Source organism: Phoenix dactylifera, chromosome 11 (genome assembly GCF_009389715.1).
Source record: "Phoenix dactylifera cultivar Barhee BC4 chromosome 11, palm_55x_up_171113_PBpolish2nd_filt_p, whole genome shotgun sequence".
In the NCBI taxonomy this organism is placed as follows: domain Eukaryota; kingdom Viridiplantae; phylum Streptophyta; class Magnoliopsida; order Arecales; family Arecaceae; genus Phoenix; species Phoenix dactylifera.
Window position 1 is genome coordinate 18,004,038 of NC_052402.1, and position 135,847 is coordinate 18,139,884.

At 43.5% G+C, this 135,847-nt stretch overlaps 7 protein-coding genes across 7 annotated transcripts; 3 read left to right on the forward strand and 4 right to left on the reverse strand.

The window, feature by feature from the left end:
• The first annotated feature begins 22,322 nt into the window (after positions 1-22,322).
• Positions 22,323-48,940, forward strand: LOC103707975 (nodulation protein H-like). Its single transcript, XM_039131807.1, has 6 exons — positions 22,323-22,819; positions 23,496-23,734; positions 23,812-24,070; positions 48,012-48,191; positions 48,319-48,474; positions 48,552-48,940. The coding sequence occupies exons 1-6, from the start codon at positions 22,790-22,792 to the stop codon at positions 48,723-48,725; spliced, it is 1,038 nt and encodes a 345-aa protein (XP_038987735.1). The 5' UTR covers positions 22,323-22,789; the 3' UTR covers positions 48,726-48,940.
• A 61-nt stretch (positions 48,941-49,001) lies between these two features.
• LOC120112420 (receptor-like serine/threonine-protein kinase SD1-7) lies at positions 49,002-49,834 on the reverse strand. Its single transcript, XM_039131809.1, has 2 exons — positions 49,644-49,834; positions 49,002-49,554 (listed from the first exon to the last, which is right to left on the reverse strand). The coding sequence occupies exons 1-2, from the start codon at positions 49,785-49,787 to the stop codon at positions 49,246-49,248; spliced, it is 453 nt and encodes a 150-aa protein (XP_038987737.1). The 5' UTR covers positions 49,788-49,834; the 3' UTR covers positions 49,002-49,245.
• A 105-nt stretch (positions 49,835-49,939) lies between these two features.
• On the reverse strand, positions 49,940-53,351 carry LOC103695872 (receptor-like serine/threonine-protein kinase SD1-8). Its single transcript, XM_017847047.3, has 5 exons — positions 52,410-53,351; positions 51,401-51,529; positions 51,151-51,320; positions 50,664-50,874; positions 49,940-50,178 (listed from the first exon to the last, which is right to left on the reverse strand). The coding sequence occupies exons 1-5, from the start codon at positions 53,203-53,205 to the stop codon at positions 49,940-49,942; spliced, it is 1,545 nt and encodes a 514-aa protein (XP_017702536.3). The 5' UTR covers positions 53,206-53,351.
• Positions 53,352-72,721: 19,370 nt separating this feature from the next.
• Positions 72,722-74,944, reverse strand: LOC103697122 (receptor-like serine/threonine-protein kinase SD1-8). The gene is given in 6 exon segments (XM_039131808.1): positions 72,722-73,120; positions 73,210-73,360; positions 73,503-73,637; positions 73,639-73,738; positions 74,222-74,432; positions 74,780-74,944. Coding segments are annotated over 6 exon segments (987 nt in total). The 5' UTR covers positions 74,861-74,944; the 3' UTR covers positions 72,722-72,811.
• Positions 74,945-89,364: 14,420 nt separating this feature from the next.
• LOC103697120 (probable NAD(P)H dehydrogenase (quinone) FQR1-like 1) lies at positions 89,365-94,110 on the forward strand. The gene is made up of 4 exons (XM_008778915.3): positions 89,365-89,454; positions 91,546-91,639; positions 92,583-92,845; positions 93,644-94,110. Exons 1-4 carry the CDS (start codon positions 89,432-89,434, stop codon positions 93,873-93,875), a joined length of 612 nt encoding a protein of 203 aa, XP_008777137.2. The 5' UTR covers positions 89,365-89,431; the 3' UTR covers positions 93,876-94,110.
• An 11,104-nt stretch (positions 94,111-105,214) lies between these two features.
• Positions 105,215-108,127, reverse strand: LOC120112419 (transcription factor bHLH123-like). Its single transcript, XM_039131806.1, has 7 exons — positions 107,497-108,127; positions 106,801-107,395; positions 106,572-106,688; positions 106,401-106,466; positions 106,221-106,286; positions 106,053-106,103; positions 105,215-105,954 (listed from the first exon to the last, which is right to left on the reverse strand). The coding sequence occupies exons 1-7, from the start codon at positions 107,820-107,822 to the stop codon at positions 105,805-105,807; spliced, it is 1,371 nt and encodes a 456-aa protein (XP_038987734.1). The 5' UTR covers positions 107,823-108,127; the 3' UTR covers positions 105,215-105,804.
• Positions 108,128-127,139: 19,012 nt separating this feature from the next.
• LOC120112421 (kinesin-like protein KIN-7A) lies at positions 127,140-135,201 on the forward strand. Its single transcript, XM_039131810.1, has 15 exons — positions 127,140-127,401; positions 128,428-128,690; positions 128,813-128,902; positions 128,996-129,096; positions 129,267-129,380; positions 129,456-129,537; positions 129,657-129,724; positions 129,816-129,875; positions 129,964-130,088; positions 132,550-132,748; positions 132,873-133,004; positions 133,140-133,232; positions 133,333-134,265; positions 134,357-134,685; positions 134,812-135,201. The coding sequence occupies exons 2-15, from the start codon at positions 128,450-128,452 to the stop codon at positions 135,137-135,139; spliced, it is 2,895 nt and encodes a 964-aa protein (XP_038987738.1). The 5' UTR covers positions 127,140-127,401; positions 128,428-128,449; the 3' UTR covers positions 135,140-135,201.
• The last annotated feature ends 646 nt before the right edge of the window (positions 135,202-135,847 follow it).

Consider the following 135,847-nt stretch of genomic DNA (forward strand, 5'->3'; position numbering starts at 1 on the left):
AGCAGACCAGAATTGCGTCGTAGCTTGGAACTTGAGGAAAAGCGAGTTACCTTTTCTCTCGCACCCTACTTTCATATTTTCTTCTTGTCTGCTTTAGTGGTCTTATGGCGGAATAGAAATGTGAGTGTGAGCTGAATCTAGAATAGAGGTTGTTGGCTCGGGTGGGAAAGCAAAAGAAGCAAGAGAGCTAAAGTACTACTTATTAAGATCCATCAAAAATTTTGCTTCCGCTTCTTGAGAAAAAGAATATATTTTTGCTGGCCATTATTTCTCACTGTATGAGCTTAGTCAGGCAAAGCCACTAATTTACTTTAAAATGCTCCACTTATTTGTCTTTATCCATGAATTTTATATGTATCCTAATTCGATCAGGGAGAAAGAAGAATTCTCTCAACCTACTCAATTCAAATCTCTCAAAAAAAATTTAAAACAAGATGAAAAAATTAGTGAAAGTAGGATTTAGATCCTCTTTTCTTTCATTGATGGTCACAATATTAAGGTACATAGACTCTATTACAATAATGAGATCCATCCTTAAACAATTTGGGTTGAATTCCTCTTCTAATTCGAATATGACTCACTTTTCTAAAATAGACATGATTAGTATTAATAAACTTGAAAAATCTAAAATTGTATGGAATATAGATCCTGATTTCTACATCAGCTTTATCGTATATGTCTCTGCTAGATTTTTCTCGATTTAGGAGAAATGTTCAATTAAAGTCTTCTCCGTAAAGAAAACTTCTGATTAAATTAGCCTATTTCAAGATTTAAATGATGGAATTTAGATCTGATCGCTCGAGGTGTAACCCTCTATAAGGAGGGTGTCACATTGTAGATCTTAAAAAGTTATTCAATTTCAAAAAATATCATCTTAATCAGGCATCATATGACTAAGTTATAGCCTCTAAAAGTTTGGCTCATGACTCAACTTTCCATAGTGGTAGATCTCACTCATGGACCTTATCCCGCCTTACTTGTAGTAGCCAAAGTGGTCGGTCCACATCTAGTTTGTTGATCCTCCTTAAACACATCCACATGGCTAGCTTGTTTGGATGGTATGGGTGCTTATGACCGGTGCCACAATCCATCCTCCATCATCTCCAAAAAGCCAAGTGATCATTCATTAATAAGAAAATTAGGCCTTCTATCATGCATACATTAGATACATCTGCATCACCTTTGGTGTATGCTTAATTTTCTCAAGCTCCCACCGCTTCCCTAACCTAAAATTCCTGCAGCCCAGCCCTTCACTTAGTAAAGGATTCATGAGTATTTCTCGAGAAACAAGAAGGATGGTGCATGGGCATGGAAACTTAGGGTTGCACCCTTGAGTGGCTTTATTTTTATAGAAGCTGTGTGGGATTGCAATATGTGTCGTATAATGTTGGTTGGAAGGGGATTGGATATTTTTTCTAATTGTGATTGTTGCGCAGATATAGAGGAATCGGCGGCGTATGCTCTCTTTCAATGCCCAAAGGAATTGCAAGTATAGCGGTTACCTAACATACCTTGCATAGTTTCTTTAGCACTATCCCCAACTGAGGCTTTTCTAGTTTCTTTGAAAACATATATGTCACACCCCGACCCCATCATCTGCGTCGACCACATGATATGGCCGCATGAACCCTAGAACGGTGTAATACCCGGAAACAAAAAAAAAAAAAAAAAAAAAAGGAAAGAGGCGGATGGGCCGCCCCGAAAAGACCGGGCCCATCCCCCTTATCACGATCGTGCCTAGGGCACGATCGTGGAAGAAGAGGGTAAAGGGAGGGGGGACGGCGGCAGCGGCTTGGAGAGGCGACTCGCCGGAGAGAAGACGAGCGCCGGAGAGGGGATCCGGCCGGCCGCGCTTCGGTGAAGACTCCTCACAAAGAGCTCTCGGATCCGTGTTTTTCAACCGAGCTCGCCACGGATTTCTTCCTCCGATTCCTCGCCGGAAAGGCCGCCGGAGCACTCATCGGACTGAGGTAATCATGGATCTTTCCCTTGCGTATCATTTGCTTGGTTTTTGGGTCGTGTGGATGGGATTTTGGCCGGCGGATCGCCGGAAAAAGGGTCCGAAACAGGGTACCCCTGTTTCGGCCCCTTCTTTCCGGTTTTTGGCCGCCGCCGGCCGCCGGGTTGGCCGGGATCCATGGCGGCGGGGTTGGTCGGGTGTGTGAGGGTCAGAGAGGGTTTTCTAGGCTGTGTATGTGATGAGGGAGGGTGGATCCGAGGTCTTCTTCCTCGGGATCCCATCCTCTCCTCCTCTTCCCCTCGTCGGTTGGCCACCGGCGGCGACGACGGCAGCTGGGTGCCGTCGGGTGGGGGCCGAGCCACCATCACGGTGGCTGCGAGGATCCGTGCGGGTCTTCCGTGGATGATGGGGGAGGGGGAAGGGAGGAAGGAGGGTTGCCGGTTCTTGGAGAAGAAAGAGGAAAAGCCTCTTCTCTTCTTCCCTTGGCCGGTCACCATCGCCGGCGGCTGCAACAATGGCGGCCGGCGATGGTTCGGCCAGTGGTGTTGTCGGGTTGGGGAAGGAGAGGGCACAGCCACCATGGTTGTTGCCCTTGGATCAAAAAGGATTTGAGGGAGGGAGATGTATTCCCAACCATGAAGAGAGAGGAATCATCCCTTTATGTTGGTCTCTTCATCGGGACCGGCCATCGTCGCCGGCGTGGCAGCGGCCACGGCTGGCGACGACGTGGGCCGGTGGTACAAGGGTGGGAGTCGGGCCACCCCGATTGCCCTAGACTTGGAGAGATTGAGATGTTTGGGGACCTGATGATGGACCCCATAACAGATGAGAATTATAGTTCAGAATATTTTAATATTAAATAATTTAGTTTGTGATTTATAATTGATGTTGTAGGGGAAGAGTTAGCGGTGCCAGGAGGTTTTGATCAGGGGACTCAGCACCCCAGCTCGTAGGTTGTAATCCAGATCTGTGTTTGAGTCTGTCTACAATTTCGGTAAGAATCCTTGTACGCCAATCCTACATGATATACATATTTTTGCACTATATATGTTTGATATGCTATGATCCAGACAAAGCAAAATAGTTTTATATTTAATTATATTTTGATCGTGTTGGCTTGTGGTTGGTAGTGTGATGGATGCTTGTATGTGTATAACTTATACCTGCATAATTGAATTTATGGATGTGGTGGTATGGACTAACCATGTTATAGCGATTGCCCTGTCACGGGCCGGAAACGTGACCATGGTTAGTCTAGGCCGGAAATAAAGTGGAAAAGGGAATGGATGTGTGTTTGTGAATTGATTAAATGAACAGAGACTTTGGGCTTATCTCGTTATTATCGATTGCCCCGTCACAGGCTGGAAATGTGATATTATCGATTGCCCCGTTACAGGCTGGAAATGTGATACCATCGATTGCCCCGTCACAGGCTGGAAATGTGATACTATCGATTGCCCCGTCACAGGCTGAAAATGTGATACTATCGATTGCCCCGTCACAGGCTGGAAATGTGATACTATCGATTGCCCCGTCACAGGCTGGAAATGTGATACTATCGATTGCCCCATCACAGGCTGGAAATGTGATACTATCGATTGCCCCGTCACGGGCCGGAAACGTGACCGGGATGTAGCCCAAAGTCGGAAAGATAATTGATCCGGATCAAGTTAATATAGAATGGAAAGAAAAAGCATTGAAAACATTAATGAAGATTTATGAGCTATCGTATGCTATATCATTCTTGCGTGGTTGGACTTTCATTGATATTTGACGTACATACTTATATTGATTATTTGAGTCTTTTGATAGCCGGTTTATGATTTCATGAAATGTGCATCGATTTGTCGTGGCTTTCAAATTCATATTATTATTGTGTTGGTATGGATGTGTAGGGATTCTTACTGGGCTGTAAAGCTCACCCCCTTTTCTTCTTTTTCTTTACCAGAGTTGCAGGTTGCATAGTTTTGGATGGGATGGGCGCAGAGTGCGAGCACCAGAGTCATTAGTTAGTTAGTTGTTTATCCTTCTTTAATGTCGATGAACATTTGAAGAGCTTGTAATTGAACTAATTTGTTTATTTGGACATGTCGGATTTGTCTATTTGAATTTCTAAATTAGTTGTGGATTTATTGGAATTCTTGTTAATCATAGGCCTTGCATGATCTTTAGGGCACTGCTCTAGGGCTCATGCGGCCGGTCGCGTACCGGACCCGAGTGCTGGGTTCGGGGCGTGACAAACGGTGCCCTAAAGTTCATGCAAGGCCTAGATGAACAATTTTTCAATGAGTTCCATAAATCTAAATAAACAAATTATAGCAAAACGGATCCAACTACTAATTCCATCATAATCAAATAATTCAAATATTTAGATACAAAATTTTAATTGTCCATTGGCATTAGAATATGAACTAGCTAACTAGCTAATGACCATTGTTCGAACTTCATGTCAACCCATCCAAAATCTATGCGTCCTATGACTCTGAAAAAATATGCAACAAGAGATATAAGCTTTACAAACCAGTAAGAATCCCCACACATCTACATTAACACAATAATATAAGTTTGAAAATAGCAAGAAATCGTTACAAATGTCATGAAATCACAAACCGATTATCAATAATACTCGAATAAATAGTATACATATGTACATCAAATATCAATAGAAATCCAACACTCAAAAGTGATATATCATATGATATCTCATAAATCTTCAATATAGTGTTTTCAGGCAGCTTTTCATTCTAGATCCAAGATTAATTATCTTTTTGACTTTAGGCCAAATCTCGATCATATTTTTTGCCTATGACGGGGCAATCAATAGGTGTCATATTTTCTGCTCGTGACAGGACAATCGATAGTGTCGCATTTTAGCCTATGATAGAATCGATGATAACGAGATCAGCCCAGAGTCTTTGTTCATTCAATCAAGTTCACATCCACGCAATAATTCTTTTTATTTCCAACTTTAGACTAACCACGGTCACGTTTTTTACTTGTGACGGTACAATCAATAAGTGTCATATTTTCAGCCTATAATGGAGCAATCGATAAGAGTTACATTTTTTGCTTGTGATGGGGCAATCAATATAACATGGTTAGCTTAGAACACTATATCCATTAGTCTGATTGTGTAAGTATAAATGATACTCATATATGCATCCATCATACTATCAATTACAAATATACATGATCAAAATATGGTTTAATACAGAAACCACCATAAAAATTTTTTGCATCTTACTTATCTTGCACATTAGCATATCATATGTATGTGTACAAAATATCTATAGTCATGCAGGCGAGTGTACAATAATTCTTAACTCTATGCTGACAACTTGGACAGACTAATCACCTGCCCACTCCACTATCTACAAACTCGCATGCGCAGAACCCTACTCAAAGTCAACATCCTCTTGCCTAGAAGATTATTCTCCTACAGAACCAAATCAATATAAAAAATTATTCGAGATATTCGATAATCCAGAATTCACTACTGGTCCACTAAAGGGTTCACCATTACCTGGTAACCCAGGACTACCCACCAATCCCTTCTACTCAAATATTTCTGATTCAACAAGAGAGAGAAAACACCAAGATAGAAAGAAAAAATATAAAAAAAGAATAGAGAGAAACAAGAAAAGAGAGGAACTAGAGAAAGGAGAGAAAAAATAAGAGAAGAGAGAACCATGAGGCTCTCTCTCTCTTCTTCTCGAATAGTGGAAGGTTCCTGACAACAGCAACCACTCGCGGTCGGCAACCCCTAGCGGTCGACAACCCATGGCAATGCCGGTGGCGTGTCACACCCGAGAAAAATGGAAAAAAAGGTGAAACAGGGGAGACCCTGTTACGATTATTCTCGCATCTCATAGGTCAGATTTCAAGCAAAACAATGGCCCAAAATTGGGAAAAAGAAAGAAAGAAAGCTTACCTTGCCTCCGACGATCTGTCCCAGCTAGATCAACGGCAAAATTTTCAAGATCCTCTACGGAATATCTAGAGATCTATACCTCTAATGGGAGATCGTCCAAGGTAGATGTAAAAGGAGGAGGAAAGAGACCCTTTTATAGATGAAAATTGAACTAAAACATGGAAGGATCGCCCCCCTAGACTCCTCCTTCTGGTGGGATCAGAGGAAGAGGTCAAACTCCGAATAGGAGTCCTCTTCTTCCTCTCACGTGTGCAGGCTGCGTGAGCTCTTGCTCATGTGGGCTTGCGGCCCAAATCATGTATAGGCTGGCCAATGGACCGGGCCCTCACAATATGGGCATAGAATAGGTTGCATGAAGTAGTGCATTCAAGATGCTTACATTGTGTACCACACTTGGTATGCAAGGAATAGATGAATCTTTGAGAATTTATCTTCATCAAGACCTGAGTTAGAGAGGGCAATTGTGCATGTTGCTGAAATTATCTAGTGCACTATTTTTAAGGAGTTGGTGATAGCCAGAATGCGTAGGACTTCTCAACATTCTCTCTCACTAGAGTAATATGTATGTAAAAACCCCAAAAAAAAAAAGAAAAAAAAAGAGGTTAACGGGCCGGCCCGAAAAGACCGGACCCGTATCCCTCTTATGATCGTGCCCTAGGCACGATCGTGGAGGAAGCCTTGCAGGGGGGAGGCGGCGGCGTGAGGGGAGGCCGGTCATCGGGGGAGGCGACTCGCCGGAGGAGACCAAACACCGGAGTGGAGACGGAGCGCCGAGATCCGGCCGGCCGTGGGGGAAAACTCTAAAGCCTTTCCTTCGGAGAAGACCCTCCACAGATCGGTGATTTGTTCACGGATTCTTCCATCCATCTCTTGCCGGAAAGGTCGCCGGAGCACGTCGTCGGACCGAGGTAAGTGGGGCTCCCTTCCTTATGCTTCATTTTCTGGACTTAGGGCGGTGATGATGGGGATTTGGCCGGTGAGATCGTCGGAGAAGGATCCGAAACAGGGGTACCCTGTTTCGGCTTCTCTTTTCGGATCTTGCCGCCGGCCGTCGGCCGCCGGGATTGGCCGAGGTCCATGGCAGTGGGGTGGTCGGGATAGAGGAGATTTGGAGTAGGGTTCTAGGGCTTTGATTGGAGATGGGGGATGGCGGATCCGAGGCCTTCCTCCTCGTGATCCCGTCCCTTCCTCCTCTCCCTCCGCGTGGGTTGGCCACCGGCGGCGACGACAGCGGTCGGGGGGAAGGCAGCTTGGGTTGCCGTCGGGTGTGGGGGGAGAGAGGCTGAGCCACCACCTCGGTGGTTCATCTGTTGATGATGGAGGGGAGGGAAGAAAGAAAGAAAGAAAGAAAGAAAGAAAGAAAGAAGAAGAAAAAAAAAAAAGAAGGAGAAGAGAAAAGAAGAAGAAGAGGAGGAGACCTCTTCTTCTCTCTTTCTCTTGGCTAGCCACCATTGCCGGCAACTGCAGCAGGGGCGGCCGGCAATGGTCCGGCCAGTAGTGGCCGAGGTGTGTTGGGTTGGGGAAGGAGAGGGCAGCCACCATGGCTATCGCCCTTGGATCAAAAAGATTTGAAGAAGGGAGATGTATTCCCAACCATGAAGAGAGAGGAATCATCCCTTTCTCTTGATCTCTTCACCGGGACCGGCCATCGTCGCCGGCATGGCTGCGGCCACGGCTGGCAACAACACAGGCCGGTGGTACAAGGGTGGGAGTCGGGCCACCCCGACTGCCCTAGATCTGGAGGGATTGAGATATTTGGGGACCTGATGATGGACCCCATAGCAGATGTGAATTATAGTTTTGAATATTTAAATATTAAATGATTTAGTTTGTGATTGTAATTGATGCTGTAGGGGAGGAGACAGTGGTGCCAGGAGGTTTTGATCAGGGGACTCAGCACCCCAGCGCGTAGGTTGTGATTTGGACTGTGTTTGAGTCAGTCTACAATTTCTGTAAGAATCCCTACATCTGAGCACTTCTATGCATATATTGATTTATCGTTGGATTTATTTACGGTTTTGATGTTATTGCTTGTGAGTTGATATGATACATATGAGACGAATTTTTATCAACATATTTTCATTATTATGTTGTTATTGTTTATGAGTTGATGCGGCACCTATGAGGCGTGCATGTTGTTTATAATGAAAATATTGAGATAAATTCATTTGGGAAAAAATAACATATTTTTGAAAATTTATGAAAATATGTGATGTGATGGGAATGTGATTGAACATGTAAAACTAGACATGTAATATGGGTTGGACTAACCTTGTCATGAGATAGCCTCTACGAGCTTATGCGTAGGATAGCGGCCACGAGCTGATGCGTGGGATAGCCTCCACGGGCTTACGCGTGGGATAGCCTCTACGAGCTTATGCGTAGGATAGCGGCCACGAGCTGATGCGTGGGATAGCCTCCACGGGCTTACGCGTGGGATAGCCTCTACGAGCTTATGCGTAGGATAGCCTCCACGGGCTTACGCGTGGGATAGCTGCCACGAGCTTATGCGTGGGATTTGTGCAGTCTTGGACTGGGACATGATCTTGGTTAGTCCAACGCCAGAAATGAAAAGTTTGAAAACTTTGGAATTTGAGTAATACGGAAATGGATCACATAATGTGAAAAAGGATTTGTGTATATGTACTGATTACATATATTTGTTGTTTGTTGAGCTTTTGAAATGATGAAATGATATATATATTTTGATACTTGATTATTTTATGATTTTGTTGTGTGTGGCTGTTGGGATTCTTACTGGGCTGGAAAAGCTCATACTACACTTCCATTTTTTTTCAGAGGCACTGGATTCGTAGAATCTGTCGGATGGGACAAGAAGTGAGCTCGATCTGAGTCAGACTGCTAGATAGTTAGAAGTCAATTTATCTCTTATTTATGGACATTTGAATTTATGTAATCATTCAGTACATTTTGGTTGGATCTGATTGAATTCCATTAATTATTGATTTTGGCATTTATTGGAATTATCGGAATTATTGGAATTGTTGTTTATCTTAGGCCTTGCATGATCTTTAGGGCATTGCTCTAGGGATCATGCGGCCGGTCGCGTGCCGGACCCGGGTGATGGGTTTGGGGGCGTGACAGAGTGGTATCAGAGCTTAAGGTTAAGGTATCCTAGGGTTTATGTTCAGGTGAGTATCATTGGAGAATTATGATAGAAAAATTATCAGAGATTTGGTTTATAATCACTTGAGATTGTAACAAGAATGATATTATAATCTAAGGTTTAAGACCACTAGGGACTGTGGCCTTAGTGGCATTAAAGTTTGAGGTTTAAGATTATTGGAAAATGTGACCAGTTGGAATCTGAGCATATGTTTAAGATCACTAGGGATTGTGACAGAAATATATCATAGCTTAAGGTTATGATCACTTTGGACATGATAATTAAATTCAGTGCTTAAGCTGTAAGATCACTGGGCATTGTGATAAAATGTATGCATTGGTTTGGTTTTCGATGCATACGGAAGGAAAGTATAAATTGTCTTTGATCATGATAAGAGAGGTTTGACCTAAGATAAGTGTAGGTCAACAATGGTATATCGAGTATACCATGTTCAGATATTATTTAAATGATTTGAAAGTTCAAATTTGATGTGGGTTTTGATGTGATCATACTTTTGGTTTTGCTGCTAATTATTAGAGTGGGATTTGTACGTTGATTTAGTATTGGAGTAAGCTAAGGAGATTTCATAATATTGAAAGGAATGTTCTTCGAAGTTGAAAATGCATGTGGATTATATCTGATATTGGCATGTTGGATATTGCAAATAGGTCTATTTCCTATAGATGTATTTGATTATTTTGAGGCCATAGAGTATGCATATTGATGGGAGAATTCTAATTATTTGAATTCTCATGTTTGGATTGGGCTACTGGATTTTACTTATAATTGTAGAAGACTATTTGATGTGTTAATTTAAAATTCAAGCCTAGGTTTAAGATTTGAGCAGGGATCTTTTGTCGTTGTTGATGAAGCCACTAATAAATGTCATATTGAGTAGAGACTTCGGTCATGAGATGCTTACATGAATTATCATATATAGCATTACTGATGGATGTTAAGAATCTTGGTGAAGGAAGATCTGGAGATCGATCGAGTTAAATTCTAGTGTATTGGCTCAATGACTCCTAAACCATTGAATTTGAAGTAAATCTTTTTGAAAGAAGATCAACGTAGATTGTTTAATCGAATTGCTGAGGAAATCCACGGTTAACTTATTTTAAATTAAACCTAGATATTTTGAATTCTAAAATGGAAGTGAAGATCATGTAGTGACCATAAACTTGATTAATGCCTTGGGGGTTAGTTACGGTAAGTATACTCTATATAAATCGAGAACAAAAAGATCTAGAGGTTTTGCTCTAGTTCTACTTGAAAATTTAAAATTTGGATTTTCTTAGTCACGATGCAAAATGATAGTTTGGACAGAAATCATTTTGTGACTTTAGAGAATTTGATGAGTTAGATCAGAGTGCGCAGCGGAAGTGTAGTGGTTTGAGTTATTTTGAAACCGATTAGAAAAAGAAAAAAAAAATAATAATGATAATACCTTGATCTGAGGGGTATTATTATGGAAGACTTGAGTTAGTTTTCTAGTAGAGGGGAATGTGGTTGATTCTTTGCCTACTGGAAGTAGTTATGGGCTCTCCTATTTTTGATAATTCTAAGAAGAATTTTGGGGCATCTCAAATTTAGCATTCACGGATTGATAGCTCTGTGATTAAGTTTGGGCCTGGAATGTTTTAACATGGATCTCTTATTTGTTGGAATGATGTGGGAGAAAGAAAAGAAAAATGATTATAGAATATTAAGAGCATTTGATACTAAAGATTTCTCCTATTTCTGTCAAGCCAATTATGATCTCTGGGTAGAATTAAGAGAAATTAATTTCTTGGGATATAATTATGGCATTTTAATCCAAGGTTGGGAGTTTGGAATTCTTTTGAAGGAGATCAAAAGAACTTACTACGTGTGGTAAATAGAAAGGATCAAGTTTCGAGATGCTGTAATTTTTGTTTGTCAAAATCTTGTGAGTAGGTACTCCGAGAGGGAGACTATTTGAAATATCAGGAATGATATAATGGATGCATATTTTTTTAAAGTTTGAGGCTTCAAGTAAGTTAATTTCGAGGACGAAATTTTTTTAAGGGGGAGAGAATGTAAAAACCCCCCCAAAAAAAAAGAAAAAAAAAGAGGTTAACGGGCCGGCCCGAAAAGACCGGACCCGTATCCCTCTTATGATCGTGCCCTAGGCACGATCGTGGAGGAAGCCTTGCAGGGGGGAGGCGGCGGCGTGAGGGGAGGCCGGTCATCGGGGGAGGCGACTCGCCGGAGGAGACCAAACACCGGAGTGGGGACGGAGCGCCGAGATCCGGCCGGCCGTGGGGGAAAACTCTAAAGCCTTTCCTTCGGAGAAGACCCTCCACAGATCGGTGATTTGTTCACGGATTCTTCCATCCATCTCTTGCCGGAAAGGTCGCCGGAGCACGTCGTCGGACCGAGGTAAGTGGGGCTCCCTTCCTTATGCTTCATTTTCTGGACTTAGGGCGGTGATGATGGGGATTTGGCCGGTGAGATCGTCGGAGAAGGATCCGAAACAGGGGTACCCTGTTTCGGCTTCTCTTTTCGGATCTTGCCGCCGGCCGTCGGCCGCCGGGATTGGCCGAGGTCCATGGCAGTGGGGTGGTCGGGATAGAGGAGATTTGGAGTAGGGTTCTAGGGCTTTGATTGGAGATGGGGGATGGCGGATCCGAGGCCTTCCTCCTCGTGATCCCGTCCCTTCCTCCTCTCCCTCCGCGTGGGTTGGCCACCGGCGGCGACGACAGCGGTCGGGGGGAAGGCAGCTTGGGTTGCCGTCGGGTGTGGGGGGAGAGAGGCTGAGCCACCACCTCGGTGGTTCATCTGTTGATGATGGAGGGGAGGGAAGAAAGAAAGAAAGAAAGAAAGAAAGAAAGAAAGAAGAAGAAAAAAAAAAAAGAAGGAGAAGAGAAAAGAAGAAGAAGAGGAGGAGACCTCTTCTTCTCTCTTTCTCTTGGCTAGCCACCATTGCCGGCAACTGCAGCAGGGGCGGCCGGCAATGGTCCGACCAGTAGTGGCCGAGGTGTGTTGGGTTGGGGAAGGAGAGGGCAGCCACCATGGCTATCGCCCTTGGATCAAAAAGATTTGAAGAAGGGAGATGTATTCCCAACCATGAAGAGAGAGGAATCATCCCTTTCTCTTGATCTCTTCACCGGGACCGGCCATCGTCGCCGGCATGGCTGCGGCCACGGCTGGCAACAACACAGGCCGGTGGTACAAGGGTGGGAGTCGGGCCACCCCGACTGCCCTAGATCTGGAGGGATTGAGATATTTGGGGACCTGATGATGGACCCCATAGCAGATGTGAATTATAGTTTTGAATATTTAAATATTAAATGATTTAGTTTGTGATTGTAATTGATGCTGTAGGGGAGGAGACAGTGGTGCCAGGAGGTTTTGATCAGGGGACTCAGCACCCCAGCGCGTAGGTTGTGATTTGGACTGTGTTTGAGTCAGTCTACAATTTCTGTAAGAATCCCTACATCTGAGCACTTCTATGCATATATTGATTTATCGTTGGATTTATTTACGGTTTTGATGTTATTGCTTGTGAGTTGATATGATACATATGAGACGAATTTTTATCAACATATTTTCATTATTATGTTGTTATTGTTTATGAGTTGATGCGGCACCTATGAGGCGTGCATGTTGTTTATAATGAAAATATTGAGATAAATTCATTTGGGAAAAAATAACATATTTTTGAAAATTTATGAAAATATGTGATGTGATGGGAATGTGATTGAACATGTAAAACTAGACATGTAATATGGGTTGGACTAACCTTGTCATGAGATAGCCTCTACGAGCTTATGCGTAGGATAGCGGCCACGAGCTGATGCGTGGGATAGCCTCCACGGGCTTACGCGTGGGATAGCCTCTACGAGCTTATGCGTAGGATAGCGGCCACGAGCTGATGCGTGGGATAGCCTCCACGGGCTTACGCGTGGGATAGCCTCTACGAGCTTATGCGTAGGATAGCCTCCACGGGCTTACGCGTGGGATAGCTGCCACGAGCTTATGCGTGGGATTTGTGCAGTCTTGGACTGGGACATGATCTTGGTTAGTCCAACGCCAGAAATGAAAAGTTTGAAAACTTTGGAATTTGAGTAATACGGAAATGGATCACATAATGTGAAAAAGGATTTGTGTATATGTACTGATTACATATATTTGTTGTTTGTTGAGCTTTTGAAATGATGAAATGATATATATATTTTGATACTTGATTATTTTATGATTTTGTTGTGTGTGGCTGTTGGGATTCTTACTGGGCTGGAAAAGCTCATACTACACTTCCATTTTTTTTCAGAGGTACTGGATTCGTAGAATCTGTCGGATGGGACAAGAAGTGAGCTCGATCTGAGTCAGACTGCTAGATAGTTAGAAGTCAATTTATCTCTTATTTATGGACATTTGAATTTATGTAATCATTCAGTACATTTTGGTTGGATCTGATTGAATTCCATTAATTATTGATTTTGGCATTTATTGGAATTATTGGAATTATTGGAATTGTTGTTTATCTTAGGCCTTGCATGATCTTTAGGGCATTGCTCTAGGGATCATGCGGCCGGTCGCGTGCCGGACCCGGGTGATGGGTTTGGGGACGTGACAGAGTGGTATCAGAGCTTAAGGTTAAGGTATCCTAGGGTTTATGTTCAGGTGAGTATCATTGGAGAATTATGATAGAAAAATTATCAGAGATTTGGTTTATAATCACTTGAGATTGTAACAAGAATGATATTATAATCTAAGGTTTAAGACCACTAGGGACTGTGGCCTTAGTGGCATTAAAGTTTGAGGTTTAAGATTATTGGAAAATGTGACCAGTTGGAATCTGAGCATATGTTTAAGATCACTAGGGATTGTGACAGAAATATATCATAGCTTAAGGTTATGATCACTTTGGACATGATAATTAAATTCAGTGCTTAAGCTGTAAGATCACTGGGCATTGTGATATAATGTATGCATTGGTTTGGTTTTCGATGCATACGGAAGGAAAGTATAAATTGTCTTTGATCATGATAAGAGAGGTTTGACCTAAGATAAGTGTAGGTCAACAATGGTATATCGAGTATACCATGTTCAGATATTATTTAAATAATTTGAAAGTTCAAATTTGATGTGGGTTTTGATGTGATCATACTTTTGGTTTTGCTGCTAATTATTAGAGTGGGATTTGTACGTTGATTTAGTATTGGAGTAAGCTAAGGAGATTTCATAATATTGAAAGGAATGTTCTTCGAAGTTGAAAATGCATGTGGATTATATCTGATATTGGCATGTTGGATATTGCAAATAGGTCTATTTCCTATAGATGTATTTGATTATTTTGAGGCCATAGAGTATGCATATTGATGGGAGAATTCTAATTATTTGAATTCTCATGTTTGGATTGGGCTACTGGATTTTACTTATAATTGTAGAAGACTATTTGATGTGTTAATTTAAAATTCAAGCCTAGGTTTAAGATTTGAGCAGGGATCTTTTGTCGTTGTTGATGAAGCCACTAATAAATGTCATATTGAGTAGAGACTTCGGTCATGAGATGCTTACATGAATTATCATATATAGCATTACTGATGGATGTTAAGAATCTTGGTGAAGGAAGATCTGGAGATCGATCGAGTTAAATTCTAGTGTATTGGCTCAATGACTCCTAAACCATTGAATTTGAAGTAAATCTTTTTGAAAGAAGATCAACGTAGATTGTTTAATCGAATTGCTGAGGAAATCCACGGTTAACTTATTTTAAATTAAACCTAGATATTTTGAATTCTAAAATGGAAGTGAAGATCATGTAGTGACCATAAACTTGATTAATGCCTTGGGGGTTAGTTACGGTAAGTATACTCTATATAAATCGAGAACAAAAAGATCTAGAGGTTTTGCTCTAGTTCTACTTGAAAATTTAAAATTTGGATTTTCTTAGTCACGATGCAAAATGATAGTTTGGACAGAAATCATTTTGTGACTTTAGAGAATTTGATGAGTTAGATCAGAGTGCGCAGCGGAAGTGTAGTGGTTTGAGTTATTTTGAAACCGATTAGAAAAAGAAAAAAAAAATAATAATGATAATACCTTGATCTGAGGGGTATTATTATGGAAGACTTGAGTTAGTTTTCTAGTAGAGGGGAATGTGGTTGATTCTTTGCCTACTGGAAGTAGTTATGGGCTCTCCTATTTTTGATAATTCTAAGAAGAATTTTGGGGCATCTCAAATTTAGCATTCACGGATTGATAGCTCTGTGATTAAGTTTGGGCCTGGAATGTTTTAACATGGATCTCTTATTTGTTGGAATGATGTGGGAGAAAGAAAAGAAAAATGATTATAGAATATTAAGAGCATTTGATACTAAAGATTTCTCCTATTTCTGTCAAGCCAATTATGATCTCTGGGTAGAATTAAGAGAAATTAATTTCTTGGGATATAATTATGGCATTTTAATCCAAGGTTGGGAGTTTGGAATTCTTTTGAAGGAGATCAAAAGAACTTACTACGTGTGGTAAATAGAAAGGATCAAGTTTCGAGATGCTGTAATTTTTGTTTGTCAAAATCTTGTGAGTAGGTACTCCGAGAGGGAGACTATTTGAAATATCAGGAATGATATAATGGATGCATATTTTTTTAAAGTTTGAGGCTTCAAGTAAGTTAATTTCGAGGACGAAATTTTTTTAAGGGGGAGAGAATGTAAAAACCCCCCCAAAAAAAAAGAAAAAAAAAGAGGTTAACGGGCCGGCCCGAAAAGACCGGACCCGTATCCCTCTTATGATCGTGCCCTAGGCACGATCGTGGAGGAAGCCTTGCAGGGGGGAGGCGGCGGCGTGAGGGGAGGCCGGTCATCGGGGGAGGCGACTCGCCGGAGGAGACCAAACACCGGAGTGGAGACGGAGCGCCGAGATCCGGCCGGCCGTGGGGGAAAACTCTAAAGCCTTTCCTTCGGAGAAGACCCTCCACAGATCGGTGATTTGTTCACGGATTCTTCCATCCATCTCTTGCCGGAAAGGTCGCCGGAGCACGTCGTCGGACCGAGGTAAGTGGGGCTCCCTTCCTTATGCTTCATTTTCTGGACTTAGGGCGGTGATGATGGGGATTTGGCCGGTGAGATCGTCGGAGAAGGATCCGAAACAGGGGTACCCTGTTTCGGCTTCTCTTTTCGGATCTTGCCGCCGGCCGTCGGCCGCCGGGATTGGCCGAGGTCCATGGCAGTGGGGTGGTCGGGATAGAGGAGATTTGGAGTAGGGTTCTAGGGCTTTGATTGGAGATGGGGGATGGCGGATCCGAGGCCTTCCTCCTCGTGATCCCGTCCCTTCCTCCTCTCCCTCCGCGTGGATTGGCCACCGGCGGCGACGACAGCGGTCGGGGGGAAGGCAGCTTGGGTTGCCGTCGGGTGTGGGGGGAGAGAGGCTGAGCCACCACCTCGGTGGTTCATCTGTTGATGATGGAGGGGAGGGAAGAAAGAAAGAAAGAAAGAAAGAAAGAAGAAGAAAAAAAAAAAAGAAGGAGAAGAGAAAAGAAGAAGAAGAGGAGGAGACCTCTTCTTCTCTCTTTCTCTTGGCTAGCCACCATCGCCGGCGACTGCAGCAGGGGCGGCCGGCAATGGTCCGGCCAGTAGTGGCCGAGGTGTGTTGGGTTGGGAAGGAGAGGGCAGCCACCATGGCTATCGCCCTTGGATCAAAAAGATTTGAAGAAGGGAGATGTATTCCCAACCATGAAGAGAGAGGAATCATCCCTTTCTCTTGATCTCTTCACCGGGACCGGCCATCGTCGCCGGCATGGCTGCGGCCACGGCTGGCAACAACACAGGCCGGTGGTACAAGGGTGGGAGTCGGGCCACCCCGACTGCCCTAGATCTGGAGGGATTGAGATATTTGGGGACCTGATGATGGACCCCATAGCAGATGTGAATTATAGTTTTGAATATTTAAATATTAAATGATTTAGTTTGTGATTGTAATTGATGCTGTAGGGGAGGAGACAGTGGTGCCAGGAGGTTTTGATCAGGGGACTCAGTACCCCAGCGCGTAGGTTGTGATTTGGACTGTGTTTGAGTCAGTCTACAATTTCTGTAAGAATCCCTACATCTGAGCACTTCTATGCATATATTGATTTATCGTTGGATTTATTTACGGTTTTGATGTTATTGCTTGTGAGTTGATATGATACATATGAGACGAATTTTTATCAACATATTTTCATTATTATGTTGTTATTGTTTATGAGTTGATGCGGCACCTATGAGGCGTGCATGTTGTTTATAATGAAAATATTGAGATAAATTCATTTGGGAAAAAATAACATATTTTTGAAAATTTATGAAAATATGTGATGTGATGGGAATGTGATTGAACATGTAAAACTAGACATGTAATATGGGTTGGACTAACCTTGTCATGAGATAGCCTCTACGAGCTTATGCGTAGGATAGCGGCCACGAGCTGATGCGTGGGATAGCCTCCACGGGCTTACGCGTGGGATAGCCTCTACGAGCTTATGCGTAGGATAGCGGCCACGAGCTGATGCGTGGGATAGCCTCCACGGGCTTACGCGTGGGATAGCCTCTACGAGCTTATGCGTAGGATAGCCTCCACGGGCTTACGCGTGGGATAGCTGCCACGAGCTTATGCGTGGGATTTGTGCAGTCTTGGACTGGGACATGATCTTGGTTAGTCCAACGCCAGAAATGAAAAGTTTGAAAACTTTGGAATTTGAGTAATACGGAAATGGATCACATAATGTGAAAAAGGATTTGTGTATATGTACTGATTACATATATTTGTTGTTTGTTGAGCTTTTGAAATGATGAAATGATATATATATTTTGATACTTGATTATTTTATGATTTTGTTGTGTGTGGCTGTTGGGATTCTTACTGGGCTGGAAAAGCTCATACTACACTTCCATTTTTTTTCAGAGGCACTGGATTCGTAGAATCTGTCGGATGGGACAAGAAGTGAGCTCGATCTGAGTCAGACTGCTAGATAGTTAGAAGTCAATTTATCTCTTATTTATGGACATTTGAATTTATGTAATCATTCAGTACATTTTGGTTGGATCTGATTGAATTCCATTAATTATTGATTTTGGCATTTATTGGAATTATTGGAATTATTGGAATTGTTGTTTATCTTAGGCCTTGCATGATCTTTAGGGCATTGCTCTAGGGATCATGCGGCCGGTCGCGTGCCGGACCCGGGTGATGGGTTCGGGGGCGTGACAATGTATTACATATGAGTTCCCACCCTTGAGTTTTATAAAGGTTAATTTTGATAGTAGCATTACTCTTAGAGGTGCTAGAGGAGGAGCTAAATTTGTAATTAAGGGTTTGGATTCTTAATTCGTTGCAGTGGGCAGGAGACAACTTTTTGATACGTCTATTCTAGGGTAGAATTGAGGACAGCTTGGGAGGGGATCAGGTATTCTATTCTCTCTTTAAAGGCTAATCACATCCTCTTGGATGGTGGTTCTTTTACGGTGGTTGGATGGATATTGAAACATTCTAAACCTATCAGTTAATATCCCCTATTGTCAGACATTTGGAGACTAATTTGGAATTGTGCCTCTTTTCTTGCATCTCGTGTCTACAAGAAGACAAATAGAGCTTTAAAATGGGTTGGTTCATTCGTTGTTGAAAATTCTGGTGGCACCTTATGGACGACTCATTCTAGTATTCCTTTTCAGTTTAGAGATATTTTATTTTTTGATTTTATTGGATATATTCATATTAGGCGGGGATGAGCTATCCATCTTATCATAAAGGAAAAAAAAACTACAAACAAATAAAAAAAAAGATTCATGTGTTAAAGGAGCTCTTTTGGTCAATGATTTTGGCACGTGCTTAATTACCCCTAACTCCTTGGGGTGCTTTTTAGAACTGGTTGGTGAGATCAGGTTTTAGCGAAATAAAATCAGGCAATGTGAATGAAACCTGGTTTTATGGATTTTCAACTTTGTTTTTGTTTGATAAACGATAATGTTAAATCCAACTTTTTGTGAAAATGTGTTTGAATATGAAGAGGTCTTGAAATATACTTTGTTTGTTTATTGGTGTTTGAAGATGTATTTTTTTAAGGTAGTGGAGAAGACGACCATGGCTAACCCCACTATCCCATGCGAACTTGTATGCTTGACTAATTCACGAGGAAAGGATAAAATTAATTTAAGTGTTGATAATAAGAAGAAGAATATTATTTTATAGCATAGATATTACAAATCGGAGTACCAATTTGATAATAGGCATATAAAGTATTATAATAGTGAATTTATGACAATGATGCATGCTATAATATTATAATATAGTGTTACATATAATATTATAGTAATATATTATCATACAATAAAATAACACTAAGCCATGGCCTCCCTAATTTCTAAGATCGAGTCTGGCTTGAGACCAGAGACCATGGGCCTATATGAGACCATGTCCGCTGAGGGGCCGAGGCGTCCCAGGGGTGTCAGTGTGTCACCGAGACCAACGCCTTTCTAAGCTCTTTGGCTACTTATCTCAGAGAAAGTGGGGATAAGGAAGACAAAAACCCAAGCCAAACAGGGAGCATTGGATGCTATGACAAACACTTTCGTAAAATGTGGTTTAACGAAGGTTCTAGAAAGTCATTAACGTATCTACGGCCATGACGGATTTAAGTGCTTGACCTTATATTCAAGAGAATCATTTTTCAAATAAAATTATAAAAATGAAGAAAAAAAAGTGGTAGTAGCAAAAAAAAGAACGATCACCGACCATGTCATGACAAAAGAAAATGACAATGAAAAAATATGAACGATAACATTTAAACATACTCTTTGACCACCTTTTCTTGCTAGTTGCTCAACCATATTTTCAAGGAGGAGAAGGATTCATACTAAGTTAGGACACACCATACACACTTATATGCATTCTATACCGCACGATGTACATATCTCTTTAAATGTTATTATTGGCTTCAATGGGGAGCCATGAATTGGATAGGACCAGCATAACATTAGGATTGTGGGATTCACGGGATGTATAATACCTTTCTCCCATATATATGTGTGCTTACATACATGTATACGTATGTATGTGTGTATGTATGTATGCATGCATTCGTATGTATTTATATGTATGTATGAGTCAAGCTCAAGTTACACACTTGCTGTAACTTTTATAAAGTAAATTTTTTTTAATTAAATAATAAGAATCCTACATCAATGATCCACATCGTTAGAGATATTTTATTAGTTCTAAACTGACACAAAAAATCATATAACTTAGAAACTCTTACCCTATACATTAAATGGTCACAAATTTTGTGTTATTTAAACTATCTAATTTTTAATTATTTAATACATAATCTAGATGTCTCCAAATTACATAATCTTTAATATATAAGTAATTTAGCGAATAAATCATATCCAATGCTTGGATTGTTGCTATGAGACTTCCATCATCTAATTTCAAAAAAAAAGTTACACTTGATGTAACTTGATCCAGACTATGTACATACATGCATGCATATATATATATATATATAATATGTCCAACATAACTTTGTTAGCATTATGCTTCAAAATGATCCAACTTCAACTTCTCTTAAGCTTGAAGCCATATACCAGGAGACATAATGCCTTTGTTTTACAATACAAGACGGTCCTAAGACCTCAAAAAGACCAAAAAAAAAAAAAAAAGGCAACCGAAGAAACAAAAAGAGATCCTCTAGAAGAGCCATGAGTCTATCTCTTTTTCTCTCCGTCAACTTTTTTTTTTTTTTGTTGATCTTCTTGACTGTACTCATGCTCGATTAGTATGAAACACTGTTATATATAAAAAAAATTTAAAAAGAAAAAAGAGAGTGAACCGTCAAACTTGCACGTAAGATGCTAAAGTCTAAAAAGGAATACTCCCCATTGCATCCACCATTACCATGTTCTTGATAGCAAGGGGGATGGATGACATATTGAAAACACAGTCCTATTGAAGATTTGCAAGCTGACGTTCGCTTCTTTGAAGCTGTGGGATGAAGAAAAAGATATCAAGGACTCAGCATAATGCAATATATCAGATAGTAAGGGTATTTTCTGTTTCATATGATATTGTATCCAGTGAATAAGACGTGTGTTGCAGATATTTGCTAAGCAACCACCAACTTTGCTTCCCAGGCATTTGATTCCCAGGCAGCTCGTATCTTCCACTTTTGGTTATGAATTAGCATGGATTCTTCTAGATCTAGCTACCCACTAAAGTCTTTTTTTTTTTTTTTTGTTAAACCGGCTTTTCACTACACACTTCGGTGAAAGAGCCCAAAGCAATCATAAGACAAAATACGATCTAATGCTTGCGGCACACGATCGCAAGTATCCCAAAATATAGATCCAGAATGATAGGCTACATAGGAGGCGACCCAGTCCGCATCACTGTTCGTCTTCCAAAATCCACTAAGGTCTTTGATGATATATCCTGCCCTGGCCTCACCTTGTCATCAAAGTTAACTTTTAGAATATTACAGGAAGGGGGCATCTAATTCCAATGGAGTAACACTAATCATGGATCAATCACCTATATTTATTCTTTTTTGTTTAAATGCATAATATGAGGATCTGTGCGGGCGTGTGTTTAGTCCCACATCGGTTATTTGCTGAGTAGATCTTGGATACTTATATAAGATTAAGAAATCCATATAATACCTTCCGATTAGCTATTTTGGGTGAGGTCCTGAGTTGTTACAAATGATATCAGAGCAAACCCAACTCATAACCTATGTGAACTAGGGGACGCCGCAGCACGGTCCCATTAGGACTGACCACGGCCAATAATGATATTTGGCGTGTATTGAGTTCCACCACATTAGTTATTCGCTGAGGAGATCTTGGATAATTATACAGGATCAAGAAATCTAAATAATGCCTTTCGACTAGCTATTTTGGATGAGATTTCCGATTATTACACGTACATCGAAGATAAAAATGCTCGGAGGCATATATTAAAAGGCCAAAAATAAATTATCAGATTTTTGTAATGATCCATTATGGCATGATGTGATATCCCATACAAGAAACTAATATTAGAGTCATGTTGGGTATGTGAGGTAAATCTAGCCGTTGCACCTAAAATTCCGTACAAGAATGCGACAATATATTTTGTTAAACTGTGTTGGCCTGGTAACATTGTACAAAGGTGGCAGGATGGCCATGGCGGTCCAATATCCTCCATACCCTTTTTGACCGAGAAAATAGCCTCAGATTACCGTTTCATAATCTCACCCAATCACTCCTCAAAATAGTTTACCGGATGGGTCTGCAATTAGTTAAACATGATAAATAAAACTCTAACCTTCTTCGAATTCTTAATCTCTCTTCCCTTTTCTTCCTCGCCCTTCGTCCTCGGCGTTCTCACCATCCCAACAAACACGGGTGCAACACTCTCCAAGCGCCGCGTTCGAAGCCACCGAAGAAGAAGAAAGGAGAGAGGGGAAGAAAAAGGAGCCTCTTTTATAGCTCGAGAAAAGGAATAAAAAGGGCAGAGAGAGATAGAGAAAGGAAGGAAGAAAGAAAGAAAGAAAGAAAACCCTCGTAGAGGAGGAGGGGGGAAGGGGGGGAGGGCTTCGATGAGCGTAGAACCCAATGCAAGTTCGGGCTTTGATTTCTAAGAGGAAGAGGAGCGGGGAAAGATGGAAGCTAAAGGAAGGTGATGAGAAGTAGAAGAATAGGGGAAGGAAGGAGGAGAAAAATAACATAGGAAGGGGAAGCTTTTCTTCCATGCCCTTTTCCCTTCAAGATTCAAGAAACGGAAAGAGAGGAAGGAGAGGATGATGGAGGACTGCTGTTATTTCAATAAGGTAATTCATGTATTTTTTTCTTCCCTTTTGATTTCTTCGTTATATAAGATTAACCTGTTTTTTAGCTTGTGTTTTACAAAATTTCGTTTTGATCAGAAAATTGGTATCTTTTGGGGATTTTTTGTTTGATTCCGTGAAAAAGATGCATCCTTTTTATGTTTTATTGGTGAGATTTTTATCTATCTGGTGCTTAATACAATTGTTTACGTTTTTTTGGCTAAAGCTTTGTGTTTTGATCTGGGTGCTCTTTGGTTTGTAACGTATGAGATTTTTCTTCTTTTCCTTTTAATTTTATTCGTTTTCGTTTACCTGAGAGAGGTTTGGATTGGTCGACTTTTGATTCTAAGATTGAATTCTTTTTATAGCTCTGTTCTTCCTTGGTTTTGTTCCTATAAAATATCGCTTTTTTAAATTAATGCATTATATTGAATCATCTTTTGTCTCTATTAGCCTCTCAGCCTATGATTTCTTTCTGATTTCTGTTGCACAAAGATCCTTTTAGGAAATTCTTCTCTCATAAATTAGTTACTTCCATTGAATCTTTTTGCATTAACCCAAGAATTTCTAGGGCACTGAGAGAAAACCAAAAAAAAAAAAAATCAAAGGACGCATCACATCTTTCTAAACTAGTTGCATAGCTTACATGGCTGGTTTTCTGCTAACCCTTCGTATGCAGGATAGTCTCATCATAAAGCCTCCCAAGAAATATCCTCTGGTATTATGGATGGCTGTGTTGGCCTTGGTAATGATCAGTGGCGTTTATATATGCGTACTATGTTTAAAACAAAGGGGGATCCCCGCAACCTCCAATGTAATTAAGGTCAGATTTAAAGAACTACAACCCTGTCCTCATCCTGGCATTCCACAATCCGAGGTTCCTTATGTGCACTATCCAGAACCCACTACTTATAGTAGGTAATGATGGTTTCTTGGCTATTGATTGATTATCTTCGGTCGGAATCATGTTTGACAATTTTTGGTGTATGCGACAGGAATGAGTGTGCGTGCACACCAGTTCGGTTCTTTGCAATTTTGTCGATGCAGAGGTCTGGAAGTGGGTGGTTTGAGACCTTGTTGAATAGCCATGTTAATGTTAGCTCTAATGGTGAGATCTTCTCTGTCAAAGAAAGACGGAATAATATTTCTTCTATCATGCACACATTAGATAAAGTTTACAATCTGGACTGGTATAGTAGTGCTTCTAAAAATGAATGCACAGCTGCTGTTGGCTTCAAATGGATGCTTAATCAGGTAAAACCATATATGCTGCACATTATTTTTTTTCCTTAAATTATGAATCCTTTAAGAATATGTTACATGAATTCAGCTGAACTTTATCATGTAGTAAGATTGCAAAATGCTATACTCTTCTCCTTCCGTACAAACATTGAGGTCTTCTATTGGAGCTGGGGAGCTGACCTATACTAAATTAATTTGCTCTCTCTCTCTCTCTCTCTAGTTTAAAATTTTATGGTACTGCAGTCTTCTATGTTGCTATCCATGTCAGCTTTTTGATCTCTGGGAATTCAGGTTTTTTGGACAGGCAAGCTGTTTCCTTGTTCCTAAAATTAGGAGCATATATGTTTATTACACTGCTTTTTCTTGCTCATTTTTTCTGAAGCCTAACTGTGACCTTATTTTTTTTAGGCAAAGAGTGAATCTGTTTGGCTTTAAACCATCTAGACTTCAAAACAATAGAATTTGTTAGGAAAAGAAAAAAAAAATAGACTTTGCAAAATCTTATGGTGTGGAGGGTTGGGCTTCTAATGATATTCTCAGAAACTAAGACTTTTAAGAACCTTTAAGAAGTGGAAGCTTTATGTTATTGGGTAATCTGAATTGCTGGGAATTGTTAAAGACTTTTTGACATAACTATCTGGGATCAGATTGTATGCAAGTTCTCTCGAGTGTGGAGTAATGCAAACTAAAGTCCCAGCTCAGGTTTGAAATTTTATTCAGGAAGTGGCTATTTGGAAATAAAACCAAAGTGAAGTATCTAAACAAGAAGGATATAAATGACAATTGTTATTAAAATGCAACTTTAAGATATATAATAAATAGGTTGGAAAAATTAGTAGCTGATGGTTGCAATAGAAGAAAAATAGAGAAGCTTGTAGCTGCATCATGGAGAATATAAAAATGCTATTAATTGGAGATAATGTGTCTAGCCAAATTTTCAATTAATTAAAATTGGGATATAACATACGATGCAAATAGATTTCTTAAAGTTTGCAAGGATGAGGTTTGGAAAAAGGAAGTAATGCGTTGACTATACAATAGTCATGGTTTTGTACTTGTTCGTCAAATAGTATGCTAAATCAGTATACAAAAGAGATTTCACTTCTTGCAAATTATCTTAGCCAATAAGTTGAGCATTTTTTTTTTAGTTAAAGAGGTATTTTTCTCTTGTCATTTTTTTCTTTAATGGTTGGTAGACAGATCTAAAGGATTTTGCATTCCAGCCATATGAAGGAGTGTGATTTGCTCAACAATAGAGAGGGAGTGAATATTGGGAAAATCAAATATATTCTATATCATGGTTGTATGCATTACAATACTGGGTGCATTTTACCAGTAAATCCCTATTTTGTTTCTCTTGGGGAGGTATTGAACTAGAGATGCATCAGCATCTTTGAGTTCCATAGTGAGAGGGACCTAGTCAAGTAGTAAATGCATGATTATCCTTTAGTTTGCCAAAGTTACAACTCACAGATACTAGTGACCCTTGTTGGGGTGATCATGGTAATTGATCTAATTGAGGGGTTTGCCAGGTGGACTGGATGCAACAAGAAGAAACCTGAAAGTTTTAAACTTGATCTTCTTTTGTGCATGGAGACGCACATTCCTGGAATAAAGTTATGGTGAACTGAGACTGAAGCGCTGTAACTTGGAAGAATATTAACTCTTTGTAGTCAGTGAAAATTGTGCTAAGTAATGCAAAACCTTTCTCAATTTTGATAATGCTTCACTCACTAAGATGCCATTAGCGATTGTTGATTGTCTACAGAAACGTCACAAAATACTCTTTTCTGGAGAGAGGAGCACCTGTATAAGACAATGGGAAGCTTGAAATTAAGAAATTTGACTTCCTAGTTAGGGAAATATTGATGACTATATGGAGGAGGAGAGTGAAAGGTTCAAAAAGGTTTAGGAAATCGGAAATGAATGTGTGTAGTGTCCAACTTTGGGAGGATATCTCGGGTTGGCCTGAACCTGTATGGACATTTTCTTCTAACTTGTATTTCATAACTATGAATCTGAGGTGTGTCGTATTCTCTCGCTGTTCTTTGGTGTATGGCCTTCCAATGAATATTTCAGGAAAAAAATTAACGGTTTGGTTCCATAATTGGGAGGCAGAGACAATGATAGAGAGGAGAGGAGGATTTGGTGTTTTTATTTAAAAGAGGTGTTTTTTTTTTAGGTTTAAGCCAGTTTGACATGTTCCCTACCTATGTAGCCTAGTGTTAGGATATGGAATGTCATAGGAATGATTCCTATCCTTAGCTACCAATTTTTTGACGACTTTCTATTGATCTACAACAGTTAGTGCAAAATCATGGCGCTTATCTTGCCCACTGATGTTCTCTCTGTCATTCCTTTGTTATACTAGATCATTCTTTGTTGTTATGGCATTAGAATTTTAACTTTAACTGTTCATGGTGTTATTTGTACATATGGTGTCCATGTTACAGTATGTTCAGATTTGGTTATCCGTATCTAGTCAAGCATTGATTCTCATGGTGCTGCTTGCTGCTGTTATTTGGACTAGTCAGAAGGAACTGAACTATAACAGTTTTGTATAAAGTATAAACAAAGATTGATGTTCTTCCTCTTCTGTAATATTAAACTTCGTGAGCTATAGAAATAGAATGCTACCACTATGAAAAGGTTTCTGACTGACATGCTTGAAAAGTTTGAACATTTCTTTTACAATAGAAATATTGGATCATTGGAGTGTTCGGAGATTAGTTATTGCTTGCCACTATTGGAGTTTTAATGTTTTAATGTTTATTGGACTATTTTAATGTTTGTTAGAAATAATGACTGACTTGCTGTCTTTATTGGACTATTTTAATGTTTTGGCAGTTCTGGCCTTCTGGGTTTATTATGTATTATGCTGTTTATTTTATGGTGATCTGCATTTTTGAGCTTGCTATTTCTTTAATATGTGATGCAATTTGACTACTCAAGTTCTCTTTGCAATGCCCTATTGGCTGCTGAACATTGTTAGGATAAGTTAGTAACGTTAAGTGGGCAGTTTGTGATGATTATAAAAAATAGTGTTTCTTAAAAGATGAGAGTACTATATATAGAAATCAAAGAAGTTGCGCAAGAATAATTAGAGACAAATCAATTAGTAGCAAGGTTTTAAATCCTGTGGGATGAGGGTGTCTCGATTTCTCCATTGAATGGGATGCAGGTGCCTGACAGCAATCCCGATCGAGAGTCCCATCGGTACCCTTCGTCTCTCTCCCCTTCTTCTTTCCTTTCGTTTTCTTTCTTTTAATTGCTTTTTTTTTTTTTTCTCTTTCTTTCTTTTTCTTCTTTCTTTCTTTCTGTCCTTCCTTCGCCCTTTTTCCTTACCTTCCATTCTTTCCTTTTTCTTCTTCTTTTTTTCCTTATCTCTTCCTTTGCTTCTTCCTTTCTTTCTTTTCTTCTTCTTTCTCTTTCCTTTCTTCCTTCTTTCTTTCCTTTCATTCTTTTTCTTCTCCCTTCCTTTCTTTTTTTCCTTTCACTTTTCCTTTTCTTTATCATTCCTCCCTTTTTTTTCCTTTTTCTTCTTCTTTCTCCCCATGCATAAGTTTCAAATTCTTAACGTCATCTCGGTCCTATTTTCTCATAGGAATAGGACGGGACACCACCCATCTCGCTGTGATTCAAAACCTTGATTAGTAGTGTAGATGATATATGAGTGGTGAAAGGTGGTGATACTAGTAAAAGATATCCATGAACTAGATCATGAGAATGCTAATAGAAATAGAAATAGATTTTTGAAGAATTCCATTTAGTCATGTTGCTTTTATACTTTCATTACATTGATTGGGGTTGAGAACAAAGAAAAAATAGAATGCTAGTAAAAGATCGATGTTCTTCCTCTTCTGTAATATTAAACTTTGTGAGCTATAGAAATAGAATGCTACCACTATGAAAAGGTTTCTGACTGACATGCTTGAAAAGTTTGAACATTTCTTTTACAATAGAAATATTGGATCATTGGAGTGTTCGGAGATTAGTTATTGCTTGCCACTATTGGAGTTTTAATGTTTTAATGTTTATTGGACTATTTTAATGTTTGTTAGAAATAATGACTGACTTGCTGTCTTTATTGGACTATTTTAATGTTTTGGCAGTTCTGGCCTTCTGGGTTTATTATGTATTATGCTGTTTATTTTATGGTGATATGCATTTTTGAGCTTGCTATTTCTTTAATATGTGATGCAATTTGACTACTCAAGTTCTCTTTGCAATGCCCTATTGGCTGCTGAACATTGTTAGGATAAGTTAGTAACGTTAAGTGTGCAGTTTGTGATGATTATAAAAAATAGTGTTTCTTAAAAGATGAGAGTACTATATATAGAAATCAAAGAAGTTGTGCAAGAATAATTAGGTCAATTTCGGGGTACTTAGCCGACACCCTTGTCAGGCCTTCCTCGAAGCCTAAGATAAAGGAGTCGGACCCCGCGTCCGACATGTCACGGACGAACTCGTCAGACTGACGATAGGCCTGTACCGCCTCCGACATATCACGGGTGAACTCGGCGGACTGACGATAAGCCTGTACCGCCTGACGCCCGATTTCCGCACTCTTCTCGGCCAGCGCCGCCTCTGCCCGCTCCATAATCTGAGCTTTCGCCTCCAAGACCTTCGCCACAATCCGGTCGTCCGCCTCGGAGGAGACCCTCAGCAGATCAGCCTGAGCCTCCTTGTGCTTCGCCTCGGCAGCAATGCGAGCAGCCTCAGCCTCCTCCAGGCGCGAATGAAGCTCCTGGTCGCTCGCGCGGGACTTCTCCAAGGCCGACTCCAATTCGCCCAGCTTGGCTTCAAGAGACTGGGTTCGGTTGCGGGCGTTGTCGGCTGACCGCTGGGCCTTCTCCCACCTCTCCCGGTAGTCGGCAGCCTTCCGGGACTGCTTCTCGGCCCGCTCCTCCGCCTTCTTGATCTCGCCCTCGAGACCCGAGGCAACCTTGAGTTGCTCCCGGTAGTCGGCAGCCTTCCGGGACTGCTTCTCGGCCCGCTCCTCCGCCTTCTTGATCTCGCCCTCGAGACCCGAGGCAACCTTGAGTTGCTCCTGAGCCTCCAACAGTTGCTTCTCGAGGGTGACGAAGCCGAGTGCCCGCTGCCCGCTCTTCGGCCACCTGGAGCCTCATCTCGAGGTCCCTGGTCGTCCTCCCCGCCGCAGCCTGACCTCCCTCCTCTACTGCCTTCAGTTGGCTCTCGGCCCTCGCCAGAAGCCTCGCCTGTTCCTCGTAGCACTCCTCCAGGCGGATCAATGTACTGGGCGAGCTAAGAGATAGGAAAAACGAGGGCGTCAGGCGGGGATCAACAGAGCCTATAAATGATGAAAGCGACCAAAAGAACACTCACCGATATGAGACAGACGCAGCTGGCAGCCCCAACGTCAGGGACCCTCATCTCCCGGACCTGCCTGCGGTCCTTCTCCAGCAGCACTGTCTCGATGAGGTTTCGGGCGCCGGCGAAAGTGAAGGCCGACCCCGACTTCTCCCCGGAGTCGGACGGTGGTTCTGCAGCCTTACCCTTACCCATCGCTTGGGGAAGAGTCATGCTGACCATGCTCGGGGCGGGGACCGCCCCTGGAATTGACAGGGTCCCGCTCAGCCGGGGCCTCGGCGCGTCCCTCCTCGTATCATCCGGAGCCGACCGAGTCGAAGGCTGGGCTGGGGACCGATCACGTCCGACCCGTCCATCTCGGGCGCGCCCGGGTGATGCCTCCGGAGAAACGGTAGTCTCGGCATCGGAGGGCTGATACAGCGTCAACTGCCGGTCCGCGCCCGCGGCGTCCCCCTGATCGGTGGGTCCGGACCCGTCTGTCGGCGTCGGAGTCGCCTGCCGGCGGGACTTCTTCGCCGGTGGGGCCCCGCTCGGAGGAGCTCGTTTCTTCCTCCGGACTGCTTCCAGTAGGGACGTCCTACCAACAGCCGTTGCCTTGTCCGACCGCATGACGTCGTCGATCTCTGCAAAAAGGACGAGGTGGTCGGAGGTTGAGAAACTGAAGGAAAGAACGAGACGAAAGAGGAGAAAAGAGCTAAAAAAGAAATGGTGGCGGGCTCACGGTCAGCGGGGACCGAGCTCAGACCGACGTTCACCAAGGTATCCTCGGAAATAAGGCGAGCCACCGGGGGGAGCCGGCCCTCGGCAACCAACCCCTTCAAGACGGCGACGCCATCGAATTCCTCCCTCGACAACCTCGATAGGCCAATCGGGGACTTCATCGGCGTCTCCCAGGTTGCCCTGATTCTCCAAGAGGGATCTGCGTCAACGAAAAAGAAGCGCCCCTTCCAGCCGTGAATGGAGGTAGGAGCCTCCTTGACGAGGCCGCACCCTCGCCGCGCCGCAAAGCACCACCACCCTTTGTCCTGGGGGTGGCCGCTCAGGCCGTAGCATTCCCAAAAGACATTCAGGGTGGCGGGAACCTCGTGCATGCGGCAGAGAACCTGAAAGGCCGTCAGGGCGCGCCATGAGTTCGGCACCAGTTGCGTCGGCGCCACTCTTAAACCCCGAAGCACCTGAACGACTAAGTCCGAGGGGGGAAAGCGGAACCCGGCCTGAAGAATGCCCTCATTGATGGCAACCTTCCCTGGAGGAGGATGGGACATCCTCTCCTCAGGCCCCGGGAGCGTAACATTGCAGGCCTCGGGAAGGTGGTATCGAGCCACGAACCTATCTAGGTCTTCGGCGACCAGCTCCGACTTAATGCGGTCTGCTCTCACTTCGTCCATCCCTAATGGCCAGTGAATCTACGGTCAGGACGGGGTCAAGAAGGGGGAAAGGACCGGAACGACTGGAGTACACTGGTGACAGAATGGGCCTGGAAATAGGGGCGAAGCCTCCTGGTCGCGGTCAGCAGCGCGAAGGCGATCTTTTCAGCCTTCGTATACCGCGTCTCGGCATCCCGTAGGACCCGGCTGATGTAGTACACAGGCTTCTGGAGCTTTGCCTCTTCCCGAACCAGTACCGCACTGACTGCGGTTGGGGAGACCGCCAGATAGAGGTAGAGCATCTCCCCTTCTTGCGGCTTGGACAGCAGGGGAGGAGCGCCGGCGCGAGGAAGATTCTCGAGCACGGTCCATTCTGCCGGGACCTTCCCATCGGAGCTGCGCGGGGTACGAGAGGCGGGCCCGGGCGCGTTCCCAGACCCCCCAGTCCTCAAGGAACCCGCGCTCCAGTCGGTCCCCCTCTCGGTGCTCCTTGTCTCCCACCCATCGGTCGCGCTCCCTGGACCGGCGGGTGGACGATCTCCACCGACAACTCCAGGTCCTGAAGGGCCACTCCAAAGATCCCTTCGCCGACTTGGAGATCTCCTCCCAGCCGGCGCTTGCCTCGAGGATCCTGCGGACCCCGAATCCGCCGGGGTTTAAAATGCCGGCGATCGAGCCCTATGACGGGGTGGCGGACCCGCGGGATCACGTCGAGAGTTTCAGGACGCTTATGCTCCTCCACGGAGCATCAGATCCTCTCCTCTGCAAGGCCTTCCCGGCGACCCTCCGTGGCCCGGCAAGGGCGTGGTTCGCCGGCTTGGAGGCTAACTCAATCCAGTCCTTCGACCAGTTTACTCGCCTCTTCATCACCCATTTCGCCGTCAGTAGCCGGCGGCGACTGGTCTCCGACTCCCTCTTTGATGTCCGGCAAAACGAGGGAGAAAGCTTGCGGGATTATCTTACCCGCTTCAACAAGGCTACGCTGGAAGTCCGGAACCTGAGCCAGGAGGTGGCTCTTTCAGCCCTGAAGCGTGGCTTCCGAAAGGGCAGACTCACCTTCTCCCTGGACAAACGCCTGCCGCGGAGCTTCCCGGAGCTGTTGTCCCGGGCGAACCAGTATGCGGACGCCGAGGAGGCGGCCGCCCACCGGAGCAAGGAGGCCGCCGAGATCCCTCCAAAGCTCGGGAAGAAAAGGCGAAAAGAGGCACGCCAGAGGAGGAGCCCGACGCCTCAACGTCGGCGCAGAAGCCTGTCGCCGGCGAGGAACCACGGCGCCCTACGCCCTCGTTCTCCGCCCCGACGTTTCAACCGGTACACTCCTCTCCTGACTCCCCGGGCCCAGATCCTCATGGAAATCAAGGGGCGGGAGGACCTCCCGGTCCCGAGACAGATGAAGAAGATTCCTGGGAGGAGGCCCTCTCGGGCGTACTGTGAGTACCACCGGGACCACGGCCACGACACCGAAGACTGCTTCCAGCTTCGGGACGAGATCGAGGCTCTCATCCGCCGAGGGCGTCTCGGTCGATATGTGAACGACCGACGTCCCCCCGCAGACCCGCGTCCGGCCGACCCGGCCCCTCAGGAGCCTCGGGAGCAGAATCGGCCCGTCGCGGGCGTGATCCACACTATCACTGGGGGCTGCCCCCGGCCCGAGAGGAACGCAGGGGGCTCGACTGAAGCGTCAGGGGCAGCCGTCGCAAAGAGGCAAAGGGTCGGTAATGTAATCACTTTTTGTGATGAAGATGTAAAGGGGGTTCAGACCCCCCACGATGACGCCATGGTGATCTCCCTCACTATGGCAAACTATGATGTAAGGCGTGTTCTTGTGGATAGTGGAAGCTCAGCTGATATTTTGTTTTACGAGGCCTTCCAAAAGATGAGCTTGTCCAGACAATTGTTGCACAAAACATCCACCCCCCTCATAGGATTCACTGGTGACGCTATCTCGGCCGAAGGTGTCGTTGAGCTGCCTGTGACTGCGGGCGTTGCACCCGCAGAAGCCACGGTGCGGCTCGGGTTCTTGATCGTCCGTGTTCCCTCGGCCTACAACGCTATCCTCGGACGACCCGGACTGAACGCCCTTCGCGCGGTGGTCTCTACGTACCACTTGCTCATGCGGTTCCCCACGGCGGTCGGGATTGGAGAGGTCCGAGGTGACCAACCGACCGCAAGGCAATGTTTCCTAGCAACTCTCAAAGGGAAGAAGCCCGTAGAAGCCTTAAGCGTCGAGTCCCTCGACGCCAGAGACGAGGTGGCCTTGCGGCACGGGGAGCCGGCCGAGGGTGTGATCGAAGTTCCCCTCGAGGAAGGTCGCCCGGACAGGACGATCCGGGTCGGCGCCAATCTCGACCCGGGAGCTCGGGCCCGGTTGGTGGAATTCCTCCGAGCCAATGTCGATGTGTTTGCCTGGTCGGCGGCCGATGTACCTGGGATCGACCCGGAGGTCATTTCTCACGCCCTCAACGTCGACCCGACCCACCGACCGGTAAAACAGAAGAAGAGACACTGTGCCCCGGATCGGATCCGAGTGGTCGACCAGGAGGTAGACAAGCTCTTGGATGCAGGATTCATAAGGGAGGTCAGCTACCCCGAATGGCTGGCAAATGTCGTACTTGTCCGGAAGGCGAGCGGAAAGTGGAGGATGTGCGTCGACTATACCGACCTGAACAAGGCATGCCCAAAGGATAGCTTTCCGCTTCCGCGGATAGACCAACTGGTCGACGCGACTTCCGGATATCAGCTGCTGTCTTTCATGGACGCCTTCTCCGGCTACAACCAGATAATGATGGCTCCACAGGACGAGGAGAAAACTGCCTTTATAACAGACCGGGGGCTGTACTGTTACAAGGTAATGCCCTTCGGTCTGAAGAATGCTGGCGCCACTTACCAGCGCCTCGTCAACAAAATCTTCAAAGAGCAAATCGGCCGGAACATGGAGGTGTACGTGGACGATATGCTGGTGAAGAGCCGCCATGCAGACCAGCACATCGCGGATCTGGAGGAGACTTTCGCCACCTTGCGGAAGTTTCGCATGAAGCTGAACCCAGCGAAGTGCGCCTTTGGCGCTTCGGCCGGGAGGTTCCTCGGTTTCATTGTCAACCAGCGGGGGATCGAAGCCAACCCGGACAAAATCAAGGCCATCCAAGATATGTCCCCTCCGACCAAAGTGAAGGAGGTTCAGGAGCTCGCTGGGAGGGTCGCCGCGCTCGGACGATTTGTGGCAAAATCGGCCGAACGCTGCCAACCTTTCTTCAAGGTGTTGAAACGCCCGAAAGACTTTCTCTGGACGGCCGAATGTCAAGCAGCATTCGACCAGCTCAAGGAATACTTGGCGTCTCCTCCCCTGCTGTCCAAGCCGCAAGAAGGGGAGATGCTCTACCTCTATCTGGCGGTCTCCCCAACCGCAGTCAGTGCGGTACTGGTTCGGGAAGAGGCAAAGCTCCAGAAGCCTGTGTACTACATCAGCCGGGTCCTACGGGATGCCGAGACGCGGTATACGAAGGCTGAAAAGATCGCCTTCGCGCTGCTGACCGCGACCAGGAGGCTTCGCCCCTATTTCCAGGCCCATTCTGTCACCTTCTTGACCGATCAACCGCTGCGGCAGATCCTCAGCAATCCTGAGAATGCGGGACGGCTGGTGAAGTGGGCAGTAGAACTTGGTGAGTTCGACATCCGCTACCAGCCCCGACTCGCCATCAAGGCCCAGGCGCTCGCGGATTTCCTCGCTGAGTGCACGGTGCAGGAGGCGGAACCTAGGTCGCCGGAAACACCCAGCCTCGACCTCCCGATTTGGACGCTTCACATCGATGGGTCGTCGAACCCCGAAGGTGGAGGGGCCGGGCTGGTCCTTACCAGTCCTGATGGAGTAATAGCCGAGTATGCCTTGAGGTTCGGATTTCCAGTGACCAACAACGAGGCGGAGTACGAGGCCCTAGTCACGGGACTCAAACTCACCAAGGAGCTCGGCATCCGGCGCCTGAAGGTCTTCACCGACTCCCAGCTGGTGGTCAGGCAGGTCCGTGGGGAGTTCGAGGCCTGGAACCCGACCATGCAGAATTACGTCCGGAAGGTGCAAGCACTCATTCCCGACCTCGGCAGTGTCGACATCCAGCAGGTCCCAAGAAGTGAAAATGCCAGGGCCGACAGGTTGTCCCGCTTAGTGGGCGCAGACGTGCACAACTTGTCGAGGGCGATCTACCTGGAGACCCTGGATGCCCCGAGCATCGGCGAGGCTGGAGCGGTGATGGCGATTGATCCGGAGCCGTCTTGGATGGACCCGCTTGTCGCCTACCTCGCCGAAGGGATCCTCCCTGAAGACGAAGATCAAGCTCGGCGACTTGTTATGAAGTCCGCCCACTACGTACTCTATGAAGGGAGGCTGTATCGGACCTCGTTCACCGCCCCCCTCTTAAAGTGCCTCCGCCCCTCGGAAGCGGCCTACGTCCTCGGCGAAGTCCACGAAGGCGTTTGCGGATCACACTTGGGGGCTAGGTCCTTGGCGCACAAGATCATGAGGCAAGGCTATTATTGGCCTACCTTGTTGGAGGACTCAAAGGATCATATACGGAAATGCGACGCCTGCCAGCGCCACGCCAACGTCCAGAGAGTCCCTTCTGTCCCCTTGGCACCAATCACTGCACCCTGGCCCTTCGCCCAGTGGGGAATGGATATCCTCGGACCATTCCCCGTCGCTTCAGCTCAGCGGAAATTTTTGATTGTTGCAATCGACTACTTCACCAAGTGGGTGGAGGCAGAGCCGCTGGCCACTATCACGGAGGCGCAAGTCCGGAAGTTCGTGAAGAAGAACATCATTGTCCGATTTGGGGTACCTCGGGTCCTCATCTCGGATAATGGTCGGCAGTTCGACAACAAGCATTTCCGTGACTTCTGCGAGGAGTTCGGGATCGAGCATCGGTTCACATCTGTGTCGCATCCCCAAACCAACGGCGAGGCCGAGGTCACAAATCGGACAATCCTCCAAGGAATCAAAGCGCGAATCGGTCGGACGGGGCAAGCTTGGGTCGAAGAACTCGAGAATGTCCTTTGGGCGTATCGGACCACGCATCGGACCCCTACCGGGGAGACGCCTTTCAGCCTAACCTATGGCACGGAAGCCGTTGCCCCCGTGGAGCTCGGACTCCCCTCACCTCGGGTGGCCGCGCACCGACCCGAGGCCAATTCGGAGCAACTCCGAGGGAACCTGGATCTCTTGGAAGAAGCGAGGGAAATGGCGCAGGTTCGGATGGCGATGTATCAGCGGAGGGTGGCCCGATATTACAACTCCAAGGTCCGACCGAAGCTTTTCAGAATCGGAGATCTGGTGCTAAGGCGAGCTAAAGCATCTCAACCTGCGGAAGGTGGGAAGCTAGCGCCAAATTGGGAAGGCCCGTATAGGGTTCGCTGGGTAAACCGACCTGGCTCCTACCAGTTGGAGGCCCTAGATGGTCGAGAAATTCCAAGGAGCTGGAATTCCGCTAACCTGCGGATGTATTACCAGTAGAACGACAATGCCAGAAAGACAGTTCAAAAATGTATAACACTTTTCATTTCAATAATTTCTGGTTACAATGGCGTGCTCGTGTGATTACAAGGAATTCCCAGAGGGGAATTAGGGTGTAAAGAAAGTAAAGAAGAGGTGGAGACTCCGAGGAGCTGAAGATCTGGGATCCCGAAACCTCCATCCGAAGCGGCTGCAATCCCACCGGAAGTGGGTGCTTCCAACCGGAGGCGCCATCGACGTCTCACGAAAAAGACGAAGAGCCAGCGCGGATGAAGAAGAAGTGGACGAAGGAGAAGTCCACACTGCTCCTACCCAGAGGCGCCATCCACGCCTCACGAAAAAGACGAGGAGCCGCCGCAGAAGAAGCTCCCGCTGCCTCCAGGGGAACGCCACCTCCAAGGGATATTCCGGTCCTCCCCAGTGTTAGGGGAGAGAAGGAATACAAGGGAGAAGAGCATATGGAGGCGCGGTCCCGGATCAAGCGTCTGGCGCGGAGCTCAATCGGGAGGCTGAACTTTAAGGAGGGGAGACGTGATCCCGGATGAAACGCCTAGAGCGGAGTTCCGCCGGGGAGAACCTCCTTGTTGATCCCAGATGAAACGGCTAGTTGGCGGAAGTCGCGAAGGGCGCGCCTCCCGTTCCTTCGGTAGGGGTCTCTCAACCATGCGCCGGAGAGGAGGCCCACGATCCATGGCAACCTGAACAGCTCCGGCTTGGCAGGCTCCATCGCACCTGCACCTATATTTATAGCCAAACTGCGGCCCCCCGGTCGTTCCGATGCGGGTGGCTCCAATAAATGCGGGCGCATTGAATCCGGAGCCGATCCGGCTCTCGAGGCGTATCTTCCCGCGATTTCCTAAGCGTTATTCTCCTTAATCGCATTCTTTGTGCAGGACACTCCGGGTGGCCTGTACCCCTAGGTCCACATATCTCCGCTCGCGCCCAGGCCGCATCCGCCTCGAAGAACGCGCGTATCGCGGCCGCTTAACTGACACTCCTCGCAAGCAGTAACTGGCGATCCGATTTCTCAGGTAACCCCTCAATTAGCATTTAATGCCCATCTGGTGTTCCCCAGGCGACGCTTGGAGAGGAGGAGAAACACGATGCAGCTGGCCACGGAGAAATCCCGTCGGGCGGCAAGCGACAGGCGCACGACCAGCGAGCGGAATTTTCCGAGGCTCGGCCCTCGGATGCCAGGCTAACCCGATGATCATCCCGGGAGCAGACTAGCCTGAAGCCCCGACCGGTCGCCTCGGCTTGCGCCAGCCTTGGCCGACCAACGAGCGGAATTTCCCGAGGCTCGGCCCTCGGATGCCAGGCTAACCCGATGATCATCCCGGGAGCAGACTAGCCTGAAGCCCCGACCGGTCGCCTCGGCTTGCGCCAGCCTTGGCCGACCAACGAGCGGAATTTTTCGAGGCTCGGCCCTCGGATGCCAGGCTAACCCGATGATCATCCCGGGAGCAGACTAGCCTGAAGCCCCGATCGGTCGCCTCGGCTTGCGCCAGCCTTGGCCGACCAACGAGCGGAATTTCCCGAGGCTCGGCCCTCGGATGCCAGGCTAACCCGATGATCATCCCGGGAGCAGACTAGCCTGAAGCCCCGACCGGTCGCCTCGGCTTGCGCCAGCCTTGGCCGACCAATGAGCGGAATTTTCCGAGGCTCGGCCCTCGGATGCCAGGCTAACCCGATGATCATCCCGGGAGCAGACTAGCCTGAAGCCCCGACCGGTCGCCTCGGCTTGCGCCAGCCTTGGCCGACCAACGAGCGGAATTTCCTGAGGCCTGATAACCCTCAGATGCCAGGCTAACCCGATGATCATCCCGCGAGCAGACTAGCCTGAAGCCCCGACCGGTCGCCTCGGCTTGCGCCAGCCTTGGCCGACCAACGAGCGGAATTTTTCGAGGCTCGGCCCTCGGATGCCAGGCTAACCCGATGATCATCCCGGGAGCAGACTAGCCTGAAGCCCCGATCGGTCGCCTCGGCTTGCGCCAGCCTTGGCCGACCAACGAGCGGAATTTCCCGAGGCTCGGCCCTCGGATGCCAGGCTAACCCGATGATCATCCCGGGAGCAGACTAGCCTGAAGCCCCGACCGGTCGCCTCGGCTTGCGCCAGCCTTGGCCGACCAACGAGCGGAATTTCCTGAGGCCTGACAACCCTCAGATGCCAGGCTAACCCGATGATCATCCCGGGAGCAGACTAGCCTGAAGCCCCGACCGGTCGCCTCGGCTTGCGCCAGCCTTGGCCGACCAACGAGCGGAATCTCCCGAGGCTCGGCCCTCGGATGCCAGGCTAACTCGATGGTCATCCCGGGAGCAGACTAGCCTGAAGCCCCGACCGGTCGCCTCGGCTTGCGCCAGCCTTGGCCGACCAACGAGCGGAATCTCCCGAGGCTCGGCCCTCGGATGCCAGGCTAACCCGATGATCATCCCGGGAGCAGACTAGCCTGAAGCCCCGACCGGTCGCCTCGGCTTGCGCCAGCCTTGGCCGACCAACGAGCGGAATCTCCCGAGGCTTGGCCCTCGGATGCCAGGCTAACCCGATGATCATCCCGGGAGCAAACTAGCCTGAAGCCCCGACCGGTCGCCTCGGCTTGCGCCAGCCTTGGCCGACCAACGAGCGGAATTTCCTGAGGCCTAACCCTCGGATGCCTGGCTTAGCGCCGGAAGAAGTTCCTGAGGCCTAACCCTCGGATGCCTGGCTTAGCGCCGGAAGAAGTTCCTGAGGCCTAACCCTCGGATGCCTGGCCTAGCGCCGGAAGAATTTCCTGAGGCCTAACCCTCGGATGCCTGGCCTAGCGCCGGAAGAAGTTCCTGAGGCCTAACCCTCGGATGCCTGGCTTAGCGCCGGAAGAAGTTCCTGAGGCCTAACCCTCGGATGCCTGGCTTAGCGCCGGAAGAAGTTCCTGAGGCCTAACCCTCGGATGCCTGGCCTAGCGCCGGAAGAATTCCCTGAGGCCTAACCCTCAGATACCTGGCCTAGCGCCAGAAGAATTTTAAGAGTCGGGAGTCAGCGAGACGCTACCAAGAGTTAAAAAGAAGAAGGACGAAAGTGAAATGAAGAAACTCTATTTGCATTAACTTTCATTGTTTCAGGGCCGAGACCCATACAACTTGGCAAAACGCCAACACACAAAGAAAAGAACAAAAATACAGAAGGTCAGCTTGGAGGAACCCCCGGGTCGGGAACGCCGGGCACGTCCGCAGGGGGTAGGGAGGCGGTTGGAGAATCAGCAGGCAATGGCGCCGGAGAGGAGTCTAGAAGAGAGATCCCACTCAGGTCAATTTCGGGGTACTTAGCCGACACCCTTGTTAGGCCTTCCTCGAAGCCTAAGATAAAGGAGTCGGACCCCGCGTCCGACATGTCACGGACGAACTCGTCAGACTGACGATAGGCCTGTACCGCCTCCGACATATCACGGGTGAACTCGGCGGACTGACGATAAGCCTGTACCGCCTGACGCCCGATTTCCGCACTCTTCTCGGCCAGCGCCGCCTCTGCCCGCTCCATAATCTGAGCTTTCGCCTCCAAGACCTTCGCCACAATCCGGTCGTCCGCCTCGGAGGAGACCCTCAGCAGATCAGCCTGAGCCTCCTTGTGCTTCGCCTCGGCAGCAATGCGAGCAGCCTCAGCCTCCTCCAGGCGCGAATGAAGCTCCTGGTCGCTCGCGCGGGACTTCTCCAAGGCCGACTCCAATTCGCCCAGCTTGGCTTCAAGAGACCGGGTTCGGTTGCGGGCGTTGTCGGCTGACCGCTGGGCCTTCTTCCACCTCTCCCGGTAGTCGGCAGCCTTCCGGGACTGCTTCTCGGCCCGCTCCTCCGCCTTCTTGATCTCGCCCTCGAGACCCGAGGCAACCTTGAGTTGCTCCTGAGCCTCCAACAGTTGCTTCTCGAGGGTGACGAAGCCGAGTGCCCGCTCTTCGGCCACCTGGAGCCTCATCTCGAGGTCCCTGGTCGTCCTCCCCGCCGCAGCCTGACCTCCCTCCTCTACTGCCTTCAGTTGGCTCTCGGCCCTCGCCAGAAGCCTCGCCTGTTCCTCGTAGCACTCCTCCAGGCGGATCATGTACTGGGCGAGCTAAGAGATAGGAAAAACGAGGGCGTCAGGCGGGGATCAACAGAGCCTATAAATGATGAAAGCGACCAAAAGAACACTCACCGACATGAGACAGACGCAGCTGGCAGCCCCAACGTCAGAGACCCTCATCTCCCGGACCTGCCTGCGGTCCTTCTCCAGCAGCACTGTCTCGATGAGGTTTCGGGCGCCGGCGAAAATGAAGGCCGACCCCGACTTCTTTCCGGAGTCGGACGGTGGTTTTGCAGCCTTACCCTTACCCATCGCTTGGGGAAGAGTCATGCTGACCATGCTCGGGGCGGGGACCGCCCCTGGAATTGACAGGGTCCCGCTCGGCCGGGGCCTCGGCGCGTCCCTCCTCGTATCATCCGGAGCCGACCGAGTCGAAGGCTGGGCTGGGGACCGATCACGTCCGACCCGTCCATCTCGGGCGCGCCCGGGTGATGCCTCCGGAGAAACGGTAGTCTCGGCATCGGAGGGCTGATACAGCGTCAACTGCCGGTCCGCGCCCGCGGCGTCCCCCTGATCGGTGGGTCCGGACCCGTCTGTCGGCGTCGGAGTCGCCTGCCGGCGGGACTTCTTCGCCGGTGGGGCCCCGCTCGGAGGAGCTCGTTTCTTCCTCCGGACTGCTTCCAGTAGGGACGTCCTACCAACAGCCGTTGCCTTGTCCGACCGCATGACGTCGTCGATCTCTGCAAAAAGGACGAGGTGGTCGGAGGTTGAGAAACTGAAGGAAAGAACGAGACGAAAGAGGAGAAAAGAGCTAAAAAAGAAATGGTGGCGGGCTCACGGTCAGCGGGGACCGAGCTCAGACCGACGTTCACCAAGGTATCCTCGGAAATAAGGCGAGCCACCGGGGGGAGCCGGCCCTCGGCAACCAACCCCTTCAAGACGGCGACGCCATCGGATTCCTCCCTCGACAACCTCGATAGGCCAATCGGGGACTTCATCGGCGTCTCCCAGGTTGCCCTGATTCCCTAAGAGGGATCTGCGTCAACGAAAAAGAAGCGCCCCTTCCAGCCGTGAATGGAGGTAGGAGCCTCCTTGACGAGGCCGCACCCTCGCCGCGCCGCAAAGCACCACCACCCTTTGTCCTGGGGGTGGCCGCTCAGGCCGTAGCATTCCCAAAAGACATTCAGGGTGGCGGGAACCTCGTGCATGCGGCAGAGAACCTGAAAGGCCGTCAGGGCGCGCCATGAGTTCGGCACCAGTTGCGTCGGCGCCACTCTTAAACCCCGAAGCACCTGAACGACTAAGTCCGAGGGGGGAAAGCGGAACCCGGCCTGAAGAATGCCCTCATTGATGGCAACCTTCCCTGGAGGAGGATGGGACATCCTCTCCTCAGGCCCCGGGAGCGTAACATTGCAGGCCTCGGGAAGGTGGTATCGAGCCACGAACCTATCTAGGTCTTCGGCGACCAGCTCCGACTTAATGCGGTCTGCTCTCACTTCGCCCATCCCTAATGGCCAGTGAATCTACGGTCAGGACGGGGTCAAGAAGGGGGAAAGGACCGGAACGACTGGAGTACACTAATACAAAAGGAGAAAGTATGGAGAGCCTTAAATTGAAGAATGGGGCAACTCACCGGAAGAGAAGGAAGAACGGCTCCGAGAGCGTCAAAGGAGGAGCAAGCGAACAGTCCGACGGCAATGACGGCAGCGCAAAGGAGAAACTCGAAGATGTCTGTAAAGAGAAAGGCGGACGGAGGAGGGCCCCCGGTTAAATAGGCGGAAAGGTGGGTGACGCCTCGGTGACGCCAGAGGACGCCTGGCTGCCGAAGGGTCGCTCGCGCCCCAAAGGCGAATCGACGCCATTAAGGAAGGATGTCCGCCGAAATCCTCAGACTGCCAGGTCAGCAACAACCGCCATACGCCATAAAGAAGGCGGGGAGCTCGAAACGCGCGCGCCTCTCCGAGGGATGGCGGCAATCTCGAAGCATCACTCCCTTCACCCGTTCCCCTTCTGGTTCCGGGCTCGGAAGTGGGGGGCTACTGTTACGGGGGAACTTAGCCACCATGCCCCACGTGACCGGCACGCGCGCCCAGGAAGACTACGGCAGCCCCTTGATCCAGCAATCCGACCCCGAGTCGGACATCTTCGGCTCCGCAGCCCGACCCCGAGTCGGCAGCCCCTTGATCCAGCAATCCGACCCCGAGTCGGACATCTTCGGCTCCGCAGCCCGACCCCGAGTCGGCTGCCCCTTGATCCAGCAATCCGACCCCGAGTCGGACATCTTCGTCTCCGCAGCCCGACCCCGAGTCGGACATCTCTCGACAACGACAGGCTATTCCCCAGAGGCACGCCGCAGCCTCCTGCTCCACTACTCCCTGCAACGGTTGTATCTGGCGCTGCTCCACGATCCCCTGTAACAGCCGTACAAGGCGGAGCTCCACTACGCCCTGTCATGGCCGTACCCAGCGCTGCCCCACGACGCCCTGTAACGGCCGTGTCAGTGGCAGCTCCATCGTGCCCCACGATGACGAACCCCCCTGAAAGACCCCCCAGCCTGGTATATATGCGGCTGGGGGGAGGAGGGGGGGTAAGCGAGAACTTCCAGAGCATTCTCTTACTTGCTACTATTATCTCTCCTTCTCCTCCAATCTCCTCTGACTTGATCGTCGGAGGGCCCCCACTGCCCCAGTGGTGGTGCGAGGCTTGCTTGCAGGTTTCCCGGTGGAAGGTGGAGCGCAATCAACACCAACCAAGGCAACTCAAACGGAACCCCGTTCACACCGCTGTGCCAATCGTTTTCGGTTTGGACCACCAGCAACAGATATATACTTGAATTATTAGATGAAATTTATTTGTGTGAGGATTGTTGTAACAACCCAGGAACTCACAAAAAAAGCTTGATAGAAGTTATTATTTGGGTTCTTTGGCCTTGTATAAGTACTCAAGATCTACCCAATGCATAGCTGATGTCGGACTAAACACACACATGCATGGGTCTTCATATACTTTTCTTATTTAAGCCTTAGCATTCTGGCCAGGCTAAGGGTCCAAATTCATTCACAAGTACCACAATCATAAACACCACGATCAACTCGTGGCCGGCCTAAAATAGGCCCGTACTATAGTGACTCCTAGTCCACATGGGCCATGCACTGAGTCTGCTATGATACCATTTGTAAAAATCTAGGACCTCATCTAGAAAAAAAAGCTGGTCAAAAGGCATTACTAGGGTTTTTTGGACCTGTATAAGTACCCAAAATCTACCAACGCATAGTTGATGTGGGACTAGACACACGCCAGCATGAGTCCTCGCAATTGTATTTCAGACTTTTAGTTTATATCTATGGTAGACGTAGAGATGAATGGCCGTTCCTTTTAACAAACCTAGCCTTCATTGTTCTTTGTCAATCTCTGTTAAAACTTCGAAAGCTTTCTGTTGCATGGGCATGAACTACATGTTCAACAAGGTAAGATTGCTACATACCAATTGGTCTTATAGGCCAAACTTTTTTTCTTGCCCAACATCTTTGAGCAGAAATTGATTACCAATAGAGGGAATAGATGAATGAAGCTGATCTCAATACAACATCAAACTTTGAATAATTGTGCTTTGATTTATCAGTTGAGGTTTATAACCATATACCTGAGAGATTTTTTCCCTCTATTGGTTCTGAAAAATGTGTTTTTCCATATCATAGTTTGAAGTTTTGTTTGAAACCTTTAAATCAAAATTACAATGTCCTGTCCGGCCCAACAGTAGGGTTGGTTTGGAGTTTCAACTGAAAGGAATGGGCCCAAATTTGTTACATATATGGACCTTTTATGCTTTTCTTATTTTTTCAACAAAACATGATTTTTTGAAAATAACTCTCTTAAAATGGTTTTCTGAATAATTTCATAATTTTGTTCCTTTTTTATTTTTTTCCAATTTTTAACTGAATTGCAAAAACAAGAGTTGAGACAAAGCTTATCTGGTCCACTGAAATCAAACCCAAATTCTCAGTTTCAAATATTCAACAATCACATGGAAAATACTAGGTATTTTGCTGTACATTTTCCAAAAAAATGTTACGTCTGACTATTCCGAGATTCATTACAATTCTGTAAATGGTTTGCTTTAATTCCATATGTCTTCATTCGCAAATTGGATTGCTTTAAAGCACTGTATAAAGATGCAACCAATATCTCCATCCTAATCCCACAAAACAGATTTGTTTCTAAATAGCTAAACAAGACTTCATTGAATGATGAAGCTTTCTAAAGAAATAGAAGAGGAAAATTAATTTTCCAAATATTGTTTCTTTTCCAAAGTTCTTTTGCCTTTTCTCCATTTGAACTCCATATAGGTGGTTAGCTTCACACTAAATCTTCCCGAACTTTAGCAATTTGGTTAGCGATGCGAAGGCCATTTGTTGAGGCCTCTCCATTACATAGGTAGCAGACAAGATTTGAGAGTGAAGAGAGAAACTTAAACATGTCATTATCAGACTTTGCCTTGGGTATATATATAAGGTGAATGAGTTGTGATGAACTTGTTGGAATTTTGTTTGATGGACGTAACATAGGTGAGAAGCTATATATGGATGGTTAATATCTTGGTGTAGTTCCTGCATACTGAGGGCTGACTGAATACCTGTCAAGCTAGCACTTCACCCCTAATGTTGTAATCTTTGTACCCGAGGAAACTAAAACAGGTTGAGGCTTCATCCTATATCTTATCTGGTTTGAAGTTTGAGAATTGAGAATTTAAAGAACTTTCAAAAGAAGCTAAACAATTGTAGATTATATCTATGAGCACTTTGTTTATAGCTATTTTAGAGCCTAAGATTTAATTGTCATAGTGTTATAATTCTACCAGGAATGCTTTTTTGTGCTACTCTCTTTTTCTCTTTTTCTCTTTTTTTGGATGCTAGATATCTTCTTACGACTGATGATGAGAGGGTGACTTCCATTCTTCTTCTAACTTTTATCATTGTTCTTTACAATATTTGTCACTTCAAAACAGAAAAGGGAAAAATGACATTTTAAGTCTTTATCTTGGAATATCTTGTGATAAAAATGCCAATTCTAATCTTCAAAATTGATGTGGAAGATTCTTTTTAATTGTCCTGTGTTAATAGGTGTCCCCAATTCTATTAGTTTTTGTTTTTTTGGATTGGATCCTCTATCCTATAATTTTTAGAATTACAGATTGACAGAAAAAAAGGAAAATGAATCTTCTTTATAATAATTGTCATTTTGAAAAAGCTAGCCCATAAAATTTGTTAGTATAGCAACATAGCTAAAGGAATATAATATTTTTGAACAAGTTGTATTTTGAACTAGACATGAAAGATTTTCACCAAAAAAAAAAAAAAAGACATGAAAGAGTGTCTAAGTGTGCCAGATGGGAAAGACTAACATTTTGACACTACCATAAAAAAACTTTTTGGAAACCTGGATATGACTTGCATATGCTATTATCTTGATTTGAATGTGTCTTCCTTATCTTAAAATTCCATCCCTTCCCTTAACTATGTACTTGCTACCATCATCACCTCCACTATCAGCTGCAATGACCAGCTATAATTCCCATGACACCCATAATGCATTGCTTTTGTCACCAGTCATACCCTATCATCACATAGTAGCTATCCTTCATATGATGTCTCACATTCATCACCCATCAATTGCCATCCCACCACTTCCAATGGAATACAACCAAATTCAGCATCTATAACTGTAACAACCCAGGACCTCACCTAAAATGGCTAGCCGGAAGGTATTATTTGGATTCTATGATCCTGTATAAGTACCCAAAATCTACCAAGCGAATAACCGATGTGAAACACATGCCCGCACGGGTCCTCACATACTCTCTCCGTTCAAGCCTTAACGTCCTCGTCAGGCTAAGGGTTCAAATCTATTCACAAACACCACGATCATCCCACGGTCAGCCCCAATGGATCCGTGCTGCAGTGTCCCCTAGTCTACATAGGTTATGGGCCGGGTCCGCTCTGATACCATTTGAAACAATGCAGGACCTCACCCAAAATGGCTAGCCGAAAGGTATTATTTGGGTTCCTTGATCCTAAGTATCCAAGATCTACTCAGCGAATAACCGATGTAGGACTAAACACACGCCCGCACGGGTCCTCACAATAACATTGATGATGAAGATGGGTTTTTTGGTCATGTGCTTTTTGCCCGAGAAATATATGTGTGCAAAGTAGCCTTGTTTGTCGAAGGGACATCAGACCAGGTTGGTTTCAATTGGCTGGACCAGTGTCTTGACACCTAGAATTTTTATTTAAAAAAAGATGTCCTGTTTTGTCTCTGTCATTATGTATTATAACCTTGTTATGGGTCTTATGTGCATCAAGCTAACTCCTAATTGTATCTAGTGTGGATTCTTTATGATAAAGGGTAGTATTTTCTATGCTTAGTAAATCTTGGAAAAAAAAGAAAAGGAATAGAGGAGAAAAAGGAAGAAATTAGGAAGAGGAAGAGAAATTCGCTACTGTAGAGAGAGAGAGAGAGAGAGAGAGAGAGAGAGAGAATTTTGCAAAGGCAGCTCAGCAGGGAAATTGTGCTAGTGGTCGTGATGGATAAGAATTTAAGAGCTACCGGTACAGTTTGTGCTGGCTAGCAACCAGTATAGCTCATGCAATGCTGTGTCAAAAAGAAAAGGACTTTTTTAAAGTAAAAATTAAATAAATGACTTAATATGTGCTGTGCCAACCCAGTGTTGGGTGCCAACGGCTGGCGTGCCTGCTTGCCTTACTGAGCTGGGTTGGTGTAAATGCAGTGCCATGTTGAAACAATACATTAGAAGATTTGAAACCCTTTTTTAATAAAAAAATAAAAAAGGACTTAATATATGCTGTGCCAATCTAGTGCTGGGTGCCAATACTGACCTGGTATGGTGTGTACCAGTCAGCACAGACTGACACATGTCAGTACTGGCAAACATGATAGTGGGGCAATGGAAATAGGCTGGATCCAACTTTCTCTGACTTTATTTTCCTTTAACTAGAGAAATTTTTAAAGCACTTTAGGTTGTCTAGAGTCAAGTCTCTGCAAGGATCACCTTATCGATTAGGATGAACCTAAGCTTACATTAAGATGTTGATGCTTCTAGATACATTTGTCTAAAGATGGAAAGTCATACGTTTGTTAACAAATCCTTTTATATCTATGTTATATGAAATCCTCGAGAGACCCTGGGCTCTCAAAAGCTGTACATGAGCTTTGCTAGATTGCTAAACAAGCCAAGCCTGAGCTGGGCCTAGCTTGCTCGAGCTTGTCTCATTTACATCCCTCATGTCAATGAGTCCCCTTATGAGCACAACCCACATTTATTCTTACATTTGGAACTCTCAAGTTTTTTGGTAAGAAGATCTGGACAAGCTTATTTCATCAGCGCAAATTGGTTTCCTCTGTAGTGAATGAACTTTCCACATGGATAAGCCCCTCATAAAATTCATATAGAATGAAGAACAGAACCCCCTGTATGCATGTTAATTTTTATCTTGCAGAAATCTAAGAAAGTACAAAATTGGGAAATAATGCTAGTTGATGTTTGCAGTCTTTTAAGTCATGCACCTTCTAGTTTCAATTACCTGTATCTTTTTTATTTATGTTTGCTGAGATTATCCAACAAGAAGCTTGGTCTTGTGCTGCTGCATGGTGATATTGAGGTTTCTTTTTGTTGGATCCTCCTAAAGTTCTCTGTTGTCATGGCTACTTCAGGGTCTCATGCAGCACCATGATGAAATAGTCAAATACTTCAAGCGGAGGGGGGTCTCTGCAATATTCCTCTTTCGAAGAAACCTACTTCGCCGCATGGTTTCAGTACTCGCAAATACGCATGACCGGGATGCCAAGCAACTAAATGGGACCCATAAAGCTCATGTGCATTCCAAGGATGAGGTCATGCTTTTGCATTTTGTATGGAGATGTATTAGTACTTTCATAATAAATAATAATAATAAAAAAAAACCTCTGTTACTTGTAGTAGACTTGGATGTTGAAATGCATGGTGGTTAATGACATGCAGGCTGATGTACTTGCAAGATATAAGCCCACGATCAATACGACTTTATTGGTTGCCAAACTAGAGCAGATGCACAAATGTGGTGCTGATGCTCTGGAGTACTTCAAGACCACTCGCCACATTGCTCTCTACTATGAAGATCTTGTGAACAAACGAAATGTGAGTTCTCTACCGCATGCTCAACTCAGTACTATTACTCAAGCCAGACTAACCATAATAATCTTTGTTTCCTGCAGAAGGTGAAGGATGTTCTGAAGTTCCTTAGATTGCCAAAAAGGAAGCTTTCCAGCCGTCATGTAAAGATCCACACAAGACCATTGTCTGATCAGGTTGAAAACTGGGATGCTGTCTATAATACTCTGAAGGGAACGGAGTATGAGAGCTTCTTGCATGCTGACTATCAAATGTAGCAAGAAATTAGCAGCTCACAATGGTGGTTGTAAATAACTTGCCACTGATTCTTTTTCCCCATTCGAGCCGCGGTCTCACTGGAGAAATTTTGATCATTTTTATGCTAACAGATTTCCTGCATGGGTTTCTAAAGATGTGTTTTGTTTCCCATCTTGTAAAACATTGTAATTCATATTCGAGCTGATGAATGCAAATTGGTAGCGAAATTTGTGTCTCCCTTTGTTGCTATTATGGATAGTTTAGTGTGTAAATCTAACCCTTTTCTTAAACTTTTGGATGAAGGCTAATTTGAGCTGTAGATTTGGTCCTTTTAGCATATCACCTTATATAACCCTTTTCTTAGAAGCCACATGATGATGTGCACCACTCAGACAATAGAGGAGTGATAGATTTAGGACAATGAAGTTGGTCCAACAGAGCAAAGCAAAATTTGAAGATAATTAGCTGGTTGGCATCCTCTCTCCCAATCCACAGTAGAAAATTTACAATTTCTTATGGTTGCATTTACTCTGGGATTTACTATCGGCCTTCAAATATTGTGACTGATAAGCCATTTACAGTTAATGAGTCTTGCTTGCTTGATGATGAGTAAGTTTCCAAGCGGCCTTTCGTTGTTACAAAACCAGGTTGTTTAGGGTCTGGGAGAGAAGCGCTTTCACTGCCCAACATGAACACCAGAGAGGACATTGTTGGCCTGTCCTCTGGGTGTTCTTGAACACACAAGAGACCCACCTTTATACACCTCAACGCTTCAGCCATGGGAAATGAGTGAATTATTGATTCGTCCACCAACTCCAAGCCATTACCTTCTTTCCATAAACTCCATGCCTGAAAAATAATTGCAGCATATGTCATAAATTCTTAAAGAAATCAACAGAGCATCTGAATGGAAACAAGCACCTGTTTTCCGTACTTACATGGCCTAGAAGATTCATGCGTTGATGAGAGAGGTAAACCCCTCTGTTCTTCTTCCCGCTTATGATTTCAAGTACTAGAACACCAAAGCTAAATACGTCGGATTTCACAGAGAAGATACCATCCATAGCATACTCAGGAGACATGTATCCACTGCATTATCATTAAGATGATTAGACTGTTTAGTTTTCTCCTTTTTTTTCGAGGGAGCAATTAAACTGCTAGTTTTTAAGTATAAAATATTATAGTATGGTGAGTTTTCCAGCAAATATACAATTACATACTTCAAAAATACTTACTAGGTGCCAACTACTCGGCGTGTATTTACTTCTGTCTCATCCTCTCCAAATATTCTTGCCATGCCAAAGTCTGATATTTTGGGGTTCATTTCTTTGTCGAGAAGAATATTGCTAGCTTTGAGATCCCTGTGGATAATTCTAAATCTAGAATCTTGGTGAAGATAAAGAATTCCACGAGCAATCCCTAGTATAATGTTATAGCGGATTCGCCAATCGAGCAGCGCAGCTCTAGCTTTATCTGATGAAAAATTGTGTTAACCTCAGTATACTCTTAATTAAACTTTAGTGAGCTAAAGTAAGCATGCAGTCTAAAAGTCATCAAGATTCATGAGAAATGAACTGCTTGGAAGTCTTTAAAACTCATTTTAACAAAGATTGTCTACAATATAGTAGTAGCTGAAGCATCGCTGCGACAAGCTTCTGCTAACTCGGTAGGGCTTGATAAGGCCGACTAACCACCTGATTGTGAAGTCTGATCAAAATTTGTAACTCGAGATCTCTTTTTAAAGTGGCATTTCAGGTGAGAAAGCCTAGGCAATATGTCACTTTGAGTCCCCATTACTTCTCCAGCTAAACAGGCAAAGGTCAATGTAATGTACATTGAAGGCAAAGGTTATTAATGATTTAAACGTTAACTATGTTTTACAAAAGGAAAAATCACATTTATCATGACATCATTAATGAATAATAAATAGCGTGTCAGGGAAGAAAAGATTAGCTAACCAAACAGAAAGGCGTCCAGGCTTCTGTTAGGCATGTATTCATAGACCAGCATCCTTTCTTCTCCTTGAATGCAGCAGCCAAGAAGCCGTACAAGATTCCGATGCTGAAGCCTGGCAATGAGCACTACCTCATTCTTGAACTCATCGAGGCCTTGCACCGAAGTCTTTGCAAGCCTCTTCACAGCTATCTCTTGTTCATCTCCCAGCTTGCCCTGAATTCACCACATCCAACATTACATGTCATTGCTAGTATAAAGAATAGAATCAGTGCAAATCTTTTGTTAAAATCCAAATGAAGGCAGCATGTTACATAGAAAAGCATTTTTTTTGGTAATAATTTAGAATACTATCTTTAGAAGCAGACCCGGATAATATCATTCAGAACAAATTAGTATAATTCAATCTATCTGACCACTCCTGCCATCCTGGTAATTTGGTTTCCGGATTGTGGCATTTTATTAAGTTCGGTTCTTGGACTGAGAATATACCTTGTATACGGGGCCAAAGCCACCTTCTCCAAGCTTGTTTTGGATAGAGAAGTCGTTGGTTGCTGCGGCAATTGTTCCCATATCAAATAAAGGCAGCTCCAATTCCCTTCCTTCAGTGCCCTCATCAATGTAGTTGCTGGCAAAGGAAACGGTCCCTAACATGGACGTAGCTGTTGAAATACTAAGCAATGATCAGTATGAGCTTCTCATATGATACCAACTTATTATGAGATTGAAGGCCTAATTCTACCTTGTCTTCTTCTCCTCTTTTTCTTTTTCCAAATGCAGCAGCAAATGGAGCCAAGCAGTAGAGTCCCCAGAACAGAGCCCACGACGACCGCGACTATGTGGATCTGGTGTGAATGGTCTGATGCTGAGCCTGAACATCACTTAGATCGTATGAATGCAAGAAATTTTCTTTCTGTTAGTTGGCATTTTCTTTCAAAACTAGAATAGCAGTTGCTTAGCTACTTCAGCAACGTGAAAAAAAAAAAAAATTCCGATCCAAATTTGCAGGACAAGGCTGCTTCATATGGTAAGACTTTCATGATCCAAAGAAGTCCCATTAGAAGAAGACAGGAGAATAAATCAAATTACGGGAAAACTTTGACACCCGAGAAACTATTACTGTTAGTTGGTATTACTATTTGCATACTGTTATTTGTTATCGTGTTTGCAAATAATTAAGCATTAAAAAAAAAGCCCATGGTTCGGGCCTGGACAAGAAAAGTGGCCCGACCAAAACATCAGATCGGGCTTGGAAACTTTTAAAATTGGCTCGGCCCGGTCCAACCCCGCCCATGTTTTATATATAAAGGTAGAAAAATACATACAGTTTTAGAAAGCCAATTAAGCTGTTGGGCCATTCTGGCTCATTTTCAGATTCCAAATAAAGAAAAACTCGGACCTGTCGGATCAGGCCTAGGATCAGATTTATAAAGTCGGATCGGGTCTGGACAAAAATTTAAGCCCAACAGTCGGGCCAGGCCGGATCTAGGCATAGCCATCGGGCCTAATTTCTGCTATAGAGCCCGGTCTGAGTTTTGATCAGCTCTAGATTGAATGTATCAGTCGCACTCAATACCACCTCAGACACAGTGACACTGGCTTATACATGTTATTAACAATGTATAAGCTCCACTATAGATCGATACGAACTGGCGCCGGTCTCCACCAGTTTTTGGCACGCACGGTGAGCGAATTATAAATATCTCATTTGAATCCTAACTATTTATCTAGATCAATCGCATAGCACATACCTAGATCGGCCGCTGCTAGCCGGATGTAGAGATCCTGTCCGCCAAATCCGAACACCCTAAGACCAGTGAGCTCTGCGGTCCAAATTATACACCCATCCCCGCTGGTATTCGCACTCGCATAGGCCGTGCACGAGCAATTCTTCAGACACGCAGCCTTGCACTGATCCAGATTCAAACTCATGTCGACCGTTGAGCTCGACGTGTCCGGCAGCTTAGCATCGTTCACCGTCAGGAACCCATCAGTCCCGTTCCGACAATCCAGCGGTGTCTTCCTCTTGCACCCCCCCGACCCGTCCCTCAGAGCCCAATTCGCCGGCGACTTGGGCTCAAACCCCTGCAAACAGTCGCATATCGGCGAGTTGTTGGGGTCGCACACCCCGAACGGACCGCACGGCGACACGCTGTCACACTGGTCCTTCGGAGCAAACCAGAAGATGTTCCACATCTGGCTCTGCTCAAGCCAGACCAGCCGCTGGATCACGCCGGACTGGTTCACGACGAGCCTCGAGATGATCGATCCGTTAAGGATGTTAAACGTGTAGTAGATCTCATCCCGGTCATCGACGAAGTTGAAGGTGAACATGCTGTAGGTCTTCATCTCCGGGACGCCGCTGAACCTGTGGCCGACCCATGGCCCGGTGCGCCACAGCCGTTGCGCTCCGGCCCATAAGAAGATCTCCGGGTCGCCCTGGACATCCATGGCCGCGGAATAGTAACCCGGTGCCGGGTCGCTGGGACTGGTCCACGCCGTCACGTTGCGGTTGAGATGGCTCTTCAGGTTCCACCCGAGCTTCATCCCCGGGAGTAGCGTGTCGGTCGGGTAATCGAAGCTCTGCCATGCAAAGCTATCCGGATGATTACTGTTATCGCTAGCCTCTGGAATTATGAAATTACCAGTGTCCAAGAGCCGTGCGACCGGGCTGGCGAGGCGGCCCGAAGAGCCCGACGACCATATGGTGGTGGAGTTCTGGTCGGTGATGATGAGTGTGCCGTTGCCGGTGATCGATAGGCTTCCCTTGCGCTCAGTGATTGGGTGCTGCCGGTTGGCGACCCACACGACGGTTTGCACCGACACCTCGTGGTACCATATGCCCACATAGCGGTTGTTGCAGTTGACGGGGCTGAAGAAGCCTAATTCGAAGTTCCCGCTGGCTGAGATCAGGGTCTGGCCGTCCCCGAGGGGCTGGGTTGGAGTTAGGATGTCGCCTCCAATGGAGGGGGTGAAGAGAGTGGAGAGGAAGAAGAGAAGCGATGGGAATATGGGTGGCCTCCTCATGTTTCCAAGGGCTTTGATTCAAAGGAAAAAGAACAGATGTATTTATGTCCTGAGATCAATACCTAACCTTGATTGGACATTACATTAAAAAAGGCTAATAATGATAAGAAAGGACAGAAAATCTAGTCTATAATGAATATTTTTTGGACCATCATATTTGGTAAATCACGGAATGCAGGCAGACCTGGCGTAGCACGTCCAAATTTAGCGTATATATTTAGACCGTTGAAGGTGGAACTTATTGACGTTTGATCACACCCGACGGCTGGATATGGTAAGCGGGGATGAGGACAGCACTGGATTCGGTGACACGGCCTATGATTCTATTGGTGGTGATTAATAACGTGCACAGAGGAGACCTTGACTCCGGGCTGCAAAGACTTTGACTGGTGATGAACTGGAAGTCCATGATGCCGGGAGTAACGGTGGATGACTGATAACAGGATCCACCCTTCGAACATCGAATGAATTGGATGGATGCATGGTATCATATTATCTTGCAGTGATCAAGCATTCCCATCTGCACTAGCTGGTGTTTAGAGGTCTCTGAGAAACTATTAATTTGATGCTTATTTTCCCCTACGTGGAGATGTAAGGTAGGTGGAGTCAACGTTCAAAGTAATAGACAAGAGCTTCCAATTGGACCAAGCTGATGAGGACTCGAGTAGCATTCTTTTGTAGTAAGGCAAGATAATCGAGGAATATCATGACCATTAGATAAGACAAGCTACGAGATATTAAATCTCAAGACTGAAACTTTGCTAGAATTTTCTGAAGTTCATATTAGACTTTGTTTCCAAATGGAAATAAGCTGTGCCGTGCCAATCTGCTCAAGATCTGAGGTTACTTCTCAAAAAAGATATTAAAGGTTACTTTTTTCCCCTGAAGGAGGAAAAAAATGGAGAAAAACCCCCTCTATTGTGTCACATCTCACAAGAGCCAATAATCTGTTGGTGGCATTTAGTGACCCAAATAGAATCATTAAGATGATCTTAGATCATCAATAGTCCTATTCTCAAAGTAATCTGATCCCCAATAATTTAAGATCATTGCGTTTAATATGCTCTATGATTAAAGATTTCCATGAGTAAACTATTTGGTATTCTATAGAAATTCAAGATCATTCACCATAAAATCCCAAAATTATCCCTGATATATTCATAAAAATATATCTATAAGTCTTATAAATTATTAATCCTATAAAAATATATTAATTGTTATTATAAAATAATATTTTTATTTACACTTATAATGTATTATATTTAATACTAAGAATAATTTTGATTAGAAAAATAAGGCAAATGGAAGTAGTATATTAAATACCTTCATTATATAAATATAAAGTACAATAATAATTTCTACTATAATTTAAAATTATCATTGAATAAAATATGACAATAACATGATTAATAATATATTATAATATAATATATCATAAATATAATATATCATAAATATAATATATAATATTAATATAATATATAATATCAATATAATATATATAATATCAATATAATATACATAATATTAATATAATATATTAATGGTATATTGATATACTAATTTTTTTGCTAGACTGAGGCGCATTTTTATCCTCAACTTTCAGCCCAAGATCACTGCATTGAGATGATCTTGGATTTCTAACCTCAACAACAAGCATCCCATTACAGGTCTAAGTTGTGATTTGAGGAGTGGGGTGATTTAGGATCATTGCCACATAGGATCACCGTGGTGCAACCAAATACGGTGATCTCATCACCTCCAATCACATCACCCATAATCTTAGGATGATCACCTCATACCAAATACCCCCTTTATGATTAACATGGGCTTTTTTCAAATTGATCATGTTTGGTTTCATACATGAACCAACCACTCGAGAAATTTTAATTTTGTGCACAGGATTGCTGGAAATTTTAATCTTTTGGTTTCAGACAGATGCTTCTCTCGCTGGAGGTTTGTGGGTGGTCGCCGGGCAACTCCTGGTCATGGAGGCTTGGGCCCTAGATTTCATCGCCAGATCGGACATCATCAAAGCCACTATAGTGTGGATGAGACTTCCTGGGTTGCCATTAGAATACTGGGGCAAGAAATCCAGCCAGAGGATGGCGTCGGCTACCGAACGCCCCTTAGCAGTGGATGCTTTCAATAACCAGCTCCAAAAGTTGGGTTATGCTAGGATTAAAGTGGAGATCAATGCTTTGGAGCCACTTAAACCAGGGATCTTGATTAGAGGCTGAATTAGGATATTTTTGCAGGCTTTTGTTTATGAAAATATCCCCATCTTTTGCTGTCAATATGGATGGATAAATTATATGGATGATGAGTGTAGATTTTCTCTACCATTCCTAGCAATGGTGACCTACAGCCAAGTTTAGCAACCCTGGAGCAGATGGGGCTAATTCGGCACCAATGGTGGTGGAAAAGGCATTTGATTAGGGCACACACCGGGAGAGTCGGTTCATCGGGATTTGGCAAGTCGGCCGGTGTTTGACCCATGGAAGATCCAGCAACCCTGAGTAGTGAAGGGACAACGAATCAAGAAGACAATCAAGTCTGCCCCGGATTCATCTAGTCTAGGATCGTCCCCATATCTACCAAGTTTTCCCATGAATAGGCCGAGTTGTACGTATTCCTCCTCGGTTGGCAAAAACCGTTGTAGGTTGTGCGCCATCGATCTCCAATAAAAAACCGCGCGATAGGGGACACGTGGCAGTAGGGTGATGGGTCTAGGCCAACATCCTTGGGGCCTAGATCGCATTTTGACCCTTTGCTGGAGTGTGGGATGAGTTTCGGGTCTAAGAAGGCCGACCCAGTTGCAAGTGGATGCGGGCCAGATGTTGTTATGTCGGAAGGGGGTTTTCTGAAGTGGGAAAGAAGCCCACCATCCTTGAAAGGCGGGTCGGCCTAGCCTAGAGGGAAAGCGGCTCAGTCCAAGTGGCACTCCTCAAGCCATCTGAGGTTGAAGTCGTTCCTCCCCCCATCCCGCTCGTCTCCCAGCGGTGGTGACTAGTGCGGTGAACTGAACGGCTATCCGATTCAGGTGTGGTCGAGTCAACCCCAATCCCGGTGGCTGTGGGGCAGTTGTGTCCCTCCTTACTAACAAAGCTAAACAACCATCCCTCGGTGTGGCTGTGGTGGCTTCTTCCCCGGCAAGACGATCCACCCTAGATGGCGAAGAGGTGGAAACCCAAGAGGCGCATGCAACGAAAGGGTCAGCGGTGAAGATTGGCAACAACTATCAGGGGAGGCCGAGCTCGCCTTTGGTCCGAGATTAGGGCATGTGTGCTTCTCTTGTGGAGTGAGATTATCGGCTGATGCCTGGGGGGGCTAGGAGGCCGGTTCCATCCTCCTCCTCGGTTGATGGCGAGGCAGAGCATATCGCAACGGTGGAGCAAATTAAGAAAGTGCTTGTGTTTGGCCGGAAGACCTAGGGGCCCAGTGGAGGGGCGACCCCGAAGGTGCTGCAGGCGGAGGCCAGTGCGGCGGGTGGAGATAAGGAGCCCCCTCCTCTCCTACTTTCTCCTTCTCAGTGATGAAACTCCTATGTTAGAATTGTAGAGGGCCCCAGAAACCCTCTTTCTTATCTTCGTTTAAGAGACTTATTCAGTTGCACAAACTAGATATTTGCATGATTTATGAGACTCATCTCTCCGGTAGAAGTTTGAGCGGAATCAAGCGGCGTTTCCTAGCCACTTGGAACATATATGCTATCAAGGCTCAGGCTCTTTTTGGAGGCATTATTGTTGGTTGGCGGACGGGTGAGGTGTTTGTTGATGCTTTCCATAATTGTACCTAATAGGTCGTCGTGGTGATCACTGAACTCGATGGTGCCCCCTAGATCCTATCGGTAGTTTATACTAGCACAGAGTATAGGGAACAAAGGGTTCTTTGGAATGAGGTGTCCAACTTGGCTAGGCAATAGATTTCTCTTATGGTGATAGGTGATTTTAACTGTATTCTAGGACCCCAGAAGAAGAGGGGTGTTAAACACTTCTCTAACAAGATTGGGATTAGGAAGTTTTGAGACTTCATTGAGGCCAATGGTTTGGTGGATCTCTATTTCTCTGATGCCAGCTTTACTTGGTACAACAATCGGCTCGAGAGTATAAGAGTATGGAAGAGGATTGATAGGGCCTATGCCACGGCCGACTGGACTTAGCGATTCCTAAACTATCAGGTGCAACACTTTCCTCACATTGCTTCTAATCACTATCCCATTGTGATTTGCACATATGTTGGCATTCCCGTCCCCCCCCCATTCTTTTCGGTTTAAGAATGTTGGGATCTCTTACCCTCGGTCATGGGAGGTTGTGTGTGGGGCTTGGGCGGTACTGGTTTGAGGTGATGCCATGTATAGGGTTACCCGTAGCCGGAGCTCATAAAGCAGAGACTGTGGAGCTAGAATTGGGTGGAGGTAGGTGATATCTTCAGAAGACTGGAGGGTTTCGAAGCCATCATTGCTAATCTTCAGGCTAGGGAGGCCCAAGATGAAGGTCTTTTCCCTAGTGAGCTTGCACAGCTTAGGATGCAACTATCGGAGCACCATTCCTTACTGAAGTAGCATAAGGTTTTTTGGTGCCAGAAATCAAGAGTCCAATGATCAAGGAGGGGGGACAAAAATACTAGATTCTTCTACCAATCTACCATTATCATAGATAGGGGAACAACATTCTAAAACTGAAGGATAGTAGTGGCCAGATGATAGATTGCGCTGAGACCATGAGACATAACATTTTCCACTTTTTCATGTCGAGATGGACTACCAGATCGAGAGGAGACGGGGCAGACTTTATTCTACTAGCTATCGAGCAGGTCAGTGTTGATGAGCACTATTTACTTACTACTCTAGTGTCGAAATGGAAGATACATAGTGCATTCTAGTCTATGGCTGAGGATAAGACCCATGGCCTGGATGGCTTTCCACCCTTACCTTTTCAAAGATATTGGACAATCATTCGCGAAGAGATGGTTGTTACTATCCAACAATTTTTTGTCATGGCAGAGATGCATGATGCATGGAAGGGAACCTTCATTGCTCTCATTTTAAAGAAGCCATATGCTAGTAAGCCCAGTCGCTACAGATCTATTAGTCTTTGCACTACCTTGTATAAGGCCATCGCAAAGATTCCGGTGACTAGGATGATGCCGATTCTCCCTTGCATCATTTGTTTGGAGTAGGAGGCCTTTCTGGGGGGCCACAGTGTCATCGACAATGTGATCATCACCCAAGAGTTCATGCACGATCTCCAAAGGGCCTCAAGTTACTGCAGTCTTATGGTCGTGAAGCTGGACATAGAAAGTGCGTATGAGTTGGAATTTTTTAATCCATGCCTTGGAGAGCATCGGATCTGAGGTGTGTGGATCAGCTAGATTTTGGGCTATGTATGGGCCACTTCCTTTGCTATCCTTGTTAATGGCTCGTCGAGAAACTTTTTTAGGTCAGTGGGTTGGCTTGCGCTAAGGATGCCCTTTGTCTCCAAACCTGGTTATCATCTGTGCTAATGTGCTATTTTGAGCCCTCCGAGCTGCTACCTCTAGCCAAGTTTGGAGTTTTATGTGCCATCAGCGGGTTCCCCACCGATCTCATACCTCATGTTTGATGTTGACTGCTTGTTTCATGCCTGAGCCACTAGACAAACGCGGTAATCTTTGGGGAGACTTTTTAGCATTATTGTTTGGCCTCTCGTCAAATGGTGAACTTGTCCAAGTTGGACGTTACCTTTAGCCCGAAGATAAGCCATAGTTAAAGACAACTGTGTGGGAGTGTTTGGGGATGAGGAAACATGGCAGGGTCTGGCAGTACCTTAGGGTTTTGATATCTGGGAGGAGGTTAGATGAGTAAATTGATATGCTTTGGAGCAGAGGGTTCATCACCATCTGGATGGTTGGCAGTCCTAGAGCCCTTTCTATGATGGCAGGGTACTCTAGTATGATTTATTTTGAGCTCCATTCCGATTTACCTTATGTCTAGCACTATCCTCTTCAAATCCTCCTTGTTGAAGCTTGAACAGATGTTCAGAAACTTCCTCTAGGGGGGAATGGTAGAGCCCGAGGGTGTGCACTTGATTGCCTGGGGTGCAGTTTGCAACCTTTGCACAATAGCGGACAGGGTGTCCACTCCTTGTTGACGAATAGGCATGCTGCAAGATACCTTATGCATTCGGAGAGCTTGTGGTGTTTGATGGTGCGAGCTATGGCCCCTGGGCATCCCTTATTACTGTGTGTGTTAGTTGGAATAGTTTCTTCATGTGAAGGAGATTTGCAAGCATGCTCTGGTCGTGGCGAACATCAGGTGGTCTATCAGCGATGTGCAGTTTGTGAGTGTTCTTGGCAATGTCTGGCTTTCTGAATCCCCCTATCTTAGTGTCCTATCATGGTCAATGCTGATATTGCACCGATATGCAGATCTGTGAGTTGTTCACCGCTGAGGGAGAGGATGTGGAATATGTCCTTGATTGCTCGCCTCTTTGGCACCTAGCTTGCTAAGAGGATCGTCGCTAGATCAATCTTGAGGTTGCTACTTCTAACAGAAGGGTTTGGTAGCTCACCACCAGCCGCGAAGGTGAAGACGGGAATTGTATGAGCTATATAGAGTTGAGACTAATAAGAGGCAGACTGTTCCTGGTTTAGAGATTAGGAGTGCACCCTTGGGTGCCTTATTCCTGTGAAGGTGGTATGGGGCCACCCTCCACCAGTGGGTGTTGTGCGGGTAAGGGATGAACCCCCACCTAGGATCACCAAACTCAATGTGGACTACTTTAGCCACTACGAGTATATAGAAGGATCACCAAACTCAATGTGACTACTTTAGCCACTACGAATATTAGGAGGATCACCAGATCATATGGATCACTTTGGCCACTATGAAATTCAGAAGGATCAGTAGGCTCGATGTGGAACACTTTGACCACTACGGCAAGGCTAGATAGGGTTCAGAAGTGAGATTCCCATATCGGAAGCCAGATCGCAGTCAACTTTTGGAGGCCATTACTTGGTCATACGATGCCCGATTGAGATGATCTTTTCTGGTAAGATTTTGACTGGATGTAGCTCCTCTATCCGAGAAGAATTAGGTGATGAAGCGACAGAAGGCATAGTTGATGTAGAAGTCAAAATTTATTTCTTCAAAATTTTTAGGTTTTCTAGAAGATTTCTAATAGAGATGTACCATTTTAGGAAAAAGAGTCCTAATAGGTTTAGAAAGAGCAATCGCACCCAAATTATATAAGGACGGACCTCAGGCTATTATAAATAAATTATGTACCTCATTTTTTGAGGATTAATAAAAGAAAAGGGGACTTAAAAAACCCTGCATTCAAAATTCTTTCATATTTTCTAGTTATGTTTCAAGAGATTGAGTTGAGCGAGTTGAAGAAATCTTCCGCTCTTCGGATTGGATCAAATTGGGATCAGATCCATACTCGTTACCTAGTAGAATTCCAACTTGATCTAATCGAATTCAGTTGGTATCGAAGCTTCAGTCCTCTATATTCATGGGAGACTTAGTGCAATGTCTAGATACGTGAATGATACAGCAATAAGAGGGAAGGGGTTATCCATGCTTGAAGTACATTGAAGGACAAAGATGAGTATAGTTGCTAATTCTTTCTTGATGGATGATGGGATGAAGGGACGTTTTACACAATTATATAAGAAGATTGACCAACGCATCGAGTTATCTCAAGATTAGCGACATCTTCATAGAAGCACCAGCAACTCTATCATCGAGCAAACTAAGTGGTTCGGCTATGAGGGAGAAAGTAGACGTTTCTCATCTTTGTTTTGCTTTAGCAGGAGCTAATCTTCTAACAAGGAAAGCTCTGATCTATAAGAATCACCGGACTCGATGTAGACCATTTTGGTTACTACGGTATTCAAGAGGATCACCAACTCGATGCAAATCACTTTGTCATAGTGAGAGGGAGGAAGTCAAGTAGTAATGCATGATTATCCTTTAGTTTGCCAAAGTTACAACTCCACATATAGTGACCCTGTTGGGGTAATCATGGTAATTGATCTAATTGAGGTGTTTGCCAGTGGACTGGACGCAACAAGAAGAAACTTGAAAGTTTTGAACTTGATCTTCTTTGTGGCATGGAGACCACATTCTTGGAATAAAGTTATGGTGATCTGGACTGAAGCGCTGTAATTGGAAGATATTAACTCTTCGTAGTCAGTGAACCTGTGCTAAGTAATGCAAACCTTTCTCATTTTGATATGCTTCACTCACTAAGATGCCATTAGCGATTGTTGATTGTCTACAGTAATATCAAAAATACTCTTTTCTGGAGAGGGGCACTGTCTAAGACAATGGGAGCTTGAGTTAGGAATTTGACTTCCTTGTTAGGGAATATTGATGATTATGAAGGAGGAGAGTGAAGGTTCAAAAGGTTAGGAATCGGAAATGATGTGTGTGTGTCCAACTTTGGAAGGAATCTCGGGTGGCCTGAACGTATAGGGACATTTTCTTCTAACTTGTATTTCATAACCATGAATCTGAGGTGTGTCATATTCTCTAGTGTTCTTTGGTGTATGGCTTCAATGAATATTTTAGGAAAATTATGATTTGTTCCATATTGGGAGGCAGAGACGATGATAGAGAGGAGAGAAGGATTGGTGTTTTTATTTAAAAGAGGTGTTCTTTTTTAGGTTTAGCCGTTTGACATGCTCCCTACCTATGTAGCCTACTGTTAGGATATGGGATGTCATAGGACCATTCCTATCTTGGCTACCGATTTTTTGTGACTTTCTATTGATCTACATAGTTAGTGCAAATCATGGCACTATCTTGCCCTGATGTTCTCTTTGTATCCTTTGTTATATTAGATCTTCTTTTTGTTGTTATGGCATTAGATTTTAACTTTGAATTGTTCATGGTGTTATTTGTAATATGGTGTCCATGTTACAGTATGCTCAGTTTTGGTTATCCGTATCTAGTCAAGCGTTGATTCCCATGTTGCAGCTTGCTGCTGTATTTGGACTAGTCGGAAGGACTTATGCACAATCGATTGTAGCAGGTTTTCATCTTGTGGGACGAGGGTGTCTCAATTTTCCCATGAATTGGATGCTGGTGCCTGATAGCATACCGTCAGAGTCCCATAGGTACCTGTCTCTTCCCTTCTCTTTCCTTTTCTTTTCTTTCTTTTTCTCTTTTTTTCTTTTTTCTTTTTTCTTCTTTCTTTCCGTCTTCTTTGCCTCATTCCTTACCTCCATTCTTTCCTTTTTTCCTTATCTCTTCCTTTGCTTCTTCCTTTCTTTCTTTTTCTTCTTCTTTATCTCCTTTTTCTTCTTTCTCTTTCCTTTCTTCCTTCTTTCTATCTTTCAAATTTTTTTCCTTCTTTCTTTTCTTCTTTCCTTTCACTTTTCCTTTTCTTTATTTCCTTCCATTTTTTCCTTTTTCTTCTTCTTTTCCACTTGCTAGGTTTCAATTCTTAACTATCATTTGGTCCATTTCTCATAGGAACAGGATGGGGCACCCATCTCGCTATGATTCAAAACCTTGATAGTAGTGTAGATGATATATGATAGGTGAAGGTGGTGGTGCTAGTAAAAGTATCGACTAGGGTTGAGAAGAAAGAAAAAAAGCAAGAGAATGGTATAATATTATTTAATACCAATGTGATGATTGTGCAGAACTTGTAAATTGTTGAAAAGTTTATTAAATGAAATTTAAAGAATATAATTGGCATGTTATTCAAAGTTGTGGTTCGAGGCTGAGGTAAAGTATTTATGGTAGATATATGCCGTTGTTAGATGAATTTTTTGGTGTGAGGATTGTTGAACCCGGGACCTCACAAAAAAGCTAGCTAGAAGTTATTATTTGAATCTTTGGTTTGTATAAGTACTAGATCTACCAACGACACCTGATGTCGGATAAACACAACATGCATGGGTTTCCATACTTTTCTATTTAGCTTGCATTCTGGCCAAGTAAGGGTCAAATTGATTCCATACCAATCACTACCACGATTAGCTCATGGTCAGCCTAATAGGCTCGTGCTAAGTGATCCTAGTCCATGGGCATGCCTAGTCCGTCCATACCATTTTATAAATCTAGTTCATCCAGAAATAGCTGGTCAAGCTTATTAGGATTTTTTGGTTCTATTAAGTATCCAAGATCTACTATGCATAGTCGATGAGGGACTAGACACATGCAGCAAAGTTCTTGCAATTGCATTTCATTTATGTCTATGGTGACGTAGAGATGTAACGTTCCTTTTATAACCTGCCTTTTGTTCTTGTCAATCTTGTTAACTTCGAGCTTTCTTTGCATAGGCATGAACTACTGTTCAACAAGGTAAGATTGCTACATACCAATTGGTCTTATAGGTTATAGCCAACGTTTTTTCTTGCCCAAATCTTTGAGTAGGAATTGATCCTGTAGGGGAATAGTGCCAATGAGCTGATTCATACTCTCAAACTTGATATTGTGCTTTGGTTTGTCAGTTGAGGTTTATAACGTTACCTAGAGATTTTTTCATTTATTGGTTCTAAATATGGGTTTTTCCATCTATGTTTGAAGTTTTGTTGAACCTTTAATCAATTACAATGTTATGTCCGGTCCATATCAGGTTGGTTTGGAGTTTAATTGAACAAATGGGCTCAATTTGTTACATTATGGACCTTTTATGCTTTTTTTTTTTTAACAAACCATGATTTTTTGAAATAAATCTTTTAATGATTTTCAGAATAGTTTCATAATTTTGTTCCTTTTTTATTTTTTTTCCATTTTTAATGACTGCAAAACTGGTTGAGACAAGCTTTCTGGTCACTAATCAACCAATACTCTTTCAAATTTCACAATCATGGCAAAACTAGTATTTGCTGCACATTTTTCAATGTTATGTCTGCTATTCCGAGATCATTACATTCCTAATGGTTTGCTTTATTCCATATGTCTTCATTGTGAGTGCTTTAGGAATGGATTTGTATCTAATAGTTAAGAGACTTCATTGAATCATGAGTTGTAGCACCCATTTTTTTGGGGCTTGATCCTACCTTGGCCACTGCGTCGGGTCGGCCTAGGCCATGGCTGTTCAGCATGAGGCAGGGAGGAAGACTCCGATTAGAGTTTTCTTTCTCCTTCTCCGTTTTCCTCAATCCATCGAGGAGGGAGATCAAGCTTACCAAATTCAGCATCCTATTATTAAGGACCTTCCTTTTCCTTGGCATTATCGTGAGAGCTTTCCCTTACGATTGCTCGTGAGGGTTCCATGCGAGGAGATCGAGTGTCCATCAGGCCGGAGGAGCTTGTCGGAGGCAAGAGTAATCTGTTGGACGAGAGGGCTGCGAGGTTCTGCATCTAGTTCATAGATGGTCGTGTGGGCGGTGATTAGTTTGTCTGGTTTTTCAACAAGATAGTTGCAATGCATACTGGATAGTGGGTACAGAGTACGAGTGTCGAGTCATAGGTAGTTAGAGTTCGTGTAATTGAAACCATTTGAATATCTGGATATGTTGGATTTGTCTATTTAAATTAATTAATTAATTAATTAATTATAGATTTATTGAATTTTTGTTCATCTTAGGCCTTGCATGATCTTTAGGGACTGCTCTAGAGCTCATGCTGCGGTCGCATATCCGACCGGGGTGCTGGGTTCGAGGCGTAATAGAGTGGTATTAGAGCTTAGGTTTAAGATCATTAGAGATTGTGATAGAAAAACTATCAGAGCTTAAGGTTAAGGTATCCTAGGTTTAGGTTCGGATGAGTGTGAGTGAGGAAAATATCTAATGACTTATTAAAATATACTCTAGATATTTTTCTTAGCAATTTTAAGATGCTAAAGTAACTCGTGTAGGTTGATATGGCACAGGGGGTGGACATGGGGTAGTAGGAGGCCGACTTGCTTTGCTGATGGATCCACTACTTGGATGATCTCCAAACAGTAAGAAGGTTCCAATGTTGTTGACTAGGAGTACGCACGAGTAGGAACACCTATCAATATCGTGGTAGTGCTCTAGAGTGGAAACTCTAGGAATGGGAACTCCAAGGATGGGAGCTCCGAGTAAGCCTGAAATTCGGCCTGGAAACCATTGAGTGTTTCTCAGCTAATGCAAGCAATGATGCAAAACAAGCTGCTTTTCGATTAGACATGATGAGAATGATTGTGAGCACAATGCTTCATGGAACAGCAGCCCAATTTATGCAGCAGCAGTTGCAACAACAATAGTTACAACACCAGTAGCAGGTGTCTCCTCAGCATCTGCAGAGGGATACATTTCGGCAGGAACATCATGTTAGTTTGACAGAATTCAAAAAGTTTGCACCTTCAGCTTTTAAAGGACTTCTGACCCTTTGGAGGTCGAGAATTGGCTGAACGAAATGAAAAAGTTTTTAATACCCCGGATGCCCAGATGAGGATAGGGTCACTTTTGCTACATTTATGCTGCGGGGGGAAGCGAATATTTGGTGGAATGTGAAAAGAGGAAAGATGGGACAGAACACTGCATCTTTGACTTGAAGAGGATTTAAGGAGATTTTTCATGACAAGTATGTTCTTCAGAGTATGAGACAACAAAAGTTTCGAGAATTTATCCGATTAGAGCAAGGAACCATGACGGTCGCCGAATATGCTGCAAAGTTTGAGGAATTGGCTAAGTATGCTCCAGGATAGGTGGAAAATGAAGGTGAATGAGCTGAAAAGTTTGAAAGTAGACTTAGAGCCCGAATCAGACACAAGTGTACCTTTGAGCTTCTTCCTACAAAGATGTGATAAACAAATATTTAGTAGTTGAAAGGGCTTGAATGACACTCAGGATGAGAGAGAAAAGATTTTGAAAAAAAGGAGCAGGCAAACTGATTTACAAAATAAGTACGACAACAGTACTGAATCGAGGCCCAAGAAACAAACTACTGTAGTTGATAAAATTCAGTGCAAGGATATTGTAAAACGCTATAGATGTGGTGGCCTCCACTATCGAAGAGAGTGCCATTGCGTTAATGGGAATTGCTTTTCGTGTGGCCAGCAGGGCCACAGGGCAAACACCTATCCTAATCGTAGTGAGCCGCAGACTCGACAAGCATCCTAGCCTATTCAGGAACCCAAGCAAATCGAGCATCTCAGGATGGGCAACAATGAGGAGGGTAGCAGAGGCCTAGAACTCAAGGATGAGTCTACGCTCTCACGGAACAGGATGCCAATGCCTCTAACACTGTGGTGACAAGTACGATTAGAGTCTCATCTACCCATGCCTATATTTTGATTGATCCTGGAACTGCTCATTCTTTCATATCTGGTGATTTTGATAGAAGAAATAATACAATGATTTCTATGCCATTAGAGACTAAATTTTGTGTGTCCATCCTTAGTGGAGACGTAATCCTAGTTAACTCTGCCTGCAAAGATTGTATCTTGAATATTGAAGACACAGAAATGAAAGCAAATATACTAGTCTTAGAAATGAAGAATTTTGATTTGATCCTTAGGATGGACTAGTTGGCAACATATCATGCCACTATTGACTGTTTCAAAAAAAATAGTAAAGTTTCAAATTCCTGGCCAACCAAAGTTTAGTTTTAGTGGTAACAGGATGTTACCGCCGCCAAAAGTAATCTTAGCCAGATAGGCCAAGCGACTCCTCAAGGATGGTGAAGGATTCTTAACCATGGTAATGGCCACTCAGCAGAAAGAACTCAAGTCTAGGTTTAATATTTGAGCAGGAATCTTTTGTCATTGTTGATGAAGCTACTAGTAAAATGTCATATTGAGTAAAATGCTTACATGAGTTATTATATGTAGCATTGATGATAGATATTAAAAATTTTGGTGAAGAAAGGATTGGAGGTTGTTAATTCTACTCATAGTGATATTTGCTCAAAGACTTCAAACCCATTGAATTTGGAGTAAACCCTTTTGGAAGGAAGATCAATATATAACTTTTAATCAAATTGGTAAAGAAATCCAAGGTTAACCTACTTTAAATTAAACCTAGATATTTTGAACTCTAAAACAAAAGGTTGTGGAGATCATGCAATGACCTTAAACTTGACTAATGGCTTGAGGGTTAGTTATGATAAGTATACTCTATATAAATTGAGGACAAAGAGATCTGGTGGTTCTGCTCTAGTTCTATTTGAAATTTGAAATTTGAATTTTTTAGTCCCAATGCAAAGTGATACTTCGGTCAGAAATTATTTTGCGGCCTTAGAAAATTTGATGAGTTAGATCAGAGTGCGCAGCGAAAATATGAAGTTTGAGTTATTTTGAAACTTGTTTGAAACGTAACACTTCGATCCGAAAGGTATTATGATAGAAGACTGAGTTAGTTTTCTATTAGAGAAAAATGCTGTTGATTCTGTGGATAATCTAGAGGTAGCTATGCAACTCTCACTAGTGGATTCTTCTATGGTTGACAATTTTTGAGAGATCTTGGGCATCTTAAATTAAGAGTCAATAGATTGATGATTCCTTAGTTGTGCTTAGAGTGGAATGTTTCAACATGGATCTCCTACTCCTAGTTTTGTCGAAGTTAATCAATTTATTCGAAAGGGGTTTGAGGTTTTTCTAGGACGAAGGTTGATCATTAAATCATGGGCAAAGTTAAGAGAAGAAAGAGGACTATAGATGATGAAGATCATTGGATGCTAAAGCTTCTCTTATTCTATTAAGCCAATTATGATCTTTATGTGGAATTAATCAAGAGCAATTAAATTCTTGGACAAAGAATTATGGAATTTAATTCCAAGGTTGGGTGGTCGGCTTTCTTTTGCAGGAATCAAAAGAATTTACTAAGTGTTGTACATGGAAAGGATCAAGTGCTTGAGATGTCATGACTTTGTATATCATAATTCTTTATGTCAATTCTTGTGAGCTTGCATTTCAAGAGAGAGATTATTTAGAAGCTCGAGACGATATGATGGTTGCATACTTTCAAGGTTTAGGCTTTAAGTAGGTTATTTCGAGGACAAATTTTTTGTTAGGGAGGGAGAATGTAAGAACCCATATTTTTTTTGGGCTTGGGGCCGACCTCTAGGCCACTACGTCGGGCCGGCCTCAGGGCCACAGCTGTTCGGACGTGAGGCAAGGGAGGAAGACTCCCGATTGGAGTCTTCCTCTTCTCCTTCTCCATTTCTCCCTCCGAATCCACCGGAGGAGGGAGATCAAGCTTACCAAATCGAGCACTCTTCGCTTATTAAAGGACCCCTCTCCCTTCTCCCTTCTCCCTTGGCATCAATCGTGAGAGCTCTTCCTTAGAGATTTGCTCGCTGAGGGTTCCGTGCGAGGAGATCGAAGTATCCACCGTCAGGCCAGCCGGAAGAGCTTGTCAGAGGCAAGAGGAACAATCTGTTGGACGAGAAGACGCTGAGCGAGGTTCTGCGCATCCCGGTTCAGATCGTCGTGTGGATAGGTGATTAGTTTGTCTGAGTTTTTCACCAAAGATAGTTGCAGGATGCATAGATATAGATTGGTTGGGCACAGTGTACGAGTATCAGAGTCATCAGTTAGTTAGATAGTTTATTGATACCGATGATATTGAAAGCTTTTGTAATTGATTAATTTGATTATCTGGACATGTTTGATTTGTCTATTTGATTATTAATTATGGATTTATTGAATTTTTTTTACTTTAGTCTTATGTGATCTTTAGGGCATTGCTCTAGGGCTCATGCAATTAGTCGCGTACCAGTCCTGGGTACTGGGTTCAGGGCATGACAGAAGCTTTCTAAAAATAATTTACGAGAGAAGAATTAATTTTCCAAATATTGTTCCTTTTCCAAAGTTCTTTTGTCTTTTCTCCATCCAGTTTTGAACCCATATAGGTGGTTAGCTTCGACTAATCTTCCCCAACCTAGCAATTTGGTTAGCGATGGGAAGGCCATTTGTTGAGTCCTCTCCATTACTTAGGTAGCAGAAAGATTTGAGAGTGAAGAGAGAAACTTAAACATGTCATTATCAAAGTTTACCTTGGGTATGTATCTAAGGTGAATGAGTTGTATTGAACTTGTTGGAATTTTGTTTGATGGACGTACATACGTGAGAAGCTATAATATATGGATGGTTAGTACCTTTGGTGTAGTTCTGCATACTGAGGCCTGACTGATACCCGTCAAGCTAGCGCTTCACCCCTAATGTTGTAATCTTTTGTACCCAAGGAAACTAAACAGGTTGAGGCTTCATCTATATCTGATTGGTTTGAGTTTGAGGATTGAGAATTTAAGAACTTTCAAAAGAGCTAAACATTGTAGATTATATCCATGGCTTTGTTTATAGCTATTTTAGAGCTAGATCTAATTGTCATAGTGTTTAATTCTACCAGGAATGTTTTTTTGTGCTACTATCTTTTTCTCTTTTTTTGGATGCTGGATATCTTCTTACCACTGATGATGAGAGGGTGACTTCCATTCTTCTTCTAATTTTTATCATTGTTCTTTACATATTTGTCACTTCAAAACAGAAAAGGGCAAAATGCATTTTAAGTCTTTATCTTGGAATATCTCGTGATAAAAATGCCAAATCTAAACATCAAAATTGATGTGGAAGATTCTTTTTCATTGTCCTGTGCTAATAGGTGTCCCCAATTTCTATTGTTTTTGTTTTTTTGGATCGGATCCTCTATCCTATAATTTTTAGAATTACAGATTGACAGAAAAAAAAGGAAAATGAATCTTCTTTATAATAATTGTCATTTTGAAAAGCTAGCATAAATTTGTTTGTATAGGACATAGCTAAAGGATTATAATATTTTTGACAAGTTGTATTTTGAACCAGACATGAAGGATTTTCAGCCAAAAAAAAAACTAGACATGAAAGAGTGTCTTAAGTGTGCCAGATGGGAAAGACTCACATTCTGACACTGCCATAAAAAAACTTTTTGGAACCTGGATATGACTTGCATATGCTATTATCTTGATTTGAATGTGTTTCCTTAACTTAAATTCCATCCCTTCCCTGAACCATGCACTTGCTACCATCATCACCTCCACTATCAGCTGCAATGACCAGCTATAGTTCCCATGACACCCATAAATGCATTGCTTTTGTCACCAGTCATACCCTATCACCATATGGTAGCTATCCTTCATATGACGTCCCACATTCATCACCCATCAATTGCCATCCCACCACTTCCAATGGAATACAACCAAATTCATCTGTAACTTTGATGATGGAGATGGGTTTTTTGGTCATGCATGTGCTTTGTGCCCAAGAAATATATGGCTGTGTAAAGTAGCCTTGTTTGTCTAAGGGACATCAGTCTAGACCTGACCATGGTTCGGTTCTAACTGAGGAATCGGACTGGAACGAACCAAAAGACCGGACCGGAACCGGAACCGTGTTTTACGGTTCTTAACCAAATCGGAACTTGAGGAATACGGTTTGGTTAAGGTTTCAGATTTGATGGAACCGGAACCGAAACCGGAACCGAACCAAAACGGAACCAGAACCGGAACCGGAACCGAAACCGGAACCGGCGGTTCGGTTCCGGTTCGAACCAAAAAATGACTATTTTACCCCTCCTAACAACTAAAAAACAGCTAGTTTGAGGGGAATTTTGGGAAACGACTATTTTACCCCTCCTAACAACTAAAAACGGGTAGTTTGAGAGGCATTTTAGGGAACAAAAATTATCTTAACACTATATATACCTCTCCAAATCAATTTTTTCACTGTAACACTCAATCTTCCAATCTCTCTCTCTCAATTTTTCACTCTCTCAATTATTCAATCTATTCCATTCTCTACACATTCTATAACCTTCCCATATTTTCATTTTTTCCAATCCAATTATCAAAAATGTCTTCCTCCCTATGCCGACCTCCTCCGATATCTCCCACGTGTGGCACTCCGGCACCTTCCAGAGTCAGCCTCCTGCAACTCCGCTCAAATAAAGGTAAGGAATATATGTTCCAACCCAAATTCTTGGGATCCAAATTACCGAACCCCCTCTATTGATGAGTAAATAAAAAAAATGAGGTACAATTATCATTTTGTATTAATTACATAATTTAATTGTATTTAAAATTTTTTTTTTCAAATTAATTACACAATCTATTTTTTTTCAAAATTTTATAACCGGAACCGGAACCGTCTAGAATCGGAACCGGAACCGGCGGTTCTAGAACCGGACTGAACCGACTATTTTCGGTTCCGGTTAAGGTTCTAGATTTTGTGAACCGGAACCGGCGGTTCCGGAATCGTGGTCAGGTCTACATCAGTCCAGGTTGGTTTCAATTGGCTGGAGGAGTACCTTGACACCTAGAATTTTTATTTTAAAAAGGTGCCCTGTTTTGTCTCTGTCATTATGTATTATACCTTGTTATGGGTCTGATGAGCATCAAGCTAACTCCTTACTGTATCTAGTGTGGATTCTTTATGATAAAGGGTAGTATTTTCTATGCTTAGTAAATCTTGCAAAAAAGAAAGAGAATAGAGGAGAAAAAGGAAGAAATTAGGAAAAGGAAGAGAAATTCGCTATTGTAGAGAGAGAGAAGAGAGATTTGCAAGGCATTGCAGCAGGGAAAGTGTGGTAGTGGTCGTAATGGATAAGAATTTAAGAGCTACTGGTACAGTTTGTGCTGGCTAGCAGCCAGTATAGCTCATGCAATGCTGTGTCAAAAAAAAAAGACTTTTTTTTAAGTAAAAATTAAATAATGACTTAATATGTGCTGACTATCAAATGTGGCAAGAAATTATCAGCTCAGAATGGTGGTTGTAAATGACTTGCCACTGATTCTTTTTTCCCATACGAGCCGTGATCTCACTGGAGAAATTTTGATCATTTTATGCTAACAGATTTCCTGCATGGGTTTCTAAAGATGTGTTTTGTTTCCCATCTTGTAAAACATTGTAGTTCATATTCGAGTTGATGAATGCAAATTGGTAGCGAATTTTGTCTCCCTTTGTTGCTATTATGGACAGTTTGGTGTGTAAATCTAACCCTTTTCTTGAACTTTTGGATGAAGGCTAATTTGAGCTGTGGATTTGGTCTTTTTAGCATATCACCTTATATAACCCTTTTCTTAGAATCCACCCAGACAATAGAGGAGTGATAGATTTAGGACAATGAAGTTGGTCCAACAGAGCAAAGCAAATTTTAAGATAACTAGTTGGTTGGCATCCTCTCTACCAATCCACAGTAGAAAATTTACAATTTCTTGTGGTTGCATTTGCTCTGGCATTTACTATCGGCCTTCAAGTATTGTAACTGATAAGCCATTTACAGTTAATGAGTCTGTCTTGCTTGATGATGAATAAGTTTCCAAGTGGCCTTTCGTTGCAACAAAACCAGGCTGTTTAGGGTCAGGGAGAGAGGCGCTTTCACTGCCCAACATGAACACCAGAGAGGACATTGTTGGCCTGTCCTCTGGGTGTTCTTGAACACACAAGAGACCCACCTTTATACACCTCAACGCTTCACCCATTGGAAACGAGTGAACTATTGATTCGTCCACCAACTCCAAGCCATTACCTTCTTTCCATAAACTCCATGCCTGAAAAATAATTGCAGCATATGTCATAAATTCTTAAAGAAATAAACAGAGCATCTGAATGGAAATAAGCACCTGTTTTCCGTACTTACATGGCCTAGAAGATTTACGCGGTGATGAGAGGTGTAAACCCCTCTGTTCTTCTTGCCGCTTATGATTTCAAGTACTAAAACACCGAAGCTAAATACGTCGGATTTCACAGAGAAGATACCATCCATGACATACTCAGGAGACATGTATCCACTGCATTGTCGTTAAAATGATTAAACTGTTTAGTTTCTTTTTTTTCGAGGGAGCAATTAAACTGCTAGTTTTTAAGTATAGGATATTATAGTATGGTGAGTTTTTCAGCAAATGTACAATTACATACTTTAAAAATACTTACTAGGTGCCAACTACTCGGCGTGTATTTACTTCTGTCTCATCCCCTCCAAATATTCTTGCCATGCCAAAGTCCGATATTTTGGGGTTCATTTCTTTGTCGAGAAGAATGTTGCTAGCCTTGAGATCTCTGTGGATATTCTAAATCTGGATCTTGATGAAGATAGAGAATTCCACGAGCAATCCCTAGTATGATGTTATAGCGGATTCGCCAATCGAGCAGTGCAGCTTTAGCTTTATCTGATGAAAAATTGTGTTAACCTCGGTATACTCTTAATTAACTCTAATGAGCTAAGTAAGCATGCAGTCTAAAAGTCATCAAGATTCATGAGAAATGAACTGCTTGGAAGTCTAAAACTCATGTTAACAAAGATTGTCTACAATATAGTAGTAGCTTCAGAGCATCTCCGCGACAAGCTTATGCTAACTCGGTAGGGCTTGATAAGGCCGACTAACAACCTGATTGTGAAGTCTGATCAAAATTTGTAACTCGAGATCTCTTTTTAAAGTGGCATTTCCGGTTAGAAAGCATAGGCAATACGTCATTTATGAGTCCCATTACTTCTCCAGCTAACAGGCAAAGGTCAATGTAATGTATATTGAAGGCAAAGGTTATTAGTGATTTAAACGTTAACTAAGTTTTACAACAGGAAAAATCACATTTATCATGACATCATTAATGAAATAATAAATGGTGTGTCAGGGAAGAAAAGATTAGCTAACCAAACAGAAAGGCATCCAGGCTTCTGTTAGGCATGTATTCATAGAGCAGCATCCTTTCCTCTCCTTGAATGCAGCAACCAAGAAGCCGTACAAGATTCCGATGCTGAAGCCTGGCAATGAGCATTACCTCATTCTTGAACTCATCGAGGCCTTGCACCGAAGTCTTTGCAAGCCTCTTCACAGCTATCTCTTGTTCATCTCTCAGTTTGCCCTGAATTCACCACATCCAACATTACATGTCATTGCTAGTATAAAGAATAGAATCAGGACAAATCTTTTGTTAAAATCCATTGAAAGCAGCATGTTACATAGAAAATAATTTTTTTGGCAATAATTTAGAATACTGACTTTAGAAGCAGACACGGATCAAACCCTTATAGTAACCCAATTTTTCCGTATAGAGTCAGAACACCAAGAGGACATCAATTATCTTTCTAAATAAGTTAAATGATTAATTTTATCATTCAGAACAATTAGTATAATGTAATCTAGCCGACCACTCCTGCCATCCTGGTAATTGATTTCTAATAAGTTCGGGCTATTGGACTGAGAATATACCTTGTAGACGGGCCCAAAGCCACCTTCTCCAAGCTTGTTTTGGATAGAGAAGTCGTTGGTTGCTGCGGCAATTGTCCCCATATCAAATAAAGGCAGCTCCAATTCCCTTCCTTCAGCGCCTCATCAACGTAGTTGCTGGCAAAGGAAACGGTACCTAACATGGACGTAGCTGTTGAAATACAAAGCAATGATCAGTATGAGCTTCTCATATGACACCAACTTATTATGAGGTTGAAGACCTAATTCTACTTGTCTTCTTCTCCTCTTTTTCCTTTTCCAAATGCAGCAACAAATGGAGCCAAGCAGTAGAGTCCCCAGAACAGAGCCCACGACGACCGCGACTATGTGGATCTGGTGTGAATGGTCTGTGCTGAACCTGAACATCACTTGGATCGTATGAATGCAAGAAATTGTTTTCTTTCTGTTAGTTGGCATTTTCTTTCAAAACTAGAACAGCAGTTGCTTAGCTACTTCAGCCACGTGAAAAAAAAGAAAAATTCCAATCCAAATTTGTTCAGGACAAGGCTGCTTCATATGGTAGGACTTTCGGATCCAAAAAAGTCCTATTAGAAGAAGACACGGGAATAAATCAAATTACGGGAAAACTTTGACACCCCAGAAACTATTACTGTTTGTTGGTATGACTATTCGCTACTCTAGTGTTTTTTGTTATCGTGTTTGCTGATAATTAAGCATTTTTGTCGATTAATATCATTAACCTAATTATCAACTAGTTTCTTATTTTATATCTATTGACATCTAATTGTAATGAGTTAAATTTTAGATATAAAACAACTTTCAGTGATTTGTTTGTATTTCTATAAAATGACCAAAGAAGTGGTTGAGATGTGTTAAAGGCAAAGCGTGGATGACATTCTACTTTGTAATACTTCAGTAAATTTAGCTTTGCTTTGTTTATCCTTTAGTTCAGTCTTAATTTCAGATATATTCTGTAAATAAAATTTCAATAAAAATAAAAAAAAAGGAGTCTTTATGTCTCATTATCGAGGACCTTGTTTCAAAAAAATATAGTTCACAAATAGTGAATGCTAGGAACATGGTGTAAGATTTTTTTTTCTTATTTTCTGGGGAAAAAAAAGGGAAGGATGACCCATTTATATCATAGTTATCTTTGGAGATCCAAAATTCAACATTTGAACTTAGAATATAAATCATCGGCGGAGAAGTCTGACCACCAAAGCAAGTCCTTATTCGCTAGAGTAAGGAATTAAACGTAGTAGAGTGTTAAGAAAAAATTTAGATTGGAAATATTTTGAACCTCTAACCATATTAACACAATAGGGCTTCAGGGTATAAATTATTTTAAATGTTTGGTGGAAAGAGGAAAGTAAATAAGAAGAAAAGGTGAAAAAAAAGAAGAAAAGGAGAGAAGAAAGAAGAAAAAACCTAGAAAGAAGAGAAAAAAGAAGAAAAGAAAAAAAAAGATAGAGAAGGAAGAAATAAAGAGGAAAAAAATAAAATGAGCAGAAAAAAAGAAGAAAAAGAAAATAGAAAAAAAAAAAAGACAAAAAATACAAAAGAAAGAAAAAAAAAAGGAGAGGGAAAAGAAGTGAGATTGAATGCATCTATTGAGGGTCCTCGATAGGGGATGGTTGTTGGGACTGGACGGGTCAACGGGGAGTTCATGCTCCCGTAAAAGGAACTTAAAATCTTGATATGAAACAATCTTTGTTATGTAAAGAGAAGATTAAGTGCCATTTAGGAGATTTATTGCCGTATATTGGGCTAGTTGATTAGATTGGACATCATATCAAGATCTAATGGGAAGCTTCTGGTTTAACTTCTAGAGACTCCTCGCGTATGCTTTGATAGAAGCCCTTGGTTCTAGACTCCGCCTTCCCCATAGACACAACTTACAGGCGTGAGTCTGCTACACCTAATTTCTGTGGACACCATGACTCGCACCTCGAATGCATCTCAGAACTCAGTGACCCTGGCTTATACACGTTATCAACAATGTATAAGCTCCACTGTAAGATCGATGCGAACCGCGCCGGCCTCCACCAGTTCCGGCTCGGCCACAGGCGAGCGACTAGTATATATATCTCATTTGGAATCCTAACCGTTTATCTAAATCAATCGAATAGCAAATACCTAGATCAGCCGCTGCTAGCCGGAACGTAGAGATCCTGCCCGCCAAATCCGAACACCCTAAGATCAGTGAGCTCTGCAGTCCAAATATATACACCCACCCCCGCTGCGTATTCGCACTCGCATTAGGCCCAGTGCACGAGCAATTCTTCAGACCACGCAGACCCTGCCACTGACTCCAGAATCAAGCTCATGTCGACCGTTGGAGCTCGACGTGTCCGGCAGCTTGGCATCGTTCACCGTCACGAACCCATCAGTCCGTTCCGGCAATCCAGCGGTGTCTTCTCTTGCACCCCCCGGACCCGTCCCTCAGAGCCCAATTCGCCGGCGACTTGGGCCTCAAAACCCTGCAAACAGTCGCATATCGGCGAGTTGCTGGGTCGCACACCCCGAACGGACCGCACGGCGACACACTGTCACACTGGTCTTCGGAGCAAACCAGAAGATGTTCCAATCTGGCTCTGCTCAAGCCAGACCAGCCGCTGGATCACGCCGGACTGGTTCATGACGAGCCTCGAGATGATCGATCCGTTAGGGATGCTAAACGTGTAGTAGATCTCATCCCGGTCCTCGACGAAGTTGAAGGTGAACATGCTGTAGGTCTTCATCTCCGGGACGCCGCTGAACCTGTGGCCGACCCATGGCCGGCGCGCCACAGCCGTTGCGCTCCGGCCCATAAGAAGATCTCCGGGTCGCCCTGGACATCCATGGCGCGGAATAGTACCCCGGTGCCGGGTCGCTGGGACTGGTCCACGCCGTCACGTTGCGGTTGAGATGGCTCGTCAGGTTCCCACCCGATCTTCATCCCCGGGAGTAGCGTGTCGGTCGGGTAATCGAAGCTCTGCCATGCAAAGCTATCCGATGATTACTGTCATCGCTAGCCTCTGTAATTATAAAATTACCAGTGTCCAAGAGCCGTGCGACCGGGCTGGCGAGGCGGCCCGAAGAGCCCAAGGACCATTTGGTGGTGGAGTTCTGGTCGGTGATGATGAGTGTTCCGTTGGCGGTGATCAACAGGCTTCCCTTGGGCTCTGTGATTGGGTGCTGCCGGTTGGCGACCCACACGACGGTTTGCACCGATACCTCGTGGTACATATGCCCACATAGCGGTTATTGGAGTTGACGGGGCTGAAGAAGCCTAATTCGAAGATCCCGCCGGCTGATATCAGGGTCTGGCCGTCCCCGAGGGGCTGGGTTGGAGTTAGGATGTCGCCTCCAATGGAGGGGGTGAAGAGAGTGGAGAGGAAGAAGAGAAGCGATGGGAATATGGGTGGCCTTCTCATGTTTCCAATGGCTTTGTTTCGAAGGAAAAAGAACAGATGTTATTTATGTCCTGAGATCAATACCTAACCTTGATTGGACAGTCATTAAAAAAAAGCTAAAAATGATAAGAAAGGATGGATACTCTAGCATATAATTAGTATTTTTAATCTCTCTTATTTCGCCATCATATTTGGTAGGCAGAGCAGGTGTTGGTACGTCCAAATTTAGCGTATATTAAACAATGACCGTTGAAGCTGGAACTTGTTGACACCGTGGTCTGACGACACCCGACGGATGCATATGGTACACGGGATGAAGACAGCGCTAGATTGGGTGACAGCCTATTATTCTATTGGTGCTGATTAATAAAACGTTCACAGAGGAGACCTTGACCCCGGCCTCCAAAGACTTTATGACTGGTGATGAGCTGAAAGTCCATGATCCACCATTTGGACATGGAATGCATTGGATGGTTGATAATATATGATCTTGGAGTGGTCAAGCATTTCCATCCGCACTAGTTGGAGTTTAGAGTTCTCTGAGCAGTTCTTTAATGCTTAATTATTTTTTCCCTACGTGGAGATGTAAGGTGGGTGGAGTCAATGTTCAAAGTAATAGACAAGAGCTTCCAATTGGGCCAAGCTGATGAGGACTCAGATTGGTAGTTAGGCATGATAATTGAGGAATATCATGGCTATTAGATAAGACAAGCTACGAATTATTAAATTTTATGTGACACCTTGTACATGGCCAGCTCGATGAAGCTGGCCGTGATCCTCACCCTACTCACGGCCAGCTAGGAGGAGCCGACTGTGATCCTCGCTGCAAGGAGGCAGGGCCGCATGACATCGCCGGAGCCCTGCCCCTCCCCTTTTCTTTCCAGTGGGCACCAATTCTAGAAGAATAGTGCAAGGAGATGCGGAATCTGCGGTCTCCTCCCTCTATTTCTTCCTCTCCCCGGTCCTGCATGGGCACACAGAGCCCATCTTCCTCCTCCAGAGCCCTTCTCCTCCCTTTCTTTTCCTTCTCCCTTCCTTCGTCCTTCCTCTACTCGAGCTTATTGTGCCCTGCCATCATGCCGTCGGATTCGTGGCCACAACAGCCTCTCCGGAGCAAGGTAAGCCCGTTCATCTCCTCCCCTATTTTAACTCCTCCCGATCAACCTAGCCACGGCCGAAATCCGGCAAAGGGTCGTCGGGATAAGGAACCAAAAAAAAACAAAGTGAGAAGAAGAAGAAGGAAAAAAAAGTAAAGAAAGTACTTACTGGTGGTCCGCAGCCACCGCTGTCACCTCAAAAGCTCGGCCGCCTCTGGCTTTGGCTGCGAGCGCCGCCGACACTGTTGGCCTTGGCCGCGAGCGGCCCGGCCATGGGCTTCTCCTTTTCCTCCTCGGCCAACCTTCTCCTCCTGCTATCCAATGGGGGGATCTAGCCCCTCTCCCCTCTTGCTTCATGGGAAGAAAAGAGGGGAGGGTTGTGGGAGGAGAAGAAAAGAAGAAAAAGAAAAGGACAAGAAGACAAGAAGAAAAAGGGAAGAAGAGGAAAAGAAGAAAAAGAAAGAAAGAAAAAGAAGAAAAGAAAAAAAAGAGAAAATAATAATAATAATAATAATAATAATATGAATGAATAAATAAATAACAATAGAGAGAGAGGTTTCACTCTTAGTGCAATGATTTTTTCTCTATTAGATTTGTAGATCGAGGATCGAATTATTCAGTCGGATAATAGTAATTAGTGTTTGTCGTTTACAGCCCTGTCACAGGTATAGTAGTGACCTTCGCATTTAGTTTGAGAGTAGTAATTTGATCAATGATAAATGATTTATAATTTTATGCATGCATGATTGTCTTTATAAAACAAGCCAGTCAAACAGAAAAGTTTCTTATTAGGTAAGACTTTGACTGGCGTAGCTCTCTATCCAAGAAGAATTGGGTGAAGCAACAGAAGATAGAATTGATGTAGAAATCAAGATCTATTTTTTCAAAATTTTTAGCTTTTTTAAGAAGATTTCTACTAGGGATGTCTATTTTAGAAAAAAAGACTCTTACTAGGTTTAGAAAAAGAAATCCAATCCTAAATTATGTAAAGGTGGACCTCACATTATAAATAAAGGCTATGTACCTTATTTTTTGAGAATTAATGAAAAAAATGAGACTTAAATGTTCTACTTTCAAAATTCTTTCATGTTCTTCTAGTTATCTTTTGAGAGATTCGAGTTGAGCAAGTTGAAAAAAATCTTTCTACTCTTCGGTCAGATCAAATTGGTATCAGAGCCATGCTCTTACTTGGTGGAATTTCAACTTGATCTGATCGAGTCAAGTTGGTATCAAAGCTTCAGTCCTCTATATCTATGAAAGCCTTAGTGCATGGTCCGGATACGCTAATAGTACAAGCAGTAAGGGGAAGGGTTATTCATGCTTGAAGTACATCGAAAGACAAAGGCGAGTATGGTTGCTAGTTGTTTCTTGATGGATGATGGGATGAAAGGACGTCTTAAACAATTAGAGAAAAGATTGTCCGACTCATTAAGATTGTCTCCAAATTGACGACACCATCAACACAAGCACCAGCAACTATATTTTCGAGCAAAACAAAGTGGTTCAACCATGAGGTAGAAAAGCAGATGTTTCTCCATCTTCAGCTCTGATTTAGCAGGAGGTAAATCCTCTAAACAAGGAGAGCTCTGATCTATAAGGATCATCGAACTCGATATAGACCACTTTAGCCACTATGAGTATCGAAAAAGATAATCAAACTCGATGTGACTATTTTGGCCACTACAAATATTCAGGAGGATCACCAGACTCGATGTGGATTACTTTGGCAGCTATAAATATTCAGAAGGATTATTAGAGTTGATGTGGAATACTTTAGCTACTACGAGTAGGGTTGGACTGGGTTCAGAAGAAAAATCTACCACATCAGAAAGTTAAGTTGCAAGCCAAACTTTCGCAGGTCATTACTTGTCATACAATGCCCGATTGAGATGATCTTTTTTAAAAAAAATTGGGTATATTTGTGATATCTACAACTAGAAGGTTGAATTAGGATAAATTCTACCATTTAGACCCTAAAATGGGCCAGTCAAACTAAAAGTTTCCATTTCGAGTAAGACTTTGATTGGGTGTAGCTCTCTATCTGAGAAGAATCAGACAAAACGATAACAGGTAAAGTTGATGTAGAAATCAAGATCTACTTTTTTCAAAAATTTTAGCTTTTTTAGAAGATTTCTACTAAAGATATCTATTTTTAAAAAAATAGCCTTCTAAGTTTAGGAAGAGAAATCTGACTTAAATTATGTAAGCACAGACCATACATTATAAATAAAGGCTATGTACCTCATTTTTTTGATAATTAATGAAAGAAAAGAGGACTTGAATGCCGTACTTTCAAAATTCTTCCATCTTCTTCTAGTTATCTTTCAAAAGATTCGAGTTGAACGGGTTGAAAAAAATCTTCCTTCTCCTCGATCAGATCATGTGATGTTTGCCCTAATGAAGAGTCGATGACCCATATCCCCTTCTAGTGCCCATGGCTAACCGGAGTGTCGGAGCTCCTTGATGCATCCTTGTGCTTCCTTCAGTCGGCAACCCCTGTCTAAACTTTTCTCTCCTACCTGAGAGTCTGTACCAGCTGAGGCCTAATATTAGAGGGTAGGGCATTAGTGTGGCCATCTGGTGTACCACATCTAGCTTGCGCAGAATGGCCGCATCTTCGAGAGTAGTAGTCAGCCACCGAGATTTACCATCTAGAAGGCCCTCATTCAAGCTGCAGAAGTTATCCGTTCACCCCCATTTGGAGAGCCTATGATAGGTCAGGATACCTAGGACCCCTCTCGCTTCGGCAGCGACCAGAATAATCTTCATTCCTTGGGAGCCCCCACCTCCAAGTTTCCTCAAGTGTGAGTGATAGCGGCAATAGAGGAGGAGCTAGCTTTGTTATTAAGGGCCTTGACACAGAGCTTCATTGCAGCGGGCGGGAGCTGAATCTATGACACCTCGGTTCCAAGAGCCAAGCTAAGGGTGGCATGGGCGGAAGTCAGCTATGCGAGGTTATGCTTGTGGGTAGACTGCATTCTGCTAGAGGGCGACTCAACCACCGTGATTTATTGGATCCATGGGCAGTTTGCGGCTGTGGACCATCCCCCCTACTCTAGGATATTTGGCAGTGCACAGGGAAATAGAGCAGCCGACTATATAGCATCTTTTGTTGCAGATCACTCTACTGAGATGTTGTGGACGGATGAGACAGCCTTGCCGTCCCCCTTCTAGGATACTTTGCTTTCTGACTCTTAGGGATGTATTCATATTAGGTTTGTGTATCGATTCAGAAAAAAAAAAATGGAAGGTTATGCGTATTTGCTGTTCTACCTTTGAAAGCATTGCCACCGACTCTTGATCTTGCGAGAACTAATGGTCGATCCCGACCTCACCCCTTCTCGAAAAGGTAATGAAAAAAGCAAAAAAAATCTGGATGTTAAAAGGGGGCCAAATAGGACTCCAAGAGACCAAATTGGATGCCACTTCTGCGTCCATTCTCTCTTTCTTGTCCACTGGCTTTATTGACTTATGGATTGCCCTTTATGCCAATGGCTCCTCCAGTAGTATCCTCCTCGAATGGAACCCTGCTACCCTGAATCTCATCAGGAAGGTAATTCCTTCCCACTCAGTTATTGCTGTCTGGGTTGACAGAACCCTCAGTAAACCATGGTCTTTCACGGTGGTCTGTCGACCTTCAGATCCACCTTCCAAAAGTGCCTTCGGCAAGAACTCAAAAGACTTAAGATTTTCTTTTTCCGAACCTTGGATTATCGGAGGAGACTTCAATGCTACCTTCAAGTTCATGAGTGCAATGGAAATCGCCAGCCTCGATCTGTTATTTTTGCCTTCCAATCATTGATATGATCTCATTAGCTTATTGACCTTCCCCTAAAAGATCAAGAATTCAACTGGAGAACTCGTCAAGATCACCCCATCATGGCGAACCTTGACAGGTTACTCTGATCTCCTGACTGGAATGATCTCTTTCCTTAGTCCATTCTGCAGGCCTTCCCCAAGCCTTGCTCCGACTATTCGCCTATCCTCCTTTCTTGTTCCAATAGGTCTTTCAAGAAAAGCTCCTTCGAATTCAATCGTAGCTGGCTTTCTTATGATTCAATCGATGAGTTGGTATCCAAGACGTGGAAATCCGTTCCCTCAGCTAATGCTGCTGCTGCTACACTAGTTCTGAAGCTGAGAGGTGTCTGAGTCGCCCTCAAATCTTGAGGCCCAAAAATTAAATCGGCAGAGAGGGAACAGAAAAGAAAACTGCTTGGTAAGATAAGAAGAATATAGAAGACAAGAAAGCAAAGAAAAGTTTTATTTATGCCTACAACCACAATCATAGTATGTCGTATCAGCCCAACTCAGATGATACGGAGCATACCATACCGTATCAATTCGATACCGGTACTTCGATCGGTATGGATGGCATACCGATACTCAGTACGCCAAAAAAAAACTCCATACTATACCATACCGATACCGTACTAATATGGCATCGGTACGAAGTACGATATTGGGACGGCGAATTTTGACCATAGCTTAACTACATCCCTACCCCGTGCCCCTCATGGCCACAATGCGCTCTCTAAAAACTATACCTCAGCCATGTATCTCAAAATCCAACAATGCAATTAACTAAGCTACAAAGGTCATTTTAACAATATACACATTAATTACCTTTTTCCCATTTCTTAAAAAAGTTACAGCAGATGGATGTAGTGAAAAATGAGATTACGTAAAATTTGGCCGTGGTACAAAAATTTTAAGCCATTCATACAACATGGTGGTTTTGTAAGTATCATTTACCTTCCTCAATATGGCAAACTTGTAACTAGAATTTCCACTACTAATTCAAAACTGCAGAATAAATTAATCTCAAGATTTGCAATTTAAACATTTTCAGATTGGATAACTTTGGAAGAAGTAATCTACCATAAATCCTGTGCAGCATGGAGACCTCTCCATGATGGTTGACCCCAAAAGCCAAGCGAGTGGAGAAGACCAAGAGCATTGTGATACGAAGACCTTCTGCTCCGTCGAACCCGCGAAAAAGTCGGCTATGATTGCTAAGGAGACTTCCCCTCTCTTCCCTTCATCCTTCTCTATGGGTCTTCAGAACATCAGCGGAAGGGCGCAATGAATGCAGACAACCAGATCCTCTCCTAAACTGGGCCAAGCAAAAGGGACGCAAGGAATTGGTCCAAAACCACCAAGGCCATATATGCATGCATAAAGGTGAAGGAAAGCTTTGATCACATCATAGTGGGTGGTACTGCTGAACTTCTCAGCATAATTCTGTTCCTTTACCAAAAACCAAATTAATTCTAGTTGAGAGCGAGCACAATAATTCATGAATCTATTCACATGAAGCTAGATTTCGTGATGATTTCTGAAATCTATAATGTTTCGAAGTATTAGTTTGTGGTAGTGCTATTAATGGGCCAGTGTACGCCCAGCAAATTAAAAATCTAAAGTAGGATAGGCTTCAATAGCAGTCCTAATTTATATAAAATCTGGCCGTTGGTGCATTGGCAGTCTAATTTTCTGGATTTTTTGGAGACCTTCATCACCAATTCCTGTGAATTGGCCATAATTTTCCTGTCTGTTGCAAGTTTTCACGTTTAAATTTTACCGGCCGCTACGAAAACTTCTCTGGTGTGGCTTCTATTAAAACAATTATACTGCGACCTCCCAAATGATTCGTCTGTTTTTAAGAGACTGTGTTATGGCTTCATAAAAGATGAGCTTGTGCAAAACAATCATGAGCCTTCAGGTCAATTATGACAATATAAGTGACTGCCTGTGTTAAAATGGGTCTTTTTGTTAAGTTATTGGGACCTAGCTGAAGGATTTGTTGGTGAAATTGACTTTAGTATGGATACATTTAGATTTCTTTTGTAATGTTGTTCATATTGCAAATTCCTAAAGTTTATAAAACTTTAAATCTATGAAAAAATTAAAGCATTTAAAATCTATAAATATAAAATATAAAATAATTAATAAATATACATTAAAAATATTATAAAAAATTATATAAGAAAAGAGAATCTTGTAAAGTATCTAGCTAGCTTACTCCACCAATTTGCATTCAATGACACATTAGTAATTTGGAGAAAATCAGATCATGTTTAAACATACTACATTAAATATGTCTCAATGGCCTATCAGGCTTGGCTTAATTTAGTCTTGACATTGACTAATGGATCCACAAAAGCCTTCTTCGAGCTCGGGTCTGGCATAACCTATCCATCATATCTTTTTAACTCAACCAACAATGTAGCTCAATAAGATCTCTCCTAACAAAACCAGTAAACGCTTCTCTTCTCTCAAGTTTATTAAAAAAAAAAACAGAGAGAGATAGAGAGAGAAGAAAAGAAAAGAAGCGTATAAAACAGTAAGACTATGCGTTTCCCGTGAATGGAACTCCTACATCCAAACTAATAAGTTGTCTTTTTAGTGTTCCCTAAAGAGAGCTCCTTATATTATTTCTAACCCCTTTAGAAAGTAACATAAATTATCATCACATTTGATCAGAAATCTTTTTTATGATGTATCAGCTTGCAGAAAGAAGTTACATATATAAATCATATCAAGTTAAACTAAGGCAGTTCAACTTGTCTTGGCTATTTTAAAAATAAAACAATATTCAAAAGTCAAACTAAGTTTAGGGGATTTTTTTTCCTTCGAAAAATAAAGGATATTTTTTAAATAACTCATTGTTGCGCAACTATACCACAATGAGAAAGAGTGGTGAGCATATAGGATAAAATGAATGCTTTGATAAAGCATCCATAAAAGCAAATAATGGTGGATGGACATTAGATTAGTGTGCTCTGATATTTTGTTTCGAGAAACTTTCAATCAGTAGGTAGCTGAATGTGCATCTGCATCTGCATCTGCATGCATGGCATGTGCATGTGCATGGTGCGTCCAGGTGTCGCCATAGAAAGAACCAAAATCTATTCTATTTTTTTAGCAAAGTACTAATATTTATTCTATCCTCAACAAATATCTACTCTAAAATATGAATATATCTGACAAATTATAGGACTTAGGTGAATATCATACATTGGTCACAAATGCACACCTCAATGTTCCACATGGTGGTAGGGCCTCCATTCCTTTGTCTGGATGGAACCACCATCCCAGCTGACCCACCAAGGTCCACCGATCACATGGTCAAAGGGCATTATTTCCTTCTTTTAGTCGAGCAATTTTCCTTGCTTCCCTTTCTTCAAGCACCCAATTTCACAGGCATTGGTCCATCGGCGTGGGATCCATGTGCCGCTTAAGATTCGGGTGCCGTGGGACGTGGGTTTAGTCCAAAAGAGACCTATTACCAGTGTTCTTTCTCCATCAATTACTTCCCCATCTGCTCTTGAGCTGTTCATGCTCAAAACGTCCAACCAGAGCATGGATCCTCTGTGCCTGTACTGTATTGTTTACACCGCAGAATACTGTGTAGTACTTAATAAATAAGACAATTTTACATGTCATACACAATATGTCTTGTTTGATAATTATCCATTTTCTGAAGGTGGCCATCAAGTGCTGTATAGCACTCTGCAATGCAAACAACGCACTGCAAAGGATCCTAAATCCCGAACATATTGGACATGCATCAAGCTGGGGCCACTGAATTTTGGTATATAAATAAATAAATAAATGCTACAATTTTGTTTTCTTAAACAAAGCTCCATCCTGCTGGTTATCCAAAGTGGTACAGAAGGACTGGCATTTTACCACAATTGCACCATGAATCACTGCAGAAGGTTAGTTGTTCAAGGCTTTTCTTTTAGGCACTAGGGCTGGTCCCCATTGTGTTGCTCAATTTAGTAGATGCCTATCCATATATCAGGCTTCAATCGTTTGCCCTATTTGAGCTCTCTGACTCCCGCAACATAGCTAACTTTGTCACATAGCACATCCAAAATTAGCTTTTGTATCTACGGTTAGGAAGTTCATAACCAGTTTACCATTTTTACCTGATTTTATTCACACACAAGCTTGCTTCATTAACGACACCGGGACAAGTTTCTTCATAATAGAGACCACCTCAAGCTAAAATCAAGATAATTTAATTTGAATCCAATTCTTCAATCCAAACTGATGCTACTCATTTCCAACTCACCTAACTCTATGTGCATCACTCAACGAGTAGAACATAAAAGAAACCCTAATCAGCTGGAGCGCTAGACCGAACAAACTAGAATCCAACCTCATCTAACCAAATCCGTTGACGCACCAACTTTTGGGCGAAGATTTAAGATAATGGCCCTTATAATACATGGGTTTTACTTGAGGGATTGATTCTCCACTGCAACACACCTTATTTGACATATTTAATATTCATGTAACTAGAATAATAACTTTTAAAATTAAATATTTATTGGATAAAAAACATTCCTGGCATTAGGGAACAGTAGTATCCACTATCAAGACCTTGTTCTCTATCCCTTTTCTCGTGAAAATTTCCACGTATGTATATTTGATTTATGGTTCATTGATTGTACGATCATGATTACTAGAAGATTAACGTGATTCTGATTTTTGAGGAGCACAGGAAACGCAAGGGTTCATTGCACTCCAGCGTTGCCCCCCGTCATGCTTCGCTAACCTATACAAAGGGCCCGAGTGTCAGAACCGCAAATCGCACCATTGTTAAGGCCTTTTCCTGGAAAAAAAATTAATCCCCAAGTTGTTTAGGTGACATAAATCTTCACGTGGGAATTAGTACTTCGAGAGAGGACGCCCCGCCGTTAAACTCAGAATAAAAATCGGGTGGGCATGAGGAGAAGGAAATGTGGGACCGCTTCCTATTTTTGCCTTAAGTAGTAGCCCAAAAGTAAAAATTTTTTACTAATAGGGCTGTCAGACTCATAATTAAAAAATAAAATAAGAAAAAAAAAAAGATGCATGACATTTTCTTCCTTTTTCGTGAAAGCTCTCCCTCCATCGCTGTCTCTTCCATCCATAAAATCTTCCTTCTTCTTCTTCTTCCTTCCGAATCCCTCCTTTCTTCGTTTTAAAATCTCTCTCTTTTTTTAGGAACCTTTCACATAAGAGTTTATAGAATCTAAGGATCCTATCAAAAGCAGAAATTTATTACAAATTACCATGTCTATAAAACATACTCTCCTATCAAAAGATGCACGCTTCGCTGTGCACGATTAGGGTGTGCCAAATGTAATTAGAGGGTGTATTTACACATCCTATGAGGAGAAATAACTTGTTGATTAGGTGGAATTAGAAAACCTCGAGGTCATCTTACCGCCTGTTGCCTGCCTGCCCTCGAGGGCCTCTACACCGGGCCAGACAAGTGCCCTCCAATGAGTCCGTACCATTAGCATTAGGATGACGTTCCCAGGTCCACATCTAGTCCGCTTGGTTTTCTAATTTAATAAGTAAAAATCATGGAGGCATCTCTTCGAAGTTAGTTTTAGATGAAAAAAATATTTATTCCAAAAATTTTTTTTTTAAATTAACTATCATATATATATATATATATATATATATATATATATATATATATATGCTCTAGCTCTATTTTTACTAGAAATCTTTTCTTCTTAAAATTTTCTTACCACTAATTTATATAAAAAATATAAAATATAAAATTAAATCTATCTCATGCTATTAACTTAAGCTTTCGAAATAATTTAGTAATTTTGACATAATTTTTCAATCTCTACGTCAAAATGTTTCCACCTGTTGGATCAAAACCATAAGGTTCCTCATCAACTATTAGTATAGAGGTGACTTGGCTGTTGATCCAACTCATCTCTTGGGGATGACCAGCTGATTTTTTCCCCAAAAACAGTTAAATTAAATCAATAACCTCTCCAGATTGAGGGTAGTTTAGTCATTTTACTCGCTTCACGTCCCCAGCTTCTAGATAGATGGTGGGTTGGGCCGCAATGACACAAAAACACGTAATGATAACTAATTAAAATAATTTAAACTTTTGTGGTCAATTCATTATATTTTCCTCCGAAACTTAACAGCATGTCTCTTTAATTTTCCAATTTAATGGTTATTAAGAAAGCAGCTGGAATTTACTAATTGAAATTAAAGTTGTACTAATTTCGTAATTAGTGATAGGTTTTAGGGCTTCAATAACAGAAGGGAGGTCAGCGGAGTCGAGCTGGATTCCCTGTATAAATACCCGACCGCCTTGTGTCTTTTTTTTCTACACCTCTCAGAAGCCAAGCAGTAGAGCTCCAACATCTCCATTAATGGCGACCAAGGTCTATATAGTGTAAGTATTTAAAGATCTCCTACTTCATTCTCTATGTCCCTCCTTTTCTATGTATCTGTCGATCAATTTCTTTCTCCTTTGGTCCATTGTTTTGTTATGTAATTTCTTTCCCGAGATTTTCTCGCGATTCTTGTAGAATTACGTTAGGTCTTGGACACTCGATTTAATCAACCTCTGGCGTGGATTTATTTATTTTTTTTCGTTTTTCAGGGTGAGATTTTCAGAAAAATTTTGGTGACAAAAAAGGATTTTTACCCTTCTTCTCTTCTTCTATTGAGTGAACTCGTAGAGCTATCTTTTGTTATTCTCGATTCTGTGGAATTCCGTTCATTCATTCTTTTTTTCTGAGATGATTGTGTAATGATCCGCAATTTGTGAGGGAAGCAACGGATGATATTTTTATTCTCTTTTCTTAAATTTATTCTGTGGTTCTAGTTCTTGAATATATCTGAGAATTTGATCTTAAAAACGAAGATGGAAAAGTTAGAATGTGCCGATCATCTGCGGGTATTAAGGTTTTAGTTCTCTGATTTATGGTTTGGTTCTCGTTCTGGAATGTTAATGAAATTTGATTGGTTATAAAATGTTATGATTTTTTTTCTTAATGATTTCTTGATATGACTTCCAGCTTCATGTGTTGAGGAAACCAACTGTGTCCCATTGTTCCAACTAACCTGTAAAGAAGAAGAAAGCAATGAAAAAAATTCCAATATATAGCTTTATCTTTATGTGATTTAGTTGTTTGGCCGTCTTTGGTTTGTTGGAGCTTAAGGTCCCCATCAGCATGGTAGGTTCGATGTGCATGATGAGTGGAGTTTCTAGATGGATTTTGACTTAAAGGTCGGGTCTATTCTTCATGTCCCTATCAGAATTGTCCTTGGCTGCGTTGTTGCTATGATGTTGATTATTTACCAGAAGTCTCCTATTCTCTCTACATTTCTCTAAATTGTGCTTGTTATAACCAGTATTTTAACAGGCATAAGAAACTTTTTCCTTTTTAAATATAGTTCTATTTGTCAGTGTTGTATATTATTTTTTGCTTGACATATAACTAGTTAACACCCTTTGCAAAGTTTGCATATTGTTAAAAAGATCTCTGTTACATCAACTGATATTTGTTTCTTTGTGTTATTTGCAAGTGAAACCATTTGGACTAGCAGTCACTGGTTTCTAGAAGGCCTGATATAAAATAATACCAGCAGACCTTCAGTTTGTTCATGTTGTATGGATCGTAAGATGATATAGTACAAGGGGTATTTGTCTCTTGCGTAATGATGAGATGAAGAATTTCATCTTTCTCAGTCTCCCACTGATTTAATACTCATTTGCCTTTGAATACTAGATAATTGAAGTAATTTCTGTGCAAAGTATTTCAGCGAGTGTATTTACAATTAACTTTAAGATTGGTCTTTTCCGAATGATAAGCAAAAACTTATGTTTTTAGACTCACTTCCAAATTATGTCTGAGAGTTAGCCACGTAATGGTTTGCTCTCGTTCATCTTTCCCGCTGTAATGCTGTAGCTTTCTTTACGCATGCTAGTCCAGCATTGGACCCACAATACCATATAAATGCCGAACTTATCAATACACTAGAAGGTAAAAATCATCTAATTTGACTTCTGGTTTACTTTTTCACTTGTTATCATGAATTAACATTCTTCCCTTTTCAGTTTATTTAGCGACATGATTGCCTCATGCCTTAGAACTATAATGCTTTAATTAATTACTAAACAAAAAATGACACTTTCCCTTTTGTCACTTTGTAATTTTTTAGATACTTGTATTGCTGATTAGCTTTTCGTCTTGATATATTCTGAGCATGCTGCAACTGCCTATTTTCCATTCACTTCTTCTATAGTTAAGCTTCCACTTTGGATATTAATTTAAAGGAAGTTGAAAGGAGATGCGAAGATGCAACAGAACAGATTATGTCAATCTCTTCCCAAATTGTGTTTTCAAATTTGTAGTTTATAGATTAAAAAATATAAAATGAGGTGGCCATATAATCTTCCTTGCTATGTAGTCATCATAATGCTTTTCGAAACAATTTTTTATTCTAACACCGGTGCCATATTTTAATGTGTCTACAGGTACTACTCCATGTATGGACATGTTGAGAAGTTAGCAGAGGAGATCAAGAAAGGTGCCTCATCTGTTGAAGGAGTAGAAGCTAAGCTATGGCAGGTTTGTGCTGTCCAGTCCATCCTAATCTACTTTCAGCATTTGTACATTTAAAGTGTCTTCACTAATCATGGCTTTACCGGCTCTTGTTGACCAAAATTTCTTTCATCTGTCAAATCAAGCTTTGAAAAATTGAAGAGATTTTAGGAATATTAATGTGGATTTGGATGTTAAAGCGTGTAGAGTTAGGTATGAAGCAACATATCTATATTTATTGGGTTGTTGGGTTGATCTTGGCCATTATAAACAGATGTGGGTTCTGGAACTATGTAGCCTTTGAACATGCCTGTAAATGAAATCTAATACCCTTTGGTACCATGCATAAGAATTATGTGTGAGCTTATTTCTATATGATTGTGGACTCCCAAGCAAAACCATTTTCTCTGGTTATGTTGGATGGTGCAAAACCTATTAACACAACGGAGTTGAGTTTGGTACATCCACTAAATGCTGATTTTGTAGATTGATAATGTTCTTTGTATAGCTATAAAATTAGAAGTGAATTTTTCTGTTCTCATCTCCTCGTAAATGAAAAACAGTTTCTCATTGTAGTCCCAATTATCCTTTCAGTCTTCCACCCTCATGCTAAACTGTATCTGTTTCTTCTGCAGTGATAGTATCGGCTGGCATGTCATTCTGTAAGTATGGGTGTCTTGAAAACAATTCTTTCAGAGATGATGCACATGTTTTCAATGGTTGGGTCCGTGTTTTTCAAAGCCCACTCAAAGTTCATGCTGAAAGTTGAAATATCTATCCTTTGTTTTAGTGAAGTGCTAATTAGGAACTAGAAGTTTTCTTGGTAAATGAGGTGCAGTCTCTTTTGGGTAAAGAGGTGATTGCACCGGCAGCAAGTTTCAATTTGTAGGCATTTATAATAAAGCATATTGATGCATGTTCATCTTGGTAATTATGTGATATTAACTTGAGTTTAACTTTGACTGAACAGGTACCTGAAACACTTCCTGAAGAGGTTCTTGCAAAGATGAGTGCACCACCTAAGAGTGATGTACCAATCATCACACCAAATGAACTTGCGGAGGCCGATGGGTTAATCTTTGGGTTCCCAACCAGATATGGTATGATGGCAGCACAGTTCAAAGCGTTTCTTGATGCAACTGGAAGTCTCTGGAGAATGCAGCAGCTTGCAGGGAAGCCTGCAGGAATCTTCTACAGCACTGGATCTCAAGGTGGCGGACAAGAGACTACCCCGTAAGCTCTTATTGGGCTCTGTTATTTCTTATGAACAATTTGGACTTCTTGAATTGCTTATATACACTATTGTAGCATGTCCTGAAATTCTCCAGCCTGCTATTCAGCACAACAACATTTTCTGGACTTAAACAAGATTATGGTTCCAGAAAAATGAACTCTGTTGCCTTGACAACCTTTATCTCCAACAACTTGTCCTTTTGAAGCATTATGTTTCACTGGCTGTGCCATATATGTGAAATATATAATTCCCATGCATAAAACTTCTCCTTAAAGACAGCCTTACCGTGTATTGTTGCCAAGGTCGCACTATTACAATGAATATTGCCTCAAAATTTCATATATTCAATCCAACTTTAGAAGTTGGGTCAAATGATTCTTGTTTGACGATTAATTGCTATCCAAATTTGTAAGCATATTGGGCTTTTCCAATTCCACCATTTCCATCCTTCTTCTTTATTGTTGTTATCCAAGTCATCACCCATATAAATATCACTAACTTGAACCTAGTTTAAATTTCTTAAAAAAAATAAAAATTTGAAAACCTAGTAAAGTTTTGTTTTTACATCTGTCCTTACCTTTTACAGGTCTCCATGATTCCATAACATTTTTAAATCATTATTTATGTGGAATTTTGGCAGGCATCACTCCAATAATAAATTGAAGAAAGAAACAGTGCTGTTGTCTTGACAACATTTCTACCTCTAGATTATGCAATGTTATTTTTTCAAAAATATTTAATTTTGTATAACAATTGCAAAACAAACAGATTTTTTTTCACTATTTTCTCATTTGCAGTTTAACAGCCATAACTCAGCTGGTCCACCATGGAATGCTCTTCGTGCCCATTGGATACACTTTTGGAGCTGGTATGTTTGAGATGGAGCAGGTGAAGGGAGGCAGCCCCTATGGAGCTGGCACGTTGGCTGGGGATGGTTCAAGATGCCCAACTGAGCTTGAACTGGAGCAAGCTTTCCACCAGGGAAAGTACTTTGCTGTCATCGCAAAAAAGCTCAAGGGTTCTGCCTGATCTGCTCATACCTCCATACAAAATCATTTCCAATTTTATATATCTCGGTACAGTCTTTCTTTTGTCGTTTACCATTGGGTCAAAATAATTATGGGTGTTGTTAAATTTTTTAGCCAGTGAGCTTTGATATATATCTTCTGTCGGTACAATGGCTCTTAGATAAAGTTGGCTGTTGTGTTAATGGTAATATAATGTAATTCCTTTCTGCTATGAAAAAGTATCTATTTGTCGATCACCTCTGTTTGTTCATTTGTTTTTCTAAGCAGCACTTTAAATGGTTAATCATCTTTTGTTAGTTGACAGGAAATTATCACATATTAATAGTCAAATTTTGTTTCTCACTGCCTTCCTGAAATGCTGCATTGATGAGAGCATCCTTCAAAATCAGAATTTTATTTATAGTGACTTTTCCCATGAGATTCTGACTTATTATAATACGACTTTAAGGCTGTTTTTCTCTTTTTTTGGAATGAAAATGTTGCTTATACATATATTACGGGGACTCTATTTTGTCCTGTTTTTGCTGTAATTCTGGTATCCAGAGTGAACATAGAAAGAAACTTTAAATTTGGACTATGTTTTGGAGCAAAATCCACCACATTCAGCTCTTTATCATGAACCATAACTTTCAGAGTCACGACTTTCTCATAAGCATTCATTTTCAGCATCCCAAGCATCAAACAAAGTTTTCAACAAGTACAACCACCCTCAAGGGACTCATTGGATGCAGTAGATGTGGACCTATGATGATATTTGGATCTTAAAATAGGATGGTTAAAATAAAAATTTTATTTTTGGCTAAGATTTGGATTGGGCATGTTTTCCACATTGGGAGGAATTGAGTAACACAATAGAAAAAAGATATAGAAGTTGAGATCTAATTTCATGAAAACTTTTAACTTTTTCACTATAGTCGTAACCTCTTCTAACGAGAAAAGAAATCCACCCTAGATTTTATAAAAGTGGACCTCACTGGTATAAATAAAGGAATTGTGTAACAAATATTTTTTGATAAAAGTAAAGAGCTTACAGGCAGACTCTCGAATTTCTTAATATTTTTATTATTTTATTTTGAGAGATTTGAGTCAAGCAGGTTGATGAAAGATCTTTTTTCTCTTTGATATGATCAATTTCATGAGACCCTGAGATAATGTGCATGCAGAATGATCATGATATCACCATAACTTTTACAAATGGCAAATCTTATTAATGACTAGACCCGCTCACCGGTTGGCAACCCATCAGTCCCACTCAAGCCCAAAGCCTCTTGAGCGGGGTTGGACCAAGCTTTTAGCCCTAGAATGTCAAACAGGGCTGAGAAAATAAACTTGTTTATTAATTGGGCTGGGCTTGAGGAAGGCGATTAAAGCCTGGCCCAAGCTCGGACTGGCTTGAAACTTTTTTAATAGTTGGTTTTCATAATTAAATTTAATGGGAGAAAATATAGAATCTTAAAATACCTATTATTGAGTTTTGAAATTGCTATTCAAAATATTTAGTTATTGATATTTACCATTTTAATATTTTTTGGTATTTTTTATTAATTGGAAAAATGTAAAGGGTGTCTGCTAGCCGTGGCAGCACAGGATCCGGGCCTAAACAAACTGGGCTAAGCTGGCCCGATTTCAGAACATAATAGATTGGAGGAAAGGTTGGACATTTGAAATGGAAGTGAACCAGTTTAACATGCCTTGGGCTGCTAGGATTGATAGCTATAAGAGACAGCGAGCCTAAATTGTTGAGGCAATTGCTTTACAAAACCATCGTGTACCGGGTCGGCAATTAGTCGGTTTTCTCCTGATTCCAAGTCTGGCCCAGCCAATCTTGGCCCATTTGGATGGTGGTTCCCGTCCGGGCTTCATTCCGTCGTCTGATAGGAGTAAAGCAGTATTTATAGAAAGTCGACTTTTGCTCTTTGATGGCCGTCTCAACAGAGCATCATTGAAAAGTTGAGCAATTAACACGTTCTTAGGATGTGCCATCTAAGTATGAAAACATCCATTGACATTGAAATTGGTCCGTCCATAGCAAATTTGATATTAAGATGTCAAATTACCACTCCACATGTAACTATACTTCAACCATGTGATCTCTGCATGGAAGAAAACTACTTGCCCTGGCTATCTAAACAAACACATATGTTCATGTTCTTTAAAACAATGGCTTGAAGTGCTTTGAATTTGGCATTTATAATAATATGACTGTCCTGTCTGTCACCATGGTTTAATGGATATCCTTTTCTCTTGATTCATATGGTTTCAATTCCAATCATATTTGTTACTCTAGTCTTTACCAACTTTGTAGAACGAAGTGGGTAGCAAAAGTGGTTTATCTAATCTTTTTACTTACCGGCATGACCTAAGGGCCCATTTGATTGGAGGTAATTTGGTATAAAAAAATAAATCTCATAACAGATTACTATGTTTGGTATAAAATGGAAATAAGAAAGATGGAAAAATAAATGATACGTTCCATATCTATTTTCTGAAAGAAAAAGTAAACCAAATACCATCGAAAAGATGGTATTTATTTCTAGTAGTATTTATTTTTTCATACTAGATTACCAAATAGAGAAATTTTTTAAAAAAATATCATTTCTTGACGAAAATAACCTCACTTATATTATATAATTAATATTAATAATATTAATGTAGTATATAAATATTATATTAATATATTTATGATTAATACTTTTTATAAATAATAATATTTAATATATAAATATATTTATTAATGAATATTTATTATTAATAAATAATCAACAAATATTTCTTAATTTTTAGTAAATCTAATATAGGATTTATTAATAATTAATATATTTATTTATATACCAAGCATTCTAAAATTTATTTATTATAAAAAATATATTTTCTAATATATATAATTAAGTTAAAAATGTTTAATAGTTCATATAAATATTTTAAAATTTTAAAAATATTGTTACTTAAATTGTTCATTCAAGGATATTATTAGCAATTTGGCAGCATTCCTATATAACATTATCTCTAATCCAAACATTATAATCTTTTTCCGATGTCATTTTTCAAAATAATTTTTTATCCTATCAAATGTAGTAAAATTTATTTTACTCCGCAATCATTTTTTCAGATAAATAGTTCTCGGAAATCATCAAAATACTCCATAATCTAATATCCCCAATCAAATGAATCCTAAATATCAAACACAATTGCTTTTGTACCTTGGAATTGAAACAAATATATTCAATTAGTCCCACAGACATAGTAAGAATATGCTGAAAAACTTAATTCCCTTGGAAACATCCATGTAGAAGGTTAGTGCATGCAACTTCATTTATGACAAACCAAAGTTTTTTTGGGGACTATCAAGATCCTGTATAAAGTCATAAAATTGCTATATCTTCCTGCTTCGAATTTTGGCAGATTCGACCATTTCTTCTTACCAAGTTATAATGCTTAATCCTGTGATTTCTCTAAATCAAAAGAACCTTTCGCTACACTTATTCCCTTGCAAGTTCCTTAAGGGGTTTTGCTTACATTTTTTTTTAAAAAAAAAGATAAACATGCTGTCTTCTATTCATGTGGAGCATATGCACGATTGGAGCTTCTTTATATTTATCCACAAATTTCTGTACATGAGTTCAAAATTCCTTGGAGTTCATAGGTCATGGTTGGTCACAGTAGCTACAGAAATAATCTCAATCCACCATATTGAATCCCTAAAATCTGCCTTTCCTATACTAAATTAGATTGATACAATAATTCTGAAAACTCGTGTGGATATATATTTGGTCTTATATTAGCTATGCATTGAGTAGATCTTACATACTTATATAAAATCAAGAAACCTAAATATTACTTTATGACAAACTTTTTAATGTGGGGTCCTAAGTTGTTATAAATAGTATCAAAACAGATCTGGCTGATAAATACTATAATATGGGCTTATGGTCGTGGTATTTGTAATTGGATTTGTGGTATTTGAGGGATTTAAACACATCCGGTCCCATAGTTTGACAAGAATGCTAGAAGTAAAATGGGAGAAGTATGTGACAATCCATGCAAATTTGTGCATGATCTCAGATTGCTATTTTCTTACTATGAAAATTACACTCTTCTTAGTCTTAAAAAGGAAAGTACAACCATCGATCTAATGGACTGGGAAAAGTTGAATGAAGTGATTTTCCTCTAAAGGTGGAATAGTGATGACATGGAATATTTCACTCAAACTAGAGCCAAGCATGATGATACCGCAATAACCATGTCGTAGCCTTGACAATTGGCTCCCCAACAAAACCTTGCATCCTTGTCCAAACATTTCAGAATCCGTTGCCACTTAAATCAAGACATCCTCCTTGAGCTATTCTATACTTAATATCTGTATTTATATATTATATTATTATAATGTGAACTTTGGAGGGTTCCACTCCAACCTTCAACTCCAGAAATATTCTGTTTCTTAACACGAAAGTGCAGCCCAAGGTCCACTCTAGCACCAACTCCAACTCCTTTTTAAAATACTGAGGCGGAGCCACTCTGCATCTAAAATTCCACCCTTTTCCCCTGTTTTCCAAGCACTTGCTCCAGAGTCTATAACTCTTCAGCAAGCTACCCATCTTGTGTACTTTTCTCATGCAGTCAGTGATATGTATTCCACACGCAGAGTGCTGGAAGCTCGAAACGTAGAGGTGTTTTTATTATTAAGATGGTGCTATATATAATATTATTATCTTAATATATTACATTACATTACATTATATTATATACATAATTACTAGTATAGATTATTACAATTCAAATAGTATGTTATGATATTATTCTTTAATACTGATATCATATTACAGTATTGATACAAATCATATAGAGTATGCCATAATACTATACTATATATTATATGATATATCATATTGTTATTTAATATTGATATTAAATTTAAAATATTAATATTGACATACAAAATATGTCGTGATATCTCAAGGATAATTTTAACATTTTAGAGAAATTTGATAGTTTAAATTTTTGTTTATTTTAAAAATTTCATCGACCAAATAGAATCTTTAAATAGCCAATATAGCTAAGCCACGTAGCATTTCTTCTGTCCTACCAAACATCACTAAGTTTAACAAAAGAACAACCTTTGGTGTTATTTACTATTAACTTTTTGATCTTAATAAAAATCATATAAAGCATTATATAATACTCTATTATTATAATATATGATACAATAAATCATATATGATATTAATCTTTAATATCAAAATTATATTTAAAATAATAACCCAAAATATTTTCTAATATATCAAGGATAATTTTGTTATTTTAGAAACATTTGATAGTTTATTCTAATTTTTAGCTTATTTTTAAAATTTTGACAACCAAACAGAATTTGACAAATAGCCAGTGTAGCTAAGTCTCCTAACATAACTTTCCTTATTCCCATTTTTCTTAATTTCCTACCAACGTCACTAAGTTCAAAGAAGGAATAGTCACTGGTGTTATTTACTCTTATTTTTGATCAAAATGTTAATAGTCATCAACACCAAAGTTCTACCTTCGTCAAGATAGCCAAAAAGTCAATAGTAGCTGTACCTTCTCTGATCTTAAAGCATTTACTTAGAAAACAAAAATAAAAATAAAAACATGAGAAAAATAGCAAGATTATTGACTTTTAACTGGAAGGTTTTCTATAATTTCTCTTAACCATATCAATGACTGAACTCTTAAGCGTATTTGCTTTTATGAAGTTAGAATATATATATGTACCATGAATGTTTTAGCTACTTAAAATGATCAGTAGTTATATATGGAATCTTTTGCTTTATTTTTTTTTGAGAAAAATAGTTATGAACATGATTGGTTTATAAATTCAAGAAGGTCAGCAAATCTTATGAGATCGAGAAATCTCTAGCAAATTATTTCCTGATCATTAAGAATTAAATCTCTTGTAATATGAATATAACAAGTTCCATAACGAGCATATCCAATATAACATTCATAGCAGTTATGGTTCCATTAGTTATACCCATGCTGACTAAAAGCAAATTTAGGCCACTGAGAGTTAATTATCACTAGAAACTTCCTCCTCAAAGCATCCATTTTGCCTAAAAACACACTGAGGAGTCATCATTCTCAAGTCTCATAGATCTGAAGCATAGCAAACAGCAAGACTCCAGAAGCAGAGCCCCCCACACGGAGAAAACAGGCTATCTTTCTACCTTGCAAAGATGCCGTACGCTTTTTCTTTTCCCAAGTTAAATCCCCCTCTTACTGTCCTCAGCCATCTGAGTCCAACGGAGGTCTGCACCTTCCCCATTTCACAATCAAAAAGTAAACGTAAATGCATTTATTCTTTTTCCTCAAAAAGAAATGGTTCCTCGAGCGAGAAAAATATCTTCAAATTAATTTAGAATTCCAGTACATCATTCAAAACAGAAACTATCACAACTCAGGACCTCACCCGAATTCGCTAATCAGAAGATGATATTTGGATTCCTTGACCTTTTGTAAGTACCCAAAAATCTACTCAGCAAGTAACTGATATGAGACTAAACACATGCTTACATGAATTCTCACATATTTCTCTCATTTAAGCCATAATATCCTCGTCAGGCTAAAGATTCAAATCAATTCAAACTTAATCACAAGTGCTACAATCGATCTGTAGTCAGTCTCTATAAGCATGTGCTACAGTGTCCTCTGGTTGTCCTCTAGTTCACATGGGTCATGGACTGGATCTGCTTTGATACTATTTGTCACAGCTCAGAGTTTCACACAAAATAACTAGGCAAAAGATTTTATTTAGATTTTTTGATTTTATATAGGTTTCTAAGATATATCCAGTATATAATTGATATGAGACTAAACACACGTCCATACGAGCCGTTAATGATTTCCCTTTCAAACCAGGATTTCATTTTTGGTATGTCAACCTGAAATTCTTCGGCCACCAAAAACTGACAACTGTCGTTCAGCATCACAAAAGAGCCAAAAGAAAAATTTAAAAGCCATACTGCAAGTGGGACAACGACAAGCCTGTATCCCTGACACCCCATTCCTTCAGGGAGTGCATGTTTAGGCCAAGCATTATTTTTGGTCTATTCAAGGTAAGTTTGTGGAAGTGCTAAATGCATGCATTCATGTTCCCAAGAAATGTGGCTGAAGGTTAAAGTTATGCTCCATTTTGAATGAAACTTCGAGTTTCATCAGGCTCTCTTACTGCTATAGATTCCAAGCACTTACAAAAGAAAATGAAAAGAAAGGGTCTTAAACTAAAATTTAGGTTCGTATATGGTTTTGATAGCCCATTGAAATTGCATTGTCTTCTCTCTTATTTTTTTTTTTTTGGGTAAAATCATCTTCTCTCTTCAGCATCTGAACTTTAACCATAAATATGGCAGAATTCAAGTTGGGGTGATTTCAGATAGGCTTTGAAAGAACTATCTTTTCCTCCTATGTTGTGTAACTGCTCTCAGTCTTTATCCAAATAAGAAGTTTGAAACCGAGGGAGAAAGATCGGCTTATTGCTTCTTCCTGCGGGACTCGGGCCGAGTCAACCCAACCTGGCGAGCTGGGACGAGACGGGTGGAAATCGACCCCGCCTTCGATTTTTGGCGATTGGGCGCGAGGAAATAGCGAGAAAGCCGGTCTTTCCTCTATTTCTTCCCTCTTATTTTCGTGGCCATGAAGCACTTTCCTTGTGATCTCTCTTAATCTCCTCAACTGCTGCTTTATCCTCCATTTCTCCTTCGTCCCTACTCAACCCGGAGCCATCGTGTCGGGCGATCTATCAACATCGCTCTTCTCCCCTGCATCGACCTTGCTTCAGAGATAGATAACCATGTCAGACTCCATCCTTTCACTCTACCTCCGCCCTCCTTTCACTCTCCCTGTGGCGCACTCGGGTTTTCCAGCGTGATCGTCGAATCTAGCCGCTCAGTAGTGGTTGATGTTGATCACGGCTCCATGGCCCTGTTTCACAACAGGGCATGCCCTGTGCCATGAGACCGAGCCTGAAAGACCCCCCTAGTTCCTCTGGTCCTCTCCTCCTTCCGGCCGCTGATCGTGCCACCGGCATCCTCACCGGCCTCGCCGGACACGAGGTGGCAGACTTGAGCTCTCTTCTCCCTGGTCATGTTACGTGGCCGAGAACCCTGTTCAGCAGCCGTGGATCCATTCTCATCTCAGATTGGAGAGGCTCGAGCCTCATACCCTTCGGTCTTCCGACTCCTCCCCTCGCCATCATTTGCTACCGGCATGGTTGACCCCGCCGCCTGCCTCATAGAATCCCCTGTTACTCCTCCTCTTTGCAGCCTCCTTGTTTCTCTTCTTTGCCCGATCAATCCGGCAGCCGCCGCCGCCACTGTTGCCATCTCTTGGCCGGCGGCTCCTCTCTCTCCCTCTCGGGCAGCTGAGGCCAGCAAGGTGGACCTCTGCCTGCTTAGTCTCTCTCTACCTCTCTCTCTCCTCCTGTGTACCATCTCAATCGTTCGACCATGTGATGATCGCCTACGGATCAATCCTCATCCTGCTTCAACAGATCGAGCCATCATTGTCTTCTTAGATCAAACCCTTATCTTTAACCTTCTTGGTTGTAGATTTGATCAGTTTCGGACTGCTAGCTGCTACCATCCAGCAGGCCTTATTCTCTCTCTTTTTTTATTTTCATCATTATTTCTCGTTCATTAGTTTTGATTTCATGTAAGAATGCGATCATCTAATCAAGGAGCAGGCTAGCGAGATGGGTTCTACACCCGAACCCTCAAATTATATGGGTAAAATCTAATCTCTTTAATTATTTTAATTTTGCTATTTAGTTTGGGGCCAACATACAGAGTATAGTTAGTTTTGTTGTATTTTGATGAGAATTATTGGCTTTCTAATTTCGTTAAATATTAATATCACATTGATTGGATATATTAGGGGTACACACGAATTAGTAGATGTTGGGCTTAGGTTTTCTCGTTAGTAGGTATAAGAATGCCCTTTGTATACTTACTTATATGAATGTGTCATTCTAATATATGGATGTGCAATTCCAATATGAGTATGTATATTATAGAAAATCAATAAGCTTGATCGTGTATGGAAAGTGACAATAATGCCGCATATTGTGATATGAGCATGTGGTACATAAATTTTCTTAGAAATTGATACTATTTTTCATTCTATAATGTAAGTATTTATTATAAGGCTTTCCTTGCTGCCTGAAAATGGGCATACTAGAAAGCTTGTTTACATGACATGCTACCAGTGTTAGATTAGGCAGAAAGATAGTAATCGAAGAAAGGATATCTTGACTTTTATGAACTTCACCACTGTCACACCACTGTTTGAGAGATGTAGATTTGGATAGGGATAGATGTGTAGCCTAGGCTATGGTAGCAGAAATCTAAGTTAACACTACTTCTAAGGTATGAAAAAGTAAAGTGCAGAATAAAATAAAGCTAAAATAAAATAGAATTCATGGACATGAATGCCAAAGGGGTCCTTTTTATATTACAATTTGATATTTATATGTAGCCCCTCTTAACACGTAAGAATGGTGCCACTACTCATTTTGGACACTTATTCTCGCTATTATGTGCCCCATGACCCACTATTACCATACATAATAGAAAGTACTATCCTACTTTTCACGTCATGGGTAGTTGAAAGTTGGGCACCATTACTCACTAGATACCTATCTTTGCTATTGTGCACAACATGAGCCACTATTTTCATGAATGGTAGGTAGTTTGATCACTCCTCCCATGCATAGGCTGTAACTACTAGCTAACTAGCATATCTGGACTCCGCTTTACTAAGACTTCATCTTAGATTGAGAACTTTTTCTTCCTCTGGTGTGCACCATATTCACTCGACCTGTACTCTTTATATTTCGGCCTGCACGTCCATTGGTATATCAACTTCTTGATCGCAGCCTATCGAGATGTAGTGTAAACAGTAATCATGTTGAGATATTTAATTAATAATTGAAACTTATATAACTGGATTATTGGATGGGGTGCTTTGAACTAGCTATGATAGTATCGATTGCCCCATCACATGCATGTTGGAAATGTGGGATCATTGATTGCCCTATCATGAGCGACAAATGTAGCATTATTGGTTACCTTGTCACAAGCGGGAAACACAACATTATCGATTGCCCCATTATAGGTGGAAATGCGACATTATCAATCATCCAATCACGAGCGAAAAACATGACCAAGGCTCAATCCAAAGCCCAAAATAACTTAATATAATTAATATGCATTCTTGAAAGGAATGGGTGGGTATGAGGTCTAGATTACTTATATTAATTATGATTGCCAATTATGCGGGATATTATGGATAGCCTCATATAGGCAAGAATATAGTACTGTAGATTGCCTCGCCATTTGCGAAAAATATGGCAAAATTGATTTTCTCATTGTAGATGAAAAATGTGACCGCAATTAGTCTAAAGCTAAAAGTAAAAAAATGGGTAAATGCATATAAACCTATTTGGTGAGTGTGAACTTTGGGCTAATCTTGTTATTATCGATTGCTTTGTTACAAGCCAGAAATGTGGTATTATTAATTGCCTACTTGTCACGGGAAGAAAATATATCGGTATTTATTGCCCCATCACAAGTAAAAAATGAGTCTAGGGTTCACCAAAGTTAAAAGATAATTGTTATTGGATCTAGAACATACTAATCAAAAAATGAAAAATAAGTTATTTGAAATCATAGTTGAATGAAATGGTTAATTTAATGTTACATGAAATATCATTTTATGAATAGAAAGTTATTTTGATATATGATGCATATATGCGCTTCCAATTTATTTGTGTTGTGCTCGATTGGTGGAACATAATTTTATGATAATTACATATACTTTGATATTAATTATTTTCTATTTTTATCTTTAAATTATTTATGGATGTGTGTGTCTATGGATTTTTACTAAGTTGTTAGTTTATACCGTTTTTTATCTTTCTTTTTAGAGCTATCGGATATTTAGCATCAAGGTTGGAGTTTGCTGGGGAGAGGTTAAAGAAAAAATAAATATTTTGGTACCTCTGGATGTAAAAAAAATATATGCATATTTAGAATGTTCTTTTTCAATAATATTGGGATTATTTGTTTTGGAGATAACGAATTTATTTGGTAATTTTATCTATCTGGAAGGTCTCGCAAATCTAGTAACCTTATACCCTATGAAGTGTGCGACCGAACCTAGATGGCTGGTTGGGGCGTGGCCCATCCAATCAATGCCCTCGAATGTGAGGTTCCTACGAAAGGCATAAAGGCAGCCCCACTTTTCCCTTCCTAAATTATCAAGCATTCTGAGGGGGAGAGAGAGGGAGAGAGTCACAAGCGGGCCACCCTCTGACTTCCACTACCGCTTTCAGAACCATATAAATAAATTTAAAAGTAAGATCCCCAAAACTATACATTGAATTTCTTCTGAGGGGAAAAAAAAAAAAAAAGTGGTGCCAGCCTTTACCGTCGCATCGAACAGGAGCAAAACCCGAGCTTCGTTCCCCTTCTTCACCTTCCACCTCCAATACCCTTATGCTGAATTCAGCGACGAACATAAGGTCCCCACCTCCAAAACCTTTTCACAAAAACCTGCCAAATTTAGCACCTGTTCCGATTCGGTAATCCTGGCCACCTCTTAATACAACGCTCTTTTGATTATTCCCTCCAAAGTTCTCTACTCCATGGCCAGCCTCATATCATTCTCCTTGTAGCTGTCCCAACTTAGCCTGTCTTTGAAGGGTCCCCTCCTTTCCCTTCGCTTCTCTTTATCTTTCCTTTACTGGGTTTTTGTTCTTTCTCCCCAGACGACAAAATGCCATATGTGTTTTTCCTTTTTTTTTTTTGTTCCCCTTTTCTGTAATCTATCATTCCCTCCCTTGCTTTGGCTTGACAACATTCTGCACATGAGTGGTTTTCCTCCTCCCTCAAAACCCTAACTCCTCCCTACCTGAAGGTTCCTCCAAAAGTCGGATGCCAGAAGTCAGCTGTGGTCTCACTGGCCATGGGGTAAGTGATCGAGATTGGAACAAGGCACAGCCCTCGGCTTCTAAGGTCTTGCTTCGGTCCGTCACCATTCTTTGACTTGTCCGAGCCCTTAACAAATCAATGCAACAATATTAGTATGCAATCACCAGCAGTCAAGGGAGGAATCCAACTAAATTAATTGACAAAAGTTTAAAAGATTTTAGTACCTGCTGGTGCTGCATGGGATGCCCATTCTTTAAATATGGAGTGCTTAAAACCTGACATTTTTAACCAATGTTAATAGTTTGAGAGAGTTAACCAATGTTAGTACTAGAAGATGGATAATTGGTGGGATAGACATATGCAAACCAGAAGGCATTGATGAAGAGACTTACACCAACTTGATCATGAAGGAACTTAATGTGCTCGATGGCCTCGTGGAGAACCGATGCGGTGTCGGTCTGAAAAGAAATACGAAACGATTCAGCTAAAAGCAAGGAGCAAGCTTTCACAGAGATACTCGAAGGGAAACTATTCTAGCTATAGTCTCGAAGAAAGTGATCGAAAAATTGTACCTTTCCAAAAGGTGAAACTAGCTGCTGGAGTGCGGTGATTCTGTCCCCTAATTTCTCTTTCCTGACCTACAAACAAGAAATCTAAAAGCTATCATGCATGTTTAGAGAGAGAAGAACAGAAAAGGATCCAACTGCCATTAATTAAGATCTCCATCGGATCGTCCACCGTACCTTGAAGGTCGGTAATGGCAACGGTGACTCGATTCGAGGCTTTTTGGATGTGGGCTCGCTGCTGCCACTTTTCTTTGATGGAGAGGAACACGAATCTCGAACTCCTTCGGAATTCAGCTAGATGATTCAAAAAAATATATCATAAAAGAAGCTCAAACTGAGGTCCCAAAAACCCTAAATATCAGCAAGAAAATAACTCGAACTACATCTTCCGAGCTATGATATTCACCTTTGGGGCAAGGTTGCTGCAGCTGGGCTTCTGCTGAAAAGCCTGCGAGACAAATTGGGAAGGCGTGGGAGGGTAAAGCCCCGTTCCCACTTCGCTCATGGAGGCAGCGGAAGCGTTCCAAAAGGGAGTGTTGTTGGAGAACTGCAACTGATTGCCAGGTTGCTGCTTTGGAGGAGAAGACTTTAGGAACTGAGGGAAATTAGCCGAAGAGCGTTGCAACAGCTCACTGGAGCTCCCACGATATGCCATCATGGGAGACTGGTAATTTACCAAACGATTGTCATAAACGGACTGTTGCGGTTTGTCATCAGGTTCGAGCAGGCCTTGTAGCATCACAGAAGAACATCCATAGGAGGCCGGAACAAGGGGGTAGCTACTAACACCAGCATCACGAGACTCGTTGCCAGCGCTAAGATGTTGTTGCTCTGATAAGAAAGATTGATTCATGTCCTTAAATAAGTTTGTTGTTGAATCTCCGGTGACCGCATGGACTTGATTGGATTCTACTGATGGTTCTTCCCGGAAATAAGCCCTTGATCTTGGATCCTCTTGGAGCATGACATGGAAACTGGTCTCAGCTCTTCCACCACTCCTACTACATCAGTTTAAATGGCATGATTAAATGAATCAAAAGGTTCTATTTATATTGAATGAAAAATAAATATTGGAGAACTTATAAGAGGAAGAAGAACTAACAGCAGGGTTTGCGTCCAATCCGTTGAGAGGCCAAAACCGGGCGTTTGAAAGGAAGAATCGATCAAGGGGAGACCGGCATCGGGCGGTGGGAGCTTGTGGGTGTCTTGAAAATTGAGAGAGCTGCCGGAGGCTGAGCCTGCCAACTCTTCCCCGGATCGGGCCTTGGGTTCAGCCAACTCGGCCGTCGCCCAGCTGAAGCCCCCACCGCCGATGTCGGTGATCGTAGTTGAAGATGAGACCGAGGCCAGGACATCGGAGCCGGCACTTCTTGCAAGGTTCCACCAGCCCCCACCACTGCATATTCCAGACTGGAAGTCATCTGCCATGGTGATCTCTCTCTTCCCGGCTGTTCTTCTATTCTCCTGTCCTCTTCTGTTGGCTGGGTTATGGTTCCTTGGGGTTTCGGCTTCTGATGGAATGGAAAAGACTGGAGAACCGGAAGTTCCCTTTATATTACGCCTTTGGGATCTGTACGGTTTCGGCAGGAGAAAACCGATTGGGGGGCGCGATGAGGCGGTAGACTTGCTTTTTCATTCCTTAGTGGTCATTATTTCATAGTTTCTTTCGTTTTTAACGAGAAATTTGGTTGTTTGTGTAGAATTAGAATTTATGTATTTGCTTAGGTACAAAGGATTATGATATAGTTTCTTTCTTTTTATCCTTTCAAAGTTAATTACTCACCCCTATATAGTTGACCTGGCTTTCTTGGTTACTATGGGTTACGGAAGGTTCCAAAATCTTCTTTTGTCTGTAACTTGATGGAGAGAAAGTGTGTGTGTGTGTGTGTGTGTTCATGTTGGCATCCAAGAGGGCTTTCTTCATTAATCATCTCCATTCCACCTGCAGACCTGATTGAAAAGAGTATTTATAAGTGTTAAAATATTTCCTCCAACGGCATCACACTGTAATTTGAGGTTTTTGTAAGCATGCATCATCACATCTTTTAGCTTTTGAAATAGCTATTTGATAGGATAGAAAATTTGCATTTCTGAATATTTTTATTAGTAAATATGGTATTATAGAATCTAAGCTACTTGATTTGCTCAAGACTTCTTAAATGTTCATTAACTCTATATATATTGCAAAAAAGAGATAATCTAGAAAAGAGTTACAACTCAAGATATTTAGAGAATGTTGAGTGCAGACTAATTAATCATAAATGATTTCTCGATTTGACACAAGCCTAAGGAAAAAACAAAAGATAGCAGTTACGAATAAGAGAGAGAAAATATTTACATCAAAAGTTTAATTCGAAAAAATGCATATGGTAATCATATATTTTTTTGTATATGTTGCTTTGTTATATAGACATACAAGTAGATACTACAATATAATAAGACGAATCCAACACAAGACGATATTGTATATCAAGTGGTAAGAAAGTAATAACTCAGAATGATTAATATAATAAGATGAATCCAACACAAGACGATATTATACACAGCTCATTGCTAACAATGATTAATGTTCATAAAAAAATAAGTTATTCTCCTTATTTGCAGAAAAACTTTTTATGGAGAATAACTCAGAAGTTTAAAGAAAGTAATAAAAATTAAAATTAAATGTTACATAAAATTATAATCATTACATTTACAATAGAAAAAAGGTAACACCAATGGTGGGTAATTTATTTTAAAATTAATGAAACATTGATAATTAGGATTTTTTTTGAGAAGAACCTAGCTTGGAAAAAAAATAAATCCCACAAAAGTATTGCTGTCTAGACCAAATATCAGAAAAAAAGGTACAAAACTCGCTCAACAAGGTCTTTCCCTCTAAAAATCATTCAAACAATAAGAAAGTTAAGGCTAACTTAATACTTTTTTTAGAACCAAGAGAATGGTGTTATGATACACACACACACACACATATATATATATATGTTGCTGGTGGTCCAAACCGTGAACGATTGGCACTGCGGTGTGAACGGGGTTCCGTCTGAGTTGTCTTGGTTGGTGTTGGTTGCGCTCCACCTTCCGCCAAGAAACCTGCAAACAAGCCTTGCACCACCACCAGGGTGGTGATGGCCCTCCGACGGTCAAGTCAGAGGAGATTGGAGGAGGAGGAGGGGTGATAATCGCAAGTAAGAGAGTGCTCTGGGAGATATTGCTCACCTCCCCCCTTTCTCCCCCCAGCCGCATATATACCTGGCTGGGGGTCTCTCAAGGGGGTTCGTTATCGTGGGGCACGATGGTGTGGCCACTGACATGGCCGTTACAGGGCGTCGTGGAGCAGCACCGGGTACGGCCACGTCAGGGCATAGTGGGGCTCCGCTTTGTACGGCTGATGCAGGAGATCGTGGAGCAGCATCAGATACAGCCGTTGCAGGGAGTAGTGGAGCAGGAGGCCGCGGCGTGCCTCTGGGGAATAGCCTGTCGTTATCAAGAGATCTCCGACTCGGGGTCGGAGCGCTGGATCAAGGGGCAGCCGACTCGGGGTCGGGCTGCGGAGCCGAGGATATCCGACTCGGGGTCGGATTGCTGGATCAAAGGGCAGCCGACTCGGGGTCGGGCTGCGGAGCCGAGGATATCCGACTCGGGGTCGGATTGCTGGATCAAAGGGCAGCCGTAGTCTTCCTGGGCGCGCGTGCCGGTCACGTGGGGCATGGCGGCTTATTTCCCCCGTTAGCCCCCCACTTCCGAGCCTGGAACCAGAAGGGGAACAGGTGAAGGGAGTGATGTTTCGGGATTGCCGCCGTCCCTCGGAGAGGCGCGCGCGCTTCGAGCTCCCCGCCCTTTTTATGGCGTATGGCGGTTATTGCTGACCTGGCAGTCTGAGGATTTCGGCGGACATCCTTCCTTAATGGTGTCGATTCGCCTTTGGGGCGCGAGCGACCCTTCGGCAGCCAGGCGTCCTCTGGCGTCATTGAGGCGTCACTTGCCTTTCCGCCTATTTAATCGGGGGCCTTTCCCCGTCCGTCTTCTTCTTTACAGATATTTTCAAGTTTCCCCTTTGCGCTGCTGTTGCTGCCGTCGGACTGTTCGCTCGTTTCTCCTTTGGCGCTCTCGGAGCCGTTCTTACCTCTTTTCCGGTGAGTTTTCCCCATTCTTCTGCTTAGGGCTCTCCATACTTTCCCCTCTTATACTAGTGTACTCCAGTCGCTCCGGTCTTTCCCCCCTTCCTGTCCCCGTCCTGACCGTAGGTTTATTGGCCATTAGGAATGGGCGAAGTGAGAGCAGACCAAATTAAGTCGGAGCTGGTCGCCACAGACTTAGACAGACTTGTGGCTCGGTACCACCTTCCCGAGGCCTGCAACGCCACGCTCCCGGGGCCTGAGGAGAGGATGTCCCATCCTCCTCCAGGGAAGATCGCCATCAATGAAGGCATTCTCCAGGCCGGGTTCCGCTTCCCCCCTTCGGATTTGGTCATGCAGGTGCTACGGGGTTTAAGAGTGGCACCGACGCAACTGGTGCCGAACTCGTGGCGGGCCCTGACGGTCTTCCAGGTTCTCTGCCGTATGCACGAGATCCCCGCCACCCTGAATGTTTTTTGGGAGTTCTACAGCCTGAGCGGCCACCCCCAGGACAAAGGGTGGTGGTGCTTCGCAGCGCGGCGAGGATGCGGCCTTGTCAAGGAGGCTCCTACCTCCATTCACAAATGGAAGGAGCGCTTCTTTTTTGTTGATGCAGATCCCTCTTGGGAAATCAGGGCGACCTGGGAGACCCCGATGAAGTCTCCGATCGGCCTATCGAGACTGTCAAGGGAGGAGTCCGATGGCTTGGCCGCCTTGAAGGGGTTGGTTGCCGAGGGCCAGCTCCCCCCGGTGGCCCGCCTTATTTCCGAGGATACTTTGGTGAATGTCGGTCTGAGCTCGGTCCCCACCGACCGTGAGTCCGCCACCGATTCTTTCTTGACTTTTTCCCTTCTTTCGTCCCGTTCTTTCCTTTGGTTTCTCCGTCTCCGACTATCCCGTCCTTTTTGCAGAGATCGACGACGTCATGCGGTCGGTGAAGACAAAGGCTGTTGGTAGGGCGTCCCTGCTGGAAGCAGCCCAGAGGAGGAAACGAGCTCTTCCGAGCGGGGCCCCACCGGCGAAGAAGTCCCGTAAGGAGGTGCCTCCGACGCCGACCGACGAGTCCGGGCCCACCGATCAGGGAGACGTCGTGGGCACGGACCGGCAGCTGACGCTGTATCAGCCCTCCAGTGGTAAGATTGCCGCTACTCCGGAGGTATCATCCGAGCCTGCCCGAGACGGACGGGTCGGACGTGATCGGTCCCCGACCCGGCCTTCGACTCGGTCGGCTCCTGATGACTCGAGGAGGGACGCGCCGAGGCCCCGACCGAGCGGGACCCTATCAATTCCTGGGGTGACCCCCGCCCCGAGCGCGATCGGCCGGACTCTTCCCCAGGCGATGGATAGGGGTAAGGCTGCAGAACCACCGTCCGGCTCTGGGGAGAAATCGGGGTCTGCCTTCACTACCGATGGCGCCCGAAATCTCATCGAAACAGTGCTGCTGGAGAAGGACCATCGGCGGGTCCGGGAGTTGGAGGTCTCTGACGTTGGGGCTGCCAGCTGTGTCTGTCTCATGTCGGTGAGTGTTCTTCTGGCCGCTTTTCACCATTTATTGGCTCTGTTGTTCTCCGCCTGACTCCCTTATTTTTCCTATTTCTTAGCTCGCCCAGTACATGATCCGTCTGGAGGAGTGCTACAAGGAACAGGCGGGGCTTCTGGCGAAGGCCGAGGACCGGCTGAAAGCAGTGGAAAAGGGAGACCAGGCTGTGGCAGGCAGGACGACCGGGGACTTCGAGGCGAGGCTCCGGGAGGCCGAAGAGCGGGCACTCGGCTTTGCTGCCCTCGAGAGGCAACTGTTGGAGGCTCAGGAGCTTGCCTCGGGTCTCGAGGGCGAGGTCAAGAAGGCGGATGAGCGGGCCGAGAAGCAGTCCCGGAAGGCTGCCGACTACCGGGAGAGGTGGGAGAAGGCCCAGCGGTCAGCCGACAACGCCCGCAACCGAATCCGGTCTCTTGAAGCTAAGCTGGGCGAATTGGAGTCGGCCTTGGAGAAGTCCCGTGCGAGCGATCAGGAGCTTCATTCGCGCCTGACGGAGGCTGAGGCTGCTCGCATTGCTGCCGAAGCGAAGCACAAGGAGGCTCGGGCTGAGCTGCTGAGGGTCTCCACCGAGGCGGAAGGCCGGATTGTGGCGAAGGTCTTGGAGGCGAAAGCCCAGATTATGGAGCGGGCAGAGGCGGCGCTGGCCGAAAGGAGTGCGGAAATCGGGCGTCAGGCGGTAGAGGCTTATCGCCAGTCCGCCGAGTTCGCTCATGATATGTCGGAGGCAGTACAGACCTATCGTCAGTCCGACGAGTTTGTCCGTGACGCGTCGGACGCGGGGGCCGAAGCCTTTATCTTAGGCTTCGAGGAGGGCCTGGCAAGGGTGTCGGCTAAGTACCCCCGAAGTTGACCTGAGCGAGATTTCCCTTCTCGACTCCTCTCCGGGGCCATTGCCTGCTGGTTCTCCTGCTGCTTCCCTACCTCCTGCGGACGAGCCCGACGTTCCCGACCCGGGAGTTCCTCCAAGCTGACCTCTTGTACCTTTCGTTGTCTTCTCTTTTTTTTTTTTTTTTTTTTTGTATACCGGGGTTTTGCCAAATTGTATGGGCCTCGGCCTTGAAACAATGAAAATTAATGCAAGTTGAATGTTTCTTCATCTCGCCTTCGTCCTTCTTTTTCTTTTAACTCTCGGTAGCGTCTTGCTGACTCCTGGCTCCCGAAATTCTTCTGGCGCTAGGCCAGGCATCCGAGGGTTAGGCCTCAGGAAACTCTTCCGGCGCTAAGCCAGGCATCCGAGGGTTGGGCCTCGGGAAATTCTTCCGGCGCTAAGCCAGGCATCCGAGGGTTAGGCCTCGGGAAATTCTTCCGGCGCTAAGCCAGGCATCCGAGGGTTAGGCCTCAGGAAACTCTTCCGGCGCTAAGCCAGGCATCCGAGGGTTAGGCCTCAGGAAATTCTTCCGGCGCTAAGCCAGGCATCCGAGGGTTAGGCCTCAGGAAATTCTTCCGGCGCCAAGCCAGGCATCCGAGGGTTAGGCCTCAGGAAATTCTTCCGGCGCTAAGCCAGGCATCCGAGGGTTAGGCCTCAGGAAATTCTTCCGGCGCCAAGCCAGGCATCCGAGGGTTAGGCCTCAGGAAATTCCACTCGTTGGTCGACCAAGGCAGGCGCATGCCGAGGCAACTGGTCGGGGCTTCAGGCTAGTCTGCTCCCGGGATGGTCATCGGGTTAGCCTGGCATCCGAGGGCCGAGCCTCGGGACCTTCCACTCGTTGGTCGGCCAAGGCTGGCGCAAGCCGAGGCGACCGGTCGGGGCTTCCGGCTAGTCTGCTCCCGGGATGATCATCGGGCTAGCCAGGCATCCGAGGGCCGTCAAGCCTCAGGAAATTCCGCTCGTTGGTCGGCCAAGGCTGGCGCAAGCCGAGGCGACCGGTCGGGGCTTCAGGCTAGTCTGCTCCCGGGATGACCGTCGGGTTAGCCTGGCATCCGAGGGTTGTCAAGCCTCAGGAAATTCCGCTCGTTGGTCGGCCAAGGCTGGCGCAAGCCGAGGCGACCGGTCGGGGCTTCAGGCTAGTCTGCTCCCGGGATGATCATCGGGTTAGCCTGGCATCCGAGGGCCGAGCCTCAGGACATTCCGCTCGTTGGTCGGCCAAGGCTGGCGCAAGCCGAGGCGACCGGTCGGGGCTTCAGGCTAGTCTGCTCCCGGGATGACCGTCGGGTTAGCCTGGCATCCGAGGGTTGTCAAGCCTCAGGAAATTCCGCTCGTTGGTCGGCCAAGGCTGGCGCAAGCCGAGGCGACCGGTCGGGGCTTCAGGCTAGTCTGCTCCCGGGATGATCATCGGGTTAGCCTGGCATCCGAGGGCCGAGCCTCAGGACATTCCGCTCGTTGGTCGGCCAAGGCTGGCGCAAGCCGAGGCGACCGGTCGGGGGCTTCAGGCTAGTCTGCTCCCGGGATGATCATCGGGTTAGCCTGGCATCCGAGGGCCGAGCCTCGGGGCATTCCACTCGTTGGTCGGCCAAGGCTGGCGCAAGCCGAGGCGACCGGTCGGGGCTTCCGGCTAGTCTGCTCCCGGGATGATCATCGGGCTAGCCAGGCATCCGAGGGCCGAGCCTCGAGAAATTCCGCTCGCTGGTCGTGCGCTTGTCGCTCGCTGCCCGACGGGGTTTCTCCGTGGCCAGCCGCGATCATGTTTCTCCTTTTCTCTAAGCGTTGCCTGGGGGAACACGAGAAGGGCATTAAACGCTAATTAATGCGTTACCTGGGAAATCGGATCACCAGCTGCTGCTTGCGAGGAGTGTTAGTTGAGCGGCCGCGATACGCGGGTTCTTCGAGGAGGATACGGCCTGGGCGCGAGCGGAGATATGTGGACCTAGGGGTACATGACACCCGGATTGTCCTGCACAAAGAATGCGGTTTAAGGAGAATGACGCTTAGGAAATCGCGGGGAGATACGCCTCGGGAGCCGGAACGGCTCCGGTTTCAATGCGCCTGCATTTATTGGAGCCACCCGCATCGGAACGACCAGGGGGCCGCAGTTTGGCTATAAATACAGGTGCAGGTACGATGGAGTTTGCCAAGCCGGAGCTGTTCAGGTTGCCATGGATCGCGGACCTCCTCCTTGGCATATGACTGAGAGACTCCTGTTGAAGGAAAGGGGAGACGCTCCCCTTGCGACTTCAGCCAACTAGCCGTTTCATCTGGGATCAACAAGGAGGGTCCTCCCGGCGGAGCTCCGCTCTAGGCGTTTCATCCGGGATCACATCTCCCCTCCTTGAAGTTCAGCCTCCCGATCGAGCTCTGCACCAGACGCTTAGTCCGGGACCGCGCCTCCATATGCTCTTCCCCCTCGTATTCCTTCTCTTTCCTACCACTGGGGAGGATGGGAATATCCTTTGGAGGCGGCGTTCCCCTGGGGGCAGCGGGAGCTTCTTCTGCGGCGGCTCCTCGTCTTTTTGGTGAGGTGCTGGATGGCGCCTCCGGTTAGAAGCACCCACTTCCGGTGGGATTGCAGCTGCTTTGGGTTGAGGGTTTGGGATCCTCGGTCCTCAGCTCCACGGATTCTCCACCTCTTCTTTGCTTTCTTTACTCCCTAATTCCCCTCTGGGAATTCCTTGTAATCACACGAATACACCATTGTAACCAGAAATTATTGAAATGAAAAGTGTTGCACCTTTTCAAATTGTCTTTCTGGCCTTGTTGTTCTACTGGTAATACATCCGCAGGTTAGCGGAATTCCAGCCCCTTGGAATTTTTCGGCCATCTAGGGCTTCCAACTGGTAGGAGCCAGGTCGGTTTACCCAACGAACTTTATACGGGCCTTCCCAATTCGGCGCTAGCTTCCCACCTTCCGTAGGTTGAGATGCCTTAGCTCGCCTCAGCACCAGATCTCCAATTCTGAAAAGCTTCGGTCGGACTTTGGAGTTGTAATATCGGGCCACCCTCCGCTGATACATTGCCATCCGAACCTGCGCCATTTCCCTTGCTTCTTCCAAGAGATCCAGGTTCCCTCGAAGTTGCTCCGAGTTGGCCTCGGGTCGGTGTGCGGCTACCCGAGGTGAGGGAAGTCCGAGCTCTACGGGGACAACGGCTTCCGTGCCATAGGTTAGGCTGAAAGGCGTCTCCCCGGTAGGAGTCCGATGCGTGGTCCGATACGCCCAAAGGACATTCTCGAGTTCCTCGACCCAAGCTTGCCCCGTCCGTCCGATCCGCGCTTTGATACCTTGGAGGATTGTCCGATTTGTGACCTCGGCCTCGCCGTTGGTTTGGGGATGCGACACGGACGTGAACCGATGTTCGATCCCGAACTCCTCGCAGAAGTCTCGGAAATGCTTGTTATCAAACTGTCGACCGTTATCCGAGATGAGGACCCGAGGTACCCCAAATCGGACAATGATGTTCTTCTTTACGAACTTCCGGACTTGCGCCTCCGTGATGGTGGCCAGTGGCTCTGCCTCCACCCACTTGGTGAAGTAGTCGATGGCGACAATCAAAAATTTCCGCTGGGCCGAAGCGATGGGGAATGGTCCGAGGATATCCATTCCCCACTGTGCAAAGGGCCAGGGGGCGGTGATTGGCGCCAAGGGAACAGAGGGGACTCTCTGGATGTTGGCGTGGCGCTGGCAGGCGTCGCATTTCCGTACGTGATCCTTTGAGTCTTCCAATAAGGTCGGCCAATAGTAGCCTTGCCTCATGATCTTATGTGCCAGGGACCTAGCCCCCAGGTGCGATCCGCAGATGCCTTCGTGGACTTCGCTGAGGGCGTAAGCCGCTTCCGAAGGGCGGAGGCACCTTAAGAGGGGGGCGGTGAACGAGGTCCGATACAGCCTCCCTTCGTAGAGTACGTAGTGGGCGGACTTCATAACAAGTCGCCGAGCTTGATCTTCATCTTCGGGGAGGATCCCTTCGGCGAGGTAAGCTACAAGCGGGTCCATCCAAGATGGTTCCGGATCAATTGCCATTACCGCTTCAGCCTCGCCGATGCTCGGGGCATCTAGGGTCTTCAGGTATATCGCCCTTGACAAGTTGTGTGCCTCAGCGCCCACCAAGCGGGACAACCTGTCGGCCCTAGCATTTTCGCTCCTTGGGACCTGCTGAATGTCAATACTGCCGAGGTCGGGAATGAGTGCTTGCACCTTCCGGACGTAGCTCTGCATGGTCGGGCTCCGTGCCTCGAACTCCCCTCGAACCTGCCCGACCATCAGCTGGGAGTCGGTGAAGACCTTCAGACGCCGGATGCCGAGCTCCTTGGCGAGTTTGAGTCCCGTGACTAGGGCCTCGTACTCCGCCTCATTGTTGGTCACTGGAAATCCGAACCTCAAGGCATACTCGGCTATCACTCCATCGGGATTGGTAAGGACCAGCCCAGCCCCTCCACCTTCAGGGTTCGACGACCCGTCAATGTGGAGCGTCCAGATCGGGAGATCGAGGCTGGGTGTTTCCGGCGGCCTAGGTTCCGTCTCCTGCACAGTGCACTCAGCGAGAAAGTCCGCGAGCACCTGGGCCTTGATGGCGGGCCGGGGCTGGTAGCGGATGTCGAACTCACCAAGTTCTACTGCCCACTTCACCAGCCGTCCCGCATTCTCAGGATTGCTGAGGATCTGCCGCAGTGGTTGATCGGTCAAAAGGGTGACAGAATGAGCCTGGAAATAGGGGCGAAGCCTCCTGGTCGCAGTCAGCAGCGCGAAGGCGATCTTTTCAGCCTTCGTGTACCGCGTCTCGGCATCCCGGAGGACTCGGCTGGTGTAGTACACGGGCTTCTGAAGTTTTGCCTCTTCCCGAACCAGTACTGCGCTGACTGCGGTTGGGGAGACCGCCAGGTAAAGGTAGAGCATCTCCCCCTCTTGCGGCTTGGACAGCAGGGGAGGAGACGCCATGTACTCCTTGAGCTGGTCGAACGCCACTTGACATTCAGCCGTCCAGAGGAAGTCTTTCGGGCGCTTCAACACCTTGAAGAACGGTTGGCAGCGTTCGGCCGATTTTGCCACAAATCGTCCGAGCGCGGCGACCCTCCCAGCGAGCTCCTGAACCTCCTTCACTTTGGTCGGAGGGGACATATCTTGGATGGCCTTGATTTTGTCCGGGTTGGCCTCGATCCCCTGCTGGTTGACAATGAAGCCGAGGAACTCCCGGCCGAAGCACCAAAGGCGCACTTCGCTGGGTTTAGCTTCATACGAAACTTCCGCAAGGTGGCGAAGGTCTCCTCCAGATCCGCAATGTGCTGATCCGCATGGCGGCTCTTTACCAGCATATCGTCCACGTACACCTCCATGTTCCGGCCGATCTGCTCCTTGAAGATTTTATTGACGAGGCGCTGGTAAGTAGCGCCAGCGTTCTTCAGACCGAAGGGCATTACCTTGTAACAGTACAGCCCCCTGTCTGTTATAAAGGCCGTTTTCTCCTCGTCCTGTGGAGCCATCATTATTTGGTTGTAGCCGGAGAAGGCGTCCATGAAAGACAGCAGCTGATATCCGGAAGTCGCGTCGACCAGTTGGTCTATTCGCGGAAGCGGAAAGCTATCCTTGGGGCACGCCTTGTTCAGGTCGGTGTAGTCGACGCACATCCTCCACTTTCCGCTCGCCTTCCGGACAAGTACGACGTTTGCCAGCCACTCGGGGTAGCTCACTTCCCTTATGAAACCTGCCTCCAAGAGTTTGTCTACCTCCTGGTCGACCACCCGGATCCGATTCGGGGCACAGTGTCTCTTCTTTTGCTTTACTGGTCGGTGGGTCGGGTCGACGTTGAGGGCGTGAGAAATGACCTCCGGGTCGATCCCAGGTACATCGGCCGCCGACCAGGCAAACACATCAGCATTGGCTCGGAGGAATTCCACTAACCGGAGCCGAGCTTCCACTATCCACAAGAACACGCCTTACATCATAGTTCGCCATAGTGAGAGAGATCACCATGGCGTCATCGTGGGGAGTCTGAACCCCCTTTACATCTTCATCACAAAAAGTGATTACATTTCCGACCCGCTGCCTCTTCGCGACGGCCACTCCTGATGCTTCCGCCGAGCCCCCTGCGTTCCTCTCGGGCCGAGAGCAGCCCCCAGTGATGGTGTGGATCACTCCCGCAACGGGTCGATTCTGCTCCCGAGGCTCCTGAGGGCCGGGTCGGCCGGACGCGGGTCTGCCGGGGGACGTCGGTCGTTTACATATCGACCGAGACGCCCTCGGCGAATGAGAGCCTCGATCTCGTCCCGAAGCTGGAAGCAGTCTTCGGTATCGTGGCCGTGGTCTCGGTGGTACTCACAGTACGCCCGAGAAGGCCTCCTCCCAGGAATCTTCTTCATCTGCCTCGGGACCGGGAGGTCCTCCCGCCCCTTGACCTCCATGAGGATCTGGGCCCGGGGGCCAGGAGTGGGGTGTACCGGTTGAAGCGTCGGTGCGGAGAACGAGGGCGTGTGGCGCCGTGGTTCCTTGCTGGTGACGGGCTTCTGCGCCGGCGTTGAGGCGTCGGGCTCCTCCTCTGGGGTGCCTCTTTTCGCCTTTTCTTCCCGGGCTTTAGAGGGGCCTCGGCGGCCTCCTTGTTCCGGTGGGATGCTGCCTCCTCGGCGTCTGCATACTGGTTTGCCCGAGATAACAGCTCCGGGAAGCTCCGCGGCAGGCGTTTGTCCAGGGAGAAGGTGAGTCTGCCCTTCCGGAAGCCACGCTTCAGGGCTGAGAGAGCCACTTCCTGGCTCAGGTTCCGGACCTCCAGTGTAGCCTTGTTGAAGCGGGTGAGATAATCCCGCAGGCTTTCTCCCTCGTTTTGCCGGACATCAAAGAGGGAGTCGGAGACCAGTCGCCGCCTGCTACTGACGGCGAAATGGCTGATGAAGAAGCGGGTGAACTGGTCGGAGGACTGGATGGAGTTAGCCTCCAGGCCGGCGAACCATGCCCTTGCCGGGCCACGGAGGGTCGCCGGGAAGGCCTTGCAGAGGAGCGGATCCGATGCTCCATGGAGGAGCATAAGAGTCCTGAAACTCTCCACGTGTCCCGCGGGTCCGCCGCCCCGTCGTAGGGTTCGATCGCCGGCATTTTGAACCCCGGCGGGTTCGGGGTCCGCAGGATCCTCGAGGCAAGCGCCGGCTGGGAGGAGATCTCCAAGTCAGCGAAGGGATCTTTGGAGTGGCCCTTCAGGACCTGGAGTTGTCTGTGGAGATCGTCCACCCGCCGGTCCAGGGAGCGCGACCGTGGGTGGGGGACAAGGAGCGGCGCGAGGGGGACCGACTGGAGTGCGGGCCCCTCGAGGACTGGGGTGTCTGAGAACGCGCCCGGGTCCGCCTCTCGTACCCCGCACAGCTCCGATGAGAAGGTCCTGGCAGAATGGACCGCACTCGAGAATCCTCCTCGCGCCGGCGCTCCTCTCCGTGGGAGAGGAAGGAGCGCGGGTTGTGAGGAAGAGGCGAGTGCTCGGGGGGCAGCGGCTCCTGAGCCCGTTGGCGGCACCCGAGAGATCACACCCTGCAGATTCTGCACTGCCTCCGCGAGGGTGCGAACCTGCTGGGCTAGCTGGTCGAACTTAGCAGCTTCGACCGTCTGAATGGGAGAAGGGGCGGTGGAGTGCTGCTGAGAGTGCGTTGGGGACGCAGCAGCCCCTCGGCCGGAGGCGCGAGAGGCTCCGCCGACCGAAGCATTGGAAGCTCCACGACCACCTCGCCGTGCCATTACGATCGTTCTAAGATTCGGCCCTTCCTCTAGCGCCAACCTGTTGCTGGTGGTCCAAACCGTGAACGATTGGCACTTGCGGTGTGAACGGGGTCCGTTTGAGTTGTCTTGGTTGGTGTTGGTTGCGCTCCACCTTCCGCCAAGAACCTGCAAACAAGCCTTGCACCACCACCAGGGTGGTGATGGCCCTCCGACGGTCAAGTCAGAGGAGATTGGAGGAGGAGGAGGGGTGATAATCGCAAAGTAAGAGAGTGCTCTGGGAGATATTGCTCACCTCCCCCTTTCTCCCCCCAGCCGCATATATACCTGGCTGGGGGTCTCTCAGGGGGGTTCGTTATCGTGGGGCAACGATGGTGTGCGCCACTGACATGGCCGTTACAAGGGCGTCGTGGAGCAGACCGGGTACGGCCACGTCAGGGCATAGTGGGGCTCCGCTTTGTACGGCTGATTGCAGGAGATCTGTGGAGCAGCATCAGATACAGCCGTTGCATGGGAGTAGTGGAGCAGGAGGCCGCGGCGTGCCTCTGGGGAATAGCCTGTCGTTATCAAGAGATCTCCGACTCGGGGTCGGAGCGCTGGATCAAGGGGCAGCCGACTCGGGGTCGGGCTGCGGAGCCGAGGATATCCGACTCGGGGTCGGATTGCTGGATCAAGGGCAGCCGACTCGGGGTCGGGCTGCGGAGCCGAGGAGTCCGACTCGGGGTCGGATTGCTGGATCAAAGGGCAGCCGACTCGGGGTCGGGCTGCGGAGCCGAGGAGGTCCGACTCGGGGTCGGAGCGCTGGATCAAAGGGCAGCCGTAGTCTTCCTGGGCGCGCGCGTGCCGGTCACGTGGGGCATGGCGGCTTAGTTCCCCGTAACAGTTATCACTAATGCTAGTAATCCAACTGGCATCAGTATAACCCTCTAGCACCCCTAGAAATTGATTATAGAACAACCCATAGGATTTAGTCCTTTTAAGATATCCAAGAACTCTTCCTATAGCTTTCCAATGTCCAGTGCTAGGGTTGTGAGTAAACTTTGAGAGTTTGCAAACCGCAAAAGCAATATCCGGCCTAGTGCAATGCATGGCATACATTAAGCTGCCAATTGCACTTGCATGGTCAATTTGACTAATAGACCTACTGAATTCTCAACTAACTTGTTTGTAACATCTAGGGGTGTATTAAATTCTTTTATACCTAAATGATTAAATTTAGTTAGCAACTTTTCAATGTAATGAGACTGACATAAAGCATAACCCCCACTATGTTTCTTAACTTTGATTCCCAAGATAGTATCAACTTCTCCAAGTTCCTTCATTTTGAATTGAGAAGTTAAATACTTCTTGGTTTCATTTACTCCTTTCATATTGGTCCCAATGATTAACATATCATCAATATAAAGGCATATAATCACACCATATTCTTTAGTAAACTTTGAATAAACACACTTATCTGCACTATTGTGATTAAAACCATGTGACAGAATTACTGAATCAAATTTTTCATGCCACTGTTTTGGTGCTTGTTTCAAACCATACAATGATTTAATCAATTTACAAACCTTTTTCTCATTTCTAGGTAACACAAAACCTTCAGGCTGCTCTATGTAAACCTCCTCATCTAAATTACCATTTAGAAATGCTGTTTTAACATCCATTTGATGGATATACAAATTATAAATTGATGCTAAAGCAAATAATATTCTTATGGAAGTTATTCTTGCCACCGGAGCATATGTGTCGAAATAATCAACACCTTCCCTTTGCTTAAAGCCCTTGGCTACTAACCTTGCCTTAAAGGTCTGTAAGGATCCATCGGTATTGTAAATACCCATTTACAACCAATGGGTTTAAAACCAGGAGGTAAATCCACTAACACCCATGTATTGTTGGATAACAAAGAATCCATTTCATCCTTGATTGCTTTTTTCCAGAAAGCAGAGTCTCTAGACGCCATAGCTTCCGTATACGTTTTAGGATCTTCCTCAACTTGCATGATTATTGGTATTTTATTAAGCACGATATCTCTATTCCTTTCGACTAAAAATACTATAGCTTGTGAAGATATAAAATAATCACCTAAGTTCTTCTTCTTTCTAGCTCTTTGACTCTCCTAGGTTCACTAGGAGGGTCAAGTGCTTTCCTTTTATTGTAAACCGAAGAGCTAGGGTCTAAACTTGTATCTTGTGGTACTGAAAGCTCATTACTATTCTGTATAACCATGGGTGTTGGATTGACATTTGAATCGTTAATAAAACTTGTTTCAATAAATTCAACATCTCTAGACTCAACAATTACATTTGAATCAATATCTAACAACCTATAAGCCTTAGAGTTTTCTGCATATCCCACAAATATACTTTTGAGAGCTCTAGGACCTAACTTGGTCCTTTTAGGATCTGGAATTCTGTAATAAGCTATGCAGCTCCATACCCTCAAATAGCCTAAATTAGGCTTCCTTCTTCTCCATCTTTCATACGGAGACTCTTTCATTTTCTTGAGGGAATGCGATTGTGCACATGACGAGCCGTTAATAAAGCCTCTCCCATAAGTTAGTTTGCAACTTGGCATATAGGAGCATGGTATTTACCATCTATACAAGTGTTCGACTTTTTCTTTCAGCCAATCCATTTTGTTGTGGGTGTATGGTGCACTAGTTTGATGAACTGCACTATGTTCTTCACAAAAACCAAAAAAATCATTAGAGAAATATTCCCCACCTCTATCGCTACGTAGAGTTTTAATCTTCTTCTCTTTTTGATTTCCACCATAGCCTTATAATCTTAAACATGTCAAAAGCTTGATCTTTTGGTTTCATTAAATATACAACAGATATACCTAGAATAATCATCTATGAATGTGATAAAGTACCTATTCCCTCCTCTAGTTATAAGTCCATTCAATTCACAAATATCAGAATGAATTAGTTCCAGAATATTAGTAGTTCTTTCATTCTTAGAAAATATTTCTTAGCCTTTTTGTTTGAATGCAAGTTTCACACCTTTTATCACTATGATCAGAACAGAAATCAAACCATGTTTGGACATGAACTTTAATGATCTAAAATTTACATGTGCTAAACGATAATGCCATAAAGAAAATGATGAATCAACAATATAAGTAGAAACATTCACTTTATTAATATTAAGCTTGAACATTCCATCACAAGCATATCCTTGTCCAATAAATACACCATTCTTAGAAATAATTAATTTTCCAGCCTCTATTACAACTTTGAGACCCTTCTTGCAGAGAAGACTTCCAGAAACTAAATTCTTTCTAATATCCGGAACATGATGAACATTAGTAAGAATCAATTTCTTTTCAGAAGTAAGTTACAGTCCAACAGTTCCTTTTCCAACGACCTTTGCAGTGTCATGATTACCCATCAGAAGCTTCTCTCCTTGTGGCAAATCTTCATAGTCTTTGAATTTAGACTTGTCATTGCACACATGAACCGTTGCACCAGAATCATACCACCATTCAGAAGACTTCATCATTGTTGCCATGTTCAACTCAGTTATCATACTAATTTTTAGATCAGAAATCATAGCAATAATTTTAGAAGTTTCTGGTTCAATCATGTTGGCTTGCTTACCCTTACAATCATTCTCAGTTTTCAGTCTCTCATAAACCTGGAATCTCTCTTAAAATGCCCTTTCTTTCCACAAAAGAAGCAGGTCTTATTTTTCTTACTTGCACCAGGCTTACTTGATTCTGGATATTTTCTCTTATTTCCAGAATTCTTTTGGACTTTCTTGGGGCCAGACTCAACATTATTCACCTTAATTCCAAACTCGTTAACACCCTTATTCTCACGGATCCTTGTTTCTTCTTCAATCCGAATGTGATTAATGAGTTGGCCAATGGTAAAATCCTCTGAAGTGTGCAATAGTTTCTTTCGATAATTATTCCAAGTTTGAGGCAATTTTGCAATAATTGCTGCAACTTGAAGAGGTTTAGAAACTTCCACTTTCAGATCCTTGAGTTTGGAGACCAGAACTTGCAGATCGTCAACTTGATTCATAACAGATTTATCATCTGTCATTTGAAACTCAAAATACTTTAAGGAAATAAATTTGTCAGTACCTTGTTTTTCTGAAGTATACTTGTCCTCAAGAGCAGCCCAAATTTCCTTTGGAGACTGGATAGATCTAAATAGATCGTAAAGTCGGTCTGACAAATTGTTCAGAATGTACCCTCGACAGCGCACTTCATCATCTTCACGTTTCTTCCGGGCAGCCTTCACTTCGTCAGAATCATCAGGTTGTGGTTCAGGCAGTGGTGATTGATTCAGAACATACACTATAGCCAATTCAGTGAGGAGAAAGAATATCTTATCCTTCCGGCGCATAAAGTTCGTCCCATTAAACCTTTCCACCTTGTAAACATCTTGATTAATCACCTTGGACTCCATTGTAGAATACAACAAAAATTCGCTTAAGATTATTGAAGCAGGAGGAACTCTAGTATTTGAAACCGGTCTTGAAGCTCACATTAACACTGTCCTTAAGCGAATTTTGCCCCACTATGTTGCTATTGGTGATCCAGCAAATTCGCTCCAGGATACAACAAAACCAAAATAGAATCCTATCCAGCAAAACTAAGATTCCCCAGAACAACGAAATGAAAGATTTTTTTAAAAGAAGTTGTATTAATCTGTGAAGGATATTGGCAATTTATAATCCTGAATTAAACTCCGAACCAACACAACCTTTGGAATAGTGTCTGTTCAAAACATAACTGCTAGTGCAGTTATTTTGTGCAAAACAAATAAAAACTGCCAATATGAATTTATTTTATACGTGCACGTGCCACGTGTCCAAGTGCTAATCTTTGATAATATAATATTGGCTTTCCCTCCACAACTTTCCACTAAAAAGTTACTTTAACATGTGTAGGATATGAATGCTTATAAAACTATCTAAAAAACTCTACACAAGCAATGTGGGACTAAAACCCCTCTCAACATTATAAACTATTTAAGGAAGGAGACTTTCAACACTTCACCATGCAAGGCAACGTGAAAATAAAAGTTGAGCATAATACGTTTAAGAAAAGAAACACTTATAATTGTTATTTTTCTCTTGATCATGCAATTTTCCTAGGCTCTTAGCTCTGATGATCGGACTATTTGCCTATGAGCCTCTGCACAAAGACTTCTAAGGGGATGGTAGCGGGTGGGAGAAGTAATAAAAATGAAGAAAAATAAATAATTTTTTAAAATAAATATGACATTTTTGTTTCAAATGAACAAATAATTACCATGATTGTTATTTGTTTTTTTAGCAAAACCCCAACTTTTACTTGTTATGCCGCCAATCTTTAGATATAACCAGGAACTCATGACAACCATTTAAAAAATAATTAGATGATTCTCACATGCATGCAATAGATATTGAGGGCTTCTACACAGATGATCATCATGTGGATCAACTCGTCGCACTTGCATTACGTCTGTAACCATATTCCATCAAGATCCAGACAAGTTTGATGATTCATGTTAGGAACAAGTTTTTAAAACTTTGACAGTGTTTGTCATACCCCCGCCTGTGTAGGGCACGTGAGGCACCCAGTGCCCATATGGGGGCCACATAAGGAGGAAATATGGAGCTTTCCGGCCAGATATTGTCCATTTTCGATCTGATAGAGGAGTCGTGTGTTCTCTCCTCATGTGGCTCCACGTGGGCATTGGGTGCCGCATGTGTCTCACGCAGGCGGATACGTGACATTTGGTATCAGAGCATTGTGACGGCTTGTCCGATGGTGGAAAGGGTGTGAGGCCCAATAGTCCAACACCGGAAAGACTTGTTACAGAGTCTGGGTATATGAGGCGGGTGTCTCCAAATTCTACAGATACGTTTTGGATGGAAAATAAAATCGGAAAAGGATCTGAGCGATACGTGCGGGCTCCGGAACTAGACAATATCTGGCAGGGGAGCTCCGTCTTCCTTCTTCATGCTGCCTCCATGTGGGCAGTGGGTGCCGCACGTGCCCTATGGACGCGGGGCGGTGACACTGTGTTATTTAGGTGTGTCTCTGCTAGTCCGAGCAAGTCCACTGATGAAGTTGGAAAATGGTTACTGCAGGCGGATGGATGCCACGAGGATCCTGAAGCAGTGTCCGGCAGCCCCATTGAATTATATCCCTCTACTTTGTGTGCCAAATATGATATGTGTCGCTGGATTCGTTACTGGTGTCTCGACACGCTTAGTACTCGGCGATCTTAACAGGTTTCTAGGTCCGTTAATGTCGGCAAAAGTACAGCCACCTCCCCGGCGTTATGGGACCCGCTTTAAACCCAGCCAAGCGAGCCTCACGGCGTTGTTTGGGTCCCGACATTTCGCCTTCGCGAAACTCATTGAAAGAGGCAGGGATTTGGAGCGGTGATAGGAATATAGGATCGATTCACGCGTTTCGTCCGATACTTATACCGAAACGGAAATCTCGGCGTGTAATTTAAAACTTAACAAAACTAGCCGTTGGAGCCCCCAGTTCAAACGACCGGTTTTGTCCTCTCTCTCTCCAATTATTTTTTTTTCTCGCTCACCCAAAACCCCTTCCCACGATGAAGCTCTCTCTCCGCTTGGAGCCCCCAGTTCACAACGTTCGCATTTCTCACGCTTTCCCGTTCTTTAAGGGCAAGAAACACTAATTCCCCCCTCCCCGGCCCCCAACCCACAAATTTTGGAACCCAATTCTTTCCTTCTTTCAGTTCGTGGATCGATTCAAGAATCTCTCTGTGCAGGAATTGCTGGTTCGGGCGGCGTCTCCTTCCCTAATCACCTCCGTGAGTGCTCTTACCTTCTCTTTCAATCTCGGATTTCTCTTTCTTGCTATTTATGTGTCTTTTCTTGTTTTTTTGGGGAAGTTTTTCTCTTTTTTCTTTTTTTTTTGGTTGATTGAGGGAATGCTGCGGGAATTTCGTTACTTGGCTTGTTTTTTCTATCCCGGTCTGAGAAATGGCATCGTTTTCTTTGTTTTCTTGGATTGTTTTATAGATCTTGGTGGCTTTCTCTTTTTTCTTGGTTTATTTCTTGAAATCTTAGCTCTTTTTCTTCTTCAATGAAAGGATCGAGGGGAATCCTACGAATGGACTGTTTTTTTTTTTTTTTGATCCTTGAACACGAAAACTGTTCGAAAAATTTTGCGAAGGTTTCGTACATGCGAATAGAATGGAAAGGAAGAGAAGCTATTACTCTTTCTTGGTTGAAATCAGGGTTGGCTCTATAAATCGATGGAACTGGAGAAAACTTGAGAATGGAGGCATGTGGAAGATGAGGAAGAAAGAGGAGGTGGAAGAAGTGGAGATGGAAAGTTATGTGAGTTTTATCTTTACAGGTTATGGTTGTGTTAAGAGGAGAAATCATAACAAAAGAATGTTCCCCCCTTTGTCTATAATTTTTTTTCTGGAACTTCATTCTGCTCTCTTTGGAAGCGTTTTAGTTTTAACAGCAGCTGTTTCTGTTCATGGCTTAGTTGAGAAAGTCAATACTCGGTCATTGATGATTTTGCGTTACAATATCAGTATCAGAAGTTGGGTTGTGGTAGAAAATTTACCTTCCATGTGGTGGATCCGTGCTTTATTCTTATATGATCTTTCACGTGGCGTTTTCTGAAGGCTTCTCTTTTGCCAAATTTTTATCTGTTCCCAAGTCCTGTCATTATAATTTCTGATTGAAGTCAGGTTTCTCTAGAAGTTGATTAATAAATATGAAACTATAACATTGTAAGTTTGTTCTGGTTCATTGTCTTCGCAATGTCCTTTCCAATACCTCACTGCCTTTCCCTTTTTCCCTTTTTTTTCTTGACATAGTTTAACCCAGTGCTCGACCAAGATGACAGCAGCAAGGACTCCTGGTACCCCAGCTTCAAAGATGGAAAGAACACCCGTATCTACCCCTGGAGGCTCCAGAGTCAAAGACGAGAAGATTTTTGTCACAGTAAGGATGAGGCCGCTGAGTAAGAAAGAACTAGCACTAAAAGATGAATTAGTGTGGGATTGTATTGATGACCATACCATCATATTCAAGGGCTCAACTCAGGAGCGTTCAAATTCACCGGGCTCCTATGCTTTTGGTATAGATTAGATGAACCTTTGGATTGTTTCTGATTAAGTCATTTGAGGTTCGAGATGCGAAGTTGCAGTTTTATGCTCACAAAACAGACATAAAAGTGATTTGATTTTATCTTCTGTATAGACAAAGTATTTGGACCTGATTGTTTAACTGAGATTGTCTACGACGAAGGAGCTAAAAATGTTGCATTATCAGCATTGACAGGAATAAATGGTAAATATCAAGAGAAGGACTTTCCAGCTTGGTTTCCAACAATAATTTGTCTTTCTAACTGATTGAACTTTGTGTATGGCAATTCTTTTGTAGCTACCATTTTTGCTTATGGACAGACTAGCAGTGGCAAAACATATACCATGAGAGGGATCACTGAGAGTGCTGTAAATGATATTTACAAGCACATAGAAAATGTAAGTTTCACAGAAAAATTTTCTCTCCTCTTATTCCCCCTTTTGGTGGAGGGGAGGGGGTGGCGGGAGGGGTTCAGCTTTTCAAGAATTTATTTTTGAATATCTATATACTTTGACTGCTCTGGAGGAAACGTCTCAAGCTGATTTATGTCCTTATTTATTATCTGCAGACTCCAGATAGGGACTTTGTGATTAAGATTTCTGCTATGGAAATATACAATGAGATAGTAAGGGACCTGTTAAAAACAGATTCTGGTCCTCTTCGGCTGCTTGATGATCCAGAGGTATTCTGCAGTTCTTATTATCTATTAATCTTTTTGTTATGTGATGTTCATCCTCTTATTTCACTGCCTCTACAGAAAGGAACTATTGTTGAGAAACTGGAAGAAGAAACAGTGCAAGATATTCAGCATCTGAGACATCTGATCGGCATTTGTGAAGGTTGATTTTTTGATTTTTTGCAGATGTCATATTTACTATGACTATTTTCATTGTTATTTCCAAACCTGATCATTTATTTCATAGTATACTTGAAAAGATTGTTTTTTAATGCTTTACAGCACAAAGGCAAGTTGGTGAAACTGCCTTAAATGACACCAGCTCCAGATCCCACCAAATAATAAGGCTGGTAATTCTAATGATTTCAGTTGCTTTTAGAGTTTTATATTGAAAATTCAGAAAGAAGGGGGAAACTGAATTCCTTTTGGTTACACATCCAGACAATAGAGAGCAGCCTACGTGAACATTCAGGCTGTGTGAAGTCTTTCGTAGCAACCCTGGTAAGTCTTACCTTGTCATTCTACTGTAAAATTCCAAATTAAATTTCTGAATGAATAGATACTAATGCTTAAGGTTGGCATTCTGCAGAACCTTGTTGACCTTGCGGGAAGTGAGAGGGTTTCACAAACTAATGCAAATGGTGTTAGACTAATAGAAGGCTCCCACATAAATCGTAGCTTGTTGACTCTTACAACAGTAATCAGAAAGCTCAGGTCCAGTTTTTCATATACTGCTACTTTTTTTTAAAAAAAATAAAAAATTATTCAGTCAATAATCTTATCAAAGTTCATGATGTAGCTTGAGTTTAATTAATTTAATTAGATGGATGTGAAGTAATTGGAAATTAGAAAAATGACAGGAAAGCAAACTGTCATGTCAAGAGACAAGGTAAACTAACTGATGGCATCACATTCAATGGTAAATACTATAAGCAGAAGGGTTGAACATAAAGAACTAGAGAAATAAAATAAAACTTTATGTGCTCAGTATGAAGTTGAGTCTCTCCCTTCTACACTCACCAGCCTTTCATTTGTATAAAAACTCTTCCGTTGGCCTATCAAAGGATATGAGATCACATAAAACTTTATCGAGGCACTATATACAAGGGAGAGTATCATATATAATTTGAGTATATGCCTATTAAGCATAACTAATGAAATTTATGAGATTATTTTGACCAGTTGACTGAAATTCTTGTCATGTCCAAAGATTTGGATAGGAGCCACAAAAGTTTGTTGCCTAAGATGAAAGTTGTCCTTATTGTTCAATTATGTGGGATGGCATATCTGCTTGCTCTGGCAATGCCAAAGAAACAACTCTTTCTCTCTAACAGGGATCTAGAATAGCATACCTCCAGGAGAGAGAGACCTGCATTCATGTGGGTGCCCTGGATTTCTCCAATGAATTAGACACTGAACAACATGAGAGAGGTCAAGTTGTTACAGAAACAGAGACAATAGACAATGCTTGACTCTGGAGAGTATACTGAAGCATCAAAAGTCAGATGAATAATAACCACAAATATTGGATTACCAAATGAATATTGACAAAGGCAATGACCATTATAACTCTAGTTGGCCACCCACCTCTGCCCTGGCAGTAGAATAAAGAGAAAAACAGACAAGGACTTCTGGTTTAGATACTTCTGATTGATGTATCAAGGGAGCAAGAAGGAACAGGGAATTACTAACATAACTCCTTTGGATGCTAATGCAACACTTTTCAGCTATATATATCTACTGAACCAGGGTTAAATGTTGTTTTGGTGACAGCAGTTCCAGCGATGCCAATAATTTTGGATCAAAGTTCTGAAGATTTAGATAAGAATTCCAACAATGTCAAATAAATTCGCAATTTAAGGGAACCAAGCAGGCATTACTGTTACGTATATTTTATTGTTGTGCACTTTGTGACATATCGTTATTGTGGTTCCAGAAACATTCATCTTTTTACGTAAAATGTTAAAAACGTCATGTTTAGAGTGTAATAAATCATTTTGTACGAATGATGAAGATGGATTTCCAATTACCTGAATAATCATTTTTCCCCAGTAATGTGACTGAAGCTCAAGGAAAACTAAGGGAAACTCTTACCTTAGAATGAACTAGAAAGGATAATCAAGATTGAGGAGTAGAAGTAATTTATAATGTGCTTTAAAAGTTGGAAGACTTGAAACAGGTGAGAATATAGATATTTTAATTGACTAACAGGTTCATTTGCAAGCTTATAATAGTGCCACTGGTTTGGTGTTAATATAATAGGCAGAAAAAACATGGAGACTGATGGAGAATAGACAAATAATAGATAAGATTATATATTTTTCCCAAAAATGAATAGGTTTACATGTCAAAGCTGTGCAAATGGGTTGATCCTTTTGATGGTGACATTGGAAGTGATAGTACTATATTAACAATCAAACTTTTTTAACTGGTTTGATTTCCTTTCCTAGATTGGGTTGAATTTGGAATGGAGGATATGGGACTGGGAGTTGACTGCTTGTGATTGATCGTGGGAGCAAACATGTCATTCATACTTGCAGAAAAGAGTTTGCTTCTGGGAATTGAATGACACAAGTGACCTAAAGAACAAAGGGAGGCAAATCCATTGCATAAGAATCTCATGCAGGGGCTTATTTCATGCCTCCTATCAGAAGCAATTTTAACTACATATGAATGGCTCTTATATTTACATATGCATGATGGTGCATATGTTCTCAAACCTCAAATTTAGTAAAGGTAGAATATGTCACTCTATTTTAAGCTTTACATAAACGATAATATGCTATTGAACCATCTTTAGTCAATTTTGTTATGTTTCTTCAAGATCTGTCCTTGCACTATAGCCTTGTTAACATCTCTTACCTCATCTGCTTAAGAATAACTTTCCTGATTCCTCTATATTTGTCTTAATCATATTGTTTAATAAACTTATTAGTGCCATAAGCTGCAGTATCACTTTCTTTCTTTCTTGTCTGAATCACATAGTTGTCGCACCACATTTTTGCCTCATAATGTCTTAGAGAATTGTACACGCACAAACCACTTGTATAAAGCTCTTTTAAACTATCATGATCTTAAATGTTATAAAGTTGACTCTTGCTAAAAATTGTTGCTTATGGCTGTCTTGAACATTTTTAAAACTGGTTCTCTAATGCCACTGACTTTCACCTTGCAGTGTTGGGAAAAGAAGCGGCCATATACCCTACAGGGATTCAAAGCTAACACGTATACTGCAGCTTTCTCTCGGTGGAAATGCAAGAACTGCTATCATATGTACCATGAGTCCAGCACAAAGTCATGTAGACCAATCTCGCAATACTCTCCATTTTGCAACTTGTGCCAAAGAAGTTACAAATACTGCACACGTTAACATGGTAAGAGTCAAAATAAAGTGAGATCTGCTGGTTGGTTTTTTGTTGTTGTTGCTGCTGCTTCTGTTGCTGTATTGTATCATGTTTTTTGTTGATAAATTGTGCAACTGACCTTTTGGTCAATCAGGTTGTGTCAGACAAACAAATGGTCAAGCATCTGCAGGATGTAGTTGCCAGACTTGAAGCAGAACGATGCACCCCAGATCCTTCTGCGTGTTCGGAAGCCCTTCTAAAGGAAAAGGAGTTGAAGATTAAGGAGGTAAAATTAATGAATGTCAAATTTGAAAATTTCTTGCATTTGAAGATACAAACAATCATTAGTATCATTAGTGTGAGACAAAGGAGCTCTAGATTAATGGGTCGGTCATATACCTTGTTAACTGGTGATAAGCAGATGGAAATGGAAATGGAAGAACTGAAACGGCAAAGAGACCTTGCACAGTCTCAACTGAATGAACTGCGAGGGAAATTTAGTGCATATCAGATGGTAAGGGAATGAATCACTTTCCCCTTACACTAGCATTTTCATTTCAGCTCCTTTGGTAGTTGGCATTATCTTGAAGTTCTTTTCTCCTATCACTCTCCAGGGTTCGAATCCATTTGAGTCATCACCTTGCCAAAAAGTGGCCAAGTGTCTCACCTTTTCTAGCCCATCACCATGCAATGGTGACAAGGGGCATGGAAAAGGTGACAGGATGAGAGACACAATGAGGCAGTCATCAGCTTCTCCTTTCATGCTTGTGCATGAAATTCGCAAGCTCGAACAATTACAAGAGCAGCTTGGAGAGGAAGCACACCGAGCACTCGAAGTGCTGCAGAAAGAGGTGGCTTGCCACAGGCTGGGGAATCAAGATGCTGCTGAGACCGTCGCCAAACTTCAGGCAGAGATCAAGGAGATGCGTGCAATTAGATCTCTGACTAAAGAGGTTAACATCGAAGATGTGGTCACCAGGCAAAGTGCTGGAGCCAACCTTAAAGAAGAGATAACGCGACTTCATTCACAGGGCAGTACCATTGCCAACCTCGAGCAGCAGCTGGAAAATGTCCAGAAATCTTTAGATAGGCTAGTGATGTCTCTTCCGAACAACTTGCAGCCTAACGAAACCACTCCAAAGTCCTCGAAGAGTCAATCGAAGAAGAAGAAGATGCTTCCTCTGACCTCAAGCAACAACGTCAACCGACCGCATCTTATAAGAGCACCGTGCTCTCCTCTCTCTTCTTCCCGGAAGATATTAGAGTCCGAAGTGGAGAACAAGGCTCCAGAGAATGATACAGTATCCCATGAGACCTTTTCAGGATCTGAGAAAGCTACTCCAACCAAAAGCGAAGCTGGCAGCGACGCAACGTCCAGGGAAGGCACACCATGCTACGGACGTTCCAGTTCTGTGAACATGAAAAAAATGCAGAAAATGTTCCAAAATGCTGCAGAGGAAAATGTAAGGAGCATAAGAGCGTACGTCACCGAGCTGAAAGAACGTGTTGCCAAACTTCAGTACCAAAAGCAGCTTCTTGTGTGCCAGGTATGGATTCCTTTTCTCATACTGCTTCATTTTGATCTTCTTTATAGAGCTAGCATGTTTATACCTTTGCTTTGTGACATAATGTCGTCAGGTGTTGGAATTAGAAGTAAATGAGGCTGCAGGGCACGACGTAGCAGCAGAGGCTGATGAGAATATATCAGAATTACAGAGCTCCCCTGATACATGGGATTCTGTCTACAAGGAACAAATGCAGCAGATTATTCAACTGTGGCATATTTGTCATGTATCAATAATACATCGGTCGCAGTTCTACTTGTTATTTAGAGGTGATCAGGCAGATCAGATATATATTGAGGTGGAGCTTAGGAGATTGACCTGGCTGCAGCAGCATTTCGCGGAAGTTGGCAATGCAAGCCCAGCTCATACTGGAGATGAGCCTCCTGTTTCTCTGCCATCAAGGTATTGGAGTATTTTGAGTAAACTTTTAAGCAGTTATCTGTATCATTTAATCTTTAACGGCAAACTGTTTACCGATCTTGATCGTATATTAGTGATTTAACAGCCATCTCCCCCTCTAAATTGCAGTATAAGAGCACTGAGGCAGGAAAGAGAATTTCTTTCCAGGAGGGTTAACTCACGTTTGACAGAAGAGGAAAGAGAGCTGCTCTATACCAAATGGCAAGTTCCCCTTGAAGGGAAGCAAAGGAAGCTTCAGCTGGTGAACAAGCTATGGGCGGATCCAAACGATCCAGCACACATTGAGGAAAGTGCTGATATAGTGGCGAGATTGGTGGGTTTCTGCGAGGGAGGAAACATCGCCAAAGAGATGTTTGAGCTGAATTTTGCACTGCCAGCAAGCAAGAAACCGTGGTTTTTGGGATGGCAGCCCATATCAAATTTGCTGAGACTGTGATGCTGTGAATTACTAGAGACGCAAGAACTGAGCATTTATTATTAGGTTGTTTCTTTTTTCTCCTCCATTTTTTTAATAATAAAGGCATTTCACTTGTATACCTTATAAATATTTGAAATTACATGTATACTCTTATAAAATCACTATTTATATGTATACTCTTATTTCTCATTACACGTTTGTCCTCAGCGTCGCAGTCGCAAGGCCATGTTAGTTTAAGTATTATGTTAGTTAATTGTTTTTTTCAAATATACGCTTATAAATATCTCACAAATTTACTATTTAGATGTATGCCATTATAAATTATTTTTTTATGTTTACTCATTAAGGATATTTTAGTAATTTTAATTTTAAATAGCTTATTTTTCATGGTATTAGATGACATGTTGATTGTAAGGTAGACATACAAAACGGAAAAAATTAAATATAATCATAAATAGTGAAATTCTGAGGGTATACTTGTAATTTTGGATATTTATGAGAGTTTGCATGCGGAAAACTCTGGTAATACTTACATTTGTCCTAAAATACTTGCTAACTAACCTACCAAACGAGGAGTCAGTTGAAAAGTTGATCCTGATTGGATTGTCTTATTATAAACATCTAAGAAACCTTATTTCAATGGGATAAACTTTAATCTAGTAAGTACTTCAAATACCTTCAAAGAATTTAGTGGAACTATTAAGGTTTCCTAGATGGCTGCATGAT

Coding starts and splice junctions, on each gene's coding strand:
- LOC103707975 (XM_039131807.1), top strand. CDS start 22,790: ATGATGGAGGACTGCTGTTATTTCAATAAG. Junction 22,820..23,495: donor ACTGCTGTTATTTCAATAAG/GTAATTCATGTA, acceptor CTTCGTATGCAG/GATAGTCTCATCATAAAGCC. Junction 23,735..23,811: donor GAACCCACTACTTATAGTAG/GTAATGATGGTT, acceptor TGTATGCGACAG/GAATGAGTGTGCGTGCACAC.
- LOC120112420 (XM_039131809.1), bottom strand. CDS start 49,787: ATGTCTCCTGAGTATGCTATGGATGGTATCTTCTCTGTGAAATCCGAC. Junction 49,555..49,643: donor GCATGAATCTTCTAGGCCAT/GTAAGTACGGAA, acceptor ATTATTTTTCAG/GCATGGAGTTTATGGAAAGA.
- LOC103695872 (XM_017847047.3), bottom strand. CDS start 53,205: ATGAAGCTCGGGTGGAACCTGAAGAGCCATCTCAACCGCAACGTGACG. Junction 51,530..52,409: donor GCTAGCAGCGGCCGATCTAG/GTATGTGCTATG, acceptor AGTGATGTTCAG/GCTCAGCATCAGACCATTCA. Junction 51,321..51,400: donor AAAGAGGAGAAGAAGACAAG/GTAGAATTAGGC, acceptor GTATTTCAACAG/CTACGTCCATGTTAGGGACC.
- LOC103697120 (XM_008778915.3), top strand. CDS start 89,432: ATGGCGACCAAGGTCTATATAGT. Junction 89,455..91,545: donor GCGACCAAGGTCTATATAGT/GTAAGTATTTAA, acceptor ATGTGTCTACAG/GTACTACTCCATGTATGGAC. Junction 92,846..93,643: donor GGCGGACAAGAGACTACCCC/GTAAGCTCTTAT, acceptor TCTCATTTGCAG/TTTAACAGCCATAACTCAGC.
- LOC120112419 (XM_039131806.1), bottom strand. CDS start 107,822: ATGGCAGATGACTTCCAGTCTGGAATATGCAGTGGTGGGGGCTGGTGG. Junction 106,689..106,800: donor GCAGCAACCTTGCCCCAAAG/GTGAATATCATA, acceptor TGAATCATCTAG/CTGAATTCCGAAGGAGTTCG. Junction 106,104..106,220: donor TCCTTCATGATCAAGTTGGT/GTAAGTCTCTTC, acceptor TAAAAATGTCAG/GTTTTAAGCACTCCATATTT.
- LOC120112421 (XM_039131810.1), top strand. CDS start 128,450: ATGACAGCAGCAAGGACTCCTGGTACCCCAGCTTCAAAGATGGAAAGA. Junction 130,089..132,549: donor ACAGTAATCAGAAAGCTCAG/GTCCAGTTTTTC, acceptor TTCACCTTGCAG/TGTTGGGAAAAGAAGCGGCC. Junction 132,749..132,872: donor ATACTGCACACGTTAACATG/GTAAGAGTCAAA, acceptor TTGGTCAATCAG/GTTGTGTCAGACAAACAAAT.